At 40.4% G+C, this 135,493-nt stretch overlaps 5 protein-coding genes across 6 annotated transcripts; 3 read left to right on the forward strand and 2 right to left on the reverse strand.

Moving 5' to 3' along the window:
- Positions 1-295: 295 nt before the first annotated feature.
- Positions 296-55,496, reverse strand: LOC5577320 (mucin-17). Its single transcript, XM_021852668.1, has 13 exons — positions 54,965-55,496; positions 50,442-50,821; positions 50,293-50,372; positions 44,542-46,447; positions 44,276-44,479; positions 15,349-15,447; positions 15,099-15,284; positions 14,447-14,981; positions 14,044-14,388; positions 13,546-13,980; positions 9,231-9,554; positions 8,646-8,942; positions 296-8,411 (listed from the first exon to the last, which is right to left on the reverse strand). The coding sequence occupies exons 1-13, from the start codon at positions 55,142-55,144 to the stop codon at positions 510-512; spliced, it is 12,873 nt and encodes a 4,290-aa protein (XP_021708360.1). The 5' UTR covers positions 55,145-55,496; the 3' UTR covers positions 296-509.
- Positions 55,497-62,390: 6,894 nt separating this feature from the next.
- On the forward strand, positions 62,391-72,568 carry LOC5577325 (chitobiosyldiphosphodolichol beta-mannosyltransferase). The gene is made up of 3 exons (XM_001656352.2): positions 62,391-63,077; positions 71,651-72,202; positions 72,267-72,568. The coding sequence occupies exons 1-3, from the start codon at positions 62,518-62,520 to the stop codon at positions 72,481-72,483; spliced, it is 1,329 nt and encodes a 442-aa protein (XP_001656402.1). The 5' UTR covers positions 62,391-62,517; the 3' UTR covers positions 72,484-72,568.
- Positions 72,569-77,496: 4,928 nt separating this feature from the next.
- LOC5577326 (SET and MYND domain-containing protein 5) lies at positions 77,497-90,624 on the forward strand. Its single transcript, XM_001656353.2, has 3 exons — positions 77,497-77,670; positions 77,727-78,103; positions 89,812-90,624. Exons 1-3 carry the CDS (start codon positions 77,635-77,637, stop codon positions 90,575-90,577), a joined length of 1,179 nt encoding a protein of 392 aa, XP_001656403.1. The 5' UTR covers positions 77,497-77,634; the 3' UTR covers positions 90,578-90,624.
- A 5,604-nt stretch (positions 90,625-96,228) lies between these two features.
- On the reverse strand, positions 96,229-97,678 carry LOC5577327 (transmembrane emp24 domain-containing protein eca). The gene is made up of 4 exons (XM_001656354.2): positions 97,399-97,678; positions 97,185-97,316; positions 96,604-96,839; positions 96,229-96,541 (listed from the first exon to the last, which is right to left on the reverse strand). Exons 1-4 carry the CDS (start codon positions 97,529-97,531, stop codon positions 96,392-96,394), a joined length of 651 nt encoding a protein of 216 aa, XP_001656404.1. The 5' UTR covers positions 97,532-97,678; the 3' UTR covers positions 96,229-96,391.
- A 5,860-nt stretch (positions 97,679-103,538) lies between these two features.
- Positions 103,539-104,786, forward strand: LOC110678951 (DDRGK domain-containing protein 1). Of its 2 annotated transcripts, XM_021852674.1 has the most exons (4): positions 103,539-103,649; positions 103,722-103,822; positions 103,890-104,401; positions 104,460-104,786. In XM_021852674.1, the coding sequence occupies exons 2-4, from the start codon at positions 103,726-103,728 to the stop codon at positions 104,724-104,726; spliced, it is 876 nt and encodes a 291-aa protein (XP_021708366.1). In that variant the 5' UTR covers positions 103,539-103,649; positions 103,722-103,725; the 3' UTR covers positions 104,727-104,786. The 2 variants fall into 2 exon arrangements, with proteins under 2 accessions (XP_021708366.1, XP_021708365.1); XM_021852673.1 differs by having other exon boundaries at positions 103,611-103,822.
- Positions 104,787-135,493: the final 30,707 nt, after the last annotated feature.

The following is a 135,493-nucleotide window of genomic DNA, read 5'->3' on the forward strand; positions in this document are numbered from 1 at the left end:
GAACATGAAAACTAGTTTTCAGGAAATGACGAAAGCTGGTGGGGAGAATGACCTTTGGGTTAAAGTCTTTCTCACAATAATAGAAGATGAAAGGCGAAATTTGGAAGAATATACAGCTTACGACAATAACGAATCCAAAAGAATTGAATCCATACAACATCATTTCCTGCTATACATGTACCATTGAAGACTAAATTAGATCGTCACTTTTCAACTTCTGAGGACATCAGTTTTTGATAAAGTTGTTATAGTAAGATATAGGCATTTTCGAAGAACATCCAAAATGACAAATTCGTTTTTCAGTAAATGACAATACAAATCCAGCGATTATTTAATTTGTTCTTTTATAAAATACATGGTCTTAGGTTATCGTTAAATATAAAGAAATAAAAACCCAATAACAGTTAAAATAAGGTCATATGAAATATCTCTACACGGCGACGAATACTAACAAAACTTAGAGAAGCATAACGAGATCCATTCAAGACAGCTGATTGACACATAACAACTTACTTTCGTGTTCGCAATGGTCGTCGGCGACTGCTAGTAGCTTCCACCGGTTCCTCATCTTCGCGAGCCTGCTTGACAACAGATGCTTCATCGTCCTCTGTATCTACGTCAACCTTCTTCCGCGTAGCTGCAGGCCGTTTGGTGGCTACTTTTCGGCTTCTCGATGGCTTAGATTGAGCAACGGCTTCCGATTCATCGTTCGTTTCGGTTGCATCTGTCGTCGTCACCGTTGGTTCTGGCGCGGGTTTGGTTGATTTAGCACCTCGACGACTACGGGCAGATGCCTTCGCAGGTTCTATATTTGCTTCTTCGGTGTCTTCCGATTTCGTTCCGCTATCCGGCTGAGCATCTCGGTATTTGGCAGGAGCTTTTCGGTTTCGTTTGGGTACTACTTCCTCAAGCTCTTCTGATTCGGGTTGTTCGGCCGCTTTACCGCGTGTTCGTTTAGTAGGTGGATTCCTTCGAGCTCGAGACTTACCGGTTGGCAGTGCATCGGCTGTCTCGTTATCCTCGGTTGTTTCTTCTTCAGTGATTGTAGCCACTTTTTTCTCGCTTTGCTCGTGTGAATCGTCTACTGAGCTCATTTTGGATGTAGCACGAGCTCGTGACTGTTTCGTATTTGATGTTGAAGCGACGGATTGGCTGTCTTCCGTTCTACTTTCCGAGCCGGCCCGAAGGCTTCGTGGAGAGCGTCTACTTGGTGTGTTTGCATCATCTTCGATCAAGGCAGCGACAACTGGGTTGAGCTTTCGCGAACGTCCTCCTTTGGTGAGTTTGGGCTTCTCTTCTTCGATCCGCATCAGTGGCGTCGATGTGTGCGAAGATGGCAACATAGTCTTCACCATATGAGATTCGTTGAGCGATTCTTCAATGGTGTGATGCAGTTCTGGATGCTGTTCTTCTACAACAGCCTTTTGACGACCTCTTCTGGCAGGTTTCTTTGAAGCAGCTGCAGTCGGCTCTGGGGTGATTATCATAGCAGGAGGGGGCATCGTTGATACTTCACTTTGCTCATGTTCATCTTTGGATGCCTCAGCGGTAAGAACCTTGGATTTGGCTGCCGGTTTTCTCGCGTTGCGACCTCGTTTAGCAGGTGCTGGCTGTGGTTCATCTTGACTAGTAGAATCTGCTACAGCTTGTTCGACAATCGGTGCTTCCACTACAGGTACGGTGGGTAGGGCTACTTCAGTTGAAGTCTCCGTAGATGCTGCAGTAGTCTGGTGTTCCATACTGGAAGCTACATCATCAATTGATTTTACTTTGGTGGCAACGCCTCGTCGTTGCCGTCCCTTTGCAGCAGTTGCTCGAGGTGCAGGCTTCACTTTCACCTCCTCTGTTGCCTCACTTGCTTTCGATTCAACCGCTTTAGCTTCGGCAGAATCTGAAGGCAATTCAGCAGTCTTTTTCTTGGCTGTTCTAGTCGATCCCTTCTTCGCCACACGTTTAGGAGAAACAACTGCAGCATCCGTTTCTTCATGCGTTTTACTGTCATCAGTAGATGATGGCAATGCAATATCGGTAGCTTCTGATGGTGTGATATCCTTAGTCGCCTTCTGCGGTGCTCGCCTGGACCGTTTGATTACAGGTTCTACGTTTGTGTCAGTGATATCCTCTACAGCATGATGAGAAAGCTCTTGGTTCACTGGTGGTACAGCTTGGGCAGATTCTTCTGGAGTTGAAGGTGTTTCATGAGATACTTCCTCTTCCTGCACGGTATCGGTTTTCTTAGATTTGGCTCTCGCCGACGATTTCTGTGGCTCTGGCTTTTTCTTAACAGTTCGTCGTGAACGTTTCGCAACAGAATCTTCATCGACCTTATCAGACTCGTCAACTTTATCCTTTGTCAAGGGAGTTGCTGCATCATTCGGAAGAACTTGCGTATCAACGCTTGATTTTCCAGCGTTATCATTCATAATAGGACCAGATTTTTCCTCCTTTCCAGTGGGATTCTCTGATACATTTGGTTCAGCAGCTACTTCATCATGACTTTCTTCAGACACACTATCTGCTTTCTTTGACCTAGCCCTCGACGAAGCTTTCTTAGGCGCTTTGGACTTTGTAGCTGGCCGTCGTGTTCGCTTTGTCTTAGGTTCTTCTTCAGTTTCCTCGGCTTCTTTGACTTCCCCCGAGAAGCTGGTTGTACTTGCAGTATTACTCGTTTGCATTGTTGTACTATTAGTGGTAGACTCTTCAACCGCATTTTTCTCGTCGGGCAGAGAACTCTCCGAAGGTGTTGAATGGGTTTTCTTATCGAAAGTGTCTTCCACGTTCACACTGGATGTTGTCTCCACTCCAGTTGCCGGATCAGAAGAATCGTCGGCTTCACGCTTCGAACGTTTCGGATTTTCATCCTCAACTGTCTTTGTAGCGGTTGCATCGGCTGCAAGTACGATCTTTTCCGCGTTATCGGCCTTATTTGCGCCCCGCCGGGTACGCTTTGTGGCCTCACTCGGCTTGTCCATGCTCTCCTCAGCATAATTGACCCTCTTGACGCCTCGACGAGTACGTTTAGATGAATCAGTTTCCAGTTCTTCAACCGGAGTGGATTCATCCGGCTTTTGTTCCTGTTTGTTTTCTCGCCGGGCGGGCTTGATCGAATGCTGCTCGACAATAACTTGAACCACTTTCTGATGTTTGCCACCTCGTCCTCGGGACACTTTTTGGATAATATCCCCCACAATGGCCGGAGAATTGATTTCTTTGATTTGTATGTTTTCGTTGAACATCACTTTTCTTCGACCAGCGGACAAGTCTTGACTGTTGATAGCGGAGTCCTCGTTTATTGTTGGCAGCACTTCGGCAGTAGTAACTACTGTAACAGGAGTCGGCTCTTCAATAACTTTCGGTGGTTTTGGTTTCACGTATTTCAGCTCTGGAGAAGCTCCTGCCAGTGCTTCTTCTGATAAGGTTTTTATATTTCTACGCGATGCTCTGGACGGCAAAATTTTGCGAACCGGTTCAACATCTTTCACATCTTCGTAATCGCTGCTTTCCGACTCAGAATCGGTCAACTCTTCCGTTGGTTTGGTCAACTTTTTGCCAAGACGATTTCGCTTTTCTTCACTGCTTTCGTCCTTGGCGATCGAGTTAGGATCCATTATATTCAGGTACTCGTTGCTTGTAACAGGTCGTACCACGGTTGTCTTGATTCGCTCGGGAGTTTTATCGTCCGGATCGTTCTTGGTGTATAGCTTACGTCTCAATCTCTGTGTTGTTGGAGTGCCTACTTCCGTGGCAACCGCTACACTGATGTTGACGCCCAGCTTCGTAGGAATTGGCGTTTGTGATGGGACATCGACTTGGATCTGTTCAATACTGTTTGAAGTGGACGCCACAGGTGTTTCGCCCGATTTATCTTCGACAGGGGTGAGTGCAGAAGAATTCAGCATTTCTATAATTCCGGCAACATTCACAGTATCTGAAGAAGTTTGTTCGTCGACAGGGGGAGAGAAAAGATCGCTACTTCGGTCCGAGGGAGCTCCGGATACTCCAGAAGAGTCTACCTTGTTCTCGAGCTTATCAGCTTCAACGACACTAGTTTTATCAGTTACCGTTGGTGTTTTCAGCAGCTGCTCAACGCCCTCCAAACTGACGGATTCTTCAAGCACAATTTGCTTGGACGTTTGCTTTTCAGCTGGCGTTTCCAGAAGTTGATGAAGTCCTTCCATATTGACCGTATCGTTCAGAGGTGCATCATCCAACTTCTTCGTTGTTGTAGACGCTATAGGAGTTCTCAAAAGTTCTTTGATGTCTTCTAAAGCAACACTGTTGTCCAAAACACGTTTACCGTCAGCTGTCTTTGTGTTTTGTTTTCGCCGTTTCCCAGTGGAAGGTGGATTTGGAGTTTGGAACAGGTGCTGTACACTGCTCAAATTGATAGAGTTACCCTGAGCGGTTTTGTGTGCTGTCTTCGCCGTAGAGGATTCACGCGGAGTATTTAGTTGATCAACTGCTTCTATTGATGCCGCTTCTTTCACAACAGGACTGGCCAGTTCAACCTTCTTTCGCAAACTAGCTGGCTGGATCGGAGTTGATGGCGCTTCCACTGGAGCAGAAGTGCTAGCATTATTTGTCGGAGTCGTGTCTGCAGCAGCAACATTGGCGACTGGCATCTTCAGTAGTTGTTCAACTCCTTCTAGATTTGAATCGTTCATATGCTTTTTCCTAGCCGATCTTACTATCGGAGTGGACGCTACCGGCGTTCCCAAGAGCTGCTGGAGTCCTTCAAAGTTGATGCTCTCGTCAAGGTTCATTTTGGTGGTTGCGTTTGACCTCTTGTTTTTGCGCGAACCCGACGGGGCAACTGGAGTTTTGAACATCTGCTGAACACCGTCCAAGTTGGTATCAACACTTGGCGTTATGGGGGCTGTCGTACTTCTCTTTACGGTAGATGTTGCCTGCGGTGTGGCCATCAGCTGCTGCAATCCTGTCAAGTTCAAATCGGTCGCTGCGACAGAGCTTCGCAGAGATTTCTTTGATGCAGCAGGAGTCGTCATTAATCGTTGGATACCCTCTAGGTTACATGAATTGTTTGGCGAGGTTTCCGTCACTGGGGTACCTAACAATTGCTGAAGCCCATCCAGATCGTCGGAACTGTTCAACGCAGCGGTCGTATTCGGTGTCGTTAGCAATTGTTGTACTCCTTCCATGTCAACGGTCTCATTACGATCCGTTGTATTCGAAGCAGCAGCAATTCGTTGAACCTTTGACACCCTTCTGGAAGTTGATGCCTGCGGTGTAGTCATGAGCTGTCCCACTCCGGTCAAATTTTGACTGTTGGGCACCAATGAGTTCACATCGGTTGAGACAGTCGAGCGTAATGACTTTCCAACAGTTGCTGGTGTTTTCATCAGTTGTTGGACAGCTTCCAATTTACTGGAATCGTTCAGAGATGCCGACTGTTGACTTTCTTCCAAAATACTGCTCTCGTCGAATCTTATCGGCTCTATAACTGTAGAACTCCTCAAAGGCTTACGCGACGAAACTGGAGCCACTGGAGTTTTGAACAACTGTTGAACACCTTCCAAGTTAGCGACGCCCGGAGTTTTTGGCACTGCAACATTGTTTTTGGTCGCCGACTTCGCCATAGGGGTTGTCATCAACTCTTGAACTCCCGTCAGATTTGGGCTATCCACAACAGTTGCATCCGATGTTTTCAGTGTCGAATTTCTTAGAGACTTTCTAGCCGTAATTGGAGTTTTCATCAAATGCTGAATGCCTTCCAAATTGACACTGTCTGAAGCAGATGTTGAGCTATTGGGGTCTACCTGCTCAATTGCTGAGTCAACTACTTCTGCATTTGTTGCTGTCATGTCTTCCACTTGTGCGGTTGTAGAAGCATTTAGCTCTGTCTCTGACGTATCGAACAGTTCATTTGAAATGGACGCGGTTAAGGTATCTACAGTTTGATTCGTGATGATTGGCGAATTGCCAGCCAAATCTAGCGTCTTGATTGCAGTTGAAGTTCGCATAGATTTCCTGACGGTAGGGGCGGGCGTTTGCAGCAGCTCTTGAACTCCTTCCAAGTTGTACGAATCATTTGGCAATACTCGCGCTGCCACTGAAGTCTTCAAGAGATGTTTAACTCCATCCAAGTGCGCAGTGCTATTCAACGCGCTTGTTGAACTTCTCGTACTACGGTGCTTCATAGACATAGAGCCATCGTGCGGAGTCGTCGGCATGTGTTGTTTGTTGTCCTTAACAATAGTCGATTTCGATGATGGAGTAAGTTTTTTGGATGCAGCAGGAGTTTGCACTAGCTGTTGAACTCCTTCCAAGCTGTACGACTCATTTGACGCCACTGGCGTTTTCAAGAGATGTTTAACTCCTTCCAGATCTGTAGTGTTATCCATTTCACTTACCGAAAACGCTGCAACACTAACATTTGGAGTTGCCTGCATTTGCTGTAATCCATCCAAGTCCGCAGTTGTATCGCAAACTGTTTCATTTACAGCAGTTGATTCATTGAAAGCGGGAGTTTTCAATAGATCATGTATGCCTTCCAAGTTGGACGAATCGTTTGACAGTACTCGGGCTGCTACTGGCGTTTGCAACAGTTTACGTACTCCTTCGAGGGCCAAGGTGCTATCTAATGCGGCTGTTGAGCTCCTTGTACTTCGGAGTCTAACTGGCAAAGAGGTGTCACCAGCATGCGGAGTTGCCAGCATTTGCTGAACTCCTTCCAAGTCTGCAGTAGCATCGCAACTCGTTTCATTTACACTGGTGGACTTGTCGAAAGCGTGTACAGCGGGAGTTTTCAGCAGGTCATGAACTCCTTCTAACTTGCACGAATCATCGTGCAGTACTCGGGCTGCTACTGGTGTTTGCAACAATTTACGGACTCCTTCGAGATGCAAAGTGCTATCCAATGCAGCTGTTGACCTTCTGGTATTTCGGGTTCGCACAGGCATGGAGGCGTCTCTAGCCTGCGGAGTTGACAGCATTTGCTGTATTCCTTCCAAGTCTGCAGTTGTATCGCAAATTGTTTCGTTCACGATGGATGATGTGTTGGAAGCGGATACTGCGGGAGTTTTCAATAGCTCGTGAACTCCTTCGAGCGGCATGGTGCTATCCAATGCGACTGTTGAGCTTCTTGTACTTCGGAATCTAACAGGGATGGAGGCGCCACCAGTTTGCGGAGTTGCCAGCATTTGCTGCATTCCTTCCAAGTTCGCAGTAGCGTCACTAACCGTTTCATTCAAAGGGGTGGATAATGCAGATTTCGAAGGTTTCTTAGAAACGGAAGCTGCTGGAGTTTTCAACAGATGTTGAACGCCTTCTAGGTTTACAGATGCATCAGTAGTTTCGTTGGTAGAACTAACCTCAGAAAGAGAACGCTTGGAATTCGCCGTTGTCTCCATGAGATCGTGAACACCTTCCACCTTACTTTCTTCATCACCTATGGCCTCCAATTCAGTGGACGTTGTCGACAAACGCAGTGCTTTTCTTATTTCAGATCCGATCGCATCCCCTGCAGGCGATTTCAACAGCTCTCCAAGGCCTTCCAAATCAACTGTTTCATTCAACACCGCCAGCGCGGATGAGGTTAGCAGCTTTTTGCGGACCGTAGATGTTGCTGCTGGAGTTGCCAGTAGTTGTTTGATTCCCTCTAGCGTTTCAGTGCTGTTGGCTGCTGTGACATCCATCGATTGTTGAGACGGATCTTCCAAGTTTTCCATCGCGTGCTCCAACGTGATGACACGCTCGCACAAATGTTTCAGCAGATCTGGACATAGCTCGACGGAACTCGTAGTCGAACTTGCTTTTTCAGATACACATTCATCAGTAGCGTCCTCTGAAGGTGAAACTGTCTTTCTTGGCGTTTCTTCCACTACGAATGGAGACATATTCGCATCCGAGGAATTGAGTTTCGTTGGAGTTGTTTTGTTACCGATAGGAGAACTGAAAAGTTCAGTAACCGGTGCTTGGTTTTCCTGGCAATCTTCGTTGGTGTCATTGACCTTCCCCATGGAAGAGCCGCGTCTTGTAGAACGTCTACCGACCGTTTGGCCTGATACGTTACTTTGAGGCACTGGAGTTGCTGGAGTTTTCTTCAACGTGGCAAGAGGCGTTCGTGTACCGCGCACTGGTCGTGGAGTTTTGAACACGACGTCCAGGCCTATCGGTGTTACCGGACACACGCTTCTGGGCGTTAATTCCAAACGTGAGGTATCGACAGTCTTAACAGGCGTGACAGTGTCCGTAGTTGTGCTGATGCTTTCATCCTGATCAACAGTTTTTTCAGGAATAAGTTCAAGCTGTTGTGACGGTTTCAACAGGGATTTTCTGACAGATGATGGCGTTTTGATGGCGACAAGTTGTTTGGGTAAGTCCGAGGCAGGGGTGGATACAGGTGTATCGGATTTCGAAAGTCTGCCTCTTGTGCACGATGTATTTTTGATCTGTAAAGCAGTGAGAATCGAAAAACAAATTAAAAGATGCCTAAATAACCGGATATGCACAACAATTCAGAAGGATGGGATTTTAGCGGGTTGCAAATTTTATCAACTTCTCAGGGCATAGAGTATCTTTGTGCTTGCCTAGTAAGAAACTAAACTGAGAAGCAGGCTCTGTTTCAGTTGGGACGTAACGCAGAAAGAGGAAACAAGAAAATTGTTTTGAAAAGCTCATCTTACCGGTGTTTGGTTCGCCATAGACTCCTGTAAGTCGTTGTCGTCCAGACTCGAATCAGGCTCAGCGTCAGAAGTTGTAACGTTTTGCACCTGGACATCTTCATTGACGTTTGTGTGGTGGTCCAGTGAAACATTGGGAACCGATCGATTCAACGTATCTTCGGTAGACCCATCTTTAGGGATGCTTGTGTTTTGATGTTCCACGAATGAACTATCCTCGTCACAAGCGCTCGTTTGCTTCTTTGCAGAAGTTAGCGTTTGTATTGCTGAGCTTCGTCGCGATCGTGAAGTCTGCTCCGCCTGTTGGATGGAATGTACAAAAGAAATATATTGTAGACACCTTTATTTAGAAATTCAACATTTAAGGGGGCAGGATCCGTCATCAATTTTGGAATTTTCGAAAGTAGTTTTTTCGTTCAAAATCAAGAAAATTTACTAGAAAATGTGTTCACTGTATTCAATTCTCCAACCGCAACACAGTGAACACATTTTCATCGAATAATTTTCAGTTTTGAACAGAAAAACTGCTTTTGAAGTTTCGATGATGACGATGATTACGATGACGGAGCGTTGATCGTTAAATCTCACCGGTGTTGGAATGGCAATCGATTCACGTGTTTTGTTCATCGTTGATCTTCGGGATGCTCGGACAGGAGTTTCATCATATCCGGATTGATCAACTGCGAGTTCTTTAGTGTTTCCGCTTGAGTTCAACACCTCTTCATGGGCCGAGCTGTTATCTATCGCTGTTGCAGTCGTTTCAAAGTTCTGGGTATTGATCGACTCATTAGCAATTTGGATGCTTTGCTCACCCGGAGCGAGAATGCATTCTGAAGATTTCCGTAGGGACTTCCTTGCGGATGCAGGAGTACTTTTGATAGATGATGATTTTTTCGATTGGTCAGCGTGTACCTGCAAATTATAAATGTTCAATTCAATTCATTAATTACTGGATCATCAGTATGTTTCTCAAATGTACAATTTATCATCAGTATGTTTCTCAAATGTATAATTTATTGCAATTACAAATTCCTGTAGGTAGGCGTTACATGGGATATGTCAATGTTTCTGATGATCTCATGTGCGATTCTAATGGCACGGGATGTGATCGACATTAGTCAACGACGACTACAAAATGATTAGTCCAATTAAGAATGCCAGAGATTGACAGATTCTTCTTCTTTCTGGTGTTACGTCCCAACTGAGACAAAGCCTGCTTCTCAGATTAGTGTTCTTATGAGCACTTCCACAGTTATTAACTTAGAGCTTTCTTTGCCGATTGACCATTTCTGCATATGTATATCGTGTGGCAGGTACGAAGATACTCTATGCCCTGGGAATCGAGAAAATTTCCTCTACGAAAAGATCCTCGACCAGCGGGATTCGAACCCACGACCCTCAGCATGGTCATGCTGAATAGCTGCGCGTTTACCGCTACGGCTATCTGGGCCCCTGCAATTTGACAGATGTGAAAAGCAAAATTGAATGCGAAAGACACGACGCAAGAAAAGCATGGACTGGAAGGATATGTGGAGGTTTTATGACACGCGATTCCCTTCATATGTTATGACCGAGAGACGAATCTGCTGAGTTATAAAACATCAACAAGTTTTTTTTTTTTGCGAGGTGGAAATCTGCAACCAGACCCATGAGAAAATAACTCAGGGAGTGTGAAGATTTAGCACCTCCGACGACTCACTAAAACCAGCCTATGATCTACATTAAGGTGTACCGAAGACACGGATATTACCCTCGCCCTCAGACGCATTTCTCTCCGGAACCACCGTACAATATTACTTCGCGGAGGAGCCAGTGCATATAGCACAAGTAACCCCAACAAATTGCTTCTCCTACTAACTAGAAAATTGTTACAGGGGACTAGCCTCGGTAGGGCTAACCTTCTGCAATCGTCTCTTGATAAGCCATAGACGCAACAATTGCAGCATAATCTGAATAACAGCCGTAGCACTCGGCATCTTCACACATCCTCTTCGTTACATTCTCTAGGGATGTGTCCCCTCCGTGTGTAGCGAGTATGCGATCTCTTACAACATTCAAACGTGGGCAATCGAATACGACATGCTCCCCTGTTTCATCCACACCAGCACAGGAACGCTGAAGATTCTGCGTGTCCGAACCTAGGCAGGTAGTGCCTATAGCAACCATGTTCTGACAGAAACTGCGTCAGGTGGAAGTTCATTTACCTTTAGCGGAGTTATCACATTCCTACTGCCAACCTCTAAGCGTTGTCTCTTCACACGCGCTGCGGACTCTTCGGGTACCTCTTCGGTTGGAGCATTGCACATCTTCTTCGATGATGAGCCCGATGGGCGTCATCCCGGTTATGACACACATGATCCTCAGTGGGGGTCTACCCCGTTTGGCATAATGCCGTTTGGCATAATGCCGTTTGGCATACAGTCGTTTTGCATTATAGTCGTTTGGTATAACAGTTGTTTGGCATAATAGTCGTTTGGCATAATTTGAAAAAGGAAGATACTGCAGTGGTACAGTAATATACGAGACCATAGGATGCGTCATAAAATACCATGTTCCTTTTTTTTCAAACGACATGCAATAACTTAGGCGTTGGATACATTTTTCACAATTATGCCTAACGGCGATTAGGCCAAACGACCGTTATGCCAAATGGCAGAGCCAAACAGTTATCATGCCAAACGACTGTACGCCAAACGGCATTATGCCAAACGGGGTAGAATCCTCAGTGGTCCTATAACACTTCCCCGAATACCATTACCCCGAAAACCAGTTCCCCGAATACGACACTAAAATTTTAATCAATGATTCTCTCTTCTTTGAGATACTGCCGTGAATCGCAAGTCAGTCCCATCTGCATTTTTGTTAAAATTGAGTTGAGCTCATTTTTCAACATATCTTCCAATGCTCTTTCAGTTTCACTAATGAGTTATTATTTGTTCGAGAAAATTAAAAAAAAAAACAGCAAGTCAAATTGCTCCATAATGAAAAGTAACCGCATATCAAGTCCCACTACAGATTTCCGTACCGGTAACACAAAAATGAACCGTGTTTCGATCATTTTTATATTTTTCGGAAAGATATCGTAGTGAAAAGCAAATTGTGAAAGTTTCATTAAGATTTGAACATGTTTCAATCCGCTGGAATTTTTTGAATATTCGTGTGGAATTCGGGGTAATGGAGATTTCGGGGTATTGACTTTCGGGGTAATGGGATTCGGGGAAATGTTATAGGATTCTCAGTATGGATAGACATCATTCTCGAAAGCGTCACTATAATCCTAGATGCCTTTTTACAGGCATATTCTACGTGCCCAGGTGAAGCTTGCAATCGATCATTACCCAGGGATGCCTAAGGGATCGCTTAGACTCTATGGTGCAGTTACCTAATGAGATAAGCGCCCTTTGCTCGCACTTGCGGTTGTTGACCACTATTACCTCAGCTTTATGATGGGCTAGTCTCAGTTTCCTAGACGTTATCCATTTTTCAACTATAGAGAGAGTGTACTGCAGACAACAAAACTACTTCTTACATCGATTCAGAATAGACTACTAGGATGATGTCTGATGTCATATACGAAGCCGGAAGGAGCAGCTTTAGCAGTTTACATTCCAAAACAAGACTGAGGAATGAACCTTGATCTAATGCCAAAATCGTCGCTATCCCGGTAACTCCCATATAGGAGTATCCTTATCGTCTCGCGGTATTGATTTACTAGGAACCTTCGAGAAGATCAGTTAAATAACCCCGATGAGAAATTTGATTGTATGCTGTTTTGTGCTCGATTTTAAATATGACTCACAATAGCGTTTGTTTCCCCTTTTAGTATCGATTGACTATCGTACGAGAGCCATTGAGGGACTCCAAGCTAAATTATCCATTATGACCCCCTCAAAAGCTACGAAGAGTAATTCTCTGGAAAACTAGGGAATAGGTGACAGACACCTCATGCAAAAAAAAAAAATCACAAACCGTGTAAAATCAATGCGGTAGGTAATACGTACCGGAGTTACCGGCGAAGACTGCACACCAATTTTTTTTCGCTGGAATCAGCAAATTGTTTAATTTTGCCGAGCTGATTTTTTAGCAACATTTCGCTGAAATTTCAGTTTTATTCGATGAAATTTTCAGCAAATTTAGCTAACCACCAGCAGTTTTTCTGAAATTCAGCAATTTTCAATTAGCCCTCGCTTTGTAGGAAATCAAGGATGGCTTGCTCAAATTTCAATCATTGACTTCTCCAGTAAGAGCAAACTCATTTGAGATGTGTTTTGCAAAACTCACGCATGAGATTTTGATGCAAAATCACTCGCTCACGCTCATGCCGCCATAAATGGTTTAATCATGAAACCTATCGGGATTTTGTAAAAACCAAATGTAATTGTTCACATTAGAAAGTTTTTTTTTTCTAGTGGCATTAAGGGGGCAGAATCCGTCATCAATTTGAAAATTTTCAAGAGCAGTTTTTTCGTTCAAAATCATGAAAGTTCACATGAATATGTGTTCACTGTATTCTTTTCTCCTACCGAAACAAAGTAAACACATTTTCATCGAATATTTTTTAGTTTTAAACAGAAAAACTGCTTTTGAAGTTTCGATGATGATGATGATTACGTTGACGGAGCGTTGAACGTTAAACAAACGACCCAATTCATGCATGACTTTTTTGCAGTTAGCAGGCATTGCAAAATTCGTTCTTCATTGATTTCGAAGCACGATCAAAGCAAGCGAGGAAAAACATTGTATCAATCTGTATCGGTCCATGATCGGCAATGTTTCGCAAGTTATAACCTGAGACGTTATAACAAGAATGATAAATAGCAGCAGCGAACGAGAGCCCCAAAGAGAGAGCGATGATACAACCTCGCATATACAACAACAAGCAACGTAAAGTTACAAAACTTACCGGCGATGCTACAGATTCAGATAACTGTTCCACCAACGACGTATCGCATTCCGCTTGCCCGAGAGAAGATTGTTCAAGATCTGCCTGTGATGTGGATTCACTATGAACATCGATTTCAGCTTGAATCAGACCTTGGCGGTCTGGTGTAGTCTCTTTCCTAGCGATAGTCGATCGACGGGATACTTTTGAACTTGTTAGCTCCGACACTGCGTCGCCTTCCGTAATTTCGCAAATGGCACACTGCTCCGTGGACGTAACCGATTCATGTTCATCAATCGAAAGATCATTTCGCTCTACCACTTTCGTGGTTGGTGTGGCGGAACCTGCCGCCTTGGTTGTCAGTAGAGATTTCCTTACGGACGCAGGAGTTCTAGGCGTCGATGCTGGAGTTGTAACATTCGAAACGCTTCCCCTCGTCCGTGGTGTATGTTGAGCCTGTAAAAGTTATCGTTACAATTGATGCAAATGGAACCAGTTAGTGTTCGATGCAAATCTTACCGGAGATGAAATTATCGCTGATGCTTCCAATTGCTCTGGTACATGATCGTCGACCTCAGCCACTACTATTGGGGAAGCCTCGTTTACAACGGATGCCATTTCACCAACAGTTGTGCGTCTCGAAGAACGCGACATTCGCGATGTGGTTTCCTCCTGAGGTGCTGCCTTAGTGACACTGCTACGCGATGTACGAGTTGGAGTGCACATGGCAAAGATAGCTTTCCTGAATAATGGCGTTCCGTTTGCAGGTCTTCTCACTTGCCTTTCCGCGGTCATACTCAGTCGCTCAGGTGTTTGAGTTTGTTTCAGTGAACTTCTTCCACGACGGATGGGAGATTCGAATGCCTGAAAGAGGTGATTAAATGAGTTAAGCAAAACCACGGTAGTATTTTTCGATATCTACCGTCTCAGAACTAGTGGATTGTTCTTGACTCTCCACTGCGTTATAATCTGTGGTTTGCCCTTCGAGTACTGAATTATCGACATTAGTCGCATCCCGCACCGGAGAGGCTTCTTCTTCATCGACATCTTGTGTTACAGTCTCAGTAACAGTACTGTTGCTGCCTGGGGAAGCATTTGAAGATTCGACAGTTTCAGTTTCCGATAACGGTGAGCGTTTCGTAAGCCTGTGTACTCGCAGAGGCAGCTTGGATTCGCTCATAGGCACCGTTTTGTTGGAATTCTCTTCACTAGCTGTAGATGTTTTGCCATCCATAACTGCAATCGATTGTCTGGCGCTTCGCTTGGATCTAATCTCGGGCAGTGGAGTTGATGGAGCAGTTGTGGCGGGTGATTCTGTTGGTGTAGCAACACTTTCCACAATTTCCATTACATTTTCAACATGTGCATTAGAATCATCGGCGTTCGGTTCATTGATTGAATCGTTTTGCTGTTCTGGCCCAATGATTGATTCAATCAATTGCGATTGATTTATATTGCTGGAAAATAAATATTAAATATATACATGAGTAAGTCGTGAGACAGCTAAGTTTAAGGAAATGGATGGAATTTTTGTGTTTGAATACCGATTTTTTTGTAAAATGCCTTTTTAATACCTGTGCTCAGCTGATGTAACGTCCGAGGCGAATTCTTCTGCAGCGCTCGATTGTTCTTCATGCTGTGTTGCGTTGGCACTCGAGCTCCTGGATACTCTCTTGGAAAGACGAGTGCAAAGAGGGCTGGGGCTGACGATTTCTTTTGCAGGACTCACAAAACTATGGTCTGCAGACGAGGATTCCAGGCTTAGGTGGAAAAAAGAACCCAGATATTAGTTAAGGAAACAATCACCAGCCTACATACACTTACCGCGACGCGTTTGATGAATTTGCGGCGTTATCTTCTGATGCCACATCCATCGGGGAATTCTGATCAATATCCGTAACAGTTTCAAGCTGCGCACTTCCGCTGTAATACAAAAAGTAATAATGTAAAAAAATCCAATCCTCCAGCCATATGCTCAGCGAAGAATTGAAATACGAAGAAATTGGGTATGTCGCTCTCAATGAACACCTGAACGATGTGTAGGCGTTAAGTGAATGAAATGTGAAAGCCGCACTACGATGTACACCTGAATAGTGTGGAGGCATCGAAACACCAAAACGACAAGAGGCATAGCTATACCGGCACGACGACGAAGGCTAGACTCACGTTAAATGAAATTAAATGCTGTTGTATGACATTTAAGCCTATTTAAAAACAAATTAAACAAACAGCAATGTAAGCAGCTGAAAAGATGGTATTAACAGATTCAACTTATTAAGGGTAACCTGGATACCTTGAATCTGCATCGATCTTGGACACAGGAATAATTGCGCAGGAGAAACCACAACGATTTGAAGCAACTGCGTAGATCGTCGCATTTTTAGAGGTTTTCAAGAACATCCTCGCGATAAGTAATCGTGCATTGATAGGATGAAAGAATCACTAGCTGGACTCAACTCTTGAATGGCCCCAGTATACAGGAAGATGCTAATGTTGACAGGACACAAGGAATTAGGCTTGTTGCAAGGGCGATTGACTCGAATCTGGCGGGTGTAATTAGAGTAAAGTGGGGCAAAAGTTCGAGTGGGGTAAGAGTTTCTTTTTAAGATTTCTAGGTCAATTCAAAACAAATCTTATAAATGTCACGGTGGTTCGAATGCTATTCAAGTAAGAGACTTTCAATCCAAATACCATAAAAATCGATTGAGATTTGGAAAAGTTATGGCTAATTGTTGTTTTTCGACGTGAATATTGTAATTTTTGGTCAAACTTTCGTTGCAAGGAACCAACTGAAGATAAAATCTTTTTCAATATTTTATGTAAGGGCGTTTCTAGGCCTATCATAAGGTTGCTATTCGTTTTTGCATAAATGCTTGAAAACAATTTTTGGTCCATAGTGGGGCAAAAGTTCGAATCAGCGGGGCAAAAGTTCGACCTATGTATAAAATCACGGAAAAATTTGCAAATTGCCTAAAATCCACATATTATCTTCAAACTTAGTTAAATTAGTCTGATCGTGTGAAAACTGTCACCAAAATTTTACATTTCTACTTAGTTTTGCGAAAAACTGGTGTTTTTGAGTATATTACAATCAACCCGGTTTTGGGTAATTTTTTGATGAAAATTTAGTGTGTATTTTTCGTCAAACTTAAGTTTACTGCTGGTGTAAAGTATGCCTGTCATAAAAGAATCGATATTTTGTGTTTTAGCCAGCGAACTTTTGCCCCACACTAGATTCGAACTCTTGCCCCACCGGTGGGGCAAAAAAAAAAAAATATGTTGAAGGTTCACTGTATGGTATTTTTTTGTTTTAACTGCTATTGTTTTTTTGGGAACTTTGATTATACCACTAAGGTCGAACTTTTGCCCCACCTTACTCTACTATATCGAGCTATGCCATTTTTTGAAAGACAGACAGGTCATAATCGTGGCGGTTGTGGCGCGGTAAATGGCTGGGCATGGCGTACCATTGGTACCTCGCGTACCTGCAGGAATAAAATAGACCCCTCTGTGCGGTCCTTAGCCTCTTGCCCAGCAACTCCTATCCCTACCTCCTCGTGGTACTGGCCGGGGTACGAGTAACCTTGGGGAAGATCGGGTAACCAACCCCCGGTGGGAACTTTGGTCGTATGCTGACAGGGAAGGGGGGGTTTGCTTTTGCAAACCTGGAGCGTCTGTACTTCACGTTAGGAGCGGCTCACAACAGCGTCTGTTCCCCATGTCAGGGGCGGCTGATCATCGTCCGAGTGCCAGAGAAGGACTCTAAGCTAAACTGCGCACTATGGCCCTCCGAACATTTAGGGGGAATGGTCTTCCGGAAATCTAGGGGGTTGGTGTCAGGCCCTGCAAGCCAACCGTAAAAACACATCAGCACAGGAACGTCAACGAGAGAATACGGACCGGTACAATCGGCAAAGACCACAGCGACGAAAATGGACTAGCGATTGGAAACTCGGTACGTGGAACTGCAAATCTCTCAACTTCATTGGAAGTACTCGCATACTCTCCGATGTACTGAAGACCCGCGGTTTCGACATCGTAGCGCTGCAGGAGGTGTGCTGGACAGGAGCATTGGTGCGAACGTTTAGAGGTAATCATACCATCTACCAGAGCTGCGGCAACACACGTGAGCTGGGAACAGCTTTCATAGTGATGGGTGATATGCAAAGGCGCGTGATCGGGTGGTGGCCGACCAATGAACGAATGTGCAAGTTAAGAACCAAAGGCCGATTCTTTAACTTCAGCATAATCAACGTGCATAGCCCTCACTCCGGAAGCACTGATGATGACAAGGACGCATTTTACGCGCAGCTCGAACGAACGCGAGTACGACCGCTGCCCAAGCCACGACGTCAAGATCATCATAGGAGATTTGAACGCTCAGGTTGGCCAGGAGGAGGAGTTCAGACCGACGATTGGAAAGTTCAGCGCCCACCGGCTGACGAACGAGAACGGCCTACGACTGATAGATTTTGCCGCCTCCAAGAACATGCCCATTCGTAGCACCTATTTCCAGCATAGCCTCCCGTATCGGTACACCTGGCGATCACCTCAACAGACAGAATCGCAAATCGACCACGTTTTGATCGATGGACGGCACTTCTCCGACATAACCGACGTCAGAACCTATCGTGGCGCCAACATTGACTCCGACCACTACCTGGTGATGGTGAAACTGCACCCAAAAATATCCGTCATCAACAATGTACGGTACCGACGCCCGCCCCGGTAGAATCTCGAGCGGCTGAAACAACCGGATGTCGCCAATGCGTACGCGCAGCATCTTGAGGCAGCGTTGCCGGATTAGGGCGAGCTCGATAGGGCCCCTCTTGAGGACTGCTGGAGGACAGTCAAAGCAGCCATTAACGACGCTGCCGAAAGCGTTATCGGATATGTGGAATGGAGCTCAAGAAACGATTGGTTCGACGAGGAGTGCCAGGAGGTTTTAGAGGAGAAGAATGCAGCGCGGGCTGCAAAACGTGGAACGATACAGACTGAAGCGGAAACAGCAAACCCGCCTATTCCGGGACAAAAAGCGCCGCCTGGAAGAGGTGGAATGCCAAGAGATGGAGTTGCTGTACAGGTCGGACTCGATTATCCGGAGACTCGATTATCCGGGGACTCGATTATCCGGGATTCGATTATCCGGAATTTTAGACTCGATTATCCGGAATTTGGTTTTTAATGTTCTTGTTTTTCAATTTTTATGCATAAATCTGAGAAAATTCGGTATTGCCATATACAATATGAGTGATTTTGCAGTTAAGAACGTGTTTAAGAAGAGGAGTTTTGAAAAAGTGTTTTTTTTTGTGTATGCTGGTCAAAAATTTGTTTTTCTTGTAAAGGCCCGTACTGTTCCTAGAAAAAAATTCTGGCTACACCACCGCATCATATAAATAAAATTACGAAAAAAGATAATATTTTAGTTCTTTTATCAAAGATTTAAATATTTTTCTTAATGATTCGATTATCCGGAAAATTCGATTATCCGGAGTGAAAAAAAAATCGACACTCCGGATAATCGAGTCCGACCTGTACCGTTCTCAAGAAACGCGGAAGTTCTATCAGAAGCTCAACACATCCCGCGAAGGCTTCGTGCCGCGAGCTGAGATGTGCCGGGATAAGGATGGGAGCATCTTGACGGACGGACGTGAGGTGATCGAAAGGTGGAAGCAGCACTACGATGAACACCTGAATGGCGCAGAGAACACAGGCACAGAAGGTCAGGACAGCGAAGGCGATGGCTACGTCAGCACAGCGGACAGCGGAAATCAATCAGCTCCCACGATGGGGGAAGTTAAGGATGCCATTCAACAGCTCAAGAACAACAAAGCCGCTGGCAAGGATGGTATCGGAGCCGAACTCATCAAGATGGGCCCGGACAGGTTGGCCGCTTGTCTGCATCGGCTGATAGTCAGAATCTGGGAAACGGAACAGCTACCGGAGGAGTGGAAGCAAGGCGTTATATGCCCTATCTACAAAAAGGGCGACAAACTGGAGTGTGAAAATTATCGTGCAATCACCATCCTAAACGCCGCCTATAAAGTGCTATCCCAGATTCTCTTCCGTCGTCTATCACCTATAGCAAACGAGTTCGTGGGAAGTTATCAAGCAGGTTTCATCGACGGTCGCTCGACAACGGACCAGATCTTTTCCGTGCGGCAAATCCTCCAGAAATGCCGTGAGTACCAGGTCCCTACGCACCATTTTTTCATCGATTTCAAGGCGGCATACGATAGTATCGACCGCATAGAGCTATGGAAAATCATGGACGAGAACAGCTTTCCCGGGAAGCTCACAAGATTGATCAGAGCAACGATGGACGGTGTGCAAAACTGCGTGAAGATCTCGGGCGAACACTCCAGTTCGTTCGAGTCTCGGCGGGGACTACGACAGGGCGACGGACTTTCATGCCTGTTGTTCAATATTGCGCTTGAAGGTGTCATGCGGAGAGCCGGACTTAACAGTCGAGGCACGATTTTCACGAGATCCGGACAATTTGTTTGCTTCGCGGACGACATGGATATTATTGGGAGAAAATTTGAAACGGTGGCAGATTTGTTCACCCGCCTGAAACGCGAAGCAACAAGAGTCGGGCTAATGGTGAATGCGTCGAAAACAAAGTACATGCTGGTTGGCGGAACTGAGCGCGACAGGGCCCGCCTAGGAAGCAGTGTTACGATAGACGGGGATACCTTCGAGGTGGTGGACGAGTTCGTCTACCTCGGATCCTTGTTGACGGCTGACAACAATGTTAGTCGGGAAATACGAAGGCGCATCATCAGCGGAAGTCGTGCCTACTATGGGCTCCAGAAGAAACTGCGGTCAAGAAAGATTCACCCCCGCACCAAATGCACGATGTACAAAACGCTCATAAGACCGGTAGTCCTCTATGGGCATGAGGCGTGGACTATGCTCGAGGAGGACTTGCAAGCTCTTGGTGTCTTCGAACGCCGAGTGCTAAGGACGATCTTCGGCGGCGTGCAGGAGAACGGCGTGTGGCGGCGAAGGATGAACCCGGTATCGTGAAGGTAGCTAAAGCTGGAAGGATACGCTGGGCAGGGCATGTTGCAAGAATGCCGGACAACAACCCTGTAAAGATGGTGTTCGCCACGAATCCGGTCGGAACAAGAAGGCGTGGGGCGCAGCGAGCTAGGTGGATTGACCAGGTACACCAGGACCTGGAGAGCGTGGGTCACAGTCGAGGATGGAGAGAAGCGGCCATGAACCGAGGGAATTGGCGAAATATTGTTGGCGAGGCTTTATCAAGATAATTGATGTAAAGCCAAATAAGTAAGTAAGTACACACTCAAAAAAATTCAAACGTCAAGGCTACGTAAAAAATCACGTAGAACCTTGAAAATGAATTTTTCGAGAATTTACCTGACTAACGTAACAATCATCGGGACATGCATCGAATTGAACTGAGCCATCTGTAGTTCTTACTGAGGTTCCCTATTACCATGACGTGAAAATCCCGTACATAGTCTTCATTCATTCTGACAGCTGAATGCAGTGTTCATTCTGTCCCCTTCTCATTCGTTTGTCAGTATTTGTTGACGATTGAAAAGGATGGATCAAAACTATCACAAAATGTTGTAAAAAGTTTATTCTTGGCGAAAAATGCAAGTAAGTAAATGTTTAAATTGTGAATACCTATATGAGTTATGCTAAAATGCACTGATTTCGTAAATTCTGTTTTCGTTTCTAGCTATAAAAATATCTAAATCGTATAACAGCATCATCAGCGGAATCTGCAGTCAGTTGCAGGGCACCGAACGCGACTTACGTGGAAGAGACTTAAACCCGCTCGCAACTTTTTAAATTCCTCATCAAGCAATGTCAATCCGTACAATCCATGTTCTCCAAACAACAGATTTGTAGATCCAGTGTATCGCCTATGTGAAATAGAAAGCTTTGCAGATCATCCCGATCCCGACTATGGAGCTCAACAAGCATTGAATGAAGGTACTACCTCCTACGCTACGGCTGCTCTTGGCGCTGGCCAGAACACGACGATATGAGAAGCAAGATTGAAGGGTCATTGTGTCATAAATGTGGATATTTTTTATATTGTTGTTTATTTCACGTTATTGTTTTGAATGAAGATGTAGGTAATCAATTAAAGAATAGTTTTATTTATTTTAACGCATCTAAATTTGGAACAAGTGTAATGTAACGTAATGTGTATCTAAATGTTTAATACAATACACTGGAAATTCACTACGAAAAAAACACGTAACAACTACCGGATACATCAATGCAAACGAAGAAGTTCAGTAGTTCATGCGTTCATTCATGATTACCTTTGATTAACGTAAGAGCTACGTGAAAAGTGCGATGGAAAAAAACTACGTATGTTTTCACGTAGCCTTGCCGTTTGGATTATTTTGAGTGCAGGTCATAATCAGAATCAGCTTAGCTGTAGGGGCGATCGGGGCAATATGGGCCACCTAAGGAAAACGTCATGGAATGCATAAAAAAACAGCGAAAACTATCGTTTGAATAAAAGTGACTTGTACAATAACATGTTTTCTTCCATGTTATGTCAATAACTAATGTCAACATTAACTTGAAAATTTTTTTAGGAACGTTTTTGAAAACCATGTTTTTCTGCGTGTTCACCAACCATATGGGGCATTATGAGCCACCCAACGGGGCAGTATGAGCCACTTCATTTAACCCTTTCCTTCCCATGGTAGCACAGGTGATCCACCACTTTGCATTGGTCGTATATAAACTGGATAAGTTAGATCATAATCATTTTTTTACCACATGTTTACATATGTTTCATGAAGTAATGTACAAAGTTTCAGAAAAAATACTCACTTGGATTTCAAGTTAAAGCACAACAACCGAAGTCGGAATTTTTTGAAATTTAAATATAGTGGATTTTTAAACTTATATATTTAGAAATATAAACATAATTGCCTCCAAACGAAAATACAAACAAGCTCAATTGAGTTATTTTTCAAAGATTCAATAAAGTTTTTATAATATTCTTTACAACTATTGATTTTGCGGAAATTTATGTGGATCACTGGTGATCCATTGGGAACATAACGACATTTTCGACAATTTTGTTCTAACATATAACGGCATCGATCTGAATGATTTCTTGGTTGGTTGTAAGACGCCAAATACGACCAAACTACTGAAATATGTCAGCGAGTTGTAGCATCTGATGGGCCGTCTCTAGAAGCACGGTAGTGCCCCGTTGAAGACCGTCGAGAACTTTGCGTTATGTGCAAAGATCGAGGATCATTCAATTCGTTCAAATGAACTAAGTGTGATGTTTGCTTACTGCCTCAAAGCTTTCCAATTGCCACCAGATTAAATTGATGAGAGCCATAAAAAGCATTAAGTACAAATAAAATGTATGATTTTGTGTAAAAATGAAAATATAAACGGAAGAATATTGATGTCTCAATATTCCCTGGGCAAAGGCACAACCTTGTGATCAGCTTGATTGCTGTCAGGTCTCGGGCTTAAAAGTAACTTTACTCTGAAGAGAAAGATGCACACTAGTGGTGCCAATGGTGATAATAATCAAAAGTGTTTTCTAATGAACACTATCGATTAACATCACCGTGAACCGATACTACGTGGTCTATAATGAAGCGGTCCTTGTTTGTTTTTTCTATACGTTTTTTTTTATTTATACTTGTAGACACTCATCCGTTTATTATCTGTGCATCAAAACCTCCTAAGATTGAAGAAATCGTGCTGAACAGGAACACGCATGGCCGTACAAGGATACAACAGAATCTTATTAAACCCGTTTCTTTTATTAATAATATCACTACAGTCGACTCTCCACATCTCGATGTTCTACATCTCGATATCTCTCCTTATGTCGATGATTTCATAAGTCCCTTCAGTCTGCATACATTTTCACTCTCCATATCTCGATATCCTCCTTATCTCGATATCTCCATATCTCGATGTGTTTCTGTTCATTTTTCGTTCTCAATTTTCTCTCCGTATGTCGATATGACCAATATCGAAGGTTACTAGACCAAAGTTTTGGGATTCGAAACAAAATAGAAGCGCAAAATGACGTTTGTTTGTGTATTACTTTCTTGGCAACGGAATGTTTTTCAATCTAGTGTTCATTAAACATTTGTTCTTTGTCTCGATCTCTCCCTATCTCGATGGTCCCTTCGATATCGAGATGTGGAGAGGCGACTGTATTTTCTAATTTACTAATTATACAAATTATACAAATTATTCCAAAATACTTTTTCGAAGACACCAAACCTCTAGGATGCATATCCAGGGTACTCGAGATTTTGGCCGTCGAAAACAGCGATCTGCCCCAGTGTGTGACGCCCATCGGGCTCATCATTACACTCAAAATAATCCAAACGTCTGCATGTTGTACGTACTTTCGGTGTTGAACTCAAATCCTAAGATGGCGCCCGCTTGTGTTTTGAAGAACTTCAAAAGCTGATGAACTTCAAACCCTGTGTAAAATTGATTTCAAGGTAAATATGCTTTGAATACCGAAGAATCCCTGCATTAGGGTCAGTGTTCCCTTAGTGGACAGTCCCCTATAGTCGCACTAGTGGCTTTTTACGGCCGTTTTGCTATGAATCTTTTCAAAATATTTTTTGACATGAAGGTCAGGAGCTATTTATCTATGTACCATTGATACACAGCTTGATTTTGTTCAAAATATGATCGAAATAATTAGTTTTGCTTAAAATTTGAGCTCCCTTACGCCTATAGTTAACCTATTGTTCCTATAGTAGCACTACTGAGAGAAACTATTTTTTATTATACAAAATAATTAATGAATTAAGTAGGGCAAACGCTCCCTTAGTGGAGGTAGCTCCAATAGTGGAGGTAGTGTGTTTTGGCATGTTTCGCGCTAATAAATGATTATGTGATATTTTTGTATTATGTACGATGCGAAAATGATACAAGTAATCGAATAATATTCATGAAATTTAACCGTAAAACTATTTAAAACAATTATTTTGCTTAATTTTTTTGCTCCTTTGCACCTATAGTGGTGCATCAGTACCCATAGTGGAGGGTCCCATAAGAAATCAATGGTTTGCGCCACTAAAGGAACCATCCTTAAAATATACCTCCACTAAAGGAACAGTGTTCCTATTATTGGTGCAAGGCTTTTTGCAGGGAAATTTCAAATGAATCGTGATTTTTATACATTTGAATGATAGAAGGATTTGAGATCTATCGAATGATACGTTAAAATCATATATTTCATGATCTAAACACCGTGTTTTAGCAGTTTTCCCTTAGGTGCACCACTAATGGTACACTTGCCCTACTTGTTTTTACTTCAAACGAAAGCTTTTGATCCACACTTTAAAGGAAAAATATAAAAGCTTTGTAAAAATACGGTTTTGTCTAGTATTTTGCCAACGCCGTGATGCTAGTGCTACTATAGGAACAGAAATTAGAAATAGTGTGTAGTGATATGTAGATTGGCCACACTGTCCTGGTATATTTTTTCAGTGTATATCCTGAATGACACTATGTGTTTGTATGAGTGTATGAGTGCGTGAGGTACTGTACTAAAGAAGCATATGTATGAGTGGGGAATTGATTGAGACGAGTGAGAGTTCGAGAACACACGATAGAGGAAAACCGCATCAGTTTGTAAAAAGCCACGAACGAATAAACATCGGAAAACTTTTAATATCCGCGTTTCAAAAGAAGTCCGAAAAAGTAAAGTTTTGGCCGGTTACATCTTCAGAAGTGGGATTGCCCTCGCGTTTACCGGAGGACCAGACTTGTGTGGAGGAAGCTAAATTTGGAGTTGGCTGCAGTAATGGCGGATGCAAATCGGATGACCAAAGCCGAGCTCATTACTTGGCTGCAAAACCGCCATGTTGAATTTCCGCCTTCGGCACTTGCGGATCCTGTTTGAACAAGTGACGCTGAGAGATAAAATCAATGCTGAGAACGACCAACAAAATGGCGGCCACGATGAGGAGGCCGATTCGGCTAACGAGGAAGAACGTGAACTGGATGCTGAAATCCGCGTGCTGCAGAAACGAAAATTTATTGCTGATTTACGTCGAGAAATAGCAGCGATTGAAGCCGAGTTGAATGTGGCACAAGTGGCACCAATAAAACCACCAGATTTCCGTGACATCAAGTATTCCGTTCCGTGCTTCCGAGGTGGTGAATCGTATGATGCTGAAAAGTGGATTGATGATTTCGAGCAAGCGTGTGATTCCGTTCATGGTGATGACGAATTCCGGCTCATGTGTGTCCGCCGGTTGATGGAACCTGGATACGAAGGAGAATTGTTCCTCAGAGTCGACCGATCCAAGACATATCAGGAATTCAAAAACAGTTTCTTGGAGAACTTCAACCACGTTCATTCAGTGTCGGAAGTCATTGACACGATGAAGAAAACGACGTTCGCTGCAGCGAAGACAACTGTAATGGGATACATCTTGAGAATGCAGGAGATTGCATCGCGGGCAAACATCGATGAGAAACAAACGGTGCAGTTAATTGTTGACGGTTTTCGCGATCGGTCTGCGAATATTGCTGTGCTCTACCCAGCGACAAGCATTGCACAACTGAAGCAGTTGGCGCATCGATACTCGCAGTTGAGAGAGATGTATTCCGCCTCTTCCGTACCAAACAGAGTCAAGACCAACATCAAACTCGCAGCAAAGCCTTCAACCTCGGAAGTACGCTGCTTCAACTGCTCCGGCGTGGGACACTTCTCTGCCAGCTGCCCAGAACCAAAAAGAGAAATTGGATCCTGTTTCCGGTGCGGCTCGAACCAACATAAGCTGAAGGATTGTCCAAAGCCGGCTCCTGCTCATCGTCAACAGATTGCTTTGGTAGACGACTTCCGACGTGGATGTCCGGTGACGGATGACGAATTGCCGGAGGCAATCGATGGAAGCATTCCAGTGATTAACAGGGTAAGTGTTTCATTCCCGACAGATTCCAAATTGCAACTTAGTAAAACGTTGATCTCACTTTTTGACACGGGTAGTCCGATTAATTTAATACAAAGATCGGCAGTCCCCAGTCATTTCATTCCCACAGAGAAAAAATGTTCTGGATATAAAGGCGTAGGAGGATTTCCATTATGCACATATGGAATAATTCCGGTATGTGTGACATTTCGCAATCGGACCAAAACCATCAAAATGTATACTGTGCCAGACTATTTTATTTGCCATCCTTTACTGTTGGGGCGTGATTTCCTCTTGAATTTTGGAATCACGTTGTGCGATAAGTTTTTTGTTAGTGACATTGTAAGACCAAAAGTTGAAATCCATGAAAAAAATAAATTAAACATTTCCGGTGAAGCATTGCATTGTTCGTACAATCTTTTCGAAGATGATTTCAATTCCGATAAGTTCCAACATTGTTCGAAGTGTCGTTATTTTTTCTCTGTGTATGATCCTGTAACATACGATCGTTCCGTTCCTGATGTTTTCTCTATTGATATGAGTGACAATATTGCCGAATCATTCAACATAAACAGTGAATTGAGTTCCGATATCATGCAACAGATAAGGAGAATCATCGAGCTCGACTATTTGGATTGCTCGAATATTCCTACTGAGAAACACAACTACGAGATGAGATTAAAATTGACTACAGATGTTCCGATAAGTTTTGCTCCTCGGCGGTTATCATATTCCGACAGGAAAGATGTTGATGGCATTGTAGATAGTCTGCTTGCTGAGGGTATTATTCGGCCCAGTAACTCCCCGTATTCGTTCCCTATTGTTCTGCGACCAAAAAAGTCAGGTGAAAAACGGTTGTGTGTTGACTATCGAGCCTTGAATAAAGTTACAGTACGTGATAGTTATCCAATCCCATTGATTGATGATTGTTTGGAGCGTCTCGAGGGTAAAAAATATTTTACCGTATTGGATCTGAAGAACGGATTTCATCAGGTCAACATGGCAACTGATTCCATTCCGTACACTTCATTTGTTACTCCGGGTGGTCAGTACGAATATTTGAAAATGCCGTTTGGCTTAAGAAATGCCCCTGCGGTCTTTCAGCGCTTTATCAATCGTGTGTTGGAACCATTCATCAAAGAGGGATCCTTGGTAGTATACCTGGATGACGTAACATTAGCTAGTCACACGATTGAAGAACATCTCGATTTGTTGCAGCGTGTTCTGAGACAGCTTGCTGAATTTCGTTTAGAGGTGAAGTTTAAGAAGTGTTTGTTCGGTTATACTGAGATTGATTTGCTGGGATTCACTGTCAGTAAAAAAGGCATTCGTCCAAATGGGTCTCATTTGCAGGCTATCAACTCTTTGCCGCTCCCGAATGATGCGAAACAGTTATCAAAAGCTCTTGGATTGTTTTCATATTTTCGTAGGTTCGTCCCTTTCTTTTCGACCATTTCTAAGCCGTTGAGAGCATTGACAAGGCCTGATATGAAATTTGAGTTTGACGATAAATGTGTCGAAGCTTTTAATACGTTGCGAAATAGTTTGGTAGCCGCTCCTGTACTGGCGTTGTATAGTCCTGATCGAGAAACCGAGTTGCATTGTGATGCCAGCGCTGATGGGTTTGGAGGAATACTGCTACAGAAACAAGATGATGGAAAATTCCATCCTGTGGCATATTTTTCACAGCGCACTAGTCCAGCCGAGTCACGTTACCACAGTTTCGAATTGGAAACATTGGCCATTATTTACTCGCTCCGTAAATTTCGAATTTATCTGGAAGGTATCCAGTTTCGAATTGTGACGGATTGTAGTTCTGTAGCAATGACTTTGAACCAGGCCAACATGAATCGAAGAATAGCTCGTTGGGTTTTGGAGTTGGAAAACTACCATTACACCATTCATCACCGAAGTGGAAAGTTGATGAGTCATGTCGATGCATTAAGCCGCCTCCCTTCCGTTTCCGTTAAAACAATTGAAGATTCCGCGCAAATTGTTTCCGCCATTGATCCAGAAGACATAGCGTTCCAGCTACAAATAACGCAAAATCGAGATAGTGATATTTCTACGCTTAGGGAGAAATTGGAAAACGGGCCAGTAAATGGTTACGTCTTAGAGGATGGTTTAGTATATCGATCCGCAGGTGATGATAAACTTCTTCTGTACGTTCCTAAAGAGATGGAAATTAATGTTATTCGATCTGCTCATGAGAAGATTGGTCACATGGGCGTTACCAAATGTGTTGAGCAGATAAAAATGCAGTATTGGTTTCCTAAAATGCAGGATAAGGTTGAAAAGTTTATTCAAAACTGTATTCGATGCATAATGTATTCTATTCCATCAACAAGTAACCAAAAAACGTTACACAATATTCCGAAAAAACCGTTACCGTTTGACACTATCCACATAGATCATTTTGGACCGCTGCCGTCTATTATTTCAAAGAGGAAATACATACTTGCAGTTGTGGATGCGTTTACCAAACACGTCAAGCTGTATGCTGTCAACTCCACCAGTACCAAAGAGGTCTGTGCATGTCTCGAAAAGTATTTCGAGCACTATAGTAGACCAAGGCGTGTGATCAGCGACAGAGGAACTTGCTTTACTTCTCTTGAGTTCGGTTCTTTTCTGCTGGATCACAATATCGAGCATGTCAAAGTAGGTACTGCGTCAGCTCAGGCGAATGGACAAGTGGAAAGGGTGAATAGAATTATCAAGTCTATGCTCGGTAAAGTGTCTGAACCAATCCAGCATTCTGATTGGTCGAAGATGTTAGTGAAAGTTGAGTATGCTTTGAATAATTCCGTACATTCGACTACACGCCAAACTCCTAGTATGCTTCTTTTTGGGGTCAATCAGCGAGGTCGAGAGGTTGATAGGCTCACTGAGTTTCTAGAAGATAAACAAGATGATAATGTTTGTAGAGATGTGGATAAATTGCGAGAGTTAGCAGCGACACATATTCAAGAGTCACAGGAAAAGAATTTGAATATGTTCCAGAAGAAACATAAACCAGCTCTTAATTATTCTGTGGGCGAATTTGTTGTGATTCGGAATGTTGATACTACTATCGGAACAAATAAAAAATTTGTACCTAAATATAAGGGACCTTACCGAATTCACAAAGTTCTTCCGAACGATCGATATGTTATCAGGGACATAGAGAATGCACAGATTTCCCAAATACCATATGATGGCATTGTCGAGGCATGCCGATTAAAACGTTGGGCCGATTGGCGAGACTCCTACGATTATTTGGAAGACTAAGTTGCAAGAATACTGACGGATGTTACACTTGCCCTATTTACTGTTGTGTCTGTATGTGACCCATCCATTTATTCCTTTCCCTCATATTGTAGCCTACTAACCCCGAGTCGGCCACGGGTGTTTGGTCATCCTTTACTAACACATAAATACGTACATTGCTGATCGAGTCGATCAGTTGTCAGAATGGCCGAGTTGTAGTGATATGTAGATTGGCCACACTGTCCTGGTATATTTTTTCAGTGTATATCCTGAATGACACTATGTGTTTGTATGAGTGTATGAGTGCGTGAGGTACTGTACTAAAGAAGCATATGTATGAGTGGGGAATTGATTGAGACGAGTGAGAGTTCGAGAACACACGATAGAGGAAAACCGCATCAGTTTGTAAAAAGCCACGAACGAATAAACATCGGAAAACTTTTAATATCCGCGTTTCAAAAGAAGTCCGAAAAAGTAAAGTTTTGGCCGGTTACAAGTGCTACTATAGGCACATGTATTCCTATAGTGGCACAAGCGATAATAAATGCAAACATATGAGTTTTCGCAGTTTTCATATTTTTCCCACAAAATCAAGATAAAAAGTTTTCAGATGATGTAAAAATAATGACGCTAGCGTTATTTTTCGATTTTATACGAATATTTGTTCTTAGCTATGCGGCTATTGGTACATCGACCCTACTTCATATTTTATACACGATTTATAACCTCTATCAATGAGCCATTTTACGAAGCTGGTCAAATGACAGGAGACCTGGGAGAATTCAATCATCGTCGTCAGTTTTCGCGACGATGATGGTTGATGACTGTGCGCATTTCTAGCGTAGCTTTTCATACAGGCGAAAACTTAAATGGAGAAAAATTATTAAAATATTTCTAATCACAAAAGTGCCTTTTTATGTGCAATTTGGGTAACAAAGAGGTAGCTGATACAACAACTAGGTGTAATGTTGCAGTAACGAACATTTTAGGATCTCTTTTTTGTCATTTTCTCCATGTCCCCATTTGGTAAGATGAGGCGTTGTTAAAAATCACGCTGGATTTAATCCCAGGTCTCCTGTCAATTGACGCCGTTTCGGCGATCAGCTGTTCCGAAACGTCTCGTAAAATGGCTTATTATAGCACGCGAAGGCTACAACAAGACAGACCAAACTCACAAAAATTGGGAAACCAGACTCAAAATGCTCCTATTGAATATAATATCACAATCTTTTAAGTTTATTTATATTTTCCAATTGGGAATTAGTTTTCTTCCAAAACCTATTAGAAATAAGGTTGGTCTTTATTACAGTTAAATTTAATGCAAAACCATCTAGATGCAATTGAAACGCTTCGTAAAGGCTGCCGGAAAATCCACGTAGCTCTTACGTGTAGCGCCGGTGGAATGGACGAAGTTCAAAAGTTCATGTGTTCATTCTGGGTTACCGTAATCCGGGGTATCATTGATCAGCGGGGTAACATTGATCGGAATTACTCATCTCGTAAAAAGTTCGTATAATCATTTATTGGTAAAACATTTCCATATCATGAATGATGCTTCGCTTTCTTATATTCATGAGCTAATTAAAGTGAATATTTTCGCAAAAATAGCGTTTACCTTATGCGTAAATTTGGCAACTTTTCGAAACAATGATTTCAATGGTTAAGGATGACACTACCGAAGATTCATGTCTCACATAAGTTCTGCAAACGATATGAACAAGAAAAATGCGGTTCTCACTAAAAATGGCATCGCCAAAAACGATTCAGTTGTCAAAACTTTCATAAGTATGCTCAATTAGGCAACATTAACGAATTACTGTTAAAAATGTAGAATTCCCTTAACCAATTGCCTACATTTAGGCGTATTCAGTGGTTCGAGGTGTTTTTAATTTTAAAATAACTCAAAAAGTAAATTACTTGTAAGCGTTCGGCCTTCGTATTCGGCTTCAGGGGCCATGATTTAAGTAAGTAACGACGTTTTAGATATTTCCGAACGTTATTTACATAGGTGATCAATGTTACCCCATATCAGCTAAATCAAAAAGTCGCTCAAAACATTTTTTTAAACATGCTTAAATCTTTCAAAAAACAAAATACAGTATACATTCACGAGCTATGGGTGGCAGTACTTGTTTTAAAAATATAAAATTGGCAGCATTTGCATTTTCAAACGAAATATTTAAGAAATATTTTTAAAAAATGATCAATGTTACCCCGGATGACGGTACCTATGATTCACGTAGGAGCTACGTGGAAAGTGCGATGGAAAAAAAACACGTATGTTTTCACGTAACAATGACGTTTGGATTATTTTGAGTGTAAGGAAGATGTTCAACGCTTCAACCAAAGAGGTACCAGAGGAGTCCAAAACGCGTGTAAAGAGATAACGCTTAGAGGTTGGCAGCAGGAATGGGATAACCAGGGCTGTTATGAATCATGACCGACCTGCGACACTGACGAAACAAGCCTTCTCACCATCACAACACGAAACTATATTTCATGCGCTCACTTCGTCACGTCGCAATGACGGGGCTCTCATGAGAGCAACTTTAATGTTGTTTTGCTATTTAAATTTCTATCTCATTTTAATGAATTTCGAGAAGTTAATGAGGTTGATACGTTAAGTGAATATTGTTCCATGATTCTAGCAATATAAATAACAATCATATCAGATAATTAACTAAAAATTATCAAGTTTACGATTCTGTCGCGGGCCGTAGCGACGGAGAAATGAGAGAGAATTTCAAATAATTTATTCTCTGTCATTGTCACGCCGTCCGATGACAGTGAGGAAGCAATCTATGTAAAAGTCGCACGGCACTCTCTATTTACATTGACGCTTTCCAGCCCTGGGGACAACTTCACCAAAGGTAGATGGACCCATCGGCCAATACCAAATGTGTCAGATTGGTATTCGCTCCCAATACGACAATTCGTCCGCTGGGGTCTAAGTATATTGACAGCTATAGAAGGTATGCTATTCACGACTGTGCATTAGTATTAGTAGATAGTTATGAACTTTTACCGGATTTGTATGGAATTTGTTATATTTTAATGCAATTTAAGTAAATTAAGCTATTTAGGATAACAAAATATCGATAGCTTAGCAGAATAATTTGTTACGTATCCCATTAGGAGGTCATTTGATGCATTTGTTCTATATATAAGGAGTATTTTTCATGTTTCTCATCACAACCCATTACCTCCCTCAGAAATAACTAGCCGTGCAAGTTGTTTTTTTTTCTATATTTTATATACAAGTATATATTTGCTATATGTACATAGAAAGGCCTTATTGTACTGAATGCAGGAATTGAATCTGATATAATTTGGGTGATTTGACCGAAAGTCTTGGTCATATGAGGGGCCCAAATACAAAGGGGTGAGAGTGGCATTTAGGTCGGTTTTGAGCTAAGTATACTGAAAAGTTTCAAGTATTACAACAGTGTTTTTGGAAGATTCGATTTCGATCGACCCTTCCGATATTATAGATAGGTATAATAAAATAAATAATACAAAGTGCATTTTCTTGTTGTTTATTATTGTTCAGTATAATTTAACTTTCGATAGTTGTTCAAAACTTACATCGGGATTTTCTTTATTTTCTTCGCTATGGTCTGCTATTTGATTCTCGGAAGTGCTTGGAACAGACAAAAAGATTCGTGGTATTTGTTTTCACGTTTTAGCCCAAAAATGTTAGTCATCGGTTTCTCTGCACGTTGAGCGTTGGAACTCTATGGAAAGTAACCGGTTCACATAGTTCTGTTTTAGGGTTTCTTCGAATATAATTTGCTCCTGCATGTCGGAACATGACCATTTGTGAGTACATTTGTCTAAGTATAATACAATTTGATAGCGCTTCAATATCATAATTTTGACGTTAAAAATGATAAATGAAGATATAAATCTGTAGACTCAATGACATTTCAATTTACATAATAACAGCTCGTCCCGTAGTAACATTTGCCGAGCAATGATTCAAAAGCGATTTCCATACTAACTTTAAATGTATTTTAAAAATAGTTCCAGGGCACGGATAATCATGAAATTTTGGATTCTGGCTCCATTTTTGACGTAGAATCATGATATGTAAAAAAACTGGATACCCTTAAACAAGCCAATTGAAAAAATTGAATTTATATTCCGATTTCAGTACAAATCTGACGGATTTTCATAACTATTTTACCTGTGTGAGTATTTTCGTGTAAGATAGACAAAAATGCAGCGTACCTTTAGTAGCTGTCAAAATACGTTGCGCTGGGGTGAGCTGCTGTCGTCATGATTATGGTTTCCGAAAGCAATGTCAAACCCATTCATGGTTTGAAAACATTCGGAACAAAATATTTATTTTCACCGCTTAAGTGAAGTAATGTATGAAATTGATTGAGATCCAATGGTAGAGAATTCATTTATCTACCCAATGGTATTTTTAGAGGCAGCGCAGAATGTCCCGAAACGTGTTTTATTCAAGCGCAAAAATCGCTCAGGCGAAAGTTCCAATGTCATTCCTTGTTGAGCTACCGTGCGAGACAGTCGATAGTTCTCGTGTGTCCGGGTTCACACCCGTTTTTCCCGAATATTTGGTTGTTCGAGGCTTAGTGCCAAGTGTGTTTATTGGAGTGAAGAGCCTTAGTTCGGCTTGGAAGCGGAACACTTTCGGCGAAGCCATTGTGTTGCCGTTAAATTGAGTTTTGCGCAAAACTGTTGAACGTTTTCGCCAACGCGTGGATTTTTCCGATCACGTGCATCATCGAAAGCAGCCCGCACCCCGTCCCGTGTGCTACCTGTGTGCAGTGCAGTGTGATCATCGGCTATAGTGTGTGTATAGCGTAAGAGCAGAGAGAGCGAGAGACCACACATCCACAAGTACCAGCGAGCGGCCTGTTCTTTTCGGATCACGTGTACCGTCGATGGCAGCCCGTACCTCGTCCCGTGTGCTACCTGAGTGCAACGCAGTGATCATCCTCTGTAGTGTGCGACAGCGGAGACGCGCCAGCGAACGGTCGTCCGCCATTTGCTACCTCTCCCCAAGCGTAGACGCCCATCGGTTACAGCATCGACGACGCCAGCGTGGATAGAGTAAAAGATAAGTACCTCTCGTTGTTCTTCTCCTCTTCACGTCTTTTTTGATTAGTTTTTACTGCGTGTGAAAGTTTTCCCTCTTCCCTTTCCCCTTTGTATGTGTGTGTGTGTTTTTTTTTCAGTTTGATTCAATTTCCATTTCTGTGAATAGTGTTAGTTTGAGTTATTCGTGCGCCCTTTGCGGTGTTAAGCTACCGCAATGGGTGTAGATGATGATGGCGGGGGAACGTCGTATCCCCTCACTGAGTCTTCGAATGTGTTGAACCAACAAAACACAAACACCTCTATGCCCAATCCATGTGTGTCCCCTCAATCTGATGTGTCTCAAATGGACACCAATATTCTATCATCTCCTACGTCCCCCCGCCTTAAGGCCTACCCGCCCGACTCTGGTGGGCCTTTTGTTGTTTTCTTTCGATCCAAAGGCAAACGGTTGAATACTATTCAGATCAGTAAGGATCTGACTAAGCGATTCTCTTCCGTTGTCGCAATTGACACAGTGGGTTCTGGTAAGCTGCGCGTCACCGTCAGTGACCGTAAACAGGCCAATGAGATTGTGGCCTGTGAGCTCTTTACTCGTGAGTACCAAACTTATCTACCAAGCCATCGGGTTGAGATTGCGGGAGTGGTCACCGAAGGCAGTATGACCTGCGAAGAATTGATGCAGGGTTGTGGTCGCTTCAAAAACCCTTCTCTCCCATCTGTCCCCATACTGGATTGCAAGCAATTGCATTCCGTATCCCTGGTGGGAGAAAAGAAGATCTATTCACATTCTGAATCCTTCTGTGTGACCTTTTCCGGATCTGCTTTGCCGAATTTTCTTGTAATCGGCAAACTTCGTTTACCTGTGCGGCTGTACGTACCGAAGGTAATGAATTGCACAAATTGCAAGCAGCTGGGCCATACTGCCCAGTATTGCTGCAATAAACCTCGCTGTGCTTCTTGCGGGGAGAGACATGTGGATGGTGCATGTAGTATACCGCCAAAATGCGTTTATTGCAACGAAAGTCCACCACATGCCCTCGAAAACTGCCCGACGTACGTACGCCGGCAGCAACATCAGCGACGATCATTAGAGCAGCGCTCTCGGCGTAGTTTTGCCGAGATGTTGAAAAAGGCTGCTCCGTCTGCTGAATCACAAAATATCTACTCTTCTCTGTCTCTTGATGATCAGGGCTCCGACTCTGAGGTTGGTGAAGGAATTTCCTTCGTTTTCAAGGGTTCATCGAGGAAGCGTGTGAGACTCCAGAGACCCACCAAAAAGCCTCGGAATCTGCCTAGCAGTGATGACCCACCAGCCATGAAAAATACTAAGCCTGTCGCGAAAGTCTCAAAGCTTTCACCTCCTGGATTCAAACTCCAAGAGGAAAGAGACTTTCCGCCACTACCGGGAAGATCTAAAATCCCAAATAACCCAAAATTTCAGACTGCTCAGCCAAAAGAAAGTTCGCATTCGGAGCCCCTAGGGCAACCTCAGGGCGTTCCAATGTTTACGCTTTCTGGCATTGTGGATATCATCCTTAATTTCTTCAATGCTTCTGACCCAGTGAAGAACATTGTCAAAGGATTGCTTCCATGTGTGACTCCTCTTTTGAAGCAACTGGCTTCTAGAATGCCCCTCCTTGCAACGATCATATCTTTTGATGGATAAATTATCCACAGAGGTCGAAGATATGATTTCTGTTCTGCACTGGAACTGTCGTAGTATTATGCCTAAATTAGATAGTTTTAAATTTTTAGTTAGTAATTTACAGTGCGATGTTTTTGCGTTATCAGAAACATGGCTAACACCTGATGTGACCCTTCCTTTCCATGATTTTAATATTATTCGCCTGGATCGATCCGACTCATATGGAGGAGTACTTTTGGGGATCAAAAAGCATCACTCGTTCTACAGAGTCGATCTGCCGCCGATGTCAGGCATTGAAGTCGTTGCATGTCAGGTGACTATCCGAGGCAAAAGCCTTAGTGTCGCCTCCATATATCTTCCTCCGAGATCGGCGATATCTCGCAGAGATCTCTCTCACATCTGCTCAGTTATGCCTGAACCACGGTTGTTCATTGGGGATTTCAACTCCCACGGAACAGGCTGGGGAGAACTGTATGACGACCACCGATCAACGTTGATTTATGACCTCTGCGACGACTTCAATATGACAATTCTCAACACTGGGGAAGTTACACGAGTGGCACCTCCAGCTCAAGATGGAAGTCCTAGGGATAGCCGTTTAGACCTCTCAATATGTTCAAGCTCGTTATCGCTGGATTGTTCATGGAGGGTAATCCAGGATCCCCATGGTAGCGATCACTTGCCGATCGTAGTTTCAATTTCCAATGGAACACAACAGTCTCCATCCATCGATCTCGCCTACGACCTCACGAAACACATTGACTGGGGAAAGTACGCGGAAACGATCATTGATGGAGAGCAAGCGGTAGAAGTACTTCCTCCGTTGGAAGAGTATCGCTTTTTATCCGAGTTGATTCTCAACAGCGCTCTTCAAGCCCAACGCCGTCCTGTGCCTGGTCCGTCGGTTCGCAAGAAGCCTCCCAATCCGTGGTGGGATGAAGAGTGTAAGGCACTCTATCGCGAGAAATCCGCCGCGTTTAAAGACTTTCGGAAACGTGGTTCAATTGACAACTATGAGCGCTATTCTTCCCTTGAACGCAAGTTTAAAAGCTTGGTTAAAGCGAAGAAAAGCGGTTATTGGCGTCATTTTGTGGAAGGATTATCGCGTGAGACCTCGTTAAGAACGCTTTGGACCGTCGGAAGAAGAATGCGTAATATATCGTCGGTTAATGAAGATCGAGAGAGCTCTCCTCGGTGGATTATCGATTTCGCTAAGAAAGTTTGTCCGGATTCCGTTCCTGTTGATCGCGTGCGACGAGATATTCCGGTGGATAGGGACGCCATGGATAGACCTTTTTCGATGGTTGAATTTTCACTTGCTCTCCTTTCATGTAACAATTCCGCTCCAGGAATGGATCGAATCAAGTTCAATTTGCTTAAGAGCCTACCTGACGTCGCAAAGAGGCGCCTATTGAACTTGTTTAATCACTTTCTGGAGTGTAACATTGTTCCGGATGACTGGAGGCAGGTGAGAGTAATAGCCATCCAAAAACCCGGGAAACCCGCGTCGAACTATAATTCGTACCGGCCAATTGCGATGTTGTCGTGTATTCGCAAGTTGTTAGAGAAGATGATTCTCTTTCGACTGGATCAATGGGTTGAATCGAATGGCATGCTGTCAGATACGCAGTTTGGTTTTCGCAGAGCCAAAGGAACGAACGACTGTCTTGCGCTGCTTTCTTCAGAAATTCAACTTGCCTTTGCCCAAAAGGAACAGATGGGTTCAGTGTTTTTGGATATTAAGGGTGCTTTTGACTCAGTTTGTGTTGATGTTCTTTCAGACAAACTCCACGCAAGTGGCCTTTCATCAATTTTGAACAATTTTTTGTACAATTTGTTGTCCGAGAAGCATATGAGTTTTACTCATGGCAACTTGTCAGTTTCACGAATTAGCTACATGGGTCTACCACAGGGCTCATGTCTGAGTCCCCTTCTTTATAATTTTTATGTGAGAGACATTGATGACTGTCTCATGGAAAATTGCTCGTTAAGACAGCTTGCAGACGACTGTGTTGTTTCTGTCACAGGACCAACAGCAGCCGAACTACAAGGACCCTTACAAGATACTCTGGACAATTTGTCTACTTGGGCCTTAAAGCTGGGTATCGAATTCTCTGCGGAGAAAACTGAGATGGTTGTCTTTTCAAAGAAACACAAACCTGCCAAGTTTCCGCTTACACTCATGGGTAAAACAATCACTCATAGCTTATCTTCTAAATATCTTGGGGTCTGGTTCGACGCCAAATGCACCTGGGGAAAACACATTGCGTATCTGACACAGAAATGCCAAAAACGAATCAACTTCATGCGAACTATAACCGGAACATGGTGGGGAGCCCATCCGGAAGATCTGATCAAGCTGTACCAAACAACCATCTTGTCGGTCTTGGAGTACGGTAGCTTTTGTTTTCAATCCGCGGCGAAAACACATATGCTGAAGATACAGCGGATTCAGTACCGTTGTCTTCGCATCGCGCTAGGTTGCATGAACTCGACTCACACAATGAGTTTAGAGGTACTTGCAGGAGTACAGCCTCTGACAGATCGTTTCGCGGAGTTAACACTCAGGTTCCTCATCCGTTGTGAGGTTCTCAATCCATTGGTTATTGACAACTACGAAAAGCTGCTTGAACATAACCCGCAAACTCGTTTCATGAGTGTGTACTACTGGTACATGACGCTGGAGGTTAGCCCATCTTCGGTTAACACCAATCGTGATAACTTCCTAGACTTCGACTGTTCCTCTGTAGTATTTGATTTGTCCATGAAGCAAGATATCCATGGTATACCAGATCACTTTCGTTCAAAGTTTATCCCTCCCATGTTTGCAAGTAAATTCGGGCATGTCAGCGAGAACCGGCAGTTCTTCACTGATGGGTCAAAAATGGATGATATCACTGGTTTCGGTGTTTACAACGTTTTTCATAGCGCCTCCTTCATGCTTCAAAAGCCATGTTCTGTATATGTTGCTGAGCTAGCAGCTATACATTACGCCTTAGAGTATATCAGTTCTCTCCCACCCGAGCACTTCTTCATTTTTTCCGACAGTCTAAGCTCTCTGGAGGCTCTGCGGTCAATGAAGCCGGTGAAGCACTCAGCGTACTTCCCGAATAAAATACGCCAAGCATTGAGTGCTTTGTCAAATCGCTCTTACACTATTACCCTAGCTTGGGTCCCTTCCCATTGCTCCATTCCGGGCAATGAGAAAGCGGACTCTCTGGCTAAGGTAGGCGCTAAAGAAGGCGATGTTTACGAGCGTCAAATCGCCTTCGATGAATTTTTTGCATTGGCCCGTCGGGAGACCTTGATCAGCTGGCAACAGAAATGGAGAGACGGAGAAATGGGTAGATGGCTGCATTCCATATTTCCACAGGTGTCGAAAAAACCATGGTTTAAGGGGTTGGGCATGAGCCGTGATTTCATTCGTGTCATGTGTCGGCTTATGTCCAATCACTATTCGTTAAGCGCGCATACCCACCGTATTGGGCTCTCAGAAAGCAATCTCTGTGTTTGCGGCGTGGCTTACCAGGATATCGAGCATGTTGTGTGGGGATGCAGTGAACATCGTGGCATCAGATCTGAACTGACTGAAACTCTCCGGATCCGAGGAAAACAGCAGAAGCCTGTCAGGGAAGTGTTGGCGGGCCTTGATTTAGAATATATGAATTTTATCTATCTGTTTTTGAAGCGTATCAATGTCCGAGTTTGATTGTCGTTCGTTCCCTGTCTTTCTTTTTCCCCTTCAAATTGTCCTCTTCTCGTCGTGTCTCCCATAAACCGTTTTTGTTTAGACTCGTTACAGATCTGGACATCCTGTCCCTTCAAGCTTCATCAGCATAGTAGTCTAAGTAGCTTAAGATATCCCGAAAAATCCTTTCCTTTCCTGATGTACAAATGTATTCCCTAACCTTAAAACTTTCCCAAACTAACATAGTTTTTAAAATAAATACAAATTTCAAAATGTATATAATGTAAACAAAAAGAAAAGATTTCGGCTCTGTTATGCCATACGGCGCCCGAGCCTGCCAAATAAACGAGATAAGTAAAAAAAAAAAAAAAAAAGTTCCAATGAAACTAATCTCACATAGGGTGCAGAGCTACATGGGCACTTCCATGATTCACTTTGGCATGGGGGTTTTTTCTCAGCTGAATTGTCTGAAATGTTGCAATAAGAAACACTTCAATACGACGCATATTGTGGCCAAATATGAGCTCAGTAGCTTTCAAAAAACCCAACTGCCGAAGTGAATCTATAGTGCCAAGAATAGGATCCGGCTCCCTATCCTGGTTTTCCAACTTCAAACTAGTGCTCCTACCAGCCGGATCTCAATTTTTATGAAATAAGTGCAATAATACAAAAAACAAACGTATGTAGAACATAGAACATGGACATTTCTACCTTTTCCACTTAACCGTTTCACTGTTGACCGTTTTTTATCAAGAAAATAAAACATTTTCCCCACGGAGGCATGTGATGAATGCGTGAAAAATCAAATCTCTCATCCACTGACTAGTTGCGCTACCAAAGTATAGATGGCTAACAGTATGTTGCTTTTTGTGATTGGAGGCGTATAAGAAACCATGGGGAATTGAACTTCCATTTGACGCATTTTTTCTGCTAATCTGCTAACCTGCTAATATCAACGCACCCCCTAGCCATGGCCAATCTGCGTTGTTTACACAAACATCCCTATAAACCCCACGCTGGGAAATACGTTTACCGAAAAAGGCGTTATGAGGTTCTGCACTGCATTCTTGTATTGGATTTACTTTAATGGCATTGTTGTTAGCAAATTCACAAAAAGTGAAAGAGAAAGAAAACATGATTTGTGCAGGCAGAGCCCCATAGGCTATGCTATACCAGTTAGCACGCCCGACGCACACCGATGACAGAGTGGGTAGGCTCGCATCGTCCCGCCCTTCTACCTATTTTTGAGATAGGCAGTTCTGTCAGGGTGTAAATAGTTATTATTATCTGATATTAGTTTTGTGTTAAATAATTATTGTTGTGAGTAGAGATCCTGAAAGGGAGAAATGCAAGTAGGCGGTAAGCCGCCGTCAAAATCCCCATTAGCTTTCGCCATCGCTGTGGTAGATGCTGTATTTGAAAGCGGTGCTAGCGACGGGGTCCACCGCTCCGAATTCACGCTCTCCAGATCCTAGCCAACGCACTTCCTGAATAGCAGCCACGCACACGCCAACCCTTCGCAATTCACGAGCCAAAAGGCTCACTCGTCCAGGCTCACCCAAGGTCCCGACGCTCCAGGCACCGAGTCTCCAATCATAGTCCTTACTTCGTTGCCAAGTCGGTTGCCGAAAATAACGTTCGTTTCTTCTTCTTTCTCCATTCCTCGTGGTGGACAATGAATTCGGCACGCTATCCTACCGGGGTCGCGCCACCTACACCACGTTGATGGGACCGCCATCCTAGGTGTAGCTGACGTGATACAGCGTTTCGTACTCAGCCGCTGGATACCAGAACAGACGCTATTTGAGCCGCACCTCCTGGTGTACAGACGCTCAGAACGCACCTCCTCACTCTAGCTGATGTCAGAAGGACAACAGTGCCCAGGCTGCACTACCAGCTAAGTACGCAACCCTTAGCTGGCGGTCTTTGTCATCATTTGACCCGTGGAAGCGCGAGGTAGGAACTTGTGAGGACCAGAGCTGTGTTGGACGCTCCTTCCTGATTGTCGACTCACCATTTTGCGGCCCAACTTCCATTTGACGCAGTTTTTGTCAGGAAATAGTTGCTATAGGCAGTACCTGCATAGTTTCGGGCACCCAGAATCTCCTGCGTGCCGCAATTGTGCTGGTATTGAGGAAACAGCGGAGAATGTCGTGTTCGATTGCTCCCGTTTCATTGTTGTGGGAGGTCGCATGCTCGCTACATGCGGAGAAGACACGTCCCCCGACAATACAATCCAGAGAATGTATGAAGATGCCGAGTGCTGGAATGCAGTAATTATGGCTGTCATTCACATTCTGCTTGGCGCGCTATCCAAGAGTTGGCTGCAGAGAATTAGCCCTGCAGAGGCTGGTCCCTTGTAACATTTTTTAAATGAGCTAGGAGAAACAGTTTTCCTAGGCTACTTCTGCTACATGTGTTGTACTAAATGTACTGGCCCCTCCCCGAAGAAATACCGTAAGGTGGTTCCGGGGATATATGAGTCTGAGGCCAAGGCCATTGTCTGTGCCAGGGTTGTTATTAGTCGCCGGATTCGACAGAACATCAGTGACGGTGATGAAAAATAAAAAGTTTTCGTCACTACCTCAGCTCAGCGCAAAGAACGACGCCCAACTACCAGCTACCAAGCACCTCGTCGCGACGAAAAATTTTTGCCGTTTCTCTATGTCTGTGTTTTCGTTGAACATGTTCAGCTTGAATAGAAAGGCAGACAAATAATCGGTGCCATATGAAAAGCCGACCAAAAAGGAACTATTAAAAAAAAATTAGCGCGCTTCCGGAGTTGAACAAAAAACCTTTAGATTATTGGTAGCACGCGCCTACCGGCAGAGCTAACACAGCTACTTGAAAAATGCTTGCCCAATTGCTAACACGACACCTCGTTGACTAGTAGTTCGTAGCTCAGATTCTCTTTGTCTGCAATTGTGTGCTCGGTGACGATTAGAAGCTTATGTTGATTCAGTGCGGAGGGGTGACGGGAAGAGTGACGAAAAATATTACTCGTGGACTTTTTGCGGCTTTGTTTCGTCGTGGTCTTCTTGTCAGTCATTGAAGACAGTCGTCATCGGTCAGTGACAAAACCGATGGTTACCAACCCTGGTCTGTGCACTCTGTACACCACTTGAGCAAATCAGTGAGGATCGTTCACGTGCATGGACTGGTTTTGGGTTTTAGTGGTCGTCGGTGGTGCCTGAGTTATCTTCTCAGGCGTCTGTTTGCAGATTTCCCCCTGGTAAAAAACATACACCTGTACAAAATACAACAGCGCGACTACTGAAGACTTTTATACTTGTTCAACATTGCGTTAGAAATCGATATACGGAGAACACACAAACTCCTTCGACAAACTCTACATTTCATTGAAGACAACCTAACGCTAATACTACAACGCAGATGCTGTTCACACCTACTGTCGCGCTAACATATCCTATGTTAGGGTTAGACAGTTCTATAAGCAAAATATTACATCAACATGCCATAAAAAAAACAGGGCGCAGCTTAAAAATGTGATACTATCACGACAGGATATACCTTTGGTCCCCATATTGGTGCTAATGGGTTAAGCCCTCCCATCGCGGCAAGATTGTATATCCGTGGGGAGAGATTTTCCATACGTTAAAAAAAAAGATGTCTGAAACAATGAGAACCAATGTGGAAAAAGGAATGCAAAATCGTAACTATTGCACTGTGTAGTGACATCAACTGTTTTGGTTACCCAATTGATAAAACCCATCGACATGAGAATCATCATCAAATAAGATAAACTCCTAGAGTTGTCTGTTTGTCAGTAATGCTCTCTTTTAAGTAGAGAACTCGCCAAGGGCAAGAAGCCACTCAAATAAAGATAAATAATAATAGTAATGCTCTGAAAAGTTTCACAGCTGAAAAAAAAAAACATTACAATAACTGTTCAAATCCGGAACCTTACAACAGCCTTTAAAAAGTACAACTTTCTCGTTTGGCTTGCAAATAAAACACTTTAATAGCAATGTAGTATAGTTAAAACATACATTAGGGAGATTTTGCAATCTTAAGTACCTAAATGAATAGATTTTATGCTCAAATAAGTCAAGAAACGACCAGAACGCCAAGATCCTGGACCATACCATACATAGCTTTACGCTTCCCAATTCCGTTGGGACGTGGCTAGCCATGTTGGCTTTGCCAGTATTGAATGATGTTACATACCTGGCAACGGGAGTAAACGACCCCTGTGTTTCGTCGTTTACGTGCATTGAAGTTTCTTGTTCCGTCTCCGTGGAGTTGGCTTCGCGTGACGGCGAACTTTTAGCTGGCGTACCTCGTATCGGAACAGCTAGAGGGCTAATGTCAACATCGGGTCGCTGTCGGGTGCTTCTCCTTCCAGCTGGCGTTGAAACTTGCCGGATGAACCTAATGATACATTTACAAGGTTTAAGGGATACTTTTAAGCTAAACATGTTGAGGAGACTTACCGATTATCATTTCCAACCATGGGAGATATTTCAGCTCTGAAGTCACGCGAAAACGTCTTCCTTGTTGATTTTGCGGGAGTGGACATATTCGATTGGGTAGCATCGGGTATGGCGCTCAAATCGGTAAGATCATAATGCTCATCCGCTGCTTCGGTTTGATTGGTGACGTTCTCCTCGTAGGTATCGCTCAACAGAAGACTTTCGTCGATTTCAGCCGTATTGTCCATGGTCAGTTTGGACGTATTTAGCGATGTCAAAGCATTCCCAATAAATTTTCTCGTATCCCTCAGCGATTGGCGTAGCTTTGGGCTAGGATTCATCGCAACTTCGGTCGGCTTTTCTATTTCCTGTGGGTGGTCCGATTCACTGTCGTGATAGACTTCTTCGGAGCCATCAGATTCATGTTCTGAGTTGTCATGATCCAGATCTTCCACTGCTTCGCTGGGATTTTCGTCGGTAATGCTGACTCGAGTGACGGGACTGACGGTCAATTTCCCGAACATGTTGGTGAAGAAGTTTCCGATCGTTTGTCGTTTGTTGCCCAATGAACGAGCGATCTTACTTGCCAGAGGAGTGTGACTCTTGCGTGCCGCATGAGGGATGCTTGGTTTGTCATCCATATTGATGAGCTCATCGTCGCTAAGGGGCACCGAAACATCTTTTTCATTTGTCGCTTCCTGTGGATCTACTGGGACTGCGTTATGGGGGTCTGTGAATGACTCATGGGGTGTTATATCAGAATATTGAGATGATCGGACCTGGGTAGTGCGATTCGGTTTCTTGATAAACGACTCCAGAGGTTCAGCCGGGGGGCTAGTGGCCTCAGTTACAACCGATTCTACCCAAAGATCGACATCCGTTTTCGGTAATTCACTCGAACCTTCGACAGAAACCAACGGCAAGGGATGTTTCTTCGGGGAATCAGATTTGCGAGTGTATGTTTTCTTAATAGACGGTCTGCCAACTAAGGTATCGAACAGATCATCGGTGGTCATAACCGGTGTCTCCTTGGAAGTTTCATCCTGACAATTTGTGATGGTTTTTGGTGTTTCTGGTTTGCTTGATATGGACAGAGAATCGACCGTTGGAGTTCTCGTTTGACTGTGAAGCTTGCTAGTTGTCGTGCTTGCTGGAGTTGTTGGCCGGCTTCGCTTCTGGCCCTTAGCCGGCGTCGTTGGAGTGTTGATAATCGACTCATCGAGTCTGATTTTCGCGACACTTTTCGGAGTTTCCTTCACCAAACGAGAGCGCAGCCCACTGAGCGGTGTTTTGCTGGCGTTTTTCAACGCTGACCGTAACAAACCTTTCTGGGCAGACTTTGCGACCGTAGATGACGGGGTTCTCAACTTTTTCGAAGGGGGAGTCGTAAGATCGATCAGACCAGCTGATGACGAAAAAGATCCATCGGACTGACTGTAGACGAAACTGCTGTCGTTGGCCGTAGCTGGCGATGTAAGATCAATAAGGTACATAGAGTTGCCCACCTTGGATACACTTTGACTCTTGGCAGCGATATTGCTTACTAATATATTGTCATTTTTAGGCGTCAAATAGCCTGATCGCAGCTGTGGTGTGTCTGCTTTCTTCTTCGATAATGGCGTTTTTTGTAGGTTTGTTTTAACACGAGGACCAATGACTGGTGTATAAGATAAGATCATCATCGCCGAATTTTCGAGAGCGGGAGTCCTTGGAGTTTGGGGAGTTTTCCCAATAGTTACAGGTGTTTGATTTTCTTTCTCCGGTTCTGGTGTATAAAAGGGAGTATTGTTCTTCGACACATCGGGAGTCATCAATTTCTTGGGAGTCTCGGTTAAAGACTCGACTACTTCAGGTGATGATACTGAAGAAGGAGTAATCAATTTCGTGGGAGTCTCGGCTAAAGGTTCGACAACTTCAGGTGATGAAACTGTAGAAATCAGATGAAATCATAACTCAAAAACTGACGCACACAAAAATTCAGGATTTCATTTACCGTTATTTAAGTATTAAGTAAGCCACTTTATTTTCATAGTTATTCTATACCTTTTGATCCGTTTTTGAGTTACGCCATTTTGAAGGTGTAATCATCAATATGATGATACCGAAAATTGTCTTTGAATGTTTTCAGAATTCTTCTCTCTTGTAATGTACATGTAATGTACACGTAACCTACTAATTTAATATCTTAAAGGCATAATGGATTGTTTATTTGCAAACGCAAGCGCTATGAAGTTTTACGGAGCCGATTTTATTGAATTACATACAAATACCACTTTCAAAATATATAAATCTTAGAAGGATATAAATACATGAGTGTACATTTTTAAATATTTGATTTACTCTTTAGTTTGCTTTTGTGTTAAGGTTTTAGTTCTTTCTTGGAAACTGTTTAATTCCACGCGTGGCTGTTAGTGGTAAAATCAATTTTTTTTACCGTTTTGAATTCATTATAATTGGTACACCGGAATCTGAATAAGGTCAGAATTTGAAATGCAAACAAAAATTGGGGACAGAAAAGTAGATCTCGCAAAAAAAAATAAGAGTAGTACCGTTAAGTCACCAGTCACCGTGTGGCATCCATTCACCACGCACATATACAAATTCCTACAGAATATTCATACAATTTTCACAAATTATTCTTTTGTCAGCAAAATAAGATAAAACTGATACAATAAAGTAGTTTTGGTCACAAAGCATTTTAAAAACCCTAGTTTATGTAGTCAAAATCATGTGAATTCTGTTTGATAATGAGATTTCTCAACACTCTTAGTAGAAACGCCAAAAAATCACATTTTTCATTTTAACGATAGAGTATTAAATTTTTCAAAAATTCAACGGGTTGTCACTGTGGAAACTACTAGTAAGATATATTTCATCGTATGAGCAATGAGATTTTATGCAAATTAGAATTTTTTATTGTATTTCAGTTGAAACCCAAATGCACGGTGAATGGATCCTTTCCAATATATATGGTTCCTATTACCGTGCATTAGTGTAAAAGGTATGAAATTATTCGGTAATATTAGATTTGTTGTGATGTCGTCATTAAACAACTTCATATTTAGTTTTTGAGTGAACATGGAATGGTTTGGACAATACAGTCAAACCTCCTATAACGATTTTAATGATAAAATAATTGTTTGATCAATTTTTAAACTTTTTATGGTTTTTACGTAAATGAAGATTTAAATATTCTTAAAAAATGTGTGCGAACACTACTAGCAACATAGTTGCTCCATCAACAACGTTTCTTTAAGATACGAAATTAAATCATGGCGAAACCTATACACACGGTGAATGGTGCACTACCCGAGCAAAGTCCAACATCAAAATGAAAGCAAGTTGAAAACATATACTGTTTTCAGCATCAAGTTGATATCATAATTTGATATCAATTTATCAATGAAATATTCGATATCATATTTTGTTTTCTTTCTGCTATCATTTTAAATTTTTACTTATAGGGTGACGGTGCCATTAGTGGACTACCTAAGCTATAAAAAATCATAACAAAATAACTAAAATCCTTAACCAAGATCTTTTGGCGCCAACAGAAAGAATTCAACCTCTACTATATGGGAAAAATATAAAAAGAATGATAAAACTAATTTTTTAACATAAAATCGCTTGAGCCACTATTGGTACACGTGTTCCAGTAGTTGCGCTAGTTCTCCAGTAGTAGACGTTCGGGAACGATACAAGGAATTTTAAACAAAATGGTAAATTTTTACACAGGTTTGATATTTTTCCCTCGGAACAGCAATTAATATCTTTCGAATGAAGCATAAAGATCATCTCTAGAGCTTTTCTTTAATTTTATACATCCATTTTAAAAACTACTTCCATCCGTTGATCCACTACTGGAACACGACGGCCACTATTGGTGCAAGGGAGCAAATTTTTTGCATAAACTTTATTATTTATATGACTCTTTGATAAAATAAAAAGCTGAAATTTGGCAAATCGACTAAACTAGAGACTATCTATCTACCAAAAATAGCACATGACGTTTTTATCGAAAAACGTTCGTTTTATTCCATAGTCCAATCTACTGGTACATTACAACCATTGGTACCGGCACCCTGTTTTCTTTTTATTCAATTATAAATTTATTCGTGCTACATGTTTAAATACTACGAGAATATAAAAATAAAGCATTTATCTAGTCGTAGCCATGTTTCAATATCAATCGAAAATATGTATATCTCAGCGAGTTCTCAATTTGCTTTCAATGACAGCAGAAACTGTTTTCAATTTGCTTTCACTGACAGCAAAAAGAGTTTTCAATTTGATTTCATGGGAACATTTTTCTGCTCTCAGTTTTGATATTTTAACCGTTAAAACGACCAAAATGACAACAAACTTAGTTATCAAAACCCGCGACAGCACAACATCAAAATTAGTTTTCAATTTGATCTCAAGCTTTGCTCGAGTAGTGTGCACGGTAAATGGTGACATAGAACGGTACGAGGCGACCTTAACATGACATTTTCAAACATAATTCAAACGTATTTATTTGTTATGCATCATTAGTTTTAGATTTTTCCCTGAATTATTATATAATTACACGCTACGTAGTGGTATTCTAGTACGCTTAAAATTATTTGGAAAAGTTGTGTAATTTTTTTAAGTTCATTTTTTTTAAATGCACGGTGAATGGTCGCTTGACGGTAGTTACACTTAATACAAAGCGTTTGGTATGGATTGGGCGTATTTAGATTTTAACCCCGCACAGTATACCTTAATAAGCATGTTTGGTGAAATTAACACTGCCTAGCATTTTCAAAGGTTGAGCTTGTCCTAATAATTCAAAAATACCCTTTATTCATTCACAACAAGAAGAAAATATTCAAGTTTTGATAAAAAAAAACAATTATCGTCTCACTTTTTGAAATTTGACGCCTCTTCCTCCGGCTATTGCATTGTGTAGTATAGGCCTATTCACATGACGTTTGAAAACAGCTGATCGGGAAGCTCTTTGACAGTTCTTCTATGAAAAAGACAGACCCGTGTTAGCACCGGTCCTCCACCGATGTAAACAAATGCAAGCCGGGCCTGTCACATGAAAAGGCCGATAGTTGTGTTCAGAACCTAATAATGGTGAAGGTAGGGGCAACTCGTAATCTCACTGTTTACCTGTTTTATTTTCGACATTTTCGAAAGTTTGACTTTGTGCTCGTATGAGTAATTGAGATGATTGTTTTACATTAAACTACAATTTTGTTACCACAATACTTTAATTTTTACGACTAACCTACCTGTTGAAAAGAAGTTTTACTTTTCCTCTTCTATATTATTGTAACCCTTAAGGGGAAAATAATCATAATCGTTTTTCAAATTTTCAAAACCAGTTTTTAACTCAAAAACGAAGCAATGTTCTGGAAAATCTATCACTTTTATGACTTCTTTAGATTTGAACGAAAATAGGTTCCTAATTTGCGATGATTGTCAATGATTTGATGATGGATTCTTGATCCTTAAAGAACGAATTTTTGATTCCTCAACTTGAGAGTGTAATATATATTTCAAAGATCTCTCCTTCATAGTGTGCCTGGAAGGCTTGTTTTGTAAAGCTTTCTGTGAATTTGGACAGTGCAAGTAGGAGTTTTAGAGTAATTTTACACAATTCAAATTGAAAAGGCAAAACTAGAAGTTTCGTCTAACTTTTTTTGATCGCTCCAAAGGTATAAAATAATTACCGGTATATAAAATTTAGATGGCTTTTTATGATAATAACGGTATTTGAATAACCGTAACAGTCGCATTACTTACCGCTACTCTCATTCTGTTCACTTTCATCCTCGTCCGTTTCTTCGTCGTCCTCATCGTCTGAATGATGATCTACCAGCACGCTGAACAATGCGAGATAAAATAAATATTTTAGCCATAAGGTTGTTACAACATCGGTTGATTAATAATACCTGTGCATTGTGAATCGCTTTTTGATGTTTTTCATTAACTGTTTGTTGCTTTTAGGCAGAGTATAAGTTGGTGATTTCTGAGACTTTTTGGAACCTGATTTTCTGCTGGATTCGGTGACTGTCTCCGATTCTTCGATGGGCTGTGCTTTTTTCAGTGCCATTGTCGTACGTCTGGATTTGCCAAACTTTGAACTGGTCGGTGTCGGTTGGACCTTTTTGGATTTCTCCGTTCGAGCCGGAAGAAGGGATTCATCGAACTGCCAGCGGAACCGAGTTCCGCATACCTCGATTACACTTCCATCGCTCAAGGGTCCTCGCTTGTTGATTACTTTGCCGTCAACCGTGATCGGATTTTTGGAGGAATAGTTTGCAATCATTACCTTGAATTATGGAATTATGGAAAATACACATTAATAGATAAGTTTTTGGACGAATTAAAGTCTGAAATCAAGAGTAACAATGGTGTTCAAGTTCAAGCTAAACCATTACTGTATAACATCAATTAGGGTAAACAAAGTGGATAAGCCCTACAAATGGTGGTAATCGAACAATATAAAACTACTCGAGAAAAATCAAAGATCCTAACACATCTGCGAACTATCTAGATAAAAAAAAAGAGAAAACCAGTCAAGAAATCAATTCACAAGCGTTCTCTTATGAAATTCGTACGCAATTTCTGGCTCAGTGTAAGACTATCTATGGATTATTATCATGTCGATGCAGGTTCATTAGATCATCTTACGAATTGCCTTCGAGGAGGTATATTATGGAAACAACATCTGCCGAAAATTATACGGTGGTCTTATGAATTTCAAACATTTTTCTTGTGTCGTAATTCCATAAGCAAATCTTATGACAGTCTTACGTGCTTCCCTCAGTGCAGGGATGTTAAAAATCTTTGTTTGCGAATGACACAGGCCTGTTCGCCAAATGAAGACGTCATCTCTAGTAGATTGTAAAAAAGTTTGGTTATTTTTACTTCATACTTGCAAAAATGGAAGATTCTAATGCTTCCAAAACTCAACACTGATAAAAATCCACACGCTCGATCTGTGTGTTTAAAATTATGGATCGATTCATGAACGTCCATATCGATTTGCTATGATTTTCTTGCAAACTTCGTGTGTGTTACACATTAAATTCCTTTGTTTTGCTTCATGGATTGATTCATCAACCGACAACAGGGATTCCATATTTTTTCCACATAAGTTCCCGAAGCTTTCTCTTCAGATTCGTATGTGTCAACCTATGGACGCATATATCATCACTCCAACACGGATTCAGTGTGTTTTGCTTATGGTTATCTTATGTCATAATCATCATGTTCAAGTTGGTCGATTCATTGATTTGCGCAATGAGATTGTTATGATGAAATCCATGAGCTATGCTATCGATTTCCATGTTCAAAGCTTCTAAATTGTTTGTGATCAACCCATGGGATGCATAGTGAACTGAATTGCGGTTGGACCTCGTATCGAACGACAGTCATCATCATGCTTCCAAAGAGAAGAAGAAAATTTTGAAGCTGAAAGTGTGTGTTTTTTTTTTTTTTTTTGTGTGGTATTCAGTTGGAGCTGCCTGACAGCTTAACTTGTCAAGGCTGAACCCTCGGTCTGGCTTTTGCCAAGTTTCCCCTCTACCAGGACCAATACTCAGACGGACTAGGCAATGGCGCCCACATGAACACTGTTTTTTATTAGTATTGTGACGTGGTAGTTTTTGAAAAGTACCCATATTCCCTTGCTTCTGAGAAAAGGAAGCATTATGAAAATCAGCAGCTCCATTAGAATTTGTTTGAAATAGTAGTGCATTACTAATACTGTCTAGTCGAAATGGTTTTGAATAATTTGTCATTCAAGTGCTATTCTGATTACTATTGTCTTTTACGTAAGATTTGAGTCTTAAATGTCAAGTGTCGTCGAGTCTTAACAAAATTAGGCTGTTTAGTAGTAGTTCTAGTTAATTTCATTTTTTGTTGTTAAAAGTATTTATTGGTCATAACGTTCATATATCCTTAAAGAAAAAAGTCGCTTTCCTTGTCTGTTCAACAATTTTTCGAAACTAGCAAGTGTACTCTAATGATCGATCTCAGCGTCTTACTTTCCATAGTCATTTTTATAGTGAATATTGAAGAGTAAAGTTACCTTAGGCTTCTATTACAGTCTCCTACAAGATTCACTTTTCGGTGGCAAATGCAATGCTTCACAACGCCTACTTTCTACTTGTAAATTTTGCGAAAATGAAGCTGGAATTAGATTATTTATACCGCTGTTACAAAAGAGGTATTTCTTATTATGGCAATGTAAAAACCATATTAAAATAAGATTGTCGCCACTTATTTCTACTCAGTGAATCTACTAGTCATTTTCCTAAGAGTTCCTAAATATTCCCTACGTCGTATATGATAACGATGTATCTAGCTAGCTAATAGTAAGAGTGGCTACGGATCATTCTGGTTAGCAAAAGGCAAACTGAACGTCACCAATAGTATTAATGTCCACTTCGAATAGATTAATTATTTGAAATGGGCATCAATTCTATCAATGACGCAGAATGTCCGTTGGATCACATCCGAGATATTATTGCGTCTATGCCATATGAATTATGACGCGGCTTTAAGCAAAAAATGCCAAAATGTGATACCACCACTACAGGTTACGCCTTTGGTTTCCATCATATGGGCTAATGGATTATGCCCTCCCATCGCGGCAAGGTCGCATAACCAAGGGGAGGGAAATTTTGAAGCTGAAAGTGTTAGATGAAAATTTGTGGATTCGATTTATCTTTTATTAGTGAAGTTGACCGATATATGAGAATTCTAACTTTCTATAAGAAAACATTGATTATAATGTATAGTTTAGTAGAAAAATCGAATTCCACTAACAGATTTTCCTGGCTTTCAGTTTCGAAAAAAATGAAATATGCTTATCCCTGGCTTCCCAAATTATGGATTTGCGGCGCCCCGCTTATTGCTGGCTCACGGGTTTGAAAAAAAAATCAAGAGAGCTTGCGACAAGCAGAGCAGCCTCGGATCCATATTTTGGGGAGCAAAAGTTCTTCTACCAAATTTCTTCTTTCAGTCCCATGACATTTATGTGTTATCACACATGACTATCTAAAGCTACTACATTTCGAATTCAATAAGCAAATCAGTTGGTTTTCATGATTTAATATTTGGAAATTCATGTTTGTTTCACATGACAACCTAATGTTGATACACATGTTATTATACCGTGAAATCAATGATGAAATCCATATGGCTACCACACTCAAATCATGTGGTTTTCCTCATTGCGCAAATCTATAAGTAAAACACACGACCTTGACGTGTAGATTTTTCTCAGTGAACATTTAATATTCCCCCATAAACCAAAAGCTCTTCATTTGAAACCTTCAAGTAGACATGTTGTCACGAGCAGAGGGATTCCAATAAATTGGTCAGACGAAGTTATGTATCTAGGGCTCACGCTAGATAAAAATTTTACTTTCAAAAATTACATTGGGAGCATTCAAGCCAAATGTAAATCTCTGCATAGGATTCAAAATAAAATTTTGATAATGAATCTCCAATCTCCCTCCTTGGTATAGTACTGATGACTTACATAAAACATCCAATGTTGAAGCCTTGGAACAAATAGCGAATTATTAATAATTCTAGACAAAAATCGTTCAAATTTTCTATTGCCACGATTAATGCGTAATTTGAATTTTATTATAAACCTTAGTAGTAAACGTGTTAGCTTAACTTCGCACCGGGTCAAGGAAACGTACAGATATTAAATTGAGAAACATTGGTAATAAAAATTTCAAGTTACAGTGAACTCTCCCTAACTCGATATTGAAGGGACCATCGAGTTAGAGAGGTATCGAGTTATAGAACACAAAATCAGTGCAATTGTGATTCAAGGGACCATCGAGGTAGCCACGAAAACCATATTTAACTATGGTTCTATATCGATGGTTCGATATCGAGATACAAAATATCGAGTGAGGGAGAGATAACTGTACATGTAAAGTGTACCATTGAAATCTAACAAAGGACTAAGAAAATTGAAAACAACGATAATGAAACATAGTTATTGCTGTGTGCGTTTGAAATGCAAATATTAAATGCGGGAACACCAAACGCGGTAAGATTTGTCACAAGAAAGGCGATGTCAAAGACAGATTTTTCTTGCTAGGGTGGCGGTGATTTATGAAATCGTTGCTAGGTGCCTTTTGATTAATTTGTGTTACCGCATTTGGAGGACGTTTACTCAACATTTGCATCTCAAATGCAAACAGCAATATTAATATTGATGTGCAATGCAACTTCACAAGTTCCAAGGAAATGAATGAAGTTTGTTTTTATACAAAGTTGGACCACCCTAGTCTGCTGTATGTCAGAAATTTGTTGTTTACCCTATACCCTCCTGAACTGCTTGTTTGCTATTTTTTCAAGGAACAATAATCTGCAAAATTTAACCCAAACTTTGAAATATATTGAGCGTATCTTTGAAATTTAAAAAAATAATCCGACTTACCTTTTCATTCCGGACGAATATTTTACAATGCAGCTGCTCGGTAAGCTCACTCTTCAGCCGAATGGTGCAGTGCACTTCCGAGCCGATTTTGACAAAGTTTGTCCGAATAGGTACCTCCCGGATAACACCGTCGCCCTTCTTCCGGAGGACGCAAAGCCGAGCCCCGCTCAAAAGTGCCATTGTCCCTTCCTGGAGTCCCTTTTTCACTCCCCAAGGGAAATTTTCACTTCACTCACTTTTCGGCGCACTTCTATCCTGCCAAGCAACGGACTGTTGCGTTAAGGCGTGGATTGCTTCGATCACCGATATTTAGTTCACTTTCCCCACTTTCTTCCCACTTCACACGGAAACTCGAATGGCTTTTTGGTTAATCGTATTCTTTTCGCTAAATTTCACGTATTTCGAACGAATTTCACTGAATATTAACCACATAAAATGTTCCCCTTTCACGCGCAACGCTTCCACTCCTTGCGAACTACCATCTTGATTCGTTTCGTTTTGATGAACGACGACGAAAGCCGAAGCCAAGAACAAAACAAGTTGAACCGCGAAAATTCCGTTGGAAACTGCAAGCACTCGAGATTGAAAAACTGCAAGAAAAACAAACCACCCGCTTTAGTTCGCTCATCGTCCGCGCTGCGGGTCGATGCGAGGGCGCTGGATGCGGTTGCGGTTATCGCGTAACTTTTCAAAACGTCCTAACGCGTGGTATGCACCTGAAACGTGAAGCGCTCAAATAAAATTTCTCTCTTTTTGGTTTGTTCACAAATATCATAACGCCAAAAATAGCCATTTTTGACTCCCACACACCCCCTCGTAACGATGAGTTTTGTCGGTCAATGTTGGGGGTAGCATGGAATTCCATCGTCTGAAATGAATTAATATAATTAGTCCATTGGAAAACGTAAAAAATGTTGAATAAATTACCTCTAAAACGGCGAAAAGTTCAGCTGCAATGACCGTTGCCATTTTTTTTATCACTGAATCTCGCAAATGTGAAAAATATGTTTCAGCAAACATAACTTTCAACTATAAATCGGCAAACATAATATTTAAGTGTAACTGGTACATATGTGTTATCAAATTCCTTATATTGACTAAATAGCTTTTAATGATATTTATGTTAACACACATAAAACCAATACGTAGAGAATCAAATAAATTGTGTGATTTCGTAGTGTATAAACTTTACGTTTGCAATTTTATTAGTGTAGATGACTAGCGAGAAGCTACAAAGGAATCAAATTGTGAATTAGTTGAGTAAATTGAAGATTAGGGTTCGTTCAAATATTACGTAACGCAACAGGGGGAGGGAGGGGGTCTTACATAGTGTTACGGTCCATACAAAAAAAATCTATACAAAAGCTGTTACGTGGGGGAGGGAGGGGGTCTAAAATTGGAAAATTTTGCGTTACGTAATATTTGAATGAACCCTTAAAGTGAATTAACTATTATTCGGTGGCAGTCTACTCTGCCTTTGCTAGCATTACAGTTAACATCAAGTCGAGTTCGAGTTCCAAGAAGATGTGGTCGTCGTTTAGGACAACGGCACCGCTGCCAACTATCGATGCGCGAGCGCATACGATATTCGAATCCTGGATAGTGCCCCGACCGAAAAAACACGAGAGAACCATGTGCGACACTTGCCGATATTTACCATACGCTGGAAGTGTGCTGGATGTAACAATAGACTAATCCAGTTGCCTGCGTAGTAGCGCAATGTTGACAAAATTTTCTTTGTTTGCAGTGAGAACTGTCACAACATTGCTTTTGTTTGCTGTGAGAATGCAAACATAAACAGAATTGCTGCAAAACAACCATTTCCTTGTTGTTGGACTGACGTTGACCGAAAGCTCAATGACGTCAAGCAAACATCGATACGATTTCATTCTGAGGAAATCGACTTGTTTAAGATTGATTTTGCGTTGGTATTCGTGGCGGTTTGCTTGGAGACCTCTATTTCGATCTGTGCTCGATCTGCTATCACGAAGATATGCATCATTTAAAATATCGGTTTCATCGAATTTCGACGTCAGGTTGCGAAAAAACGATGCTGGAACGGCTGGAACCACGAGGCGGAGATCTTTCCTGGGGCACGTGTTGTCCGAGGAGTCGATTGGCAGTGGGAAGATCAGGACGGTGACAGGTGAATGAAATACAGGGCTTGAGAAACGAGAACGATTATCGGCAATTTTGGAAAAGTTATTTGAACCACATGCGTCTGGTGATATGACCGAAAAATTGGTGATGGCAACTGCCATTAGTGGTTATCACGCCCAATGGTATGGGTGTCCTAGTGTAGATGTAGTTGTGAACCTTAGAGAAAAACAATATTATGGATCCGATAGGAATAAGGACAAACATTTTTTTTAAATATATTTTTTCTCAATCTCCAAGCGTCGCGACTAATATTTGAATAGTGCGATGTGTTCATAAACATCGTAAGAATGCAGCGCCACAATGTCATTATGACAGTTAGGTCGGGAACGAGTTACACGTCGCGTATCCCACACGCGCGTTCCGATTTGGTGGGCGCGCGACAATATGCACTCAGTCTCGAATAACACCCAGAAACCGGGTGTGAATTTTTCAAATTGGGTAACATTTCCATATGCATTTTGATGAGTCTGGAAAGCGTGTGCAAGTTTCTTTGAGGAAAACAAAACCAAACTGTATATGACGAGCGTATGCTGATCTACATGTGTTCAAATATCACTAAGCTTTATTGAGATGTTGCCTTGGAGAGACATTCCCCTTGAATAATTTAGAACAATCCTTAGTTGATGCGAGGGGGACGACACATCCAGATGTTTTAGATTATTAGGATATCTGTAGACAATTTTTGCGATGGCCTTTAATCTTTTTGCAGCATGTTATCTTTTTTCATCTGTGGCATATTATAAAACATCTTTAGGGTTCATTCAAATATTACGTAACGCAAAATTTGCCAATTTTGGACCCCCTCCCTCCCCCACGTAACAGCTTTTGTATGGAAATTTTTAATTTTTTGTATGAACCGTAACACTATGTCAGACCCCCTCCCTCCCCTTGTTGCATTACATAATATTTGAACAATCCCTTATCCATCTTCAAAAATCTAGCTTATCTTTCCGCATCATATACGAGCATATTGACGGATTGACTCAGTTTTCGTCGATCAACAACAAAGATGGAGCACGCAGCTGCATAATCGGTTGAATGTTTCTCCTGGTTTTGCCAATTGGGTCCTAAAATGTTTAATGAAATCTTGTTTTTATTCAATAACAAGAAAGAACACCTTACTGCAACTACTTTAGCAATTTTTTCCGCTCAAATAACGGCTATATCATGTTTAAACTTTAATTTAAAAATTGGGTCCATAAATGAACCTTGACACTTAAGATCATGTTTGACGTTCGCTTAGTCGACAAAAACACCACAGGGGTTTTAGTTCGACCACTGGGGTTGTTCCTATCTGACATTTCGGAAGGGACACGGAAAACAAAATACACCCAAAATTTGAGTTTAAGCCAAGGGGTGTGACAAAATTTAAAAAAATGTTTTTTGGGCTCAAACCAACGGAAAACAATAGAAAATTGAGTAAACATGTGTTATTGGCCTAAACTTAAGCGTTTGGCACTAAAATAGGGACAGGGCTTTGAGACCCTATGGTCCGAAGTTTGTCCTGGATTCAGCAGGATACTGATCATCGGTTCCATGAAGCGACGGGAAAGGATGGATAGGACGGATACCTACACGAGACTGCCAAAGAAGCTGAAGAACCGAGTATGGGATTTGCTGAGTTTCTCCACGGCAGCGGTTCCGGTACGATTAAATCGGTAATAATGCTGTTTGAATCCTACGAAATGAGAGGTATCATGTTCAATGCCAGGGCCGAGAGAAGAGGTATGTGGCTAGAGGAATAAACGATCTGCATCATTTCTGTGATCGAGATGCTAAGTGGATGAAGATGGCCCGAAACAGTTGGCGTTCCTAGTGGAATTGAATCGGAAATGGCAGCAGAGCAATGAGAATATATACCGAGGTGAGGAAGAAGACATTTAGTGTGCGTGACATCCGTGTACGATGCGAAATGTTTCACTACTACAAGCGAGCGACCTCCCATAAGAAGCCATGTAAATTAGTGACGTAGTTATTTTTGTTTACGTTTTTTTCTCTTTACTAATACATAGCCTTTGCTTCTTCTTCCACACCTTAGTATATATTCTCATTGGCAGCAGAGAATACGGAGCTCGGAGAACATGATGTATTTTGTAACCTATTTCAGCCCGTGTTCTGGTGTATATTGTCAATAGGGTCCTAAAGGCCTGTCCCAATTTTAATGCCAAACGCTTAAGTTTAGGCCAAAAACACATGTTTAAGCTAAGTATGCTGTTTCGCTCAAGAAAAGTAAAGAAATTCCTTGATTGAAAGGGTCAAGAAATTTCCTACAGAGAGCCCCCTTTGAAGTGACATTTCTTCTCAACTGCGTACTGCGATCAGAAAAATGTGATTTTCTTGACCATTTCTTGGGAGAAATTTTCCACGCATCGAGATAGGCGATTCCTTTTCTTGTCAGTAGCAAACCGGCCTTTACTCAATTTTTTATTGTTTTTCTCTTGTTTAAGTCCAAAAAACATTTTTTTTTCGATTTTGTCACACTCCTTGGCTTAAACTCAATTTTTGGGTGTATTTTGCTTTCCGTGTCCCTTCCGAAATGTCAGATAGGAACAAGCCCAGTGTTAAAACTAAAAGCCCTGTGGTGTTTTTGTCGATCAAGCGAACGTCAAACATGATCAAAAGTGTCAAGGTTCATTTATGAACCCAATTTTTAAATTTAAGTTTTAACGCAGACAGACGTTTAAGCAGGAACAAATTTATTCAAAATTCCTGTGTAAATTCTACCGTGGTGTCACCTAGGGAGCAAATTGCTGCAGTACAGTGACAGTTTGTAAAAGCACGTGGCTTCATCTTCTCGCTTACCACCCAGTCCACCACCCACTGAACAAAACTATCAAAACAATCACTTCAAAAATGATTCACACAATTGTGATACTTTCACGCCAATTTATTTTACATGAGTAACGATCATTCAAGATTGTTATACTAGCATGAATCTGTGAGTAAATTGAATGCCAACTTGTGGTAAAAATTACAATGGATTTTATTGATTTTTACATGAGAAATTGGATCCAAAAGGGAACATCACCCACCCAGCCCAAAACAAAGGTACATAGTTTTTAGCGTTGAGCACGCCGGCTGTGGGAGCGGTTGTGTGTCGTGCTGTCAACGAAATGTGATCGGGGTGGTGGCGGGACGCATACGCCACTAACGCCATCTGTTAGCTGATTGCCACTTGGCGATTTGTGGCGGCCATGTTTTTACACAAGTGGCTGAGTCTAACTTGAACGTCTGTCTGCGGTTTAAATATGATGTAGCCGTTATTTGAGCGGAAAAAATGCTAAAATAACTGCAGTAACATGCTCTTTCGTGTAATTAAATAAAAAACAAGATTTTATTTAGCATTTTAGGACCCAATTGGCGAAAAGTCTCTAGACTCCTTTACCCATAAATACATATTTTATTGATTATCAAATTCGGCTTTTATTTTACAATATATCAACAAAACTACTTGCTTTTTGGAAGCTAGGGGTCCTATGGATTCCATCACAGATTTTTCAGGTTTAACAATGCTAAGGCCTTACCGCAGGACATCAACTCATACTTTAAACCAAGATAGCGAAGCTTACAGGATTGAAGAGCTGCTCCTAAAAGAATAGTATGGTGATCGATACAATTGGGTCCTAAAATTTTTAATGAAATCTTGTTTTTATTTAATAACACGAAAGAGCATGTTACTCTAACTACTTTAGCAATTTTTCCCGCTCAAATAATGGCTACATCATGTTTAAACTTTAATTTAAAAATTTGGTCCATAAATGAACCTTGACACTTTTGATCATGTTTGACGTTCGCTTAGTCGACAAAAACACCACAGGGGTTTTAGTTCGACCACTAGGGTTGTTCCTATCTGACATTTCGTAAGGGACATGGAAAACAAAATACACTCAAAATTTGAGTTTAAGCCAAAGGATTTGATAAAATCTAAAAAAAATGTTTTTTGGGCTTAAACCAACGGAAAACATTAGAAAATTGAGTAAACATGTGTTTTTGGCCTAAACTTAAGCGTTTGGCACTAAAATTGGGACAGGGCTTTAGGACCCTATTTCCCGGAAGTGAGCATTTTGCTTGCCTTTCTGGAAACAAACAGCTAGCTGTTACTTACTTTTACCACAGACAAACAGACGTAACACTTAGAACAAATTTATTCAAAATCCATCGCCCAGTTTACCCCATCATCATCTGGTGAGCATGTTGCACGAAAAGGTGTTTCGTGCAACAAGACCGGCAGATGGCGGTAGTGTGAAACGTCAAATGCGAAGAAAAACGATGCGCGCGCCTCTGGTTGTGAGATTTGTAACATAACGAATTTGAAATGATCGTTAAATCAGTGGTCGATGGAAATTTCGTCAGTGTTACGTCTGTTCGTCTGTGCTTTTACGCAAAGGTTTACAGTCTTTTCACCTAGCTTGATTTATATCAGAATTGAAAATACCAACAATGAAAATTACAACCAGGTCCGTCGCACTCGGGCTCAGGTTGAGTACCACTTCTAGTACTGCATTTGGTCCCTCGGTAGTTCAAAAGGTACCCACGTTTGACAGATCGCAGTACACTTTTCACGGCATTCTAGATTACCATGTGAGCCATAAAATTTTAGGCAACTGCAAGGGACATGGAGGTCTTTAATTTGTCTTTGTTACAACCGTTACTACTGTTTACAAAAACCCGTAGCACTATCCCGACCAACCAGTTTTCCGATTTCTTTATAGATCTTTGTCCAACGATGGCGATCGCCAACGATTCAAACCGAATCGGTATCGATCGCTATCGAAAACCACTGACTGGTTGACCGGGATGCTCCCCATCATCAACATCATCATTGATTCTCCTTCCACCTATTCATATCTTCTTGCATCTCATCAATCTACGCGCATCGTTCAGCAGAAGATGTCAGCGTATGAAGGACGTAAAATCTAGAATAATGCACTGATCTAAAAAATCGGATTTTATCCACACGTGCATCTAACCGGTGATCTGTGAGTGTCGCCCCCCTCGGCTTAAAACGTAAACAATCGGCGCGAAACCGATTCACTCGATTCACTGCCTTTGCTTGGCTACCAACTCCGATAACAAAGTGTTTGACGTTTCCACACATCTGAAGTGCGGGGTCCAGTTAGGTGAGAACTGCGCAATATTTATTGCATCACACTTTCCTCAATAATCTTTCCGAGTGTGATATGCCGTTTTGAAAAATTATGCTTGATTTGAATTTAGTGTATAAGTTGCACGTCGTTTTGATTATTTCAATTTAAACGTGTCGCGCGCAGTGTTTACAAAACTGATGTCAACAGTTTCAGTTTCGTCATCTCCGCAGTTTTGCATCTTTTGCATCCGAAAATCTTAAATCCTTTCGTTGGTGCTGAAAAATTAATTTTCCCCATGCCGTAGTGATGAAAAGCCCTGCCCCGAACATCGAGCGTGCCTGCGTGGTGGTCCTGGGCGACATTGGCCGCAGCCCCCGGATGCAATACCACGTGAAAAGCCTGGCCGAATCGCGCTACTGCGTGGACTTGGTTGGATACGTGGAATCCAAACCGTTGGAAGATCTGACGTCGAATCCCAACGTGAGAATCCATCCGCTGAGCCCCTTCCCGGAACTGCACCTACCCGGGCTGGCCAAGTACCTATTCAAATCATGCTGGCAAGCGCTGACCCTGCTGATGGTCCTCATCAGCATCCGGAAGCCGAAGTTCATCCTGTGCCAGAATCCTCCGGCCATTCCGACAGTGGTCGTAGTTTATGCGTATTGTTTTTTCGCCCGGTCCAAAATGGTCATCGATTGGCACAACTATACGCACACGATTCTGGCCATGGCGTCATCATCCGGGTCGAAGAGTCCCATCGTCCGGCTGGCCAAGGCTATTGAAGCGTACTTTGGCCGGAAGAGCGTCGAGAATCTCTGCGTCACCAAAGCGATGCAACAGGATCTCCAAGAAAACTGGAATATCAGGTAATGGTAATGATGAGACTTAGTAAAATAATCGTTAATTGATAGGCATATTATTCAATATTCTGGATTGCTAACAAATCCTTTTTTGATGCAAGTCCTTAAAAACTGTTTTTTATACCGTGTGGGACCGAAATCCGTACACCTGAGTACTAAGTCAATTAAAAGCCTATGATTAAAATTTGTTGGTTTGTATAGAGAATCAATCAGACTTTTCTGTTACCTTAACATCTTTTTACCTCTTTTGGGCGTGCTGATTTATAACAGCGTCTCTGACGCTTCCTTCGGAATACCAAAAGCATCCGCAGCTTTCCGGAATGATTGGCCATTGCGTACAGCTTCAACGGCTTTCATTGTATCATGTGTTTTGGCTAGAACATGATGAAATATGTTAAACTTTTCCTGTGTACAGATTTAGATTCAAATTGAAAATATGAATCAAAATCCGCACAGTACAATAAACCTCAAAAATAGTTATTGTACTGGTCAGAAACGGCATGTACTGCATTGGAATAACAAATACTTACTATTCAAAGACATCTTAACAAGCAGCGGGCTCAAAAAATTAGGAATTTTACTGTTAATCTGTTGAAAACTATATCCACTTTTGTTAGGAAATCGGTAAGAAGGCAAACAAACCACACAGCACAATGGCAAGCGATCACATTTTGATTTTTGTAATTTTCAAATCATGGCCTACTTATACACAGTTGGCATTACCAGCAACTTATAACTTATTGTGATTAGATGTGTCCATTTAATACTGGAAATTTAGCCATTTAAATACCAAAACAATGATAATTATTTCAAGTGTACGGATCTCGGTGCTGTACGGATTTCGGTCCCTCACGGTATGCACGAATCATTCCTTGAAAATAATCCTAGTGCAAATCATAGACATTCCAGAGATTCCTGCGCTACTCCTCCACTGGATCATTAGGAACTCCTTTAAAAAACCTGGAGAAAGAATTCTTCCTGTGATTCCGCCTGAGATTTTTCTATGAATCAAAATAGGATTTCCTCCTCAGATACCTCCACAAATTCCTTTATGGATTTCCCCAGAGATTCAGAAAGTGATTCGTCCTGAAGTTTCTCTAGAAAATTCGTCTTACCTTAAGGGTGATTCCATTTGTAATTTAAACATTACATTATTAAACTATTAAACAGGCATTGTTCTGAAAATTTCCCCACGATTTCCTCATTTCCTCCTCCTTTCTTCTTCTCCTCCTTCTTTCAAAGATCCCGACAGGAATTCTTCCACGAAAACCAACAATGGTTTTTTGAGGAAATTCACTTGAGGATTTTTCAGTAATATTCCTATAAGATTTTGTTGAATTTCCTATGTGTTCTTTCAGGTTTCCAAATTATTTCTACGAGCATTCATTCAAGCCCTGCTTTGCAGGGATTGCTTCTAAAATTCTTCAGAACATTCCTCCCAAGATTCCCTTAGGTAGTCCTTCGGGGATTCCTCCGGAAATTCATCGACATTTTCTTCAAGGGTCCCTCCTTCATTCAGATTTCTTCACATATTTATTCAGAAATTCGTATAGAAATCTAGTGGAATTGAATGGTAGAGTTACAAATTCGATTTTTCATTTATTTATAGGTATTCCACTAAACAGCTCAAAGATTTTTTGTCAAAAAATGTAAAAACATAAAAAGTGTAGTCAGTTCAAACGGCAATCGCTGTAGAAAATTTCTGCACGGCATCAGCAAATCAGCAGTCTTTTTTATGGCACTCCTTGGATGACTAACATGAAATTCCTTGAAAAATTCGTGGGAGAATCATAGTTTAAACCCTCGCGCATCCAGAGATTTCTATGCGATTCCTCCACAGTTTCTCTGGATTCCACAGATTCTTGGAGGTAGAGTTTCAGGAATTCTTCCAGTGATTCTTTTAAAGATTTTTTACCCAAACATTAGTCAGTGACTCATCAGATACCTTCAGAAATTCCTTTAAGTATACCTCCAGCAACTCTACCGGAAATCTTGAAGTGTATTTCTACAAAATGCTTAAAGTAATTTGTTAAGAATTTCCTTCAAAAAATCTTGTTTACTCCATGGGTGATACCTTCAGCAATTTCCACGGGGATTGCTCAAAAATTTTCCCAAGATCATGCTCAAGATTTATTTCAGTATTTCTTCGACCAATTTCCCCAGTTCTTACACCAAGAGATCTTCCATAGATTCCTACCGGAATTCTTCCACGAATACCAACTAAGGTATATTCGAGTTTTTTTTTTAATGAGTGCCTTAAGGAATGTAATGCTAGAGCCTCCAGAGATGTATGGCTTTTCCATAGGTTTTTCAGGAATTCCCTCGCAGATTCATGGAGAAAGAGCTTCAGGAGTTGTTTCAATGATTGTTCCAGATATTTTCGGGGAAATTATTTCTGCGTTTTTCTCGTAGATTCCTCCAAAAATTCCTCCAGCGGTTTTCTTCGGAATATTTTACCGAACATTTTCTTCAGTCCAAGGCTTCCTCATGTAAAAGTGCTTATAGTTAAACCTGACACAGCAACTCAATGTACACACGAATTATATAACACTACCATGAATTCCATAAATTATTACGTAATAACCAAAAAATACACACATCCCACAGAATTATCACACGATGATGTAAATATACAGGGTGTCTACTCACTTACAGAAATGAAATTCCCTGAGATATCCAGGTTTGAAAAATCGATTCAAAACTCTGGAAATTCTCCAAAATACATACTGCCCATACTCGCAATACAGTCCCATTCGAGAAATCATCATGTTGAGAAAAACGCATCTTTACAATTTTACAAAAAAATACGTTTTGCTGCTACTGGTTATAATAAATATAGGTAGCATTGTTCAGCATATTATAATTACAATATGAAAGAGTCGCTGGCAGTTAAGGTACATTTGAATTCGTTGTATTTTCATATTTAAATTTGAATACTGGTAAATGGGACTCCTTATCCGAGTATTTCTCACGCCAAATGCATTTATACCCGCATACCAGTCCCATTAGTTGGGACTCGCTTACTTTGTTATCGCGAACATTGACACATTGTCCCAAGTTTAAAATCGATTCCAAGACACTTTTGGATTTCCAACCGTTGTTTGAATTGTAATAATGTCCCTCGAATACATTAAATTGTATGGTGGTGGCAGTGAGAGTGAAGGTAGCAGTGATGAAGATTTTGCTGGATTCGATTTGTCCGCACCGGCCAGCCGATACGAAAAGTTTGGTGAATCTACCCGTACGCGTGGATGTTGGATTTAAACCAGTTAAGAAACCGAGCCAGGTCAGCGTGATGACGGCAATCCTGTTGGCGCCCACCCAAATGTGAAATTTCCTATGGTGAGTTCAAAACCTCCTCGTTTCTCCGCATCAGATGTCGAGTCCAATGGAAATGGGAGCGATCCTGCGGTAGCCCAACAAGCGAACAACTCACCGTCATTAGAAAATGAACCTACCGTGGCTGTTTCGCCGGATGACAATAACAGCCATAGCGATAGAGGGAAATAGTTCTCAAATATTTTGAGTCTGGGCATACGTTTATGGCTGCAGATTCTTTCCACGCTGCTGTAGAAAAAGCAATGCGCCAAAATCCGACGATTACATACCCTGATTTCGTTGATGATGTAACAAAAGCAAAAAAGAGGGTCGATGTATTTGATATGCAAGTGTCTGATTTCTTCCAAACGCCATTTAACGTCAGTCAGTACACACTCAATTAATGTACAAAGCGACCATATATTGACAAGATTAAGAAGATTATTGTGCAAAAAGGATGTTTCGTGTTAAAATACAGTGAGTCTGTAATCGACGGAGAAGCAACACATAATTGTACGTTGTTTTCTAAATCCCAAATGAAACAGATCAACGCTGAAGGATTCAATTTGGGAAATTCGTTAAAAATGCAAGGAAACCCCGTGGGTATTGACGCTGTTCGCAAGGATTCACTTGTCAGTGTGATTCTACCATTGGTTTCATAAGAGAAAAAAGCATTCTGGGAAAATTTGCCTATCAAGAAAGAATAAACTTTTTTGTATAAGAATATTTTTAAATATAGATGAACTGTACCACCTTGTATAATTTGATATTTTATAAAATGAAAACCATAATGCTAGATTTCAACAATAATTGAAGAAATATATTAGTTCATTTTCTTCGTTATCAACTAATGGGACTGTTATGCGGGTACTTTCAATATGGGACGCACATGGTTTGGTATTTTTTTCGCATTTTGCCCATACAAAAGTAAAATTTTAAAAATGATTTCGAAAAGTACACTTAAAATAAACACTATTCATGAAGTTATCTCAAAATTGGTGTAAATTCAAATGGGACTGTTATGCGAGTATGGGCAGCATAAATGATTGATGAATAGTTCATTTTACATGACTAAAAACTTATTTAAAAAAAGTGTTTCAAAGCATTTTAACAAAAAAATACTTAAATTTACATAAAACATAAAAGTATTTTTCATTTTTATAAACAAATACTTTATTTTCAGTTTCCAGAGACGAACCAGCCACGATCTGAGCTGAAAGTCTCTTTATTAAGATAATAATAATAATTTATTTTCAGTTATTCAACATTAGAAAAAACAATTTAAAATTAAATGATTTTTATTTGATTTCCACAAAAAATAATAATTATTTTCAAATGATCTGAACGTGCCTTCAATCATCAAAATCAGATGATGAAAATAGTCTATTCGAACATAAGGGAAAAAACCATTCCTCTAAAACGGGATTCTGAATCATGGACATTAGCGATACACCCAATTTCTTAAGAAGGCATTTTGTTTTTTTTTTTTTCAAGATGATATCTTGGGGAAATCGGGTCTGGTAGCGTTTGATAGCCTTGGAAATAAGAATTTTGGATACCTCTCGCCCAAAAAAAAAACAACATGAACCACGTCATGCAATTTTGGTTCATCATTTTAAGACTTGTCGGAGTCCCTCGACATTACGACAAGTATTACTGCTCGTTTTACCGTGGATTTCTTTCACATACTCCAACTAGAGTGTCCATTAGTGTGGGACAAAATTTAGATTCTCGCTCCAGTCCACTTTTTGGATTGCATTTACTATGGAAAAACTTACTTTTACAAAGAAAAATCGCCAGAGGTCGCCCATTGACCTCTATAAAAATTCTGAATACAGACCGCGATAAGTATTTTTATCACAAAGAATATTGCCGAAGACCGCGAAACAATCCGACACTTGTGAAAAAAATTATTCAATGAAAACCTATTGGCAAGGCGACGTTGATTAACACGTAAAGGAATAACAAATTTCGGGATTTCCCGTTTCCCGGGATTTCAGTTCTTACATCCTGTGAATCCCGGGATTTCCAAAATGTACGTAGATTTTAATAAAAACCACTAAATTTTAATGAAAAACTTTTTCCGCACTATCAAAAAAGCATCATGAAAAAGAGAATACATTTACCTAGTAAGAAATACATATTTTCATTTGTCTAGTTGCAAAGTTTCAATGTTTTTCTCTTCAAAATTAGCCAGTTTTATAATTTTAGGCAAATTTCAAAGCAATAAATTTGAAATAAATGATACCTGATACCTGATACATCTGCCGGATTCTGAAGAGCTATTTTCAGAACTGGTTACTGGTATACGAAACAGACCAAGGAGTAAAAAGTATTCAAATCACGGCGGGCGCTCCTCAGGGCTCTATTCTCGGCCCGACTCTATTGAATATTATGTACGATGGTGTTCTTCTTCTTCTTCTTTCTGGCGTTACGTCCCACTGGGACAGAGCCTGCTTCTCAGCTTAGTATTCTTATGAGCACTTCCACAGTTATTAACTGAGAGCTTACTATGCCAATGACCATTTTTGCATGCGTATATCGTGTGGCAGGTACGATGATACTTTATGCCCTAGGAAGTCGAGAACATTTCCAACCCGAAAAGATCCTCGACCGGTGGGATTCCAACCCACGACCCTCAGCTTGGTCTTGCTGAATAGCTGCGCGTTTACCGCTACGGCTATCTGGGCCTTCTATGTACAATGGTGTCTTGAAATTGAATCTTCCCAGAGGCGTAAAGATTGTTGGCTTTGCGGACGACGTGGTGCTATTGGTAGTCGGTGAATCAAGAGAGGAGGTGGAGGTACTCGCCACCGAGACGATCGAGACTGTAGAAGATTGGATGCGGGACAAAAAGCTGACGATAGCCCACCACAAAACTGAAGTGGTTATGATCATCAATCGTAAGGTAGCGCAGTAAGCGAAAATCACGGTTGGTGATTGCATCATCGACTCGAAGCGAGAAGTTAAGCATCTGGGGGTGATGATTGATGATCGACTTAACTTCAACAAACATATCGACTATGTTTGTGAAAAAGCGGCGTAGGCGATAGCGGCGTTATCCCGGATCATGGCAATTGACTCTGCGATCCAAAGCAGCAAGAAGCGGCTTCTAGCGAGCATCACAACATCGATCATCAGATATGCAGGTCCAGCATGGGGGACTGCACTGAAGACCGAAAGAAATCGATCTCGTCTGAGCAGCGCGTATAGGTTGATGGCTATGCGGGTTTCAAGTTCGTACCGCACCATTTCATCTGAGGCAGTCTGTGTGATAGCAGGGATGATACCTATCAGCCTTCTTCTTCTTCTTCTTCTTTATTCTGATCGGTGGTGCTTTTCTTTTGTGCGAACCCACCTTCTAATGGACCAGCATCTAAGGCTATATGTCCAACCTATTTCTATTTATACTCCGTGGAGTTTACAATGCTCAAATCTGCTTAATCGATTTGTGTGTGTCCGTAGACTTTCCTATTCTTTTTACGTCCGTGGACGGCTTCCCTTACTGCTAAGGGGTGAAGGGGGTGGGAATCGAACCCATGACCATCTGATTATCAATCAGACGTGTAGACAACTACTCTACATCCCCCCTCACCTATCAGCCTTCTTCTCGAGGAAGATCGCGAGTGCTACACGGACCGCCATACAAGAGGAGTCCGAGAAAGAGAACGTGCTGACACCATCAGAAATTGGCAACACCAGTGGGATCAAGCTACGACTGGCAGATGGACACATCGTCTTATCCCAAGTTTGTCGACGTGGATAAGAAGTAAATTTTCACCTGACGCAGTTTTTGCCTGGTCATGGTTGTTACAGACAATATCTGCACAGATTCGGTCACACAAGTTCGTCATCCTGTCCCGAATGCATCAACACGGAGAAAACTGCGGAACATATATTTTTTGCATGCCCGCGGTTCGGTCTGGAACGAGAGGAGATGAAAGCCATTCTTGGTGACGATGTAAACGTTGACAATGTCATCCAACGGATGTGCAACGACGCGGATAAATGGAATGCGGTGAACAGGACAGTAACGCAGATAATGTCGGCACTACAGCGGAAGTGGAGAATAGAGCAGCGACATGAAGCGTAAAAATCAGTGCTTGGTTTCGGGTCGTCGGAGCCAACAAACCGGAAGCCATCCTCCAACCGGAATCGTCGGACTGACTTCGGCACTTGAATGTCAGCCTGCCGAATAAAGAAGAAGAAAAAATTCGTGCGGTATGGTCTTGGGTTGTCGGGGCGCCGATGAACCGAAAGTTATCCCCAACCGGAATCGTCGGACTGACCTCGGCACCTGACAAGCCAGCCGACGAAGAATGAAGAGGAGCTTCGGGTATGTAATGCACCCACAGTGCGGACGTCATCCCTAAACCAGAACTGTCGGACCACCTCTGCAACCCGGAGACGAAGACTGCGCGTGAAATTTCCCCTGCGATATCCGCCGGTAGACGGGGCCCCACAGTGCGGCAGTTTTCCCTCACCGGAACTAGTGGACAACCTCCGTCGCCGGAGGGAGACAGGAGGACCAAAGAGAGCGAGTGGAAGCCAGCTTAAGAAAGCAATAAACAGAAGCGGCGGAGAGCTTAAAGTATGGCGGCGTTAAAAATTTGAAGCCCCCGTCTCCCGAAGTAAATCCTTCTTTCCAAAAGCCGATTATATGTGGTGTGATTAAGTTTTTTCCCCTTTTTTTCCTCTTTCACAACAACTCAAGCGAACCGGAGTAGTTATAGAAGAGATACGAATGAAAACCACAGAGCCAAATCCCAATCGGCGCCAAGACAGCCGTGGATGGTGAATGTTTCTAGCTTTTGCTAGAAGTGCGAGGAATCTATAAAAAAACGTTCTCTTCCGATGGATAAAACCACACCATATCGGTCCTCCATATACTTCTTCACGGTGGTGTGAGGGATGTCCGAAGGGAGATCATTAATCCGAACGGTAACCGCAGCATCATCAACGTAAACTGGGATTTTAACGCTTCTCCCTTCTTGTATTACAACATGCTTCAAATTATTTCCGTTTTGGTATTGTTTCGTTGCCACGTCCTTCAGTTGAAGTTTGATATTCTCAAACATAAACTTCTGGATATTGGCCACCTCCGGACGCACTGGGAGCACAATAAAGTCTGCGACGAGTGTGTTTTTGCGTACATTCGCCATCGTAAAAGCACTTGTAATTTTTAAGGCATGATTTCTTTAAAGTTCCTTTGATTCGCCATTATCAGTCCTAATATATACCTATCTTTGCTTCTTTTCTAGTGCAACAGTTTTGTATGATCGTCCACCACTACAATTTCACCCAATAACGCTTGAAGAGAAGCACAACCTGTTTATGGATCTCGCTAAAATAATCCCACAATTTGCAAGCACTGAGCGCAACGCATTGGAGGAAGCGTCGGCTTTCACCGTTAAACTTGCCACTGGTGAGGTTCAGTATCGTCCGGACCGTCCGGCTCTACTCATATCTAGCACCAGCTGGACTCCGGACGAAGATTTTGGAGTACTGCTCGCCGCGTTGGATGCCTACGAAATGCGCGCCATAAATGAGCCCAAACACTATCCATACCTGGTTTGCGTTATAACAGGTAAAGGGCCACAGAAAGAGCACTACAAAGCTCTGATAAGGGAGAGACCTTGGCAGAAAGTATCGGTCGTAACTCCGTGGCTGGAGAATGCTGACTACCCAAGGCTTCTTGCGGCCGGAGATCTCGGCGTTTGTCTACATTATAGCTCCAGTGATCTTGACCTTCCCATGAAGGTAGTCGACATGTTCGGCTGTGGGCTGCCAGTCTGTGCCATGGGCTTCAAATGGTAATACGCGAATCCCTTACAACGTATATCCTAATAAAATCTAATCTTTCAACCTGTTCAACAGCATTGGTGAACTGGTACAGCATGGGCAGAATGGCTTTGTATTCGGTACTTCCGATGAATTGGCGAGCCAGCTCAGTGACTGGTTCCAGGATTTTCCGACGAATGTGGCCTTAACCAACCAAAAAGAGAGAATCAACCAAAAATTGAAGGAATTCCAGCAGCTACGCTGGGTGGAGAATTGGGATCGAAATGTGAAACCTTTGCTTGAGAGGATCTGATTGCCGAAACGACCACGGTAGGTGATTTTGAGTACAATACTTAAATTTTCCGATATTGAATATTGTAAGCTTTGGAATCTTGAAAGCCTTCTATCATTGTCCGAATTCTCCTTCAGAATAATGAGTTGAAAATAGAATTAGTTATATAATAAAAATAAATAAATAAAGTAGTGAAAATGAGCGTGGGGTCGTGAAAGACTTTGATTTCAGGTTGGTTGGCGGCGGTGCAGAATCTTCACCCGTTCTATAGCGTAGTAGGTTGATGCGCACTGTCTAGCGTAGTGGGAGTTGTGGGATCAAAACTCATCAGAACTATTTCATTTTTTTTTTAATTTCGCGGCAGTCAAATTGCTTTTTTGAAAACAGTACTTGTAATACAATGGCTTCGGCAAAGGTGCAAACCTGGGAGGGAGAAACCGATACATAATTTCTGTACGTCATAGTGAACCGGGATTCCGCTGTTACAAACTGTCACTGTAAGCCCAATCTCAAACATTGGACTAGCATGGAAAAAGTGCGTAACTGAATAAAACACATTTTCGCATTTCATCAAAGTGACAAAAATCGAATGAAAATCAATTCATGCACATAATGCAAGTAGTGTCACGTGAGCACCTCTCAATCTTATTGAATAAAAAGCATTGAAAAACGCATCGTTTTACTTTTTCCAATGAAAATGAATATTTAGTGCATAGAAAAGCTAAGTATGCTGTTTCGCTCAAGAAAAGTAAAGAAATTCCTTGACTGAATGGGTCAAGAAATTTCCTACAGAGAGCCCCCTTTGAAGTGACATTTCTTCTCAACTGCGTACTGCGATCAGAAAAATGTGATTTTCTTGACCATTTCTTGGAAGAAATTTTCCACGCATCAAGATAGGCGATTCCTTTTCTTGTCAGTAGCAAACCAGCCTAAAACTGTGGCCCTTTTTCCATGTTTGCCCAGGAAAGATCAAAAGTACACAACAAAAGAAAACTAGCGATATTCCCTAAGCCTTCCTTGATTGTTGTTGGCAAGCTGGAGTTATCTTGCAGTTCAAACAAACGTTGTTTTATACTTCGTGTGTAGTATCTGTGCCTCCCTCCCAGGTGCAAACTATGCAAAAGATGCGACAGCGAAGGTCATAGGGCAAGTGATTAAAGGCAAATCGCTAAATAATCTCTAATAATGTGCCGACAGAACAGATAAGGTACAGTGGGGGAAGTGGATCATTTGTCAATATCTGGAAGGGAGAAACCGATACAAAATTTATGTGCGTCATGGTGAGCCGAGATTCTGCTGTCACGAACTGTCACTGTGAGCCCAGATCTTAAACAATGGACAAACATGATAAAAGCGCGTAATTCATCAAAACTTATTTTTTGCATTTTATCAAATGTGACAAATAATCGATGCTATTGCTATTCATGCTGATTCAAAAGTAATGTCACGATAGCAACTTTTATTCTGATTGAATATAAAGTATTCAAATACTCATAATTTTACTTTTTCCAATAAAAACGAAAATTAACTGCATAGAAAACTTTGGCCCTTTTTCCATATTTGTCCAGAAAGATCGAAGGTACACAACAAAATAAAGCTAGCGATTTTCATCAAGTCTGACTTGATTGTCGTTGGCAAGTTGGAGTTTTCTTGCAGTTTGAAACAACTTTGTGTCATATTTCGTGTGTAGTATCGGTGCCTCCATCCCAGGTCAATATTAAACATAAACAATTGAATATGTTGAATGTTTTCGCACCATTGCTTCGTTTTAGGTTATATTCTTACTTCCACACTGCTACTATTGCAAAACTGGTACTACACGTACTCTAACACAAACAAACTTGTTAGCTACAAAAATGAATTAATTTGAAAATTGTTTTCCACTTATCAAAAATCCATTGTATCTCTGTCTAAAAACGAATACTATTAGTTTTTTCGACACATGGTGAGCATTTCAGTTATAATTGAATGAATCACAATGAAAAATATGTGATTTTTATAAATAAACACAGATGTATTGTACATGGTACCGGTAAACTTACCCCTACTTTTTAATGGGGTGGGGTAAGTGGATCAAGTAATATTATGATTTATTGGCAGACTGCTCACGTGAATTGTAATAAGTTTTAATATCCGCAAATTTTGTTTTCCTCTTACTTTTTTCATTCCCAGCTTAAATTTGTCAAATTGATAGAAATTTGAATTAATGCACCTAAAAGTTTTTTTAACCTTTCTGGTATAAAAAAAACTATAAAAGAATGATAATTTCAAAATTCAAACGAAACTTTTTGTGGTTTATCTAAGCTGAGTTGCAAAAGAGCAAAATATACAAATTTTTCAATTGAAAGCATGTTATCGACCAATTCATAAATAAAATGAAGGGATTTCAGTTTGTTATTCAAATGTAAATGTAAGTAATATTTTTAAACTACGAGTGTTTTTCGTTAGGAATAGTCCTACAATACTTATGTATAACTTATGTGTATAAATTGATGAATTTTCTCCAAATTATTCTAGTACCAATGTCTGTTTTTTTGTTCGAATTAGTCTGAACTAATGTATACATATTTTTCATGATATTTTAATTAAATAAAGATACTTTTTAATTTTAAAGTATTTAAATGTAACATAACTAGCACTAATAACAAGAACGAGAGTAATGGCATTCTTACTATACTTAATTACACCACATTTGTTTTGAGAACAGATTTTTTTTGTTGGAGATCTTCTTACCCCACCATGGTGCAAGTGGATCATTTGGCTCAAATTTTAAAGTCCCTCATACTGAATACATAACAATCAGAAAATCGAAATAATTTACGATTTGAAGTATATTAGTCCCTCATTTGTTGTTCACAGAAAACAGTTTGCATTACATTATTCACGTTAGCTGTACATAACAATGAAGTTGACTATTGATTTTTCTGTATCCTTAACGCAAACAATGGGTGGACTCAGATCACAACACCATTCAAAACGAATTTTGAATTCTCTATTTGATTGTTCAAGTCCTTCATTACGTCGTTAACTTTTTGAATAATTTTCACCATAAAAAAACAATGGTTCTAAAAGTAAAGTTAATTTTTGTTGATTAATCTTTTCAAAAATGATATTAGGGTGGCCACCGGGAACCGGGAAAAAGACAGGAATTTTAATCCACCGGAAAAACCGGGAATTGGGTCCTAAAATGTTTATTGAAATCTTGTTTTTATTTAATGACACGAAAGAGCATGTTATCGCAACTACTTTAGCAATTGTTCCCGCTCAAATAACGGCTACATCATATTTAAACTTAAATTTAAAAATTGGGTCCATCAATGAACCTTGACACTTTTGATCATGTTTGACCAGGCAATGGACATGCCCTATATCAACTGCAGCGATTTGCAGTAGATAGGATGTCCCGGGCCCGATCTATCTGACAAGCCAAACAAGCCCTCTGTCACCATAGAAGATGGTGTCTCCATCGTGTCGATAGCCTGTGTTTGACGTTCGCTTAATCGACAAAAACATCACAGGGCTTTTAGTTTTAACACTGGGGTTGTTCCTATCTGACATTTCGGAAGGGACACGGAAAGCAAAATATACCCAAAATTTGAGTTTAAGCCAAGAAGTGTGGCAAAATCTAAAAAAATGTTTTTTGGACTTAAACAAAAGAAAAACATTTGAAAATTGAGTAAACATGTGTTTTTGGCCTAAACTTAAGCGTTTCTTCATCTCATTTTTAGTGGTTTAACCCCGATCAACCAGTGTTACAATTTCTTCATAGATCTTTGTCCAGTGATGGCGATCGCCAACGATTCAATACGAATCTATATCGATCGCTATCGACAAGGGATTGTTCAAATATTACGTAACGCAACAGGGGGAGGGAGGGGGTCTTACATAGTGTTACGGTCCATACAAAAATTTAAAATTTTCCATACAAAAGCTGTTACGTGGGGGAGGGAGGGGGTCTAAAATTGGCAAATTTTGCGGTACGTAATATTTGAATGAACCCCAATCACTGAATGGTTGACCGGGACAGGTCCGGCTCTCAGTATGTGTTTGCTTGTATTTATTAGTCACGATCAGCTGATAGTGATGACAAGCTTGCTAACAATTTTGTTCGCAGCTTACCAAACATGACTTCATCTCCGGCAGCTTCGTGAACTTTCGACTTACCGAAGTTGGCATTGCTCAACTACCATTTCCAAAATGATGTTATCACAAATACTTATTTGATACTTCTACCGTACCTTTTAATACCAAACATCGCATGCTGTCCTTACCTCCACATCATTGATGTTATTTCAATATTCAAGTATCTTTGAATGGATCATTAAAATAACCAAAACGGCCGCTATGGAAAGCATAGATAACGCCACCGTAGCCTTGTGTGCAATGCTGTCACAATGTTAAATCCCATATACAGTGGCGCCTTTGTTTGGCAAAAACTACCTTCACTGATTCATTCATATGCAAACCAAGGTATCATTTTAAAAACCTTGATGCAAACACAGTATATGCCTTTTCACAAGACGTTTCAAATCAGCTGATTCGGAAGCTGTTTGACAGTTCTTGTTCGGAAATGACAGGCTCGTGTATGCACCGCTATTCGGCAGATGTAAACAAATGCATACACGGAGCTGTCACATGAAAAGGCCAAGAACTGTCAAACAACTTCCGAATCAGCTGATTTGAAACGTCTTGTGAAAAGGCCTATATATAGACCATTTTACGAAACGACAAAACTGATGATATTGCTGTTACTTTCACACGCTACGATACCGCCTTCTGTCAAAATTTCATTCATAAAATAAGCGATCAGCTGTTCAAAAACGTCTCGTAAAATGGATTATAGACTGGACATTTTTCTTAGCAATCCAAATATCTAATTTTGGGTAAAGTAAACTCAAAATTTAGATACAAAATTTCTCTGTCAAGTATATTTTGAGCACTTTGAGTGAAGAGATTTGTGCGTGTGTATTTACAGGAAAACGTCAAATTTACAGCGTTCCGTTCCGTACTCTGTGATGGGCCCTTTTCCTGCCAAATAAAAAAAAAATATAAACATTCTTCGTGCGGTTCGACTCGGCATCAGCCGCCAGCAACCTCAAAGAAGAAAGCACGTGAAAGTGCTTCCAGTAAGCGGTTCCGAAAGAAGCCTATCGGGAAAAATCCGATGAAAATATGTCTCTTGTGGAAGTGCGAACCACGTCTCTAAAGGTAAATGATGGATTTGCGGTGAAAAGTTTAGGAATAACTAATTCTGATTCTTCTAGGGAAGAGGGCTGTACGCCACTGCTCCCATAAAGGAGGGAACCGTTCTCTTCGAGGAACCGCCGCTGGTGTCGGCCCAGTTTTCGTGGAACTATATCTATGGCTACTTGGCGTGCGAGTACTGTCTGAAGCCGCTGGAGACGGCCGAAACCAACGTTCGCCGGTTGACGAACGATTACAGCATCAGTTTGCCGTACGCGGAATGCTGCCCCATTCAGGAACAACTGGGTGGTCATACCAAGTGCCCGGATTGCCGGGAAGTCTACTGCAGCGACGAGTGCTTGCAGAACGCCGTTAAACTGTACCACCGGGTGCTGTGCCTGGGTGCGGCCAAGGGCAATTCCGAGCACCCGACAAATGCACTCGTCGAATTTTGGAAGTAAGTAGTTGACGGTTTATAACAGGGCTGGTAGCAGGTCTCATCTTAGAGATTTTGTTACTATTTGAATGCTAGTCTCTAAAAACATTATATTCTCATTGGAAAGTCTTCTAGAGTTTCAGAGATTCCTAATATTCCTTCAGCGATTTTGCGAAATGTGCTTTGAAATTTTTTTCCAGAATTTGTCTCAAAAAAATCATTGAGGTCCTCAACGCTACTACGTCCAGTAATTTCCAGGAGCTATTTCAGGATTTCCTCTGTAGGTTTTTCCACTGATACTTCCATTCTCCAGTTATTACCGTAGGATTCATCCCAAAAAAAAAACCCACACAGTTTTATTTCAAAGTTTTTGGAGAATTTCGTCTTTGTATTTTTAAAGAAGTTATGCAAGAATTACGTAGGCTACCTATCTAATTACTACCTCCAGAAGTTCCTACGCCTATTTTTCAGTTATCTTTCTACCATCTATATAGCTTTCTAGAAGCTAGAATGAAAGCTCTCAGTTAATAACTGGTTTTCGTTATAATAACTCAGTTAATAACTTCGTTTTCGTGGTTTTCGAGTTTTGATTTCCTTTTTAAGAGCTAACGTTGCCACTCTGAATGCTACACTGCGTTCTTCTTTTTGTGCGTCTGTGCGTACGCATTGCAATCTTCGTCTAACCCGAAGGCAGATTGCTCGAAGATTTGCAATAGATTCGCACCACCAGTACACCGGCGGCCTCTCTGGAAGGGGCTTTACTCGGCATGGAAGCATCACTCGCTCGTGATATCACAGCTACTAGCTCTTCACCGTTTAGGTTCAGAGTGTTTTGCTCGCGCCTCAGGGCTTCAGTGAAAACTTCGCCGTCGAAACGCACTGTTTTCCAACCTCGGACTTGGGTTCCTTGACTCGATGTTTCCATGAGTCTATGGCCCCTTCAGATATCGACTCATGGAGGTTTGACTGTATTTAATACAGATTTGTTTACGGCATTGTAAATATCATGTATTCACGTTTTTTCGAAAATATTTTTAAATTAGTGGATATCACACATAATTATGTATTTTCAATTACGATGCATTACAGATTTTCATTTCATATTAATTTTATTTTATGTCCGTACTTAACCATTTGGGTGGTATGAGGGGAATAAAAATAAATAAGGAACAAAAATAATACAATAAAGTTCATTCTACATTTTTCATTTAAATTTTGTAATGATTCTGTGCTGGATTAGCTAGATTCGTCCTGAATCAGGTTGTTCTGGAACATCTCGAATCATTTCCATCGGATTCCATTTCCGCATTATCCAAAAGATGATCATCTGGGTCTCTCATGACTGGGACTCACACGCAGCGAACTGGACTATCGAAATTCATACATTTTGCCTTATGAAAGGTGGAACGATTATTGCAATACGAACAATTTATGTATCGTTTCAGCATCACCCCACATCAAGGCGTCGATAGGCGCGGGGTGTACACACGAGCCTATCGATCGCAAGGTTCTTGGTTCGATTCCAGGTTGCCGCGAAAACTATTTTTGTTTTCAAATTTCAGTTTCATAAGGTAAATTTATGAATTTCAACCCGATTTCTTGTGGCAAATTTTCATAAGGGGTTCCTATGTTTATCGATAATCCATTTGCCTGAGTGCATGACTGTAAGCGCATTCCATTGTGTTTTGAGAAAGTATTTAATCCTATGTTTTTGTTTATCTGGTGATTCATCCTTTGACATACAGTAAACTATCCGTAACTCGTTATTCCGTATTTCGATATCGAGTTATAGAACGTGTAGTAAATGTGGGTTTTCATGGATACCTCGATGGTCTCTTTAACCAAAGTTACACGGATTTTGTGTTCTTTAACACGATGTTTCCTTAACTCGATATTCGCCTTAACATCGAGTTACGGAGAGTTGACTGTACTATAATAACTATTTTTTACGGCCAAAGAACATAAAAAGCAAATGAAACATCCAGTGCATCAATAACAATGAGTGTTTTAGTAGCTGTCGAACGAGCCGATGAACATGATGGGATTGATATGCAAATACATTGGTATATTATATTGTATATAATCGCATAACAGTCTCGCTGCGATTTTTCTGCATTTTAAGGCAAATTTTCAACTTGAATTCAAAAGAAGTTTATTGGGTTGTTTTGTGTACTCAACAAACAGTGATATGTAGAAATTTAACACATTTTAGTCCAAATAGAGACTCAAAATGGAACGAAATTGTTTCCACATTTAAATCGTCTTTTTCTCAGTTTGTCGTTCTCCAACATGGGACTGTTGTGCAAAGAGGATCAGTATAGCCCACCTAAAACGAAGGCAAACGTCATTTTCTGACATAACACGCAATTTATCAATGTTGGTAGCTAAGGGGGTCCGTAGCCATGAGGTTACGCTTTCGCTTCATAAGCGGAAGGTCATGGATTCAATTCCCAGCCCCTCTAAAAAAATAACCCGTCCAGCCACCAGAAGACGCCGCACGGACTCCCCTAAGCACATCCATCCTCTGTCAGTATCAGATGGTGACTGAGACAAACTGACCCACTTCGCAGGCAGCTACCCGACCAACCAATCTTCATAATTATTTATAGATCTTTGACCAACGATGGTGATCGCTAACGGTTCAAAACGAATCTATATCGATCGCTATCGAAAATCACTGACTGGTTGACCGGGTAGCCTCAAACGACTCAGGAACACGGCAAAACGAACCACCGCAAGAGCCACATGGACTATGGCAGTGGTCACCAAACTGCGGCCCGCGGGCCACATGCGGCCCTCATCAAGGTATTGTGCGGCCCACGGAGTGATTTTGGATATTAAATTAGTGCGGCCCACATGTTGCGCTTTCAGAAGTTAAACATTTATATTCTGTAAAATCTCACGAACGTTTTTTTTTTTGTAGTGGGCCAGTCGATTAATTTTCAGATTTTCTTCTTTACCACGTGTTGAGCAGTAAAATGGCTATCGAGATTCTTAGAGCAATAGATACAATTTCTTATTTCTTTAGATTTTTCCAAATATAATTTTTTTAATAGAAAATTAGAAAAAATAGAAATAGATTTTTTTTTTTTTTTTTTGATTCTAAAATTACGCAGAAGTTTTAGTTCCCTCCCCTTGGTTATGCGACCTTGCCGCGATGGGAGGGCATAATCCATTAGCCCATATGATGGAAACCAAAGGCGTAACCTGTAGTGGTGGTATCACATTTTGGCATTTTTTGCTTAAAGCCGCGTCATAGTTCATATGGCATAGACGCAATAATATCTCGGATGTGATCCAACGGACATTCTGCGTCATTGATAGAATTGATGCCCATTTCAAATAATTAATCTATTCGAAGTGGACATTAATACTATTCGCGACGTTTAGTTTGCCTTTTGCTAACCAGAATGATCCGTAGCCACTCTTACTATTAGCTAGCTAGACACATCGTTATCATGTACGACGTAGGGAATATTACTCTGAGGAAAATGACTAGTAGATTCACTGAGTAGAAATAAGTGGCGATAATCTTATTTTATTATGGTTTTTACATCACCATAATAAGAAATACCTCTTTTGTAACAACGGTATAAATAATCTAATTCCAGCTTCATTTTCGCAAAATTTACAAGTAGAAAGTAGGCGTTGTGAAGCATTGCATTTGCCACCGAAAAGTGAATCTTGTAGGAGACTGTAATAGAAGCCTAAGGTAACTTTACTCTTAAATATTCACTATAAAAATGACTATGGAAAGTAAGACGCTGAGATCGATCATTAGGGTACACTTGCTAGTTTTGAGAAATTGAACAAGGAAAGTGACTTTTTTCTTTAAGGATATATGAACGTAATGACCAATAATTACTTTTAACAACAAAAATGAAATTTACTTGAACTTCTACTAAATAGCCTAATTTTATTAAGACTAGACGACAATTGACATTTAAGACCCTAATCTTACGTAAAAGACAGGAGTAATAAGAATAGCACTTGAATGACAGATTATTCAAAACCATTCCGACTTGACAGTATAAGTAATGACACTACTACACTACTATTTCAAACAAATTCTGATGGAGCTGCTGATTTTCACAATGCTTCCTTTTCTCAGAAGCAAGGGAACATGGGTACTTTTCAAAAACTACCACGGCACAGTACTAATAAAAAACAGTGTTCATGTGGGCGCCATTGCCTAGTCCGTCTGAGTATTGGTCCTGGTAGAGGGGAAACTTGGCAAAAGCCAGACCGAGGGTTCAGCCTTGACAAGTTAAGCTGTCAGGCAGCTCCAACTGAATACCATACAAAAAAAAAAAAAAAAAAAATTACGCTGAAGTTTTAGTTTTGCTATGACTTATTATTTTATGACATAGAAGTTAATTGTTGATATTACACTGATGGTGCAATTATACTATTTAAAAGAGAGTGGAAAAAAAATGTGACACTTAGGGGTCTATTTTATAAGTCGAGTCGATCAAAATGACTCGACTGGAGTCACTGTCGACCAAAAAATATCGTTCGACACGGTCTGTCACTCGAGTTTTTCGACAGTTGTCACTCTATGTGACTGGATTACTATGGGAGTCGACGAGTGACATCTGAAATATGCATGCTTACTTTGATCGACAGTGATTACAGACGAGTCACATGAATGTGCTCGATTTACAAAATAGGCCCCTTATTGAAGCTTGTTTAATCTTTGAAGAAATACTCCACAGCTTTATCTGTGAATCGGTACTGGATTTTTTATGACCGTGATGTTTTGATTCTGGATATCTTATGATTATGCTGATATTTAACTTTGCACGAAGGTCAAACTCTTGAGAATCCAGAGACATCGGTGTTACTAGGAAATATTATAACTTGGTAACTGCCGAACACAATAGACATGCATATTTCAGAAGGCACCTGTCGATCCAGTCAAGTTTAGTAACAACTGTCGAAAAAGTCGACTAACAGAGTCATGCCGAGAGATTTTTTGGTCGGCAGTCGGCAGTAAAGGCCCAAAAGCAATGATAACAAAACGGCAACGGAAAGCGGAACCGGTTCGCCAGCATGAATCACACCAATTTGACTGAGCTGTTAACCTAGGAAAGTGAACCAACACTGAGTCGACAAGCATATAATAGTTCATTCTGGCGAACCGGTTCCGCTTTCCGTTGTGCTATCATTACGATTGGGCCTTAACTGTAGTAGAGTCCTTTTCAGTGAATCAAACTGTCATCAAAACAGCCGAAAAATAAATAACACAGCAAGCGCGCTCACAACCGTTTATCCTAATTTTTGCGGATTGGGATACAATCAAAAGTCATCATAGTCACTGGAGGCAACATTGTTGCAACCTTTTCAACTCTTGATTTTAAACACAAAATCGAATTAGTTTTATGGATGCTGTTAGATAATATGGCAATGTTTATCAACACGGAGAAAGTTCTCGAAAATTGAAATGCAAAGTCTAGAAATTAGCTGGGCACGCGGTGAGTGATCATTGTCATATTCTGTTTTAGTGATGAACAACTGTTGTTGTGGAATAGAATGATTACAACAAAAATAGGAGAGGACAATATTTTGTTGCTGCATGTTGGGTGACAATTGATTCACTGGTCGTTTTTATGGAACTTATAAAATAGACATTTTAACATCGGGTGGCCCGCGACATGTTTTAGGAGCTAAGTGATGGCCCGCATAACCAGTTAGACTGAGGACCACTGGACTATGGCTTATGGAAATCGATTGGACCAACTGCAGAGCACTCTCCTACCTGCTCGGTGTGAGAGCAAAAGAGCAGAAGAGAGTGAAAGCAGATGTAAATATAGATTAGTTAAAAATGATTCCGGCACAGTAAGTGACCACAAGCACGGAGTGCCTTAAAAAAAATGTTGGTAGCTCTGTTTTTCTTTTGTTCTACGTTATTTGTCAGCTCGAAACTCAGCCCGATTAGTGAAAGTCTTTCACTAAGTGGGCTAAAGGTTTAGTGCAACGAACGAAAGTTGACGGGTCTGGGTCATTTGGCATAAAGCCATTTGGCATAAGGTTATTTGGCATAACGCCATTTGGCATAAAGGACATATGACATAACAGCCATTTGGCATAACGGTCATTTGGCATAATTATGAACAATGTGAAAATAAAGGGTCATTTGGCATAATATCAAGGCATGTGTAAAGTAAGAATCAATTGGCATAATATCAAACCATCTGAAAAGTAAGGGTTATTTGGTATAATAATTCAGATATTCCTTTTTCTATATGAAAAAACTGTTGCAATATTACGCAAAAGAAAAAGTCATGTTAAAAAGAAGGGCAAATTCCAAAATAACGCGTCGAATCGCTATAGCCATAACCCTCGAAAGAATACCTTATGTTTAAAAGAAGGGTAAATCTCTAGATAAATATCATGACTAAACAGGATAACAGAAGATGAACTAGGGTGTCAATCAGCGACGCAATTTTCTTAATTTGAAATTAAAAACTGAAAACAAGGTAATGACTTTGTAAAACAGAAGAAAAAAATGCAGCAACATTGTTACTACAATTATCTTCTAAATAACATTTCGTGTTCCAACGAACCCGATCAACCAGTGCACACTGGTCCAGGAAGCTAATTTAGACGGACATGAGGTTTTCGTCTCGATTTATTGATTTTAGAGCCATAGTTACTTCTGATAATATGTTCAGAATTTTCGGTTCCGGGTCATTTGGCAAAATGCCATTTGACCGAATGCCGTTCGGTCGAAATTGAAAACAAAAGTGAACTAGCATGGATTTATAATGAATTTCAAAGAACTTATTCAGCTTATTCATGAATAAGGTTACACAATCATTAACATACACATAATTAACTTTTTAGTAGTATTTCAAGAAACATTTCGTACTGAAAGAAGAACATCCTAAATGTAAGCAATAATTCATGATGTTTGTAGTTAGATTTTGACTGTAACCACAAAGGTTTAAGACTTATTCGTCCTTTTGCTGGATCTGGTTGTTTTGATCCCTCGGATCGTACTAAGTAATATATGTCATAGCTCTAGCAACCACAAGTCTTGGTTTCTTTGACTTAAATATTCCCCGAGTCGTTTATTGCTATACGCAAGCAGGAGGAGAATGACACTCACCCAAGTTGAGGTAAAAAAATGTGTTTTGAATAAGACGTAAGGGAATCTGGGGTAATATGCACCCTTGAGGCAAAACAACCCCACGGTGCCTTTTATGAATATTTGTAAAAAAAAATGGAAAAAAAATCGTCAAGGGCGGATAGGAGTGACCCACAACATGCAATTTTACAAATCCAACTTCCAGAAAAATGTATAAATTTTTCTAAAATATTTGTAGAATCCCCGAAAACTCGTTTTACTCCTGGGGTGCATATTAACCCTGATACCCTTATTATAAGCTTTAACATGAATAATTATGAGAAATACTTCACTCTTGAAAGAACAGCTTATGAACAAAAGAAGGAAAAATCTCTTATGAAAATTTAGGCAAGTGTAATGCATATAATAGTTTTATCAGTACAACTACAAATAATTTTCGATGATTTAAAGAAGGTAAAATTCCCAATTAAAATATAAGCTGAACTATTTCAGGGTAGCCACCAAGTTTCTATTTTGAAATTTCCGCTTTTTTCCCGGTTTTCCCGGTACAATCACTAAAATTTTCCCGGTTTTTAATTTAGCTAATCGAAGATATTTTAACTCAATTTCTAATCTTTCTATTTCTTCTTCATGAAAATAAAGAGTTCTATAAAGCAAAGAACACACTTAGGATGAAACATAAAAATCTGTTAAATAATCCACAGAATTCGTATTGTGAAATATGATTCAACTTTTTTTTCTGTTGAACAACAGCGGTTTCAACATAGGTAAATTGTCAAAAATTCACTGAAAATTCGGTGAAAGTTAAAATTTTACAAAAGTCTGTGAAAAATTAACTTAAAGTTCGGTGAAAGTCCATCTTTTTGCGATATACCGAAATTCAAACTGATAATCAGTGAATTCATTAGGCGGCCATGTTTACAACTGCGAAAAAAGTTTAGATTCCAAATAGCTCCTGTTGTTGAATGCTTTCATTTCAATCATCAATTTTGTTCGCGCTATTTGGGCGGAAGAACTATAAAATGCCAATAATGGAAACAAGTCATCACCGGAAATTTAAAACTTACTGAAACGTATGGTAAAATCTACGAAATTGAACAAAAAATCCACAGAAAAATTGTAAAAATAACACCCAGCTTTTCGGTGCTTTTGACAGCTGAACGTTTTCTAGCTTCACGAACGGTTACATATCACCGAACGATTAGTTTTTTCGTTCTTTATTAAGGTGATTTTTAGCGCCTACGGCTAGTTCATCACCATTTGTCAGAAAAGCGCCAGAAAGGCTGCTTTTAATAATAATTTCTGCTGTTGAGATTTCGGCGAAATCGCATAGAAATCTGTGATTTATTCTTAGTGTGAAGTTTAAGATGAAAATTAAACAAAGCCACACATGTAGAAGCATATTTTATTTATTATTTCCTTGTCGTTTTTTTTAAAGAATGATAAATTAGATACTTTGATTGATTTTAAGAAAAAAAATGATTGAACCTTGATTCGAAACATCAAGTCAAAAAAGTTTGAGAAAAGTTCAAAAAATGTTATTTCTGGCAGTAGTGGAAAGATTTGAAAAATATTTCAAATCCTGGTTAGCGATTTTGTGAGCAAAGTGAAACATGTTTAAGACGCATAGTGTAAAGATTTTCCACAACTTCTGGTTTGTATATTTATAGCTCAAAAATGTACGTCGTTCAACATGATTTTCCCGGTATCCATTTCAAATTCCCGGTTTTCCCGTCTTTTTTCCGGTAGAATCGAATTCCCGTATTTTTCCCGCTTTTCCCGTTTTCCCGGTTTGATTGCCACCCTGTATTTTTAATAGTATAACTCGAATGAATAGCCTATGTGCAAAAGAAAGAAAAAAATCTGATGAAATCAATAAAAAACTTGAAACCTTATTACATCTTTGGTATTCCAGAGGCGAATTAACCGTCACCTCAGAGTCTTGACGCAATGTGAGGAGTTCACAACTTCGTCCTGAATTAACGGGTCGATTTTATCATTCTCTTAGAGCTCTTATAGAGTGACAAAAAATTACGTCCCGTCACATTATGAAAAACAACAATTTAATTAGCTTATCAGTTATCGGGTCACACTTATGAAGCCTACATATCAGAGGTGGTGTTATTTGATTTTTATTTTCATGATTCAGCCAAACGGCATTCGGCCAAATTTTTTTACGATGATTACAAGATTGAAGTAGGTATAGGCCAACTTCTTTATTTTAACAAATCGTGAGTTGGTATGTTCAGCAAAGTTGTAGCAAATGATCAGTGTTGCTCAATATCAGTCATAACAGCGTGTGGCTGATTTACATAAACTATTAATATCAGTTGCGAGCTATCAATATCACTTTGATTTGGCAACCATAAGCAGTGATGCGACATCGCACTCTAGATTATAATCAATTCAGAATGAGTGATCACGTGACAATTCTCCTCCTCCCTGGGGCCCTTCCTTAGCCGAGTTGCTAGAGTCCGTGGCTACAAAGCAAAGCCATGCTGAGTCCCAACTGAGAAACAGGCTCTGTCCCAATGAGGACGTAATGCCAAGAAGAAGAATAAGTGACATTTCCCCAAGCTATTATTGTTCTTCTGTGACCAACACATAGTTTCAATTCATCTGCAGCTTTATCGAAAATATCGTATTGATAAGTTGCCATTTTATTTGCTTAATTTAAAATTGAACTTAACCCATCATTGATATCCATAGTCTATCGCTATCAATCATCAATGCATTGGCGAGTAGACAGCATGATGTTGATGTGATATAGAATGATCCGTATTGTATCGCAGTCTGCCTGTACAAATCAGCAAGTTTTTGGCGTGGATAGTGACAGCGAGCAACTCTGCAAACGATTTGCTTAAGAGCCGCGATAATTGAGTATTTTTAATTAAAAAATCGTTGCTCTCAAGTGTTTTATTTTTTCGATTTATTGGCCTACTAAGTTCTACAAAGTTTTAATACTTATCATTTGCTACAACATTGCCATAGTTGTATTTCTTATGGTTTTCATGTTATTTGAGTTTTTCATCTTAAAATTTAATATTTTGTGTGCCTTGTATCTCAACTATGAGCACCTGAAGAAAATGATTCTTCCCACCTGATGATTTTGCAGTCTTTCGAGTATCTCTGAGCAAAATTAAGAGAAGATGATATTGCTGTTTGCATTTGACGTGGAAATCCAGTATAACTGAGCTGCAAATGCGGTAACACAAAGTAGCCAAAGGATACTTAGCAACCATATGATCCATGTCACCGCCAACATAGCAAAGAAAATCACTCTTTGACTACGCCTTCCTTATTAAAAATTTTACCGCGTTTGGTTTTCCCGCATTTGATATTTGCATTTCAAACGCACACAGCAATATTTTCTATCTCGTTCAAAATCGATTTTGCTAATAGACGAAATGAGATAAATCCATATTTATTGAATATTCACACATGCTCAAAAGTCATCACCTGAGCATATAAAATCAGAAAGAAATTCACCATTTTTCCTTTATCGGTATTTCGTCTATTAGTAAGCGAGATCGTTGGAAGTCAACATAAGTCGTATAAAATACATCTACAAAGTTTACAATCCGATTGAATTCGGTGGTATGATTTAACCGGAATCTTCTGAAGGATTCATACCGCACTTGTTGTGCTTTTTCGGCAGCTTGCCAGAGAAGAGAATAAATAAATTATTATAAAACAGTTTCAGCTGTTACTAAAATGAAACAGTAATAAAATGCTAAAATCTTCAATTTAAATATGTACAGAAAATATATTGAAATTATGCCAAATGTCCGTTATGCCAAATGTCCTTTATGCCAAATGGCGTTATGCCAAATGGCTTTATGCCAAATGGCCCACTCCCAAAGTTGACTGTATTAATATTTTGAATCAAACGTCCTGAAAATGTTAAGTCAAAGAATCATGGTTTCATTAAATTTTCATGCATCCGGGAAAAATCCGGGAATTGGAAAACTGATTTTGAATGGACACCCTGGATCAATATTACAGCACGTACCTACGCATTGGCGACATCATTAGAGACATCTCTGGAAAAAACCTTTTGCTTGAGTTCTTAAAAACACCCTTAACGGAAATTTTGAGAAAAACCCTAGCGAAATCGATTGAAGAATGACTGGACGAGCTTTAGGATTTTCTTGGGAAATTTGTGATCGAATCTTCGGAGGAATTCATGTATATGGTGATGTTTCTGTAGAGATTTCTAGGGTTATCCCTACAAAATTCACATTGAATTCTTGAGGGTATTTTGAATTATTTTAATAAAAGAATACATTCAAAAGACCGTTGAAGAATCAATAAATGAATCGTTTGGACAATTAGCATTAAGCAAACATCTTGGGAGATGCATACAATTATATAAGCAGTAACACTTGTAATTCCCAAAACATAAAAATATTTATAGATAGGCTGGATTTTCTAAAACATTCTTATGGGTCTTCTTTCATGTCCTGCTCCATGTTTGGATTATTTTTTGATTAATGTATTGTACTTTTTTGGTTCCCGTTTAGTCTCTTTTTTGTTGCTGTTCGGTCTCTTTCCGGCCTCTATTTCAAAGCATAAGGCCTTGCGATTTCTAGTATAGCGGTTTATAACGGTCTTATTAATCGCATTTGTACGTTTTTAGGAAAACGCACTATCCTCCGGAAACGTCCAGCATCCAGCTGGTGATCAAAATCATCGGAATGTTCAAACAGAGTGACGACATTGCGGGACTGCGCGCCAAGTTCGACGACTTCGTCAGTCAGACCATGAACGAAGATTTGATGATTTTCCACAAAATGTTGGGCGAGAACTTCTCGCAGCAGATCGACGAGTTGTACGAGCTGATCAGCAGAGCATTCGATCCGACTGCTGACGAGCGCCTGAAGTGGCTTACCCTGAGCGGATTTCGATCGCTGCTAGCGTTGATCGGAACAAATGGTCAAGGCATTGGGACGAGCTCATTTGCGGACTGGGTGCGTAATGTGTCGGAGCTGGACCTACCGGACCAGCAGCGTGAATCTGTGGACATACTGATCGACAATCTGTACAACAAACTGGACGAGGTGGTGGGCACCTTTCTCAACAACGAAGGATCGGCTTTGTACAGCTACCAGAGCAAGGTCAATCACAGCTGTTCGCCAAACGTCGAGTGTCGGTTTCCCCATTCGAACAACGTGTTGGCACTAACGGCCACCAGGGACATTAAGGTAGGTGAAGAGATTTGCATTTCCTATCTGGATGAGTGCGCTCTGGAACGGTCGCGCCATTCGCGGCAAAAGATGCTCAGCGAGAACTACCTGTTCCAATGTCAGTGCGAGAAGTGCGACAGTCAGGTTAACGATCCGGACGAGACTTCGGACGATGAGGAGGAGGACGACGACGACGACATGGACGATGACTCGGACTAGTGTTGGAAAGGGAAAAAATATACAATCATACATTTCAAATCAACTAAGCAACGAGACTTACTATCTGCATTAGAACCAAAAGAACGTAGATGTTAGGATTCAGCTTATGTACTGGTCTTATCAAATGGTATCGTTTGGGAGAATCTCTTTTTTAGTCATGTGTCCTACCGTTCTCAAGGCTAATAGCGAGTCACTTTTTAGTAACTTGGTCACTTTTTTTAAGCCAGTCATTCAAAGTCTCTTTTTTGAAGCCATTTCAACTAAAGTACCGTAGAATGGGGTGTTAAGGGATGAAAAAAAAAATTCCACTTAAAATTCGAGCAACTTCTAGTATGCCAATAATTGAAAAAAATACAGTCCTACCATTCTCCCGGCGTGTATATCAAAAGCCAATTACAATGAAGACGATCCTATGGCAGTTTTCTGAGATAATCATAAAAATGTGTGATTTTTGACGAAAATGCAAAATGGGGTGTTAAGGAATTTGAGCATTGTATATAAAACTATATTTTGCCAACAAAAAAAAAATATTATTTTGGTCAACATCGTTAACTGTAAAGGTCTTGTTAAATCTTAAGATGATATTACTACAATATAATTCAAGTTGGAACTCTTGAAAACGCTAATCATTTTATTTTAACTGCTAAATCTCTCATACCTATTGATTCTATTTTCAAGCAAGCTATCAATGCATCGCACAATTGTCTTGAAAAGATTTTTATACTCATATGCAGTATTCGAGAACAGTGCAGAGCAATCTTGTCATGACTTGTCAAAAAATGGATAATTTCAACAAGCTTTAAGTGTGAATAGGGTAAGTGTACAATTTGCCTTTTAAATAAAGCACCACACCAAATAACGGATTTGCATATAACACCCAGTGGCATGACAGGGAAAAATCCTAACGAAAAGTTTCCAATACAGAGCGGAATCGCTCATACTATATCACACACTATATATTTTCAAAAAAAAAAACTCGAAAATAACCTTATACTATAATTGTTTATCTAGGACCTAGGTAATACTTAAAAGAATTTGATGGAATATCGACCGTCTAGACTGATTTTGAGATTTATTGGCGTAATTTAGGTCAAACCTGTTTAGATGTGTTCGGGTGAAAGCTGTGTAAGTTTGTGCTCCGTTCAAATTAAAATTATGTGAGTTAAGTTATTATGTCCGAAATTTATTTGTAATTGCAGTGCAATGTTGTTAGCCGTTCAATCAATATTTGTCCAAACCCACTTGACTTAAAAACAAATCAATGATGTAAGTAGTATTAATTAATGTTTCGGACTTGACCAGACAAATAGTATATATTTTTGTAAATTGTAGTTTGCCCTGAAGATGAGCAAATAAATGCTCGAAACGTCGGCTTTAATCAAAACGATTGTTTATTAATGTAACCCGTGGACCGAAATTACGCCAATAAATCTCAAAACTTAAAAGAATTAATAGCTTCAAGACCATTTCAAATAAGATAATCATTCCTATATGCAAACTTTTCATAAAAAAAACATATTCACATTAATCAGTTTTTATTTAGATTCTCCTACCAATTTTACCAAATTTTGAAATAAGCCATTTTTGGAGATATTTAATGACTTACTAAATAGATCCCTAAACTTTACATTGTAGTTCAACTAGACGCAACAACTCAAAACTATATTGAAATATATTACGGCATAAATTTAATGTTTAGTTACTTAGAAAAGTTAGAATAGATAATTCCTTAAAACCCCACTTATTTTCAAAACGAGACTTTTTTCATAAAAGTTTCTGAAAATTGAAACCCAGACATAATTTTATGAAGTTTTTGTCTGTACTATGATCTCAATTAAATTTCCTTATCTTCTACATTACTCGCGAATTTTTCTCAAATATATTTCATGGTTTTGTAGATAAATGTATTTAGCCCATAAAATTCGAACAAAAATGTTTTGGAAGGATTTCAAATTCCAGAAACCACAATACTTCATATTAATCGACAGCTCCTATTGCATAATGCAGTTCACAATCCTCTGATCAAATCGAGCATTTCAGATGACTTATATATCGATTTTCGAGGTTTCTGTGATTTGTCGAACTTGATTGAGAAGTTCAACCCCTTAAAACCCCACGAGTCCTTAACACCCCATTTTACGGTAACTTTGTTCGTCAAAAAGTCACTTTTTTCAACTATTTTGAGCTAAACTTTCGAGAGAAATTATAAATCTATTTTCTTTTTAAATTTTGGCTAAGTTTCAAGTTAAATCATCACCAGAACTACTTGATGTCAGTATCAAAATCTCTGAAGGTAATCCTGGATAGAAACGAGGCTGTTTCTGTACTGGCTGCGGTAACATCTTATATGACGACGCGCATTATTTTCGGTCATTAAGTCAATTAAGAAACAAAAAGCGTTACGGCTTATACAAAAATTTTAAATTTTTAATACAAAAAGCGTTACGGAGGGGAGGTGAGGGGGTCAAAAATTTCCAATTTGGCGTTACGTAATAAATGGACGCTGCCTCAGAAGCCAATACCGGCATTGAAAGAGGAAAACAAATTATCACTAACTAATTGCGAAAAAGCTCAAAAACTTGCTATGCAGTTTAAAAGCGCGCACAATTTTAATTTAGGACTTACTAGTCCAATTAAAAATCAAGTTACTCAGGACTTCGAAAATATTTTAAATCAAGAGAACGTTTTCGAAAATGCCTGGGAGACTGATTTGGAAAAAGTGAGAACTATTATTAAAAAATTCAAAAATATGAAAGCTCCTGGCGATGATGGAATTTTTAACATCCTCATCAAGAAACTTCCAGAAAGTAGATTATAATTTTTAGTTGATATATTTAAAAGATGTTTTCAATTAGCATATTTTACTGACAAATGGAAAAATGCTAAGGTTGTGCCAATTTTAAAACCAGACAAAAATCCTGCAGAAGCTTCTAGCTATCGTCCAATCAGTCTGCTTTCCTCCATCAGTAAACTTTATGAAAAGGTCATTTTGAACAGTATAATGGCCCACATCAACGAAAATTCAATTCGATTGCAAAAAAGTTTGGATATTCTTTCTTCATACTTGCAAAAATGGAAGATTTTTAATGCTTCCAAAACTCAACTAATAATATTCCCACATAAACCAAAAGCTCTTTAATTGAAACCTTCAAGTAGACATGTTGTCACGATGAGAGGGGTTCCAATAAATTGGTCAGATGAAGTTAAGTATCTAGGGCTCATGCTAGATAAGAATTTAACATTCAAAAATCACATTGAGGGCATTCAAGCCAAATGTAATAAATATGTAAAATGTCTCTATCCCCTTATTAATAGAAAATCAAAACTTTGTCTTAAGAATAAGCTTTTGATATTCGAACAAATTTTCAGGCCAGCCATGTTGTATGCTGTACCAATATGGACTAGCTATTGTAATACCAGGAAGAAAGCTCTACAGAGAATTCAAAATAAAATTTTGAAAATGATTCTGAAGCTTCCTCCCTGGTATAGTACCAATGAGTTACATAGAATATCCAATGTTGAAACACTGGAACAAATGACAAATAAAATAATTAATAATTTCAGGCAAAAATCGTTACAATCTTCTATTGCCACGATTAATGCGTTATATGTTTAGGTTAAGGTAGGTTAAGTAATTTGAAAACGTGTTTTTTTTTCTCTTATAAGCAGGAGAAATCAACTCACCTGTAAAAAATCTGAACTGCTACGGCAAATGAAATGTACACACTAAACACACTACGGTGAATTTCACCGTAATCTCAACAGCTGAACAGTTCGGTGAAACAAAACACCGTATTTCGTCGGAATTTAACGGATTACGGTGTTTTTTTACCGAATACTGTAAAAATTTACCGTACTCCGTTAATTTATTTCACCGAACTGTTCAGCTGTTGAGATTTCACAGGAATCCGTAAAATAATTTAAGTGTGTAATATGTTAACAAAATGATAATAAAATCTTAAATTTGTTTCACCAAATTAGAATGATAGTGTTGTCTAACAACACAGAACACCTAGATATAAGAAATGAATGTAATGTTTGGAATGATACTAATAAGGGATCATTCAAATATTACGCAACGCAAAATTTGTCAATTTCATACCCCCTTCCTCCCCCACGTAACAGCTTTTGTATGAGAAATTTATTTTTTTTTTTGTATGAAGCGTAACACCACGCAAAACCCCCTCCCTCCCCCTGTTGCGTTACGTAGTATTTGAACGATCCCTAAAGAAATAAAAAAAATAGATTGTGACAGCACATACATCTGGTAGTTAACTCAGAAATGAGTGTAGCAACGATTGCTTTATTAACAAGCACGCATGCGCGGGACATGGAGCGCGAGTTTGCCATTTCAGGTTTGCTGAAAGTAGCAAAAACTGGATCCACAAGGCTACCTAGATAGAAGTTCTCTCTACGAAAGTAGGGTTCTTGGACCAGCGCCACTTGGGCTGTGCCATTTTGTATGAGTCTGCAAAGATTGATCGTTGCTGTTCTTTTATGCTGAAGATTGATCTGAGCTATCCTAACCGTAGCCACTACCAAAACTAGGAAGGGTTAAGCTTTTTGCAATCTCAGCACGAAAAAGACCAGCAGCGAAAAAACCAGATCGGTATCTAATGAAAGTCGCCAAAGGCGAAAAAGCACAGAATACACTGTGTAAAACGCATAATGCGAAACCATATAGGTGATAATTTAAATTAAATAGCAACATATTCATAATCCCACCCTTATTTAGCCTCAGGCTAGAGACTGAAGAAGAGCAGCCGATTATCTCGGAGACACACAAGGTCACCTGCGCCATTGCTCCGGGTAGCACAGGAAGGGCACAATACTGCAGAGGGCGCCCTGGTACTCCACAGGCTCCGTTAGCGGTTAGGATTTATTTAGACCCCCTAACCATTCATTCCTAGGCACGGTACGTATTACACCATAAATTAGGGGTCACCTGTGAGGTGGACTTTTACCACCGGAACAGGCAGTCCGTAGTGTTAATTCTTAGCCAGTTGAAACAACCGCTACTGACACTACGCGGCTATCTAGGCTACTCGGGTTAATATTGTTAATGTTAATATTGATGAATAACTCCTGACGTGCCCAAGCAGCCGCAAGAATTCAACACTGCGCATAAGTCCTCTATATTAGGATGGATACCACATACAAAGTTTAAAAAAAAAATGTAAAAATATCTACGATTAACTCATAGTTTTTCGAATGAGCCACGAAGTGATCCAATCGAACGTGTAAAAAAAAGTTTGTAGTTTCTAGCAGTTGAAAGAGAAGCTCTGCTTAGCAAGTTATGCCCCACTTGTGAAGTAGGTATTGGCTGGAAAAGTAAGCTGTTGAACAGCAATCTGGGTCTCGGACATCTATGCATTTACCCTGCGCACCATTCAGGTGTTCGTCATTGTACTGCTTCCACCTTCCAACCACCCCACCTTGATCGGTCAGGATGCTGCTATCTTCTTATTCTCTGTTTATGTCATCTTGTAGCAGGAAGCTTTTGCACAATGCGTAGAGCTTCTCGTAGAACTTCAGTGTTTCTATAGAGTGAAGCTGCATCACGTTTTTGATGTCCGCTTCTGCTGAACGACGAAATAGGCAAGATTTCTGGTTTTATTTTCTTGCGAAGGATTAAATTGAAAAAACGATACTTTATTGCAAGGCAGGCTCCCCCATATCTCAAAATTTATTTCGAATCTTACAAACAGATTACTTTCACTCTTTGTTCTTGATGTCCTTAACGTTTAAACACTATTCCGGCTGCTTCACAGGACGCCATCGACAAGAACCATTCAATACATTACGATCGAATTATTAAACTAATTTCTTAGCCTCGAAGAAGCTCTTCAGATGCTTCATTTGCCACAACCCCATGGTAACGAGGACGAGGGTCTGTGCCAGTGACCACCACAGTACCCGCTGATTTGTGCTGTCGCTAGTCTGGCGGAATCGCTCCTCTCGGTACTGCGGAAGGTAAAAAGTAATCAAAAAATTGAGAATTCTAAAGAAGCATGGCGATATATTACTCTCTGATAGTTCTGCTCCTTGGTAATCTGGTCGACCTGATCCAGAAGTTGTCGGATGCGCAGTTGCAGCTCTGTCAGTTTTTCCTTCTGGGCCACGTTGGCGTAATCGATGGCATGTTCGCCGACCTGAATGTCGAGATGGACCCGCAATTGGGAACCGCTGAACCAGGCAGTGCTGTTCGAGTACATGCAGATTACGTGCTCGCCGGGCGTGTGCGATGTGAACGAAATACGACCTGTTAGATGTAATAAGACTCTGAGATTCAAGGCATATTCTACAAAAGCAGGGCTGGTAGAAAAAAGTGCTTCCAAAAATAGTTATTTCAGTTACCAGATTCGAGATTCACGATTCTTAAAAAAGTGACTAAACGTGCAATTCAATTACACTGTTAAATGACACAATAATAGTTTTAGGGTGATCTAGGCCTAGTCTCTGAAAATTCTGCCCGGGCTTCCAAAACAAAAGCATGTCCTAGATTTTGTGTAAATACTGCCCAAGATTTCACGAGAACTGATTTCGCAACGGCATTGGCTACCAGCTCTGGCGAAAAAACATTATACAAAGGAGACCAATTAATTACCTTCTGAGCTGTACACGCGAGAAAGAATGGTCTTGTCGTCCGGATCCTTGACTTCGACGTGCATTCCGATGCCGGGAGAGGATGGCATAAATCCACCGCTTCGTGGGTCATACAGCTCGACCTTGTAGTTAACTGCAATGGCAATTAAAAATGGTATCGCCCATAGGGCCGAGATTAGAAACGCTTCCCTTAACCGAAGTTGTCCTCTTCTTACCTATGACCGTGGTCTCGTCGGGAATCTCCTCAATGAAGCACTTGCGTTCAGTTTCGCCGATGTGGAAGTACAGTGCACTGGACAGTTCCACTGCAATCACCACCAGTAGAAGTAAATTACGTTGCCAATTCATCTCCGGTTGTAGTACGCTGCTTTTCCGGTTTATTTGTGCACCAATATAGTGGGAAAATAGATGAAAATTACGGAATAATTTTCACTGCTGGTAGGAAATTAATATATTTTTAGCTACGACACGTCAATGAGATTGGAAAGTGCTTTTGGACGCAGGTTGTCACTAAGGCGGGCTCAAACTTGTAATTGCCCGCCGATAGCAGAGGTGCATTTAGGATGATTAAATTATCATTTAATCATTTTGTGCTGGGTTCACTCAGAAACACGGGTAGTCACAGAATTACTAAATTTTAGTAAATAATGACTTTTTTCTATCTGTCTCTCTTTCATTCTGTAGGGAATTTTATTCCTGTTAGTCAATTCGCCTGGGTTGAGGCATCGCTAAGCTTCAATCCACTCGAAATGACATTTAGTGTAAACTAGTGGTCCCGGCAAACTTCGTTTTGCCATCAAGTAGGCTGTTGAAAAACGCTATGGATCGTCCCATACAAAATGACAGTTTCGTGCACTCTCGTTTCTCCAACTTTCCCGGTGAATATCCTGGGATTTTTTTACACACAAACACGTCGGAACCCTTGACGAACAAAACGGAGAAAGAATCATTCAAATGTGTATACCCGTTGGTAAGCCATTTCGTGACATACAAACACCATTCCATTTTTATTTATATAGAAGAAGAAGATAGATATTCACAGCAGAATGAAGGAGAGGCAGATAGAAAATAGAGCTTAGTGACATTTGAACACACGTAGACTAGCATACGCTCGTCATACACAGTTTGTTTTTGCTTTCCTCATAGAAACTTGCACACGCGTTCCAGACTCATCAAAATGCATATGGAAATATTACCCAATTTAAAAAAATGTATACCCGAATTCTGGGTGTTTTTCGAGACAGAGTGCATATTGTTTTCCTCCAAGGTTCACAACTACATCTACACTAGGCACCCATACAATTGGGCGTGATAACCACTATAGTCATTAACCCTTCCTCTCTTGATACGTTTTGAGCATTCGTAAAAAGACTCAAAAAAATCTTCGTTATTTCTGAAGCGATTTTCAAAATTTTATCACTAATGCAACCGGTCACGTTTCTATAGTTTCCATATGTCATACAAAACATGGTATTGGCCCCATAGTTCCGGAGTTATTCCGGGGTGCAGTGGGGTATGTTTTTTACCGGATGATGACGGCTTGCGGCATATCAATCTTCATGATTTTATGAAGCAAGTATGTTGAACACTATATCAATTGATTTTGGCCTCGTTCCGGAAGTCCTCCGGGCACCTGGTCCCCTCAGAAAAGTGGCCATATATAGACTAGTTATGCAACAGGGATTGCGACATATCAAACTTCAAGATATTACGAATCAATTGTATTGGAGACTATTTAAATTGTTTTTGGTCACATTGGCCACGTTCCGAAAGTCCTCCGGGTACCTGGTCCCTTTAGAACAGTGGTTATATATGAACCGGTTATGAAGCAGAGCTTGCTGATGGAGTGGGAGGGAGAAACCAATACGAAATTTATGTACGTCAAGGTGAGCCGAGATTCTGCTGTCACGAACTGTCACTGTGAGCCCAGATCTAAAACAATGGACAAACATGATAAAAGCGCGTAATTGATTAAAACTTATTTTTGCATTTTATCAAATGTGACACAAAATCGCCTGAAAAGCTATTCATGCTTATTCAAAAGTAATGTCACAATAGCATTATTTCACTTTTTCCAACAAAAACGAAAATTAAATGTACAGAAAACTTTGGCCCTTTTTCCATGTTTGTCCAGAACGATCGAAGGAACACAACAAAAGAAAACTAGCGATTTTCATCAAGTCTGCCTTGAGTGTCGTTGGCAAGCTGGAGTTTTCTTGCAATTCTAAATAACGTGTGTAATATCGGTGCCTCCCTCCGAGCTGATGGAATATGCAATGCTGTTTCCTTTCCGTGCAGTATTCGGTGAGTGGTAACCAAGGCGGCAACCCTGAATGCTACCCACTGCAGCATCGAGCGAGCGCGCCAAAAGCGCATCAATGAGAAGGGGAAGACGAAGCAAAGTGTGCTTTTTCATTCATCCGTTACCAATGTTGCCGAACAACAATCGGAAACGCGAGGCACGATGAATTTTCGTAGGCATCAAAACAGAATCTGCGAATAAACACAAACAACCGTTCGGGCGCTTCATTCGTTCGTGTTTCATTTTCGGATCGCTGTTTCTCCCGGGTGATTTTCCATCGCTCGGTAATGTGAACGGTACGATCCACGCTGCCTGCTCTTCGCGAAGAGCAGGAAAATATTCATTTCGATCATCTTCATGCGGGCTCGCAACAATCACGCTCAACTTGCTCCGCTCAAGAATGAGTGCCGAGCGCACAAAATTGGCCTCTTTTCGTGCGGCACAGATTCTGCGCAAAGGGGCTGTACACAGTTTTATGCAAACGGTGGTAAACAAAACTGAATTAGTGAAATGCGCACAGAGGAGGAACGCTTGGAATGCGGAATTCACTTCCATTTTTGTTTTGCTTGTGAAAACATAAAAAAGCATTCCAATTTTAAAGTTTTTCAGAGATTTTTTCATTTGAATAGCCGAAGTGGAAGCAAATGGGGAAGAAACTTTCGCATTTGCGACCATCTTCCGACTTTTCGCTAGAAAACATCTCAGAAAACTACCTATCTTACCAACGGCCAACTGTTCGCTGCCGCGCGGGAGATCATTGACAGTTCCGTTTCCATCGATCCCCGCACAGCCGAAGGCCAACACGTCGGCAACTCACAGAATGAGTGCGACCTACACAGAATTTTCACTCAGTCGACCAGTTCTGCATTGGTTGCCTCATTCTGTGTATTTTTAACACATGCGCTGCGTGGAGTGTTTGCTCGACTTTACGAGAAGAAGCAACCTTGCAATGAATCACGAGAATGAACAGCGGGTGGATAAATGAATCCTACGAGTGGAAAGGCTTCGCGAACCACTTATCGGTGTGTTCATCTTGCTTCTTCGGCGCAGGCTTGATAATTCTCCTCAACATCATTAGAGTTCGGTGACATACTGCCAGTGCCTCTTTGCGAGGGAGCCAAAAAATGCTAAGCAGCGAGGCAACGAAAAATGAGCGAGGAAGATGCAGCACAAAAAAAAACCGAGTAAAATTCCATCAAAAAAGGGTGCTCTCACAACTCCCCGAGGACTGTCTGTTCGGGCGGCAGACTCGAGAGTTCGTTTGAAGTGTGAGTGATGGTGAGCATCGCAACGAGAGAGAGAGAGAGAGAGTGTCTGAAAAAATCCTCGCATTTTTCTGCACTCTCACTCGAATCGCTTGAGGATCTGTGTTGAAAATTTTGAGTTTTTTTTTCTCCTCAGAAAAACGGCAAAATCGCCTCCTCTTTGCATCGCAGAGGAGTTTCTATCAAGCCGGCTTCGGCGTTGCATCCGTTCGCTTTTTGCGATGCTCTTCGTGACGCAAAAATTAAAAATAATTTTGGCGAATGTTGGATCGCGAAGATGCGTCAATCATTGTTCACGAAGAAGATCCATCGCAAAACTGTCCGTTACTATTCAACCCGAGCAGATGTTCATTAAAGTTTATCTTGTTTCTTTCACACAAAGTGTTTCATTCCGAGTCCGATTCCTTTTCTTCGGTGTTTCGCATCCGTTGTGCCGTGTCCACCTCTGCCCAACACTTGCGACATTGGCATGATTAAACATCTATACAGTCTTCTTGTTGACGCTAATGGTTCATTATTTATAAATGTATTATACAATATTCAGCTGTAATTGAATAAGAAGTTAAAAATATGTTTTCGCAGTACGGCCTTCAGGTTATGTTAAGCGTTTATTTTGTAGGTTATGCGAGAAATAAAATTTGGGTCGATTTTTATAATAGACATATAAATATTAGACCGCTATTGTCGCTGCTAATCTTGTGACCAACATCTAGTATGCGCAATTTGGAGGTGGTACTCAAAGTGTCAAACGTCCTCATCCTATCCATAGCAACCTGCTTTCGATATCAAAATATTGATTCTGTCATTTTTTTTTCTAGCCTCGGTTGAGCGTATTGAATGGATCTTTCGTGTGGTTTGAGTGCCTTAGAGAATTTTGACTCTTAATACATTATCGTCTTGGCGTGTGATTAATTTTGAATGGAAGGCTATAAAAATACGTTGTTGAGCTGCTGCCAGTTATCCTTGGTTAATCATAAATTTAGTGAAGGCTGAAGGGTAGATTTGAAGTACCAATGCAAATTGCGTTTTTAAACTAAGTAAAGGTATGCTCCCCCGGCACACATCAACCTGCAGCATAATGAGTATTGGAGCAAAAAATCCAGTGATATATGACGGAAGGAAAATTAAAGGTGCAGTATCGGCACTGCGTTGAAGTTGTAGTTGCCATGTAGCTGACTGCGGAAACTTGTGAATCGTCTAAGATTCAGCTACGATATAAATTTTATTCGACACATTTAGAGCAGTTTTCTCACTCCAATGAAGGAAACCATCGTGTTGTTTTAAGAAGATGCATTCAACTGCCGTTCTTCTTTACTTACAGAAGCACCATAGAGTCCTGTAAGTTGAAAACGTATTGCTTGCATTAGTGGGTTACTTAACAAATCCTGTATAAGTTAGATCCCGACCAATTGAATTTATCGAACAGCGATTTTCATTACGTTGGTTTTTCTTTCTTAATTGTCCCATATACTAGGCTCTTTTCACTCGTTTCATTTCCTTTTTCAAATATGAGAAAAATCAAAACAAACGATTTGACAGTTTGAGTACCGGTTGATCGCGTCGGTAGAAATTCAAGGCTACTGTGGTTGATTCATCTATATCACAGCCAATGTATGGAGGAAACAGCGCCTCTAGCGTTCTATTTCTAATACTTCTATTATATTTATTTATGCACTGAGCTAATTTCCTCGTTGAATGCTATATGGTAGTCATATACATCTGCACTATTAGATTTTCCTATGAAAATTACCATAGTATGAAAATGTATGTTTGATGTTATATGCGTAACATATGAGATGACTTTTCTGTATCCATGTCAGTGTTATATGCAAATATATTACGGTCTACGAACCGTGCGAGTAGGTGAATATCATTTGCATGTCTAGTATATGCTATCGTAGTGAAACTGAACATTTATATGTAAAAGCAGTATCTTCTGAGTGCATCCAATAAACTTTTTATTGATATTTCGAATAGTTGATACAAAATACTAACACATATTGTTTTTCAATGATTTCGTTCTTTTATTTCAAATTTATTATTTACCTGTTACTATTAACAACTTCTAAATTTCAATTTTTTTTGTTTGATCACCTATGGAAGAGCCCAGTATCTTGCCTAGTACGTTGTCGTTCACGAAGTCGGGTGTCCTTGAATGTTCATTATTTTCCTACAAAATAAACAAAATTCAAATCCGACATAAACATTTTCTCTTCAGTAATAATTTGTTAAAACATATGAAGCTTAAACTTACTTGTCATTGCCAAACAGGTCTTAATCTCAATGGTTCGATCCTTACAATGTCCATTGTATCGCTTGCATTTATGTGAAGAGACGTCGAGTAGTACATTCTGCAAAATGGAAAAAGGAACAATTAAAACCAACTTTATTGTCAAATCAATATAAAATACAAAACTTACCATTCTTAATTGAAAAAAAAAAAAAAATGTTTGCTTTTGCTAATTTTTCAGTAATTCTGTTGGTTCGCCTTCCGCTCTACATCTGTTGCCCTCACTGGGTAAAATAAAATCATAGTGATGACATGAAGTATACGCATATAAAAAACGCGATGTCGTTGAACCCGCTGAAACTATATACGAAACATGTACCGGTTATATGTCTCAAGCTTATAGCTTCAATGTAAGCCACCGACTATAATGTTTATGAGGACGCTGTTGAATTCAAAGAGTTTTGCGGATGATATGCATAGGAATCCATATAAATTTTAGGCAACGAGGATACAGTTGAATTAATATGAAATTTCTAATAAAATGGCCTGTTCGTTTTATTTCAGTGTGGGATTCTGATGTGAACAGGTCTATTCTGCAACTTCCCCGCCTTGTCATCTGTCCGACATCGGATTCCAAACAAAAATATTGACACGACCGACACGACACGCGTACGTAAAATAAAATAGTCGCTCAAAAGTTTTCTATTTTCTTTAGATTGCTAAATAATACTGAACTTTTAGAAACATGGATTTATATCTACTTATTGGTATTGCTGTTGCTCTGCTAGTGGTGCTTGTAACATTATTGTTCCTTTCGAAAGGAAAAGGCAAAACTGAAGACGGTAAGCTTGGCTGGTTTAGTGGAAACATTATGGACTTGGAACTCCCTTCATTTTTTCTGCTTTTTAGGCGCCCGACAGGATCAGGATGGGCGGGAAGCAAACGCACCGCCACGTCGCGCCCAGGTGGTCCGCAATCAACGGAACCGGGCCAGAGCAGCCGCCGTTGCGCCGGTTGAACAGAATGCAGCTGCTGCTGCAGATCCCGACGAGGAAGATGATGAGATTCCGCATGCGGGACAGGACTTAGGGGCCGAAAAGATGGGCGCCAAGAAGCGTGCCAAGCTGGAGGCCAAAGCGGAGAAGAAAGCGCAGCGGGAACAGGAGCTGAAAATGCGGGAGGATCAAAAGAAGAAGGATGCTTTGGCTGAGGAGGAAAGGAAACGACAAGAGGAAAAGGAGGCCGAAGAGGAGCGGAAACAGGAGGAGGCGGAGAGGAAAGCCCGAGAAGAAAGGGAAAGAAAGGAGCACGAGGAGTACCTAAGGATGAAGGAAGCTTTCAGCGTCGAGGAAGAGGGATTCGACCAGGAGGAGGACAACGATAAGCAAAACATGCTCCAAGAGTTTATCAACTTTGTTAAGGTAACATTCTAAGTAGATCAGTAATTTACTTACTAATGCATATCAATATCACTTTTAGGATAACAAAGTCGTCGTCCTAGAGGATTTAGCGGTACACTTCAAGCTAAAAACGCAGGCAGCCATCGATAGGATAATTGAGCTGCAGAAGGAAGGTCGTCTGAGTGGCGTCATTGATGATCGAGGAAAATTCATCTACATTTCCGAGGAAGAGCTTAATGCAGTTGCCAAATTCATCAAGCAACGAGGCAGAGTCTCGATTACGGAACTGGCAGAAAATAGCAGTAGTTTGATCAATTTGGCACCGGTTGCCACTGAAGTAAAATAAGCTGCCCAACAGGGTGAGTAGTGAACGTTTTGAGTTGAATTACAAAGTTTTCAAGTTGAATTGTCTACTCTTGTAAAATGATGGCGAAAGAAAGCCGCAGTTCAATAGAAATCGTCGAAGCCTTTTTTTTATCGTAATCGCTTGTTTCAAGTCTATTGAATAACTAAGTTTGTTGATTTCATTGGCGACTCGACTATTTGACCAAAACAGCATGAGAATTGATGACCGTACAATTCGTCGTTGCTGTGATTGACCAGAAGGATCGAAGGATCTTACCATATTTTTCAACAATTCCATTAAATAATAATATTACAAAGGCCACAACCTCGCGGGGAATATTATTAGTTGAGTTTTGGAAGCATTAGGAGAAATCTTCCATTTTTGCAAGTATGAAAAAAAAATATCCAAACTTTTGTGCAATCGACTACAGATGACATGCAGGCTTCGTCCTTTGGCGGAAAGGCCTGTGTCATCCGCAAACAAGGATTTTTGACATCCTTGAGGTAACTATTGGTCCCAAAATGCTGCCTCAGGAACACCAGCTCTTACAGGAAGTCTTTCAGACCTGGAGTTTTGATAACTAACCTGAAGTGTACGATTTGACAGATAACTTTGAATTATTCTAACAATGTATGTTGGAAAAATAAAGTTTTTAATTTTACGATCAAACCTTCATGCGAAACACTGTCCAGGGTGACCAGCGCACCGGGAAATCGGGAAAAAGCCGGGAATTTCGAATCACCGGGAGAAAACCGGGAAATATACGGGAATTTTAATTAGCACCGGGAAAATTTTGTATACCAAGTAATGTTTTAACCAGCACGATCTTAACTTAAGTGGATTTTTACAAAAGCTTCTGTATTCGAATCCCAAGTTTGTCAATAAAGTCAAGAACATATTCTTTACACAAATGTTATTATTTGCTCTAATCCAAAATTAAAAACTTTTGATGATAGTTTCTCTAAGCAAGCTTGCAATTCACTAAGATCAAATTAAATGCGTTTACAACCTTTGATATTCATTGAAGATTTGCCATTCACTTCTTGTTTGGGCTTGGTAAAAGTATTATAAAATCCTAATTCACTTCAGAATTATGACTGTTATTTTTTATCAGAAATAATTGTCCTGTGAAAATGTTCAAAATTTATGGGGATAAAACATAACAAAAAATTCTATGCTGATGACCATGGAACGAATTGTTGAACAATTGATAAATTCACTTTTATGTCTACCAAATCTGTGACCGTTTAAAATTTAAATTATGATTCATTCGAAGATTGACTTGATCCCATCATATAAACAAGAGCCAAACTTTTTTTGACACTGAACATAACATTTGCATAACAAATTCCACGATTAAAGTGACCAACATACCGTTTCATAGATCAAATTGGAATTTAGCAGAATCAGTATAAGCCCAGAAGATTTGAATGTGCAGCAAAATACCGGGTACCCCCGTTAGTTTGACCACTTTTACTTTGAACACTTTTTAATCTGTACCCCGTTAATTTCCACATCGTTCAGATTAAAAATGGTTCAAACCTCATTTAGCTCATGGAACGGAGTAAAGTGAAATGGAACGCTGTGGAACGGAATGCAGTATCAAAACATAACAGCCAAAGGGGTAACCAGTAGCACGGTTCTAGAGTGACTAAATGTTCAAACTAAAAATGAACCCCGATAATTTGCGTGAGGTACCGTTCAAATTAGCGGTGGTGCACGGTATATGATTTCCGTCTACCCCTAATAGAAATGCTTTGGTTTATGAAAAATCGCAATAATGTTTCTTAGTATATCATTAAGGCCGCAAGGGACGTCATCATAATCACCCTATCCATTTGAAGAAGCAAATCTCAAGAACCACTCCACATATCGATACGAAAAATGTATCACTATGATTCTATATATGTATTGCACAACCCAATACATTTCCAGCTTCATCGGTTCACTAAAACTTGAGATTTGCTCCCACAAAGTTTTGACAATAATTGTAAGAGTGAGACAAAAGATAGGGAAAATAACACGGTCTCCCGTGTCAGCTTAAACCGGGAATAGGTATTTTTGAAATACCGAGAAAAAAACGGGAATTTTAAATTGACCTTTCACTGGCTTTTTTCGAATGCTTTTTCTATGTCTAGAAGAGCAAGACTTGTAGAATAAATAGCCTTCAGATTTGTTGGAACGGATCAAATTTGTTACACGTAAAAGTTGATGAGTGGTCGAATGTCCATGGCGGAATCCGAACTGTTCATTGGCAAAAATTTAATTTTCGTTGATGTGTGCCATCATTCTGTTCAAATTGAAGCTATATTTTCAGCTTCAGAAACACCCAAAGTTTCAAATGACGAAAACAGTTTATGTTTTATACGCCTTCTTCTTTCTGGCGTTACGTTCCCACTGGGACAGAGCCTGCTTCTCAGCTAGTGTTCTTATGAGCACTTCCACAGTTGTTAACTGAGAGCTTACTATGCCAATGACCATTTTTGCATGCGTATATCGTGTGGCAGGTACGAAGATACTCTATGCCCTGGGAAGTCGAGAAAATTTCCAACCCGAAAAGACCCTCGACCGGTGGGTTTCGAACCCACGACCCTCAGCTTGGTCTTGCTGAATAGCTGCGCGTTTACCGCTACGGCTATCTGGGCCCTAATCGGCCCTATACGCCTATGAATAATGATTGCCCCATCAAGTCGATCATTACGATAAACAAAAAAAGTTAGGATCTTTTTTTAGTTTGGATCCAGGTTTTAATTATGTTTCACTAATAACTGCTATATGCACGTTATTAGCTGTAAGAAAATTAAACAGCTCGTCCTCTTTACCATTCAAAGAACGAGCATTCCAATTTAAAATATTTGAATTATTATTTATTGGATCCATTAGAAAAACGTAATCCAATAACAATTTGATTAGTAAATTCTACACCGACTTGGACTGCCTCAGTCATAGTGGTAGCTTTGAACATTGCATCAATCATTAGATTCAATTGTTCAGTTAGAAAATTAAAATCAGAGGTACATATCAAATGGGTACATTATCTGATGATTTTCCGTTAGAATTTTCGATAGACGAAGAGGCGGAGTAGAAGTTTCCTGTGGCGGTAGGGTTTTTTTTATTTGATTTGAAACAATTAGAATGAGTACTCATAGTATGAATAGGGGCGGAGTTCAAATTACCTGCTACGATACCGGCAACGGATTTTCCTTGGGTAGATACATTCAAAATTAAAAGATTCGAACGGCTACCCCTCGGATTGAAATTAGTTTGTGAATGAGCATCTACCTGATGGGTATGATTACCAATCCGATGATTCCGATCGTTAACTGAAAAATGAGCATTGTTTGATACTCTACCAGGGAAATTCCGGAAACGACCGTTATCGTAACGGATATTACTGTTCACCTGCCTGACACGAGCCTCGACGACTAGCCTACGCGAAGGGCTAGCCCAAAAATTTGTCTTATGATTGCCCCCGCAATTCAAGCATATGTATATACTTGATGGTATCTTCCTTCACTGGACAGACGTCCTTAGCGTGAGAAGAACCTCCGCAAATCATGCATTTAGCATCACTGCGGAAATTTTTTGTACCATGACCCTACTTTTGGCACCGACGGCACTGATTGGGGTTCTGGTAATTTCCTCCAGGTTTCTGGAAATGTTCCCATGACATACGGACATCGAACATAAATAGATAGATCGAAAATAAATATTTGGGTATTAGAGGGTTAATAATCTATATTAGTATTGGGGAACCGTAAAACTCGCGGTTTGGCCGAGGTTAAGGATAACAAAAAAAAAATGAGGAAATTATAGGTTTAAGGTTTACACGATGACGTTCAGCGTAGTAGTGAGTATTGTTGTTGCTGCAGGTCAACCGTAGAGTGGACATAACGACAACCTGTAGCGGTACAAACAAACGTATTTCGAGGGGACAAACGAACCAGAAGATCGTAGCAGGCTGCGCGCGCGGATGGATGTGTTTTTGCTTTTGCTGTCACGTTTTGTCTCGGTTCCTAGATTTTTTTCTAATTCGGCAGGTGAGAATAGTGTGCTATGCCACCCCGAAGATATTTCGATGTGAGAAAAATTGTGAGAATTGTCCCAATTGTTGTTGGGAAAAGATTTATTTCGATTCCGCGTTATTTACAAGTTCGAATTGATAAAAATGAATCGGCTGATGGTGCTATGCCACCCGGCAATAATGTGAAGAAAATCCATCTGTGAAGTGACTACAAATGCTTGTAAAAATTGAAATGTTTGAGAAAACGGAGTTGTGCATAATGTGTGTTTTTTCTGCGCTTCAGGAAAAGTTTTGTTCCGGGTTAGCCGAAGCCGCGGGGCTATTTTTGCGTCCATGTGAGAATATTCTTCTCGATTACCACGTTTGGATGGTGCGTGGTGAAGCTTGTTTGTTTTTGCATCTCCGAACGCAATCCTTCTATGTATTGATAAGAACCAGAGTGTGACTTCAAACTGAAAGGAAATGTTGAGTAATAGTACAATTTCATTGGTTTCATTTTGTGAGCGTCGCGTTACGTTTATCTCCTAACAGGGTTCTGAAAATGAGTCGCGTTTCGCGCAAAAAGCATTTTTTTGTTTTTATTGACAAAACCGGTAGTTGCTTTCAGGTTTCGGAAAAAAAATGCTAGTATTATTATTTGTTAAACACATTCGACATTCTGCCTCACAGTGGAGTAATTGGATCAAACACTGGTTTAAAATTATTTCAATGTTTCTGTGAAACCTTTTGAGGACGTCGTGCTTAGTAAGAGCATAGATGGCGCTTAGGGTCACCATATAATTTTAACTAAATTCGTTGCATGCAACAATATTTTGATGTTTCTGTAATTTTTTAAGAATGTTTTCGGTACAGTGCTTTCGGATGGCGGAGGGAATAATCATGAATTTTGACACATGGTAGAATGATTGAATTTGATTGTAAAATAAAATTATGTAAACCTTAAAAAAAGTATGCTTTCGGAAAAGTCGACAAGCAGACGTTTATGGTTTAGCCAAAATTCATTAACACACGATCTGATGAATGGGTAAAATTATTAAAAAGATTTTATGAATATTGTTTCAGAAATTTGTAGAAGACCATAATACAGGGTGTCTACTACCTGGAGCCGTAGCGGTAAACGCGCAGCTATTCAGCATGACCATGCTGAGGGTCGTGGGTTCGAATCCCGCTGGTCGAGGATCTTTTCGTAAAGGAAATTTTCTCGATTCCCAGGGCATAGAGTATCTTCGTACCTGCCACACGATATACACATGGAAAAATGGCCAATCGGCAAAGAAAGCTCTCAGTTAATAACTGTGGAAGTGCTCATAAGAACACTAATCTGAGAAGCAGGCTTTGTCCCAGTTGGGACGTAACGCCAGAAAGAAGAACTACCTGGGAAAACCTGGAATTCTCAGGGAATTTTATTTAACCTGGAAAAAACCCTGAATTCTCAGGAAACTTTGGCTACACTCAGGGAAATAATTTTGAAACAGTAATTCATGGTTGAATACGTCCACGATTGACTATTTCGAAACTATTTTTGCTTTTTTATTTAATATAAAAAATTCGGCTGCGCCGCTCAAAAATGCTACTTGTACTATTCACTTCATTAATAAACGTTTTCCGTGAAATGCTTTCAAATAATCCACCATATATTTATCATAAAGTACTAAAATCATCGATTATCCGTAGTCCCGAAAAAAAATGTCTGATTATTGCAGGTTACGAATCTGTATGATTAAAATTTTCAAAGGTAGCAGAAATATTACACAGCTTAACAAAGTAACATTTTTGCGTGTCTCAAAGATTATGTGCCTAGTAAATTTGGGGTTGGTGAATTTGAAGCTAATTTCGAAAATGTTCCAGCACATTACAATTTTGAGCTACGGGTCCTCAAAGTTTTATAAAATGCTGGTTTTTTAATGTTGGAAGTTAAACTATGATTGGTATATAGTGATCTAACCCACCAATAATCATCAGAATAGGATTCAATTTGGTTGGAATGCACGAATAAATGTTGAATAAATTGATTTTTTCAACATGCCGCCATCGTCACACAAAATTATTCGTTCCTATATTATATGGCAACTGGCAAGATACCATACTTTTCTAATGCATCATCAAATAACTTTTGAGCTTTGAAAGTATTATGAAATTTATTGAAAAGTATTCTCTTACACATTAACTTTGAATATTTTAGTAAACTAAGCAAATAAATCTTCATATAAGCTGGTTCTTGCATATGTAATTTGATTTGATTGTAGTCGTTAAACAATGCATTTTAACACCCAATATCTCAAAAACTTAAAAATATTTTTAAAAACAGGCATGGTTTCAGTAATTCTAATTTAAGTAAATAGCATGATGATGATGATTATTTTTATTATTATTATTTATTTGCGACACTTCAACATTATTTTGGCATTCGTGTCGATTTTTTTGGTGATCGAAACAAAGGTACTTGGTTTCTATTTCAATGCCAGCCTTGAAAAAGTTTTTATTTTTGAAGAAAGAGCTCTAAAGTCTCTGTTTTGAACAAAATGGTCTCCAAAGTCACTATATTCATTATATTGCTTGCAGTTAATCCTGATGCAAAATTATACACAGTAACATTCAGAGACTATAATGCGACTACTCAACAGGCTCATCTAGATTTTTTTATCAGATCCCTCGAAGATAAGCTTCAAGAAATATCCCAGTAATTCCAAGTGATTTGATCTGGAATACTGTCAATGTCATCTAGATTTTTTTTCTCTCTACCAATCATCCCAGAAATTCATCCAGCGGTTTTTCGAAGGCTGCTTAAAGGAATTTCTCCAGATTGTGCTGCCGTAATTTCTTCATTTATTTCTTTGGTTTATTTTTTCGAAAACTATCCTAAACTATGCACTAATTCTTCAATCGATTCCTCCAGTTGTTGCTCTGAAGAATTTTCCAAAGATCCATACACAGAAATTTCTTCAAGAAAAACCACAAAGATTTATTCCATAGTGAAATATATTAGATCACTCCATTTAGATTCCATAATTATAGCAAATAGAAATTAGCTATAGATGTCAGTGTCTCCTATCTCCTATCTTGATTGTAAACAATTATCTTGCTTTATTCAAATGATATCCGGTCCTACTCCTATATAAGGCCTGCACAATTTAGACTAAGCCTCTTTTGTATTTCGACTGTATAATAAACCACATTGGTAAGTGTATAGAGCGGTCTCGTCTTTCATTCCTCCGTCCATACAGATCAGTTGGCGACGAGGTAATCGGTAGCGCGTGTTCGTAGTTTGTGTAGTGAGTCGGTCAGTGCGTCTAAAGTCAATCACGTGGTCGTGAAGTCATGACAAGTGTCGAAGGAAGCAGTAAAGGTGAAAATTCGAAATCTGCAATACCGGTGATCGTAAATCGTGGAGGAATGATCGGAAGCATTGAGCCTTACGTCCCTGGTGAGTGCTTCGGAGAGTACAAAGAGCGTCTCGAACTATTTTTCGAGTTAAACGATGTGATCGAAAGCAAGCGCGTGGCTATGCTAATCACATTGATCGGTCCGGAAACGTACAAGATTTTGAAGTCGTTAGTGATCCCCGCGGAACCTAAAACGAAAAGTTTTGAAGAACTGGTGACCGCGTTAACAGGCCATTTTGCGCCAACAGTGAATGTGATTGCAGAAAGGTACAAGTTCCACCAGTGTGTGCAAGCATCGTCAGAATCTATCGCGGAGTACATTGTCGCGATAAAAGCACGTGCTCAGTCGTGTAAGTTTGATAATTTCCTGGATGACGCTTTGCGGGATAGGTTTGTGGCTGGAATCCAAAGTTCGGGTTTACGAGCAGTTCTTCTGAAAGAGAAAAACCTAACGTTTCAGTCCGCGTGTGATTTAGCCTTGAACTACGAAATGGCTGAGTCCGGCAACACCATGTTGCAGCATTCGTCGCAGCAGTATGTGAAAAGGTTAGGTTTCAAGCAGTCACGTGTTAAAGAAGAAAAAACGGTACCGCAAGTGAGCAAGAGTGATATCCGGAAAACGTGCCATTTGTGTGGAAAATCGCACGAACCAAAGGACTGTCCAGCACGTAACTGGGAGTGTTTTTCGTGCGGGAAGAAAGGACATACGTCGTTGGTATGTAGATCCAAGCCGAAGAAAAACGTGAAAAGTGTGCTGAAAAAATCATCGAGAATCCACGAGGTCAAGCAAAAAGTGGCCGATAGTGAAGAAGAAGGAGAATTTTTCGCTATGAAGTTGATTGAAGAAGAAGAATGTCCAGATCCAGCGTCCGTCAACGTAGTCAGCGAGGTCTGCAAGCCGTCAAGCAGTGCGAGTCCTGTAGCCAAGATGGAGGTGCTCATAGAGGAAAAGTCGGTCGTCATGGAGGTCGACACTGGAGCTAGTGCGTCAGTCATACCACTAGAAAGGTATTTATCGCTATTCAGTGAAATCCCAGTCCAAAAATGTTCAAAAACGTTTGTAACGCTAACAGGAGATAAGATTCAGATAAGTGGTCAGATTAAGGTTAGGGTTAGGCTACCAGGAAGTTCACGTGCTATTGAGTTAGAACTTGTCATTTGCGAGTGTAAAAAGCCGTCTGTATCGAAAATGCCATTGATTGGTCGTCCTTGGCTCGATAGTTTGGTCCCCGAGTGGAGGCAATTGTTCGATTCTGGTGTGTCACGAATCCAGTTGTTGAGCAGTAAGTCTGTCGATTTGGTTAGCATCCAAAAACGATTCCCAAATGTGCTTTCTCGTAGTCTATCTGATAGTATCGTTGGTTATGAGGCGGAAATAGTGCTAAAACCAGATGCCGTCCCAATATTCCACAAAGCGTATACGGTCCCTTTTGGAATTAGAGAAAGAGTGGAACATGAGCTAGATCGAATGTGTCGTGAAGGTGTGATAGTTCCGGTAAAGTCTAGTCCGTGGGCCTCTCCAATTGTAGTAGTGCCAAAGTCCGATTCTGTTCGTATTTGTATCGATTGTAAAGTCACGATCAATAAGTTTATCGAAACCGAACATTACCCCCTTCCGCGCAGCGATGATCTGTTCGCTAGTTTGGCAAATTTCAATTGTTTCTGTGTGATTGATCTCTCAAGAGCCTATCTACAGCTCAAAGTGTCTGAGAAGTCCCGTCAGTATTTAACGATCAACACACATAAGGGTTTGTATCAGTATACGCGATTACCTTTTGGTGTGTCTAGTGCCCCTTCGATTTTTCAGTCCGTTATTGATAGGGTGTTGCAAGGTGTCCCTGGTACAAAAGTTTACCTCGACGACATAATAATTGGTGGTAGCACCCTAGAGGAGTGCAAAGCTCGACTCTCGGAAGTTCTAAGTCGTTTGAATGTCCATCATGTGAAAATTAATCTCGAGAAGTGCAAATACTTCGAGGAGTCTGTTGATTTCTTAGGTCACACAATCAGCTTTAACACCATTCGTCCAAATTCAGAAAAGGTCGTGGCTATTGTGAACGCCCCAGTTCCTAAGTCCGTTGTAGAGCTTCAAGCATATTTAGGATTGTTGAATTACTATGGCAGATTCATCCCTAGATTGTCAGAGGAATTGCGAGTGCTGTACAATTTGCTCAAAAAAGGCACCAAGTTTAACTGGAGTCCTCTTTGTCAGTCCACTTTTGTGAGAAGTAAACAGTTGATACTGGATCATGATGTCCTAACTCTGTATGATCCAGATAAGGAAATAGTAGTCTGTGCCGATGGAAGTCCGCTTGGTGTTGGTGCAATACTATCACACGTCGTAGATGGTGTTGAACGTCCAGTCCTATTTGCATCTAGTACCCTTTCTCCAGCTGAGCGTAATTATTCTCAATTACATCGAGAAGCACTTGCGATAATATTTGCAGTGACTCGTTTTCACAAATACTTGTACGGAAAAAGCTTTACTCTTTGCTCAGATTCTGAAGCCCTGAAAGAGATATTCAACCCAACAAAAGGTACATCTATTGTTTCTGCGTCAAGGTTACAGCGTTGGTCAGTCACATTGTCTATGTACAAGTACAAGTTCATCCATCGTCCGGCACGAGAGATGCGCCATGTTGATGCATTATCTAGATTGCCGTTACCAGATCCTACTGGTATTGATGATGAGTCTATACATCGTCTGTCTGAAAACTGTCCACTTGATTTTGAAAAGATTAGAGATGCGCAAAAGCGTGATCAGTTGGTCCAGAAGTTAGTTGCCTGCGTACATGATGATTGGCCCAAAAAGTCCCTGATTGTTTGCAAGTTTATTACAAAATCCGTAACAACTTTAGCATTGAAGATGATGCTTTGTTCTACATTGATCGGATTGTTGTTCCAGAAAGCCTCAAAAGAAGTGTTTTAACTGTTGTACATGAGCCTCATTGCGGTATAGTGCGTATGAAAATGAATGCTAGGTCGTATGTGTGGTGGAAAAACATCAATGATGACATTGACAATTTTGTTGCTTCATGTCTTACTTGTCAGCAAACACAAAACTCAAAATGCGCGAGAGATACCGTTGAGTGGCCAGAGTCGGTTAGACCGTTTCAAAGAATTCATGTCGATTTCTTTCATTTTGAGAAGTTTACTTGTTTGGTCATAGTCGATTCATATTCAAAGTTCATTGACGTGAAAGAAATGAACAAAACTAATGCTGCATAAACAATATGCAAGATGAGGGAATTCTTCGCGTATTTTGGTTTGCCTGATCAGATTGTGTCTGACAACGGTCCCCCTTTTGGTTCCAAGGAATTCGTTGAGTTTGGAGAGCAAAATGGTATCAAAATGACTCGAATACCCCCGTACCATCCAGAGAGTAAAGGATTGGCTGAACGGGCTGTACAGACTGTCAAAGGAGTTTTGAAAAAGGTATATCTGGATTCATCGAACTGTCGAAAGCTTCCCCTGTCCGAAATAATTTGCAAGTTCTTGATCACTTACAATAATACCCCCTCAACAGTGACAGGGAAAGCTCCAAATGACATGATCTACTCATATAAGCCAAGAACATTACTAACTAAAATTAATCCAAAGCATAATGAGAAAATAATTAATGAAACAGGTTGTAAATCAAAAGTAATTTATGTACAAAAACAAGAAAAGAAGATTAATGACGAAACATTCAAAATTAATGAAAAAGTAATGTACAGAAATGTGTTAAAAAATTATGTTAAATGGATTCCTGCAAGAGTTGTGAAGAGAGTCAGTCTTTGTACATATTTGATTAATGTAAATGACAATGTTAAATTTGTGCACAGAAATCAGATTAGGAAGTCTAGTTTAGATGACAAGTTCCATCCTGAATATTTGATTCATAATAATGATTTTATTAGAAAAGAAACGACAAATGAAGATACTGAGCTCAAGCATAAAAGAAAAGAAGCGAAATTGAATTCGCCTAAAAAGGTCAGAAGATCAAGTCGAATTAGGAAACGGCCTTTGAGATTTGGTTTCAAAAGTTATATGAAATATTGATAGTCGAATATAAGAATCTTCAAAAGTGGGAGGATGAAATATATTAGATCACTCCATTTAGATTCCATAATTATAGCAAATAGAAATTAGCTATAGATGTCAGTGTCTCCTGTCTCCTATCTTGATTGTAAACAATTATCTTGCTTTATTCAAATGATATCCGGTCCTACTCCTATATATGGCCTGCACAATTTAGACTAAGCCTCTTTTGTATTTCGACTGTATAATAAACCACATTGGTAAGTGTATAGAGCGGTCTCGTCTTTCATTCCTCCGTCCATACAGATCACATAGTTTTGAAGAAATTCGCCTAGAAATTTTACCAAGGAACCCCACAAGAATTCCTACGCTTTTTCATGTGAATTCCTTTAGAGTTCATGGTTACTTTCAGGAATTGCTCCAACAGTTTCTCGAGGGGTTGTTCGAGGGAATCTATTAGGAAGGAAGGATTTCCCAATAAACTGTATCGTCGATTCATCAGAATGCTCCTACAGTTTTTTTTTCTAGGAATTTCTTCAGCATTTTATCCAAACGTTTTCCAAAGAATTTCTCGAATAAAAAACACTTAGAATTTTCTAAAGTTTATTTAAGGTTCCACACCAGTTACCACCACTGCAAATTTTCCAGTAATTACTCCCACCATTCTTACACAAACTTCATTGGGAATTCCTTCCGATGTTATTCAAGGAATATGAATTCAGAAAATCCTACGAGATAAGCTATTCGATTGATTTTTGTTTTCAGTATCTGAACAGTTGATCTAGCAAATCTTCTAAAACTTCCTCATTCATTCAGGTTCATGTTCATTCAGGGATCCTTGTTCATTAAGAGTTATGTACTTTAAACCACTTTAAACCTTACACATCAGTGTTTCTAAAATATTACTCGTCCAGATATTCTGAAAAAAAAAACAAGAAATTTCTCTGGAGATATACTTTTAAACATGCCTGAACATAATATTCGAAGGCTTACTTGGGAAATATCTCAAAAAATACTGGAGTAATTCCGTAAGAAACCTTAGAATGAATCTCTAGGGTACATCCAGATAGTATCCATAGAGAAATTTTAAGTTGAAATGTTAAGGATTTCCTGAAAACAATGTTGTAGGGAATTCTTAGAAAGACCCACAGGTGCTTTCTGGAGAAGATATTGTTTTTTAGATGTTCTAAACGAGTATTTTTGAGAGTGTCCAAAAGGAAGCGATGGAAAAATCATTGCATAAAAGTCTGGAGGACTTAAGACTTTGCTGAAGATATTTTGGATAAATTTCTAATGAAATCTCTGAGGTGTTTTCTGTGGTTCTCCTTCGAAAAATCCATGTTAGGTTAGAATAGGTTTCCAGAATGAAGTTGTAGGGGGAATTCCTTGGGAAATACTCACTAAAGAAATCTTTTTTTTTTTTTTTGATCAAGTGTTTTGAAGCCATTTAAGACCTACTATTAGAAATGAATTCAAATTCATTCAAAATTAGTAATTCAATAATCATTAGTATTTAAGAGTTTTTCTTGAGCCTGGAATTATTTCTTAAGACCTGGAAAAACCTGGAAATATCAGGGAATTTCATTTCAGTAAACGAGTAGACACCCTGTAATAGCTTCCTAATGATGGGCTGAAAAATCTGTAAAGCTGCTGTACGTAGGGGTAATTGCACTTTTTTTGGGTTCAATTTTTAACCGTCCATTTGATCTTTTTAAAGGTGATGTACATTCGATTTTTATACTCTGCTGGTTCAAACATTGCGTGACTAATGGTGGTCTGATGTATACGGAATTTTGCCGCACAGGGGTGTAATTGAACTTGATATTGGGCCAATAATATTTCAAAGTATCCATGTAGTATTTTGAGGATCATGTTTTAGCAAAATTGTTAAGGATGTTCTGAATATCATGGAATTCTATTGCACAGAGGAGTTATTAGATCAGATTATAAGACGAAACTGTGAATACATTTTAACTCATAAAATTTAATTCCTTAATTATTCAACCGATTGTTTGAGCTTTTGGTCTTGTTTTAAGAAGCGACCCAAATCTTATCAGAAAGGTGCCGGCTGCTTGTGTAGCATGGTCACTTTTTTGTAAATATTATTTTAAGATTTATTCAATTTAAATATAGATGTACATAAATTGTTATATAATTTTTTTTCATGTTCTTCAATGTTAATTTATTTTTTCATATTATCATATATTATTGCATTGTTAAAACTAACAAATTCAATAGTTCACTTAAATATATTCGATATTCAATGTCACAGTTCAGAATGAAATGCACCTTTCCAAAACCGCATACAAAATGGAAGACTGCGTGATTTTTTTTTTGTGTCGCGGTGTGTTTAATTTGGTAATTCTTTGAAAATGTGAGAAGTCTTTTTATATTAGAAATAATGTTACTTTTTGTTCCTTTCTGTAGTGTAGTAAAGTTTGTTAGCCTAAGTTCGAAAGGTTACGTACGGTCAAGCTAGTTTGTGTGTGCGTTTGTGAATAAGAAAAGGTAATTGTGATTTTTTTTGTAGTGTGGAGAATTTTTTGTTAATGTGTCGAACAGCCGTTCGACGGCTAAACGCTGCTCTCGACCCCACGCTTCAGCGTTCAAAAGTCCCGGTTTGAGGGTGTAGTATCCGAGAAATGTATCTGCACAACATTCGGCCGATTCAGTCATTAGTCGATTCTCTACGGCTGAAAATTACACTGCCGCTTTCCATCACTACCGTCGATGTTAAATTAAATATACCAGCTCTAGCTACCACAAAGGGGAAAGCCGGAAGGGAACAAACCGTTCCGACAGAGACCACCATTTCTATTACCTCGTGGACAGGCCACGTGTGAAGCCCCCGACGATCCCCTCCGTCGTCAACTGCGTCATTCGTCACCGACGCATGTGATTTCCGGCATGCGACACTTCATCAAGAGGAAATCCAAAAAGTCGCAGTTCGTTGCCGTATTTGGGATGGTAGTCGCAATACCACCATCGTCGATGCGCTAAATCCGGAATCCTGCTTTGCCGTCGCATTCTTCGTCCGGCACTTCTACTTTGCCGGTGCATTCTTAACCGTCGCTTCTGATTTGCCGGCGGCATTCATCGCAGTAAAAACCAAAACCAACTAACCATGCGCATGCGTTAAACTCCAAACAACTAACCAAGCTCGGAAAGATGAAAGTGATCGTTGAACATCGATAGAAGTAAGATAGAAAAACCGCACACACATTAGGGAAAGTAGGAAGAAGAATGAAGATGAAAGGAACACACAATTATGAATAAAAACCTAGGTTACCAAATTTGAATAACCTTCTAAATGTTTTTGCTGTTCTCAACCAAATTATGTATTTTTGTAGTATGTTAAAGCTTTCTCTGTAACAGTTTTTGGTCTTCGAGATTTCTCACGTTTCGCGTCTACCTGTTTCTTTTTCTGTTTTTTTGTACGCCAGGATAGACTACCTGGGAAATCAGTCTCTCCACTCACGTGTCTAAACGGACAGGGAAATTTGGATTAGCGAGTTCCACCAGTGATGATACTCGTGAGTGGTGTCTTTTTGTGTTGGTAGAACGACGGTCAGCATCAACTATTTTTTGAGAATCGCTTGAGGCGACCTCTATAACTGAGAAATCTCGATCCACTATACCTTTTGAGTTTTCTGTATCGTTTCCTAAATTGCCATTTGGACTCTTATAAAACAAACCCGCTGTTCGGGCAACATTGCCCATTCGTTTCACATAACATAAATGCACCTGGCAACTCTGCACAGGAGAAGAAAACAAATCAACTTTTGTAACAACAAAGTTCGTAATAAATTCGAGAAAGCAAGTCGGAATCAAAATTACATCCGTGTCTTTTTATTGGCTTTTTTTTCCGGTTTACTCCGCGATATTCTGTGGTGTTCGGCGATTTTTAGTTCAAGGTCCAACAAATGGTCCTTCTGCGTCGGATAGTTGTTCGTGAATCGCGGTAAAATGTCGAAATTAATCAATCGCCGAAACGCCCTTCTGGCACAAGTGAAGTGGGAGCTATCAGCAGCAGAAAAGCTTCAGGAGCGGAAGGCATCTTATGGGGAAGCAGCCGATCGATTACAGCAGTTAGCGGAGCTTGCTAAAAACTTCCGGCAAACGCAGAATGAGATCGAGGAGTGTCAAATCGATCCGGAGGCGATTGCATCGGTGTTCAATTTCCGAGAAGAGTTTGTTTTTCATGCTACTACCGAGCAAAAGACGTCATTGAAGGTTATGCGAGCCAATTCAGGGGCCACGGTCAGGACGATGACGAGTTTTCAAACCCCAGTGACCGAACGATGGCCGGTTCCTGCAAAGACCTCCGTGAAGCGATGCAGATGCTGTTGGAGACACAGCGAGCCTTATTGTTGAGTCAATCGTCGGCGAGTAGGAACGTGATGCAGATTCGAGACAACATGAACGCAGCCAGTGATGACGAACAATTGTTGAACCGGGCACCGCTGAACGTAAAACTTCCTACGATCAGTGTGCCGATATTCCACGGGGACCGAAAATCCTGGAGCTCTTTCAAGGACATCTTTGAGACCACGATTCACAACCGAACGGACGTGAGAGACTCGGTGAAAATGCAGTTTTTGGTATCATTCCTTGAGGGTGACGCGAAACAATTGATCAATTCGTTTCCTATTTCGGATGCCAATTACGCTGAAGCATGGGACACTTTGACAAACTATTACGACAAGAAAAAGTTCACTGTTTTCGCCCTCATCCGTGAGTTTGTCGACCAGCCGGAGATTCGCAGTGTCACTTCCACCAGTCTACGCAAAATTGTCACTACTTCTGATGAGGTAGTCCGGCAGCTGAATGCATTAGGGGCAGAATTCAACACTCGTGATCCGTGGCTCATTCACCTTCTATTGGAGAAGTTAGACGGTGAAACGCGTTCTCTATGAGCGCAAAAAATCGTAGATGCTGAGAATCCTACCTTTGAAGATTTTCTTAAGTTTCTGGACAATCGCTGGGACGCGTTGGAGACGTGCACAGCATTCAGCAAGAAGGCAGTAGCGGATGACGTGAAGAAAGGTGCAGTGAAAAAGGCACCTCAGTCGGAGAAGAAAGCTGCAACAGAAGTGAAAAAGTGCGCGAAATGCTCTAGTGAGCATCCGATCTATCTTTGCGATGACTTTAAAAAACTAAATGTGCAGTGCAGACGTGAATTCGCACAGAAAGCAAAACTGTGCTATAACTGTTTGCGTCCATCTCATTCAGTGAAGATGTGTTCCTCGAAATCAGTGTGCCATAACGGAGAATGCAAACAGCGACATCACACGCTTCTGTGCACCAAGGAGGTGGTGCAGGATCAACCAACCGATCGAACGAGTGACGTGCAGCCTCAGGCTCAGCAGACCGTGCAGCAGCGAGAAGGAACCATCAACTCGATGGTAGCTCAAGTGCCAGCCATATCTGCGCCCAAGGTATCAGTTCTACCTACGGCTTTGATCTGTGTGAGAGCAGCAAACGGAAAGTTTACGAAGATTCGTGCATTAATCGATTCTGGTTCAGAAGCGTCGCTGATTTCAGAGGCTAGTGTCAACAAGCTACGTCTGCCACGATCTAATGGGAAATTTGTGGTTTCCGGTTTGGGCCAACAACAAGCAGGAACAACGCGTGGAGTTGTAGAGCTAGTAATAGCAAACCGGTTCCGTGAGGAGGTGATCCTTCGAACGAAAGCTTTTGTGATGAACAAGCTCACGTCAACGTTACCGTCACAGCACCTGAGTCTGGAAACGAGTCTTCTAAGTGAAGAAGTTCAGCGCAATCTTGTCGACCCGGAATTCAACCGGCCGGGTCCAATTGACGTCGTTTTGGGCTCCGATGTGTTTTTGCTCGTACTTAGAGCTGGCCAAGTACGCAATAGTTCTTGTGTTCCAGTTGCCCAAAATACAATCTTTGGGCTTTTCGTGTCGGGAAATCAAGCGGTTTACACGACTGGTTTGCAGAGCAACTTTACAATCGTTAATTTGCACACGGAGTTGGATATCAATCGATCGTTGCGTCAATTTTGGGAGCAGGAGGAGGTTCTCAAGCCACAGCAGCTTACTCCTTCTGAAGAGAAAGTGGTCGCTTACTTCAAGTCCACCGTGTCACGAGATGAGATGGGTCGCTTTGTCGTGCGACTTCCGTTCGACGACTCAAAGCCGGCTCTTGGTGAGTCGCTTACTGCTGCAATGAGACGACTGAGAACGATGGAGAGGCGCTTCCAACGAGAGCCTGCGTTTGGCAAACAGTATTCGGACTTCATTCGAGAGTATTTAGCCCTGAACCATATGAAAGAGATACCTGCTAGTGAAATCGGCGTAGACGTCAGCAAAAGCTTCTACCTGCCTCACCACGCGGTGGTGAAGTCCGAAAGTACAACTACAAAATTGCGCGTTGTTTTTTACGCCTCTTGTGCGACAGGATCGGGAGTGTCCCTCAACGATCGATTATTGACAGGACCTAATGTCAACCAGGACCTCTCCGTCTTTCTACGTTTTCGGATGCATAAGATAGCGATTGCAGGTGACGTAGAAAAGATGTATCGCCAGGTCTGGATACATCCAGAAGATCGAGATTATCAGCGTATTATTTGGCGTGAAAATCAGGATCAACCAGTGAAGCACTATCGTTTATGCACCGTGACGTACGGTACTAGTGCAGCGCCTTATTTGGCCATCGAAGCAATGAAGGAGGCTGCACGAAACTACAGCACGGTGTACCCGGAGGCTGCAGAATCTATCATATTCGACACGTACGTAGACGATTTCCTATCTGGGGCCCAGAATAAGGAGGAAGCGATCCAGTTGAGAGGACAGGTGGTTGAAATCCTGAAGTCAGCAGGCTTTAACTTGCGTAAGTGGTCCAGCAATTGCGCAGAAGTCTTGGAGGAAGTTGATAGGACAGACCAAAATCCTGTGAACGTAAAACTAGCCGAGCATTCGAATGTTATGAAGGCGTTGGGCGTTCAGTGGCTTCCTGAGGAGGACATCTTCACCTTCCAAGTTCATCTTCAATTGGACAGTGTGAACACCAAGCGACAGTTGTTATCGGACGCTTCAAAACTGTTCGACCCATTCGGATGGTTGTCGCCTGTTACGGTTGGCATCAAAATACTATTCCAGCAGCTTTGGCTTAGTGACATTTCCTGGGACGATCCACTGCCTGCAGCGATTGAAGAATCATGGGTCAAGGTCAAGCAGAATCTCAAGAAAATCGAACAAGTCCGTATTCCGCGCTTCGCTGCAAACTACGACGGCAAGGTGGAACTTCATGGATTTGCAGACGCCTCCGAAGTGGCGTATGGAGCGGTGGTGTATACCCGAACAAGAGACCAAGAAGGAAACATCGTGGTGAACTTATTAGCAGCGAAAACTAAAGTGGCACCGATCAAACAGGTTTCGTTGCCACGACTTGAGCTTAGTGCGGCGTTATTGCTGGCAGAACTTATGAAGCGTATCACGGAAGCAATATCGCATCTTACCGTGGAGCATTGGGCATGGACGGACAGCACGATTGTTCTTCAGTGGCTTTCTGCACACCCACGTAAGTGGAAGACGTACGTGGCAAATCGTACATCCGCCATTCTCACTTACTTACCTCGTGAACGTTGGAACCACGTCAGCACCGCACACAACCCGGCAGACTGTGCTTCTCGTGGTCTGACGCCCGATGAACTTCTGGAACACCAGCTCTGGTTCCAGGGACCAGCCTGATTGAGTATGGATGAGGTGAATTGGACAGTACAACAGAACCCTCCAGCGAACGTTGAACAGCCACCTGAGGAACGGACGGTTAAGGTGATGTACAATGTGACACAGCTGCACAACAACTACTATGCGGAACGGATTATTCTTGACCGGCGTTCAGAATTCAGTCTGGTAGTTCGATCACTAGCGACGTTCGCCAGATCACTGCAAGCTTGGAAAGGAATGAAGTTTGATTCTGGTCTGACGCCAAACGAACTTGAATCAGTCAAGATGAAACTAGCACGATTGGCTCAAGAGGACGTCTTTAAGGAGGAGATGGATTTGCTGGCCAGAGGAGTAGTGCTTCCGGCCAAGAGTAAGTTGTCAGCTCTGTACCCATTTTTGGATAGCAATGGTACAATGCGTGTCGGAGGTCGCCTGCAGAACTCTCCATACGCCTACGATGTGAAACACCCGATCATTCTGCCGCGAGATCATCGAGTAACGGATCTACTGCTGCGGGAATTTCATCAGCACAACCGTCACGCGGGGCCAACACTGCTAACAGCTACTGTAAATCAGCAATACTGGGTGATCGGATTGCGAACAGCGGTACGTCGAACAGTTAGGAATTGTGTTCGTTGGGCGAGGCTTAAGGGACAAACTGCGAGTCAACTGATGGGTTCATTACCTGCGTCGAGAGTGATGGGAACGCGTGCCTTCGTCAATGTCGGCGTTGATTATGCCGGCCCTTTTGCGATTCGAGCTTCATGTGTCCGTGGCGTTAAAACAACGAAGGGTTATCTTGCGGTTTTCGTGTGCATGTCAACTAAGGCCGTGCACTTGGAGATTGCCAGCGACTTATCCACCGGTATGTTCATTAGTACTCTCAAGCGGTTCATTGCAAGGCGAGATTATCCGTGTGAAATATGGTCCGATAACGGAACAAACTTTGTTGGATCCGATCGTTATCTGCAGGAGCTTCAGGACGCATTGAAGAAAAACAGCAAGCCAGCTGAACATTTTTTGGCTAACGTCGGCATCAAGTGGATTTTTAATCCACCTTCCGCTCCTCATCGAGGAGGCATTTGGAAAGCGGCGGTAAAAAGCGTTAAGAGGCATCTCATTGCGGTTGTGGGATCTGATGCAACCACCTACGAAGAGCTGTTGACCATACTTACTCAAGTAGAGGCATGCCTCAACTCACGCCCCCTGTATGCACTTTCCAATCTTCCCGATAGCTATGATGCCTTGACGCCAGGGCATTTCCTAATAGGCCAGTCACTCAACTTGATTCCGGAACCTGACGTCTCACGTATTCCTACCAATCGTTTGGACATGTGGCAACGAATGCATAAGCAAACCATCGAAGTTTGGAGGCGTTGGCGCGACGAATATTTAAGTAGCCTGCAACCTCGTGCTAAATGGCGTGCCAGCGAACAAAACGTGAAGGAGAATCAACTTGTTCTTGTGAAAAACGACAACACTCCGCCCGCGCAGTGGGAGTTAGCGCGAATTTCCGAGGTACATCCTGACTCCACTGGCATTGTGCGCACCGTAACCTTACGACGAGGACAAGCTGAATATCTACGGCCAGTTCAGAAGATCTGTCCCTTACCTACGGATTGAGGCGTATTGCCTCAAGGTGGGGGTGGATGTTCGGGCAACATTGCCCATTCGTTTCACATAACATAAATGCACCTGGCAACTCTGCACAGGAGAAGAAAACAAACCAACTTTTGTAACAACAAAGTTCATAATAAATTCGAGAAAGCAAGTCGGAATCAAAATTACATCCGTGTCTTTTTATTGGCTTTTTTTCCGGTTTACTCCGCGATATTCTGTGGTGTTCGTCGATTTTTAGTTTAAGGTCCAACACCCGCCCTGAGGTTGGGTTTCTTTCCGAGCAAGCATAATTCGACAGACGATCCTCTTTGGAGGTGGCGCAGAAGCCGTCTGTTTTTTGAGCCAGGGAACGAAACAAGAGACGTAAAACCTTTAGCCGTATTTTACGTGCTACATTTGGTTTCAATGGTTTCAACCTGCTTCACTGGGAAATCCGCAATATCCATAAAAATTATCAATTAATAAAATCATCCTAGACAGCTGCAGTTTCTTGCAAATTGATCAGAATTCCTTATTATATAACGTAATAGAATATCGTAACTGTCCATGGACCACTGCAACTCCCTTTGGAAGGTCCGCAAAATTGGTCGAAAAAATATCCTAGACCACTGTGCATTTTGTTCTCAAAAATCAAATTATAGAACATATCAAAAATCATAATTATAGAACATATAAAATTTGTAATACACGTATAATTTGAATTGAAAATTAAGACCACCTTGATCACCGAAGTTTATTGCAAAATTAATCAAATTAATTAACGTAAAGGATAAATGTCAACATAGACAAATGTCATGACAAGACATCCGAATCAAGTTGATTTTTGCGTGACGACCATTTTTACGATTGCTTCAGATCTTCTTAAGAGCTTTATACTGCCGTTATACGCATAATTTTCCCATGTTCCAAAATATGAAGGAGAGAAAAACACTTACAGCTTCGCTGTACAGACTGAATATCCCTTAAAATACTAATACATTTGTCTTACAATATTCTTAAAAACGATTTCTATAAATATTAAAATCAAAGACATCCACTTCATTTAAAAGGTTAAAACATTGCTCTAGAGGATTATTTTGGCCGAAAACAGTACGGTGTCGAGTTGTTCGGAATAGAGAACGTTGACGTAAAAGACGCGCTGGTACAAAGAAATTCGCCTGCTGCAGAAGCTCTGGGCAGTCAATCCGGTTAAGGTACCGTGGGGCAAGTGGGTAATGGATTTCGCATAGTTGGGATTCTATGGTTATGCCTAGAAATACCGAGATTTGGGGGAATTTCTACGCATAAGAGTCCCACTAACTGTAGCAGACAGATTTTGTCCTAGCACACTGCTCTTGATGGTAGCTTTGACGTGAATTTTATACCGAAACTGGAAGATCTGTATTGTAAAGCCTATGGTGAGGGTCCGTACGAAGGCTCATGTGGCATTTAGCAAAGTGGAGCCGTATGAAGGTATGTATATGATTGTGATTAGAAAGGCTTTCGAATGAAAATTGTGAGAAAAGTCGTACCGTAAAATGGGGTGTTAAGGGATGAAAAAAAAAGTCTACCCAAATTTCGAGAAACTTCTTGTATGTCAAAAATTGAACAAAATACAGTCCTACCATTCTCCCGGCGTGTATATCAAAAGCCAATTACAATGAAGATGATCCTATGGCAGATTTATGAGATAATCATAAAAATGTGTGATTTTTGACGAAAATGCAAAATGGGGTGTTAAGGAATTTAAGCTTTGAAAATAATACTATATTTTCCCAACAGCAAAAAAAAAAATTTTCTGGTCAATATCGATGATGTGTTCAATCTAAAGATGATATTACTTCAATATAATTCAAGTTTGAACTCCTGCAAACGTTACCGTTTTATTTTACCTGCTAAATCTCTCATACATATTGATTCTTTTTTCAACCAAGCTATAAGTGCATCGCACAATTGTCTTGAAAGGATTTGTATACTTATATGCAGTATTCGTATCCCAGAATAGTGCAGAGCAACCTTGTCATGACTTGTCAAAAGAAGGATAATTTCAACAAGCTTTCAGTTTGAATAGAGTAAGTGTCCAATTAGCCTTTTAAATAAAGCACCACACCAAATAACGGATTTGCATGTAACACCCAAAGGCATAATCGAAAAAAAAAAATCCTAACGAAAGGTTTCAATATAAAGCGGAAATCGCAAACACTATACTACAATGGGGGGAGGGACGTTTCGCATAATTTTATGGGTGGACGTTTGGCATGAAGAAAATTATATGCCTTCTTCAAAATGCTACCTGTTCTTATATTAAACTGCTTTATGCGAAACGTCCATTATGCCAAACGTCCATTATGCCAAACGTCCATATGCGAAACGTCCTTATGCGAAACGTCTTTATGCGAAATGTGTCACCCCCACTACAATGTACTCAATGCTCGACAACACTTAACACAAGACCATGAAGCCTTAAAAGTTTTCCAAAAGAGATCGGAAATAACTTTATGTTATTATTGTTTATCTAGGACGTAGGTAGTGCTTAGAAGAACCAATAGCTCCAAAATCATCTCATATAAGATAGCCATTCTTATTTTCAAACTTTTCACCAATGCGATGGAACAGCTTTTGAAAATACTATCATGAAAACCCCATATTCACATCAATCAGTTTTTATCTTTTAGGTTATGGCCTTCAGTCTATTATGCTCAAAACGGATTGTTAGTTTTCATCCGACGTTTCGGACATGAAAACTTAAAATCCGTTTTTAAGCATTTGAGTTTTTGACTGAAAGCCATAATCTAGAACACAGTCGTATCCCCAATTCAGTTTTAATCTACATTTTCCTAACAATTTTACCAAATTTTGAGATAAGTTTTTTTCTGGTGATATTCAGTGACTTACGAAATAGATCCCTTAACGCAGGTTAACTTCACGGAACAACCCAAAGCTATATTGAAATACATAATGGCATAAATCAAATGAGTTTAGTAACTTAGAAAAGTTAGAGTGGATAATCCCTTAACACCCCACTTATTTCCAAAACGAGACTTTTTTCATAAAACTTTCTAAAAATCGAAACCCAGATATAATTTTAAGAAGTTTTTGTCTGCACTATGATCTCAATTAAATTTACTTTTCTTCCACGTTACTCGCGATTTTTTCTCAAATTTTTTTCATGGATTTGTAGATGAATGTATTTAGCCCATATTTTTTTTTTTTTGTATGGTATTCAGTTGGAGCTGCCTGACAGCTTAACTTTGCCAAGTTTCCCCTCTACCAGGACCAATACTCAGACGGACTAGGCAATGGCGCCCACATGAACACTGTTTTTTATTAGTACTGTGCCGTGGTAGTTTTTGAAAAGTACCCATATTCCCTTGCTTCTGAGAAAAGGAAGCATTGTGAAAATCAGCAGCTCCATCAGAATTTGTTTGAAATAGTAGTGTAGTAGTGTCATTACTTATACTGTCAAGTCGGAATGGTTTTGAATAATTTGTCATTTAAGTGCTATTCTTATTACTCCTGTCTTTTACGTAAGATTAGGGTCTTAAATGTCAATTGTCGTCTAGTCTTAATAAAATTAGGCTATTTAGTAGAAGTTCAAGTTAATTTCATTTTTGTTGTTAAAAGTATTTATTGGTCATTACGTTCATATATCCTTAAAGAAAAAAGTCACTTTCCTTGTTCAATTTCTCGAAACTAGCAAGTGTACCCTAATGATCGATCTCAGCGTCTTACTTTCCATAGTCATTTTTATAGTGAATATTTAAGAGTAAAGTTACCTTAGGCTTCTATTACAGTCTCCTACAAGATTCACTTTTCGGTGGCAAATGCAATGCTTCACATCGCCTACTTTCTACTTGTAAATTTTGCGAAAATGAAGCTGGAATTAGATTATTTATACCGTTGTTACAAAAGAGGTATTTGTTATTATGGTGATGTAAAAACCATAATAAAATAAGATTATCGCCACTTATTTCTACTCAGTGAATCTACTAGTCATTTTCCTAAGAGTAATATTCCCTACGTCGTACATGATAACGATGTGTCTAGCTAGCTAATAGTAAGAGTGGCTACGGATCATTCTGGTTAGCAAAAGGCAAACTAAACGTCGCGAATAGTATTAATGTCCACTTCGAATAGATTAATTATTTGAAATGGGCATCAATTCTATCAATGACGCAGAATGTCCGTTGGATCACATCCGAGATATTATTGAGTCTATGCCATATGAACTATGACGCGGCTTTAAGCAAAAAATGCCAAAATGTGATACCACCACTACAGGTTACGCCTTTGGTTTCCATCATATGGGCTAATGGATTATGCCCTCCCATAGCGGCAAGGTCGCATAACCAAGGGGAGGGGTATTTAGCCCATAAAATTCAAACAAAAATGTTTTGACAAGTTTTCAATATCTAGCAACCACAATACCGTCGATGGGGGTGACAATGGGTCTAGGGGGTGAGATTGGGTCAAAACGGAAAAATATGTTTTGTGAAATATTTCAGCTAATAACGCTGATATTACTAAAATGAATTATTCATATGTTAGGGAACATATTATTACACATAATTCATAACAATATACATTTTTAGAAATAGTAGTTTTTGTGTACTACATCAATAAACTTGCATGTTGAAACTAGATAAAATTAACAACATAAAATTTCTCCTGTACAAAGTATCACGCATGTACTCTAGCCTCTGTCGTTGTATTAGTAGAATGTTGAAAGTCTTTTTATTACACATCACAGGTACTTTCCGGAATCTGTTTGATTTTCCCACAAAAAAATCATTTTTTTCGGTACGATGTCTAAAACATTGAAAATGGGGGTGAGATTGGGTCAAGCAAGAACGATAGTAAATGAAATTCCAAGTCCACTTTTTTGACATTTTACGGTGCTGGGTGTTTTTTTTTTCATTAAGATGTGTTTATTCTTTCTAAATACAGCATCTCTGAAACATCAAACAAGTCTACTTGAGTATTCCGTGCATTGAATAACAATACAACGCATTTTGACAACTTCTCAAACCAGCAACTGTGTTTCGTGCGCAGTAACATCGTAAATTTTTATCAAAAGGGTGTTTTTTTTTTCTAAATTTGATTATTTATCAGTGTTTTCATATTGTAGAAACATCTCACGGAAGTACAAATGAGTTGGATCGCTGAAATACTGGGATTATGACGTTAACTTCTGCCTGAAATTTATTGATCGTGGAATGTCGCACCGAAATTTAACTATTTGCGGAGGTTTAAAATAATCACTGTTTCAGTACACCTTTAGGGAAACTGAATGGGCTTTATAGCAATGGGGATGAGACTTTGAAGATAATTTGAGGGAAAAACCAAGAAAATTTATGTAAACTTGACGATAAATGTTGGGTTTACATATTTTTTCTCATAGCTCTTCAATTTTCAGTATAATCTTTCTTTTAAGTGGGTTTATCATACTTGTGAAACATCTTAGATATCTTTTTGTCTTGTTTGCATCGTTTTTGTCAATATTTTTCAGTTGTGAATGGTTTTGAAATCATATTCTCAAAAACAAGTTATTTCAATTACAGTGACCCAATGTCACCCCCTCTATGGGGTGAGATTGGGTCATTTTTCATTCACTTGTGGTACCGCTGTGAATAAATATTTTTCTTTAATTTTTTGAACAGTTGTTAGTGTACCATCAAAGTACATACACACCAAATTTGAAGTTTATTGGAGTTAAATTGCGATAGTTATTCAAAAAATAAATCGCATATATACCTTTTTGACCCATTGTCACCCCCAACGACGGTACTTCATATTAATAGATAGCTCCTATTACATAATGCAGCTCACAATCCTCCGAACAAATCGAGCTTTTCAGATGTCTTATGTATCGACTTTCCACGTTCCTGTGATTTGTCGAACTTGATTGAGAAGTTCAATCCCTTAAAACCCCACAAGTCCTTAACACCCCTGTGCTTATTCTGCGCGGCGTGTGAGTCGAGACGAGTCGCTCTCACCGCGAGTGACGTGAGACGACTAATGTTAATCAAATGGGAGCGAGTCGACAATTGTCACCTCATTCGAATCGTCTCACCTCACACGCCGCGCAGAATAAGCACGCCCATTTTACGGTATGTAAAAAGAAAAAAAAAGTGCAAATATGGACCGTGTGAATTCACTGATTTTACGTTTGAGCGGTGCCAAATTCACTCATGAGAAAAGGATTTGAGAGCATAGGTAATGTCTGTGCATTCTGTACACCAATTTAAGGCTGGTTTTAGTGTGTCATCGGTGATACGGCACACAATGGGGCAGATCGCTGTTTTCGACGGCCAAAACCTCTAGTACTCTAGTTATGCACCCTAAAGGTTTGGTGTCTTCGACAAAGTGTTTTTGAATTACTTGTACTATATTTTGACACATTCAGATTTGATCTAGATAAGTGAAAACTGATCTAGATCAGTTTTATCTTTTGATAGGAACGTCCTAGCAAAACACTTTCTTCTGCAAAGTTGTTCATTGAAGCATTTTTGACATTTCTTCGGAAGACACTTACACTCTATCACTGACGTGGATTACGATAAATGACAATTTAGTAAAAACAGTCAAAAAATCGATTTTGACAATTTTTTCATACAAAAAAAAATGTTAAAAAATATTTTGTCATCAAGCTTAACTATAACAAAGTAAATTTACATCATTTACTAGCAAAATTTACAGATTTAATTATGTTTTTGATAAAAACAGTCTAAAAATAGTGTTTTGCAAAATCCAGGATAACTCATGAAGCGGCAGATGGCGGCAGCTAATTTTTTGTATACAGCTAGTCAAGAACATAAGTTTTATTGTCCCGAAGAAAGAAAAGTGGGGCCACGTGGGGCTTTTTTGTTATGGTGGTTTTGAAAACTTGATGAAAATATGTTAAAAAATGCTTATATTTGAGAAACTTTTCATGAATTTATATTTTTCAAATGTGTTTCTAAAACATATTGCATGTTGACGAAGTGATTTGAAAAAGTCATCACCAAACTGGTATCGTATAATATGGCTTTTATTAAACACAATACTATTACTATAATAAAAATCAAAGGATAGATAGATAGGTAGATAGGGTCTACCCCGTTTGGCATAATGCCATATGGCATAATGCCGTTTGGCATACAGTCGTTTGGCATAATAGCTGTTTGGCATAATGCCATTTGGCATAACGGTCGTTTGGCATAATCGCCCTTTTGTATAATAGCCGTTTGGCATAATTGTAAATAGCATTGCATTTAATCAAATTCGTTCCATTCGGCAAAGGAGGTTTTGATAAACTGCTCGTGATCGCACATTCTGCTGTCAGTTATTAATAGGACATACAAAGAAACTGGTTTGCCGTCTTCAATGTATCTGGATCAAAAACGTGCTAATACTTCGTTGGACAAATGCGAATTGTTCGCTTCTTTTTTTAGTTCCATGTTTGATTCGAACTCTGGAAGCACTGATGCTGCCATGGAATTGACTCCTGCTGGATGTGTAGAAGTAGCTACATTCGAAGTCTCAATTGAAGCAATGCAGAAAGCGACGAAGAAGTTGAAATCATCATATCTTCCTGGACCTGACGGAATTGCCTCGTGTATCCTGAAAAAATGCAGTCAAGAATTACTGGAGCCTCTAGTTCATCTTTTCAATCTTTCACTGAGAGTCTGTACCTTCCCTACACGCTGGAAAGCATCGTTTATGTTTCCGGTGCATAAAAAGGACAGTAAAAATGATGTACGGTGTTATCGTGGTATTACGTCGCTTTGCGCGTGCTCAAAGTTATTTGAGATTATTGTGTCGGATTACATGTATTGCCAGACGAAACATTATATCTCTACGTGCCAGCATGGATTTTATCCAGGAAGAAGTGTATCAACAAATTTGAGTGAATTCGTCTCGTTTTGTCTACGGAATATCGAACAAGGCCGGCAGGTAGATGCAATTTACACGGATCTGAAAGCAGCGTTTGACAAGGTTGATCACAACATATTGCTTGCAAAGTTGGGCAAGCTTGGATGTTCGCCTAGTTTTGTTGAATGGCTTCGCTCGTACCTCTGCGATAGGAAGCTGGCTGTAAAAATAGGATCTTCTATTTCACGATGGTTTGTGAGCAGTTCTGGTGTTCCTCAAGGAAGCAACTTGGGCCCGCTTTTGTTCTCGCTGTTTATGAACGACGCTATTATACATATTGGAGACGGCTTCTGCCTGGTATATGCAGATGATTTGAAGCTTTACGTTCTGATAAATGGTAAAGAAGACTGTCATAAGCTCCAAACTCTCCTTAACAAGTTCGTATCGTGGTGTCGTGTCAACAGGATGCAGCTTAGTATTAACAAGTGCTTCGTTGTTAGCTTCCATCGAAAAATGAGTCATGTGTCGTTTGACTACACTATCGACGGAGAGTTGTTAAACAGAACTCAAATTATTCGAGACCTTGGCGTGTGTCTGGATTCCACTCTTTCATTCAGGAATCACCATGAAGAGATCATCGACAAAGCACGTCGCCAATTAGGGTTTATGTGCAAATTGAGCAAAGAGTTTAGAGACCCGTACACGCTCAAATCGTTGTACGTTAGTCTTGTTCGACCAATCCTTGAAACCGCTTCAATTGTTTGGGATCCCTACCACAGCACTGTAGCTTCCCGTATAGAATCCATTCAAAAACGGTTCATCAGATTTGCACTACGAAACTTGCCATGGAGTGATCCACTAAATCTACCACCGTACGAGGGTCGCTGTCTTCTGATAGGAATTGAAACATTGGAGCAAAGAAGAAAACGGGCTAAAGCTCTGTTTGTAGCTAAACTAATAGCTGCGGAGATTGATGCGCCGAACTTGCTTCAAATGATTAGCTTCAATACTCCAAACTACGCCATTCGCCGTCCCGAGTTTCTTCGATTGCCATTCAGACGACGAGACTACGCTTCCCAAGAACCAGTGCGATCAATGATGGAGTGTTTTAACGAAGTTGTTCATCTGTTCGATTTTAATATTACGACCAAGAAATTCAAGACAAGGCTTTTGCGATATGTTTATAACTAGTTCTAAGATTTTATTCATTAAGACTCAAAAGTCGGATGAAATATACAAATAATAATAATAATAATAATACATAAAATCTTCATTTTTAAAAGGAAACCAACATATAATGAAGCTCTTTTATAATTGCATCATACATGACTTCCGGGGCCATTATGTACGAGATATTATAGCGCATTTTTTTAACAAATTGTGTCCAACGCCTGAGTTATGTCATGTTATTTGAAAAAAGAAGGAACATAATGTTTTATGACGCATCTTATGGTCCTGGATATTACTATACCATTGCAGAATTTTCTTTTTCAAATTATGCCAAACGACTATTATGCCAAACAACTGTTATGCCAAACGACTATTATGCCAAACGGCTTTATGCCAAACGACTGTATGCCAAACGGCATTATGCCAAATGGCATTATGCCATACGGGGTAGACCCGGTAGATACACATATGGGACAAATTATCTTGAATTCCGTTTAAAAGTTGATCGAAATACCAGTTTAGAGATGACTTCTTCAAAACACTTCTTCAACATGCAATATGCTTCAGAAATACATTTGAAAAATATAAATTCATGAAAAGTTTCACAAATATAAGCATTTTTTAACATATTTTCATCAAATTTTCAAACCACAACAACAAAAAAGCCCCACGTGGCCCCACTTTTCTTTCTTTGCGACAATGCACACTGGTCCAGGAAGCTAATTTAGGAGGACATGAGGTTTTCGTCAAGATTTATTGATTTTAGAGCCATAGTTTTTTCTGAGAACATGTTCAGAATTTTCAATACTACAAAATGTACGGATCAAAAAATTGTTTTACGGTGATCGCAAAAGTGACTTATACGCCAACTTTTTTTTTATTTTAACGAATCGTAAGTTGGTATGTTCAGCAAAGTTGTTGCAAATGATCATAGAAACAACTTTGCCGAAAAAACTTTTTCTTGGTTTTGCTTGAGAGCCGAGTATTTTGATTAAAAAATCGTTTTTTGCTCTTAAGTGTTTT

This window comes from Aedes aegypti, chromosome 3 (assembly GCF_002204515.2).
Source record: "Aedes aegypti strain LVP_AGWG chromosome 3, AaegL5.0 Primary Assembly, whole genome shotgun sequence".
Taxonomy (NCBI): Eukaryota; Metazoa; Arthropoda; class Insecta; order Diptera; family Culicidae; genus Aedes; species Aedes aegypti.

Coding starts and splice junctions, on each gene's coding strand:
- LOC5577320 (XM_021852668.1), bottom strand. CDS start 55,144: ATGGCACTTTTGAGCGGGGCTCGGCTTTGCGTCCTCCGGAAGAAGGGC. Junction 50,822..54,964: donor TATTCGTCCGGAATGAAAAG/GTAAGTCGGATT, acceptor CCATAATTCAAG/GTAATGATTGCAAACTATTC. Junction 44,480..44,541: donor ATGGTTGGAAATGATAATCG/GTAAGTCTCCTC, acceptor ATGTATCATTAG/GTTCATCCGGCAAGTTTCAA.
- LOC5577325 (XM_001656352.2), top strand. CDS start 62,518: ATGAAAAGCCCTGCCCCGAACATCGAGCGTGCCTGCGTGGTGGTCCTG. Junction 63,078..71,650: donor CAAGAAAACTGGAATATCAG/GTAATGGTAATG, acceptor CTTCTTTTCTAG/TGCAACAGTTTTGTATGATC. Junction 72,203..72,266: donor TGTGCCATGGGCTTCAAATG/GTAATACGCGAA, acceptor CCTGTTCAACAG/CATTGGTGAACTGGTACAGC.
- LOC5577326 (XM_001656353.2), top strand. CDS start 77,635: ATGTCTCTTGTGGAAGTGCGAACCACGTCTCTAAAG. Junction 77,671..77,726: donor TGCGAACCACGTCTCTAAAG/GTAAATGATGGA, acceptor TGATTCTTCTAG/GGAAGAGGGCTGTACGCCAC. Junction 78,104..89,811: donor GCACTCGTCGAATTTTGGAA/GTAAGTAGTTGA, acceptor GTACGTTTTTAG/GAAAACGCACTATCCTCCGG.
- LOC5577327 (XM_001656354.2), bottom strand. CDS start 97,531: ATGAATTGGCAACGTAATTTACTTCTACTGGTGGTGATTGCAGTGGAA. Junction 96,840..97,184: donor TCGCGTGTACAGCTCAGAAG/GTAATTAATTGG, acceptor TACATCTAACAG/GTCGTATTTCGTTCACATCG. Junction 96,542..96,603: donor AGGAGCAGAACTATCAGAGA/GTAATATATCGC, acceptor TACCTTCCGCAG/TACCGAGAGGAGCGATTCCG.
- LOC110678951 (XM_021852674.1), top strand. CDS start 103,726: ATGGATTTATATCTACTTATTGGTATTGCTGTTGCTCTGCTAGTGGTG. Junction 103,823..103,889: donor AAAAGGCAAAACTGAAGACG/GTAAGCTTGGCT, acceptor TCTGCTTTTTAG/GCGCCCGACAGGATCAGGAT. Junction 104,402..104,459: donor AGTTTATCAACTTTGTTAAG/GTAACATTCTAA, acceptor TATCACTTTTAG/GATAACAAAGTCGTCGTCCT.